The sequence below is a fragment of the Dreissena polymorpha genome, chromosome 5 (genome assembly GCF_020536995.1).
Source record: "Dreissena polymorpha isolate Duluth1 chromosome 5, UMN_Dpol_1.0, whole genome shotgun sequence".
NCBI lineage: Eukaryota > Metazoa > Mollusca > Bivalvia > Myida > Dreissenidae > Dreissena > Dreissena polymorpha.
Genome location: NC_068359.1, coordinates 47,016,687 through 47,138,582, shown reverse-complemented (window position 1 = coordinate 47,138,582; position 121,896 = coordinate 47,016,687). Strand labels below are relative to the sequence as shown.

The following is a 121,896-nucleotide window of genomic DNA, read 5'->3' as shown; positions in this document are numbered from 1 at the left end:
ACTTCTCCGGGGGGGGGGGGGGGCACCTATCCTAGAGCCTACAATAGCAACAAGCAAAATCGTTGAATTGATATCCCCCGCCATTATACTTCTGGACACAAGTTTTCTGGACGGATGGACAACGCCAACGTGCATCATCCTCTTATCCATATATATCCTCATACAAGGTTAAATGAAATATGTGAAAGCACTTCCAAGATATGGCTCCGGACACACACAAAAGCATTGTTTCAAGATACATAGGGCCATAACTCCGTTATTATCCGATGGTGTACAATTCCATTTGGCGTGCATCATCCTCTTATCCATATATATACTCATACAAAGTTTCAATGAAATCAGCCAAAGCACTTCCAAGATATGGCTCCGGACACAAAAGTGCCGGACGGACAACGCCAAAACAATATCCCCCCGCCATAGGCGGGGCATAACAAGGTACACGTCTACTACTTTCGAGTCATTAAAAGAGATAAATGCGTACTCTATACAATGAAATAAGCAGTCTTAAATATTGTGTAGTGTTTGAGTAACAAGCAGTCAGGCAAATCTACTGAAATGTTAAAAACATGCACTTACTTCCCGCAGATTTTGCTCTTTCGCACGTGCATTTAAAATGCCGCGCAACACAATAACAATCGCCATATTCGACATTTAATAAACAACACGCGAATCCTGAACATGAATAACCTGCTTTAATTGATTGCCCGAGACAAAGAAAAGCAATTAATCTAAAATAACGAGTCAACATGTAACTTGTAAGCGTTCTCTTGTATCCGCGCTGCTATGCAACGAACACGTGCCACGCGGACAGCAGTGTGACAACAACAACAAATCACGGTTTGCATTTACAGTTTAATAGGTATAATGGTCTGGTGTTGAAACCGTAAACAAGGCGCAACAAGTAAACAACTGGGATGAAAATGCAAATCGTTGATCAGTGTGTTTACAGTGATTTCTTACTATACAAGACACGTAATGTCCACGTAATGAGAACATGTTTACCGTAATGAGGACATGAATATCGAAGTTACCACAAATCACCAGAAACGGTTTCGTCGAAGATGAAAATAAATGACATAACTTCTACCTGCACACAAAGCAAACGGACACATGTCCTTTATAGTAAAAATGTTTCATTTTGTGCTGCTTTCATAAAAAGTGCTGGAAATTATGATACCATTTGAGTAGAGAGCCGCGTGAAAATGGGTTTCTTTTAAGTTTTGAACACACTAATATGAAAAATCAAACTTGTGAGAAACCTACACACTTCAAAATGTACAGAACAGTTATCACGTGCACAGTGATGACTACAAGCAACATAAAATATTTCGTATTCTTGAACGTCCATATTAGGCAATACAATTCAACGTTTTCTATAGACCAGAAATTGTCTTTGCCTGACAGGTAAGTTTAAGAATAAGAAAGTCTGAAACATGTGTAGTCATATGGTCTGGTGTTTTTATAATTTGATGTTAAAATCATCATTATAAAGTAATTTAAGAGTTTTCATATGAAAATCGGTACATTAGATAAACCTTTTCAAAGAGACTATAATAGTTTTATTTAAAATGAGTCACAATCGTGCACCGAAAGTGTGAACTACAGAAAATGGATTTCACAATAAACAGGGCTAAACAATTCAAGAGCAGTTCATCATGAAACATGGCAATGTTTTTGAATTTTTCGAGCCACAAAATGGCCAAAAGGTATTACTGTGTTCACTGAGTGGTTCAACTTATGGCATTGCTACAAATCAATTGCTAAATGCAAAACAATATTTAGGTGCTTCGTTCAGAAACAACTTCAGTATTATCTTACCCTTTACCTGAAACTCAAAAAGTATGTAAACCTATGCATTCAAAGTGTTTGCAATGTGATAAGTGTTGATAACCTATATTGATCATTATGTCTTAGATAATGTTTGACTGTTATAGTTATGCATGTCAACCACATATTCTACAACTGCATGAATAATAATAATTTGAATAAGTCTAAAAAAAACAGTAAAAATTAATTTTGAATTATGAATGAACATGGATGAAAATAATTTATTTGTAAAAGTTTTCTTTAACTTGTAAAATATATGGTTGACAAGCACATTGTGCATTTCTGACAAAGTGACAATAAGGTCTTACTAATAATTATACAAACAAATATAAACTACTATAATACTAACTATTACAAGTATTGATAATTAATAATGCTTAATTAGATATACGTGTTATACTTACTATTGTAAACATATAAATACATGACTATAAGTAAATAGCATAAAACATTACAAAGAACATTAATATTTACATTTTATTTTCATACCAAAGTTTTATGAAGGAATTTTTTTACTATCAACATTAATGAGCAAACTCCTTGTAATTCCCCTGCCCCTTATCTTTTTTGTACTGAACAAACTCATTTTAATCATTCCAACTGCAAAATGGGATAACAGTAATAATGAAATAATACACAACCAGAATCTAAGTAATAGCGTTTTACATTCCTCATTGTTGATGACAAATTTAAGGATCCAATCAAGCCATTAATGGTCCATTTGAACTCCAAAGTAGGTCAAAGGTGATGTGACTGGATCAGAAATGATCAAAAGCAACACCAGTCTTAGTATCCAAGTAAGGAAGTAAGGAGTATTGGTGCTAGATAAAAACACCTGCGCCAAGTGTCCTCTCAATGAAGTAAGGAGTATTGGTGCTATATAAAAACACCTGCGCCAAGTGTCATCTCAAATTTGCCAGTGCTTTCCCCATAGGCCTATCTGCAGCGACACTTTCCGCCTTGAATGGATTTTCTTTAAAAAGACTTCTCTAATAAGCCTGTGCGGATTGCACAGGCAAATCTAGAGGACACTTAACACACATGTTTACATATCTGAGCCCAGTTTGTTTCCTGAAATAGGCTTAAAAGATAAAATCTGGTTTCCTTTGTATGGAAGTTCACAGAGGCACTCACTAAATGCAATCAACAATATGGATGACGGTGGGAACAAATATAGCTTTTGTTACTGGCCTATAAAAAGAAATGGAAAAACAATACATATACCGTATGCATAACAAACACACATTGTTTTAAAAATGATAAACCAGGTACAATGAAACTTATATGATACGCCACTGTGCATAAAGTAAGTACAAGCAATACAAATACAAATTATTTGGATTAGATTGGACCTAAAATCCATTATCTATGTTCACAGTTTAATACAAATAAGATGAGTTTCTAGACAAGCATGTTTAGGCAGTCAAAAGCATGAGGCATTTCGACCATTTGGAATGTAAAACTTTGTTGTTGGTTTTTTAAAGTAAATTGCACTTGAGTAAAAAATTAATAAAACCTATTTTATCCCACTTTTACAGCGAATTCGGTTGATTAAAGCCCCATTGATTAAATATCATCTATAATCAACGGCAGAATGACGTCAATATTTCGACTAAATGACGTCATAAATCCATTGAAATTATCCAGTCAAACTAATTTTGTTTAAACAAAAAGGTTTACAAAATTAAAAATGGGATAAATAGGTTAGTGTTGATTATAGATCAGGTTTATCATGCGAGGCTTAGAAAACAAAAAGCACGAGACTTGGCGAGTGCTTTTTCGTTTTCGTGCCGAGCATGATAAACCTGATCTATAATCAACACTAATCTATTATTCTCTATGTATGCACTTACAATGTGTTGTGTTTATTCATTATTTATTTGTACAAGTATACACCAGCAAGGGAATCTTACAAATAAGACATTATTTTAAGAAAATGGCAAGTGATGATGGAAAACTTATATTGCAACAAAAAAACTACAGTGATTCAATCTTTTCATTCAAAGACAGGTTCCAACAATTTGACAAGAGAACAAATACTCTGTGTGTGTTTGTGAAATCCAGAGTTCAGAAGCATTAGAATTAACATTAAAGAAAAGACATCATTACAAACATGTTCAACAATTACATATCAATATAGAGAAAGACAACAAGAAAAGATACAAGTTAGAATCTAAAATACAAATTAAAACAAACAAGAGCTTTCTCTATCTGAAGATATATGCCCCCGAAAACGCTTCTTCGAAACCTAAACGCAGATTTCGAAACCTAAACGCAGATTTTGACACCTAAATGCGGACCCTAAGTTCAAGGTCAAAGGGGTCAAAATTTGTGTGCTTATGGAAAGGCCTTGTCAATATACACATGCATACCAAATATGAAGGTTACATCTGAAGCGACATAAAAGTTATGAGCATTTTTCGAAACCTAAACGCAAAAGTGTGACTGACAGACGGACGGGCAGTCCGATCACTATATACCCTCCTTCGGGGGCATAAAAACTACCCATATGAAGTACTGCTAATTATCAAAAGCACAAATACCCTGTTATACTTCTTGAGTTACTTTTTAAAAAGTCAATGTCAAGTATATTTTAGCTAAAATGTAAGGTGTTTTGAATAAGAAACAGGAGTAGGCAGAACTGTAAAACACAAAATATGATAAAATAATGGCAGCTTTTGTTTTACATACATGCATAAAACCAATACATTGCATTGATAAAATATATATTTAATACAAAATGTAATTAAAACAAGTACATGTATAGATTTATGAATGTGGCACCAAAGCTATATGACACATTTTTCAGACTACTTTATTAATAAATATTGGCAACAAACCTGTCTAAACACAAGCTACTGAAATACAAATACAAAATACATTTTGTAGTATGGTTGAATAACATACTTTCTTTAATCTCAATACATAGCATATAAACAGTATCAGTATTCATAAATCACATAGATTGAAAGCAAAATACTATTGCAATATAAAAGAAGGCAGTGATTAAAACAAAATAAACACAAATTCTCTGTTCAATAAACAGAAATGCCCCGATTTTTTTAAGTTTGTTGATATTGGTGGATAAGAAATGTAGGTAAGATTTAACTGTAGTAGGAATAATTTAAATGAATAATTTAAATTAAATCTTGACCCAATAAAATAAGAAAAATATTTATCCAATTTACCAATATTTTATATTGAAGAAATAAAACATCTATACAGTCCAATACTTTTCAACTGATATTTATTTACTTACAATATTTCAGACTTTTTGAAAACAATATTTTTTAATTCAACCCAGAGTGCATTAAGCATTAAACAAATTAACAGCGTTATATTATGGCGCCATTTCATGTTACGAAAGAATTCTAAAGAGCATAAAGGCCAACATAGAAGAATTATCCACTTCATTTATTTAAATATTGATAAGCAATTAAAAAAACTGCTGATAATTGGGTGAAAGATAGAACAAATAATGTACACAATTTTCTATTAAGGCAAACTGTGGTGAACAATGCATTAACAATAGCAGAAATACAGATCAAAGTCATACAAATAATTAAACAATACAGCCTATGCAAAGTTAAAACTAACATAAGATACTAAAATATGGTAGTGTAGTTAATTCCAAAAGTATATAATTTAAAATAAGGTGGTCATGGACAAACAAAATCCTGTTGTTATCTTTAAGTTTTTGTAATAATTTGCACAAGACCAAGTGCAGACAACACGCAGTTGTGTAATTTTTTCGCGTGTCTGTATTTTCAAACAATACAACATTTTTCAAATGTCCAAAAACAATACAAATTTCACCAGCATTCATGCAGCAAAAAGGACTTAATAGCACACTTTGTTCGCTGCCAACAAACTCTTCCATCCAATCTTCATGCATCATTCTCAACATAAAGTACAATCTTCTGCCCCATCTGCATGTTGATTAGGTCCTTCAGTCAACCTGTACAAGTTCGCCCAATCAGGAATGTCTCCCAGGTGTATTGCACGCTTCCCAACAACTCCAGGCACTCAACAGTTCCATCTTCAAAAAATCTTAACTCACCTAACATACATGTTAAAGTAACAATACATGCGTTGCAGGCAATCTACAATCAAGCATCGCTGCGGCCATTATTCACTCGCCCTCGGAACTTTCAGACTTCAGGCTGACGTTATCCGTCGGGGTTTTCGGGACCGCGTTGATGGCTATTTTGAAACAGTGCAGCCACTGACGCTTGTCATGTTCATCGTTACACATCAGAGTGTGCGACTGTGCTTTGTTGGAGTCCACGTGGGAAACGCGGAAAATGTTCTTTGCTGGAAAAGAAGAAAAAAATTATTACATATTATTACATATTCAAGACTTAAATCGTGTAAAATAAAATACATCACCATGATGAATGCAGAAGATATTAATGCGCAGTCTGCACAGGCTAATCTTGGAGGACATGACACTTTCCGCTGTTTAGAAATTTTTAGTTTAAAGGAGGTCTCCTCTTAATGAAATTCCAGTGTAGGCAATCCGCACAGGCTAATCTGAGACGACACTTCATGCACATGCATTAAGCCGAAGTTTCCTAGAACAAGGCTCATACCCACTACCTGCAGTGGTGTAACACTCAACTACTCACATGTCTGTGATGAGCTCAAGGCTCATACCCACTACTTGCAGTGGTGTAACACTCCACTACTCACATGTCTGTGATGAGCTCAAGGTTCATACCCACTACCTGCAGTGGTGTAACACTCAACTACTCACATGTCTGTGATGAGCTCAAGGCTCATACCCACTACTTGCAGTGGTGTAACACTCCACTACTCACATGTCTGTGATGAGCTCAAGGTTCATACCCACTACCTGCAGTGGTGTAACACTCCACTACTCACATGTCTGTGATGAGCTCAAGGCTCATACCCACTACCTGCAGTGGTGTAACACTCCACTACTCACATGTCTGTGATGAGCTCAAGGTTCATACCCACTACCTGCAGTGGTGTAACACTCCACTACTCACATGTCTGTGATGAGCTCAAGGTTCATACCCACTACCTGCAGTGGTGTAACACTCCACTACTCACATGTCTGTGATGAGCTCAAGGTTCATACCCACTACCTGCAGTGGTGTAACACTCCACTACTCACATGTCTGTGATGAGCTCAAGGCTCATACCCACTACCTGCAGTGGTGTAACACTCCACTACTCACATGTCTGTGATGAGCTCAAGGCTCATACCCACTACCTGCAGTGGTATAGCACTCCACTACTCACATGTCTGTGATGAGCTCAAGGCTCATACCCACTACCTGCAGTGGTATAACACTCCACTACTCACATGTCTGTGATGAGCTCAAGGCTCATACCCACTACCTGCAGTGGTGTAACACTCCACTACTCACATGTCTGTGATGAGCTCAAGGCTCATACCCACTACCTGCAGTGGTGTAACACTCCACTACTCACATGTCTGTGATGAGCTCAAGGCTCATACCCACTACCTGCAGTGGTGTAACACTCCACTACTCACATGTCTGTGATGAGCTCAAGGCTCATACCCACTACCTGCAGTGGTATAACACTCCACTACTCACATGTCTGTGATGAGCTCAAGGCTCATACCCACTACCTGCAGTGGTATAACAGTCCACTACTCACATGTCTGTGATGAGCTCAAGGCTCATACCCACTACCTGCAGTGGTGTAACACTCCACTACTCACATGTCTGTGATGAGCTCAAGGCTCATACCCACTACCTGCAGTGGTATAACACTCCACTACTCACATGTCTGTGATGAGCTCAAGGCTCATACCCACTACCTGCAGTGGTGTAACACTCCACTACTCACATGTCTGTGATGAGCTCAAGGCTCATACCCACTACCTGCAGTGGTATAGCACTCCACTACTCACATGTCTGTGATGAGCTCAAGGTTCATACCCACTACCTGCAGTGGTGTAACACTCCACTACTCACATGTCTGTGATGAGCTCAAGGCTCAAACCCACTACCTGCAGTGGTATAACACTCAACTACTCACATGTCTGTGATGAGCTGAATGCCGTCCTAAAGGAGCCCATCTTCACTTCGCCGTCCTTCAAGTCCTCCAGGAGGAGTTCACAGACCGGTATGGGGTCCCGGTACACCTGGAATCTCTGCTGGCCTCCCTGCGTCACCAGCCTCGTCAGCACCACGATCGTGTCAAACAGGAACAGCTGTAGCTTCTATAAGAACAGAACAGAATATGAATGTATTACACATAAACTTTACAGTTTTGAGTGTAATTCAAATACAAAATAACGTAAACCCTTTCCCACTTAGATATGTATTTTCATGCATTTGTAGTCCCTTGGAAAGTTATGTTTATTTTAAGACCTCTCTTACTAGATTCAAGTTTTTAAGGCTTCATCTCCAAACCTTAGATACTGATGAGCAGCAAACAGCATAAAACCTGAACAGCATGCGAGTTACTTGCAGGCTGGTCTGGCTCTATGCTGTTTGCACATAGTGATGACTGAATTTTACAGATATTTAAACAAAACTCTTTTTATGTTAGATGTTAATTTTTAACAAAACAAACGCACTGAGAGAAAGTAACGGTCGATTTAATTTTGTGTGAGAAAATCTTTATGATACAAAGTAGGCAACAGGAGATTGTCAAATACGATGTATCATGCGCGTTACCTTGTTTACATTATGAGCATTCCTATCTTAAACATGTAAAGCATTTCAAGCATTTTCAATGGCTACATTTTCTTTGCATGAAAAATTGCAAGTATTATTTGGATGAAACAAAGTTGCTAGCATCAAATGAAATAACAGCAGTAAACAACATTTCAAATTTATCAGAAATATTTCTGTAGAAATGTTTCATGGTAAAATGGCCAGTGATAAAATAAATCTGAAACTCTTTATTTTATACCATATTTATTTTATTTAGTTCTTCTATAAAATTTGTAAGTAAGTGTCACTTAACAGAAAAAAATAATCCTAAACTCAATTACAAGCTCTAAAGCACTTCAAAAGAAATTAACAGCACTATAATATTAGCATACTAATGAAAATACATATTTACAGAACTATCAAAGGCTGAAAAATAGTTCAAAGAGTACAGCCACAACTGCCTGACAATACAAACCAGTCTCAAGTTCAAGAATAGACTGTATTTATATTAACTATCGAAAGCTGTAAGAAGTTGGTTCAATGAGTGCATCCACCTTTTTCAGACAATGAAAACCAGTCCCAAGTTCAAGAATGTATTTTTTATAAACTGTCAAAAGCAGTAACTTAGTTCAAAGAGTGCAGCCACACCTGTCTCCTAATGCAAACCAGTCCCAAGTTCAATAATAGACTGTATTATTTATACACTGTCAAAAGCAGTAAGTTAGTTCAAAGAGTGCAGCAACCAGTCCCAAGATCAACAATAGACTGTATTTTGTACACACTGTCAAAAGCAGTAAGTTAGTTCAAAGAGTGCAGCAACCAGTCCCAAGTTCTCAGAATAGCAAGAGTCATGCACAGTGGTTATTATAGGTGCCTATATATAGCATGGGACTGCATTAGTGTACTTATCAGGTCAGGCTACAAAGACCTCGTGAAGAGGCTAGTAGGATCTGAAAATAGACTCTGATATACATACAAGTGTACTTACACTGCCTTTGTTGTTCTTCAAAGTTCCATTACAGAGCAATGTGCAGGCTGTCTCTATCGCACTGTGTCTCTGCAATATAACATAACCGGCATTAATAATGGCAGACAAGCACGCATAATTAACTACAAATATATGCTTGCTGTAGTTTCAGCAATAAATTTCTTTGTACGGAAAGTTTTCTTTAACCTTTTTTCCCTTTTGATCAAGCAGTGATGAGTACCGCTCACACAGCGTTCTAGATAAGCTGCGTATCAGCGTAATATACGCATTAGAAATATCAAGATACGCTCAATTTATCATTTCCGTGCGTACATTTAAGCAAGCCAATCTGGACTTACGCTAATGCTGTACATTCTCTGCGTACATCGTAATCAAAAAATATAAACAGCTGATTGTCTATAGCCAATATATGCGACTGGTTATCGTAAAAATCTGGATTGTAGAAATAGTTAGCCAGTCGGTATGTATACTCTGTATCATCTAAAGGCATGGTAAAATTAGTATTGATTTTTTAACAGACAGTCAAGCTCTTATGTGTTTATTAAATTACATAAGTGGTCAGCATGGCTTCTTCCAAGCCAACACAAATTACTTCTCAAAGTAAAAGTGATTCTTTGTGTATGGCAAAAATTGTAGCGAGTAATAAAATTGTACTGCCAATACTGAATTATTTAATTTCCTCTGTTTTCAAATCAAAATGGAACCGCTAATAAAACAACTCTTGAAAGTTGGCAAAAAAGTTTTCCGTGGCCCACGGTGGTGGACGATAAGGAAGAAGATCTTCTTAAATGTAATCTGCCAACAATACAAGTTAAAACAACAAGAAATTAAGAAACCTACTAATATGAAGGAATACACATAGTTAATGGTTAATTGTGTTTAACATTATTAAAGAAGCGTGTCTGTACCCCGGCTATATTCTGGTTTAACTTTTAGCAAATTACCCTTCAAGCAAGGCAAAATTTGACCATTTACCCCCATGCTTTGAAAAGTGGGGGTATTTACCCCCATGGGTAAAAATGATCTATAACGCTGTCACAGATAATTTTATTTAACAGATATACAAAATTGTAATGTTTGCAGTTTTGTTCACTGCATTAATTTACTATTATGACCTTCATAAACTTTATGTGAGCCATAAAAAAATATGAAATCATTTTATCTATGATTCTCATGATCATGAAAACTTAACATCATTAAATATCCTTTTATGTACAAGACACAAAAACTCTGTCAGAATTTACATGTAACCAGTTTCACCAACTAAAACTCCGGTGTTGAACATGCTACTACTGTATCCTATACAGACACGTTTGGCACATTCAACTGTTTCACACTCAAATCACAAATTCCCTGAGGTATGACATAAACATTATAGCCTTGCTCTGGTAAAATAGGGCTTATTCTTGAGTGTAAAGTGTCCTCCCATATTAGCCTGTGTAGTCGGCACAGGCTAATCAGGGACGACACTTTCCGCCTTAACTATTTTTTTTTGCTTCAAAGAGACTTCCTTTAAAGCTAAAAGTACCACACAAGCGGAAAGTGTCTTCCCTGATCTGATTAGTCTGTGCAGACTGCACAGGCTAATCTTGGACAACACTTTACGCACATGCATTATGCCCCATTTTCCCCAGAACTAGGCTCATCTCAGTTAAGCGATCCACCTACCTGGTCCTCATACAGATACGTTATTCGTGAGCGAAAGTAGATGCACTTGGCCTCGCCTGTCCGTCTGTCCGCGTCAGCCACCACCGACTCTGCCAGCCGCACTGCCTCTCCCAGGAGCTCAGTGTCCAGCCAGCCAGAGCTCTGTACAGAGAGAACTAGATACAACTTCTGACCAAGTTTGGTGAAGCTCGGATGAAAACTACTTGAATTAGAGAGCGGACACCATGCTCAATATTTAAAACGCACCAAGTGACCCCCGTGGCCTAGTTTTTGACCCGACATGACCTATATTCGAAATTGACCTAGACATCATCTAGATACAACATCTGCCTCTCCCAGGAGCTCAGTGTCCAGCCAGCCAGAGCTCTGTACAGAGAGAACTAGATACAACTTCTGACCAAGTTTGGTGAAGATCGGATGAAAACAACTTGAAATAGAGAGTGGACACTAAATACGGACCGACAGACCGACAGACAAGCTCACTCCTATTGACCCCCCTAAACTTCGTTTGTGGGGGTTATGAATACCATCAGACTACCTAAAATTATTCTTATTCCTGTCTGAAATATTTGATACCAAAAATCTACTCAAATTCCAGGCCCAAACAGTTTGAGACATACTTGCATTTGGGCCTGGCTCTGGGAAAATGGGACTTACATCAAGTGCATAAAGGTCACCCAAGATTAGCCAGCAGTTTGCACTTGCTAAACAAGGACAACACTTTCCGCTTTTATGAAATTCTTCGTTTAACCCTCCCTGATTAGCCGGTGCCAACAAATCTGGTATGACACTTTTACACTCAGAAGCATAGTGAAAATGGCTATGTGCAAACAGCATAAAACCAGCCAGAACAGCCTGCAAGTAACTCGCAGTCTGTTCAGGTTTTATGCTGATTTCTGCTCACCAGTATATAAGGATTGAAAATGAAGCCTTACAAACTTAAACCTAATAAGAAAGGTCTTTAATTAAATGTAACTTTCTAAGGGACCACAAATGCGACAAAATACATATCTAAGTGGTAAAGGGTTTTGAAACACATTCATACTCACATATTTGAGAATGCTCTTTAAAAGAAGTGGGTATTTCATAAATCTGCTTCTGGCACCATCTAAATTAAAACAATATTCTGTGAGCGTCAGCAATCCAAATCAAGCACCAAAATAAAAATAAAAGTTTACATCAATGAAACTTTTTTTTGGATCATAACTATTTCAAATTCTTTTTCTGGTGATACAGTTTTCAAATCTGAATTTCTGCGTCATTATAATTGTACTAATTGCAGAAGAGCACAAAACTATCATCTCGACATTCTGTTACAGGAAACAGGTTTTATCAGTCTTCCAAGAATTTCTCATAATGCATAATATCTAATCGTCAATTAAATTAATGGAAGCTTAAAAATAACTATGATTACAAGAGCTTTTAATGCCAATTCAATAGCTCAAATGAATGTTATGCTGCTTCATCCACAACAATTCAATTAGTCAGTATTGTAAAGTGTAAATACCTAAATATGAATTTCATATTAATTTTGCTCGTTGATATAGAGAAATATAGAGAATAACCGGTAACTGCCCTATCATTGTATAATATATACATGTAAGGTGAGGCTTGTAATAAAAAACAGCAAGGTTGCTGACTGCTGAGTTGTTGTCTGATATTTGCCCAGCATGATGTATATTACACAACAACAGGGGAGTATCCCCTTGGAACCCCACCATGCCCTTTTGTGATGCAATCACATTATTTCACATCAAATTTTATATAAATGTTTCAACCAATTTCACTAAACGTTCAAATCATTCAACAACAAATTAATGTCCAAAAATACAATAAAAATAACAATTTAAAAAACTGCACACATCACAAATTCAATGTGCATGTACCTAGCAACCCCCAGAGGTCAAGTTTGCGACTGAACGGCGAGTCCTGACACCTCTGCAGGAAGTCATCGATGGCTGGTTCCTCCTTTTTCTCGTCCAAGAGCACCTTGCCAAACACCTGGTTGGCACAGAACGGCACGTACACACGCAGGTTGGGCACCTGCAACAGAATTTAGAAAGTAAGACACCTACATAACTGAATTGAGCAGCTGCCACTTATCAATAAAGAAGGGGATTGGCAAATTTAAGATTACAATTATCTGAAAGTCAAGAGGATAATAGGAAATGGTTGCATAATCCTGAAAAAAAGAGCCTAGTTTTGGGGTAACCCAGCATTATGTATATTAGTAAAGTATCGGCCAAGATTAGGGACAACACTTTCTGCCTTACTATATGTTTTTATTTTAACCCTTTCCCCATCAGACGCAAAGTGAAAGTTGCTTTTGCAAACAGCATAAAACCAGAAGTAACACACTAAAACTGCGAGTAACACGCAGTCTGTTCAGGTTTTATGCTGTTTGCTGCTCATCAGTATCTTTAGGTTGGAAATGAAGCTTTTAAACTGGATTCTAGTAAAGATTTTCAATTTAATTAGATTTTGTTTGGGACAAACGCGTCAAAGTGCATTTATAAAGGGTAAAGAGTTAAGAAAGTGTCTTTTTAGTGAAAATTCAGTCTAGGCTGGCAGAAAATGTTTCCCCAGAGTGAGGCTCCAATATTATATTTGGGAAATATGATGTCACAACAATGATGTCACAGCAATGATGTCATAGCAATGATGTCGCAACAATGATGCCTATATTGGAAAAAAAAAATCAAATAAAACAGAAATTCATTCATCATTAGGGTACATGTTCATGAATTAAAGAAGAGATGTGTTCGTCAGAAACACAATGCCCCCTATTGCGCCGCTTTGAAATATTTTTTTTTACCTATGACCTTGAACTTCCACCACTCTAAATGTGCAGCTTCATGAGAACTCCGCTTTGAATTTTTTTGGTTGTTGTTGACCTTAAAGGTTGACCTTGCCCTTGAACTTCCACCACTCAAAATGTGCAGCTTCATAAGATACACATGCATACCAAATATCAAGTTGCTATTTTCAATATTGAAAAATTTATGGTCAATGTTAAAGTTTTCGGACGGACAGACGCCATAAATTTAACCTTGAAGGATGACCTTGACCTTTTCCTTTCACCACTCAAAATGTTCAGCTCCATGAGATACACATGCATGCCAAATATCAAGTTGCTATCTTCAATAGTGAAAAAGTTATGGCCAATGTTAAAGTTTTTTTTGGACGGACGGACAGACTGACATACACACATACTGACTGACGGACAGTTCAACTGCTATATGCCACCCTACCAGGCCTAAAAAAAATTTCTTAGAGAAAGTTTTATTGAATGGCTTCCATTGAATCAAGTAAGAACCATCTTAAAAGGAAAGTTGCATTAATCTAAAAACTTTAGCCAATGGCAGTTTAAACTCACAAAACAAAATTGTTTGGATCAATGCTTTAAAATATTATTTTTTGAGAATGAAAAAAATCACTGTACGATGAGGCCAAAACTGCAAATCCCATAATAAATCATAGAGCAAAACTGTTCCAAAGCAATGTTGACACACTTTGAACTCACCCAGTCCACCAGCTGTTGCCCTATCTCTCCCGTGGTCCCATCAGGCAGTCTCTGACCTTTCAGTCGGTTCACAAGCTCTGAATAGACAATTAGTTACTGCACTTATGCGCAACCCATTATAAAGTGCACACCATATTTTGATGCCAAAACGGAGCAGACAAGTTCTCTCATAAAGAAAAATATATGAAAATCAGACTTCAAAGGGGCCTTTTCACAGATTTTGAGATGTTTTGAAGTTTGTCATTCAATGCTTTATATTGATAAATGTAAACATTAAATTCTAAAAGCTCCAGTAAAAAATCAAAAATAAAATTTAAAAAAGGAAAAAAAAGTAGCCCGCAGCAGGGCTCGAACCAGTGACCCCGGAATCCTAAAGTAAAAACGCATTAGCCAACTGAGCTTTCCTGCCAAGCATACCTAAGATGCCTATTTTGTACGTTATATAAGCAATCTTCGTAGTTTCACAAATTTAAACGACAACAACAGAACTCTCCAAATTATTCAATCGTTTCGCGTTGCAACACTTTATAATTTTAAGGTTTTTAAATCGTCAAAAGATGCATATAATGGCTATATTAGACCATGGCAAATGTTTAGTAATACTGTTTCCTCACAAATATCATAACTAAACCGAAAATGTGCGAATCTGAAACAACTTTTTCAATTTTGTCAATTTACCGAACCATGAAAAGATCCCTTTAAGTCAACAGCCACTTTACTATTGAGCAATATGTTGATCATGTAAATAGTGTAGTATAATTGGATAATGCGCACCAACTTTCAAAATTGAAAACTGAGGGTATACAACTGCGTGTAATTCATGTAAAAGTACGGTTATGTGAAGAAAAAATGCTATCCAAGTTTCCATAAGCATGTTATTTTAGGAAAGAGACATCACTGTTACAAAAAAGCTTTTTACAAATGAAATAAAAAAATTCGTTTTGCATGCTGTATTGATAGTTATTTGCAATAGCATAAACATTTCAAATCAGTTTATTGGTCATTCTGCCTGCACGCATAGTAATTTTTAACACAATCTTGTTAAAGCACACACATATTGGCAGTTCATAATAAATGGTTAGCCTTTTTCTCTGTTAAACAAATGTTTTCAAATTTGATGTGACACAATTGATGAAACCCACTTGTGCAATAGCAAATAAAACATGCATGTGTTTTGACAGATTATGGTGGCTAATACAGTACAAGTACATATGAATACTGCATGTTCATCTCATCTGTCTACACCCCCTCCCCTTGAGTCCGTTTCCAGGATAGAACCAGTACTTTGTGTTTTAGGGGAAACGTAAAGAACGCTTCCACATTTGGGATTGAATCCGTAGCCTAATAGTTTTTAGCTGGACACCACATCCACTACACAAAAGGCAACCTCCCTGCAGCGTAAAACTTATCTCAAGGGCACTCACCCTCATGTATGGGTATGAGGTCATCAAGAGGGCCGAAGATCTGCTGCAATTCACCTTCCGTCATCAGCTGTAGCTTTCGCATAGAGTCCTGATATGTCTGAAAGAAACAAGGGCAATTCTCAATGAGACATGATGTGGTGTCTTTTTCTTTTGAGCCCGGCTCTTTTAAAAGGGGGTTGAATGCATGTGCGTAATGTGTCATCCAAGATAAGCCTGTGCCGTCTGAACAGGCTAATCAGGGACAAAATGTTGTCCCTGATTAGACTGTGCAGACTGCACAGGCTAATCTGGGATGACACTTGACGCACATGCTTTAAACCACTTTTTCACAGAGCAAGACTCATTTTAATATAATTAATGGCAAAACAACCACAAGTGTATTGTACAGTGACGTAAAATCAATTTTAGCACTAGACTCAATTTCTTGAGCAATTTGGGTATTATTAAAATCCTACTAAATATTATGTCCACAAACATTTTCAAGTAGTTCTGTAAAGAATGGAAGAAATATTCTTGGAAACAGAAAATAATTTACAGATTAAGTGCGGCTATATTTCATCTGTGCATGTTCCCACAAATAAATCATGATATACACCGCTAATAATGTATGTTAATATAAATACCAGGAATCAATGTCCAAAGTTACTTTATGACACAGACGACAGTTTCAACACCCACATAACAAATAAATCATACCATATCACACATAGGAAATGAAAAACATAAGGAAATACAGATATAAACTTGTAACAAGTTACTTCATTCGGTAACCAAACACTTGCTACATGCATGTGAAACACGCAAACAGGGGCATTCAGACATATCATAGCAAAATGGAGGACAGTTATCAGTTTTATAGAGAATATTGCAGAGACAGTCAAAGTCTGCTGCAGTCAGTCTTCAATAAATCACAGACAATCATTGAGGCTTTAGAAGTACCAGGCAGTTAGCGTGCCAACACTCTCTCATTACGCAAGTCAGGGCACTGTTCGTGTACTTACATTTTTCACGACATTGAGGTCCTCAATTAGATCTAGTTCACCCTGATAGAGCTCGTAGATCGCCTGAAAAAAACAACAGTGGTTATATATGGGCTGTGCTCTATGAAAAGGGTTTTTAGTGCATGTGCATAAAGTGTCATCCCAGATTAGCCTGTGCAGTCCACACAGGCTAATCTGGGACGAAACTTTCTGATTGAACTTGGGTTTTTTAGCTAAAAAGACTTTCTTTAAATGAAAAATTTCACACAAGCGGAAAGTGTCGTACCTGATTAGCCTGTGACATGAATGGGTGCCATCATGAATTGCTTTAATTCAATTGTAGTTAAAATATATCTTTTGAATGTATCTAGAACATATAGCTAGTTTAAAATGAATGCTCCCAAGCCTAAATAAATTGATACCGGTACTTATTGTATACACATTTCTTCTTCTTGTCGACCACTGCAAGCAAATTAAATTGGTTAATATTTGAGTATATTAATTTTGATAACATATTCAATAATTTATATATGCATGTAGCCAACAAGTTGGGTAGCCTCTGCTGTGTTAATTGCAAGACACAGAACTTCCAATAACATGTAAATTATCTTAGACAATACATTAAACATGATGTATTAACACCCTTGCAAAGTGACAAATAAAATCTCTAAACAACAATGCCTACACAGATACTCTCCCACATGCTAATTATCATCTTGTTAATTGAAGGCAGCTGGTAAACAGAACTTATCCAAACAATGACTTTGCAACTTTGCACTTCTACTTTTACTTGCATAAAAAATCCAATATTCTAATCAGAATTAAGGATGTGAATATTTGGAGGATGTTTGAATATTCAAATATTTGTTTCCATCCCTAATATTTAACAAGTGGCAAATAAATAATTTGTATTGCGTATTGGTAAAATCAATTCATAGACGTACAATTAATTTCTTATGTTAAATAACCTGGTGTTTAACTGGCCCCTAAAAAGTTGTTGCCGCTTGTTTTGAGATGTCAAATGACAGTTAAACTGGACATGTAATTGATGGCAATTATTTTAATCAACCCTATTACAATGATGTCATTCAGAATCACTCTTATATAACTTGAATAATTGCCATAGTTATATAAAGAACACAAAGTGATAAGTCATAATAAGCTTCATTTTAGACCGTAAAAGAACTTTGTAAATGTTTGAGAATAATGTTATGAAACAAAGTACAACAAAAAATACATATGAAAAAGAAATCAGTCTACACATCTGTACATTAATAGATCTCAATTCAAACTAACATCCTCATATTGACATACCGGTAACTGCATTAGGTCGAGTCTGATTTTGGACACTCAATTTTATAAAATCCTCATGTTATTACCAGCTCTCATTATTGTTATTATTATTATTGGTCTTTGTTACAGTTTATATACTACTTAATAATTGATTGTTCAATAACTCAATTTTATTTCAAGTACATATAACAAACTTTATTACAATAATTTATATGGTTTTGTCCTCATTTTAATTATTATAATGAGATATATTAAATCATCTTCACCCAAATCAGTGGACTTTTTGCACAAAAAATATCAGTTCAAATTACATTTTTCCCAAAATGCCAATAAAAAGGCCTGATTATAAACAGCCAGCGTACCTCTTGCAGTTTGATGTCGTTGTTGCTGAGTCTGGTAAGGGTGGAGGAGTCCCCGTTCATCATGTCACTCCATGTGCGTGACAGCCTGCAGCGGCCAGGCGAGGGGGGCGGGGCCTTGTAGGGGGAGATGGCGGAGGGGGCGTGGCACTTGTTGGAGACATGGGGCGCCAGCGGGACTTTGAAACTGAGGGTGCGCTGCAAGCAGGAAAAAACGATTCAGTTGAATGTGCTAGTAACTTTAAAACTTGAATCTAGTTTAGAAAGGTCTTTCATTAAATTTAATGTTCTAAGGGACTACGAACTAGTCAAAATAAGTATCTACATGTAAGTGATTAAGGGATAAGTTATCTCATGTATTGAGAATAACATGTTTGCTGCCCTAATGCTATGCAACACATCAGGTGAGGCTTAGAATAATTGCTTATTTGTGCCAAGCCTAATGATTACACACCCATAGGGCAGTTACCTGTTTTTCTGTTTATTATATGTCTACGCCCCAATTTGTACAAAAATAATGAAATTTATTCCCTATGATTCTGCATTTTTAGCGGGCATGAATACGTTTGACGTTCAAATAATGATGAAATGAGCAATTGCATATTACTTGTAAATTAGGCTCTTTGGTATATTTGCACCTGATCCTAATTTGACAAGATGTACATGGTACATGTATATCATTTAAACTCATTACAATTTAAACGTTTGTATTGTCAGTGCCTAAGATGAGAATGAAGGTCATTAATTTATCCCAAAATAGACAATATCCAAAGATTGTCTGATATTAACCTTGTTGACAACAGACATGATATAAAAAATGATATTAGGCACCATTGTATCAGCCATATATCAATGTATATAATGATAAAATACCTTGAGTGTGTCTTGTTTGCGGTTGGCCTTCGGTGAGAGCAGATTTGCCAGTGAAGAGACACGCAGCAGCGACTTCCTCCGGCTCTTCTTCTGCAAACAGAGCAACCACACATTGCAGTCACAGGGATTTCAATTGAAGCACATTCCTTGCTTTCTGATGCTTGCATTTTGCATTTTTTTTAGCAAATTATCTGCCTTGCATGATTTTGATGCACATTTTACGAAGAAGTCAACTGCAAACAAGGGCTGTTTGTAAAAGCATGCATGCCCCCCATATGAGCTCTCCGTTGTAGTGACAGCCATTGTGTGAATGTTTTTTGTCACTGTGACCTTGACCTTTGACCTAGTGACCTGAAAATCAATAGGGGTCATCTGCGAGTCATGATCAATCTACCTATCAAGTTTCATGATCCTAGGAATAAGCGTTCTTCAGTTATCATCTGGAAACCATTTTACTATTTCGAGTCATCGTGACCTTGACCTTTGACCTAGTGACCTAAAAATCAATAGGGGTCATCTGCGAGTCATGATCAATCTACCTATTAAGTTTCATGATCCTAGGCCTAAGCATTCTTGAGTTATCATCCGGAAACCATTTTACTATTTCGGGTCACTGTGACCTTGACCTTTGACCTAGTGACCTGAAAATCAATAGGGGTCATCTGCGAGTCATGATCAATCTACCTATGAAGTTTCATGATCCTAGGCCTAAGCGTTCTTGAGTTATCATCCGGAAACCATTTTACTATTTCGGGTCACTGTGACCTTGACCTTTGACCTAGTGACCTGAAAATCAATAGGGGTCATCTGCGAGTCATGATCAATCTACCTATCAAGTTTCATGATCCTAGGCCTAAGCGTTCTTGAGTTATCATCTGGAAACCATTTTACTATCTCGGGTCACCGTGACCTTGACCTTTGACCTAGTGACCTCAAAATCAATAGGGGTCATCTGCGAGTCATGATCAATGTACCTATGAAGTTTCATGATCCTAGGCCCAAGCGTTCTTGAGTTATTGTCTGACAACCACCTGGTGGACGGACCGACACACCGACCGACAGACCGACCGACATCCGACATGAGCAAAGCAATATACCCCATCTTCTTCGAAGGGGGGCATAAATATATATATGTAGTAGTTGATTTAACCAAATTGCTTTTTTGCATAGTTTTTTCACTTAAGTTGAAGCAAAGCAACATTGGCAGAAAAAACTACTGTGAACATCTTTTTTTACCCCTCAAAATTTCCAGTGATCTATGAAAACTTAAACCTGCAGGGGTTTTTCAGCACTGTCTGCGCCTCCGGAAAACGGAGGCACCCCAAAGCAAACGGACCCGATCCCAAACCGAAATTAAAAAAAAAAAATCCCAATTTCCAAAAAAAATAAAAATAAATAAATATTATTTTTTTTTAAAGAATGAAGTGTCTTATAACTTGTGTGACTAACCAGTGTTTGTTTTGGTCAAAAATATCTGCTTTAAGGTTTTGACTGTACAGTTCTTATCTCATAGTGTAACTGTAACTGAAAAACAAAACTGCAGTACTTGAATAAACCTTGAACATGCCCAATATTGCATCTGTTTATAGACAAAATAACAAATAAAAACAAATTTATTTGTTAAACCACTGAATGAATTAAGCATGATAAATTCACAATTTTTTCCCAAATGAGCCGTTTTATCGAAGCAAAAATTCCCAAAATGGCCAATTTTGTCGATAAAAAATTCCCAATTTGGTCAGACTCCTTTTCCCAAAATAGGCAGAAAAACCCCTGGCCTGTGGTAACCCTGAATGCAGGGTCTTTTATCACCTGGTTTTCTAAACACATTTAAATCACCATGTTTACTATGAAAACACATACAAGAGCATAATGCAGGCATGGGACAGCAAATTTCACCTCAGGCATGGGATAGCAAACTGGGCCACAGGCATGGGAAAGCAAACTAGACCTCCGGCATGGGAAAGCAAACTGGGCCTCTGGCATGGGAAACCATGCTTGACCTCAGGCATGGGAAAGTAAATTAGACCTCAGGCATGGGAAATCAAATTAGACCTCAGGCATGGGAAATCAAACTAGACCTCAGGCATGGGAAATCAAATTAGACCTCAGGCATGGGAAATCAAATTGGACCTCAGGCATGGGAAATCAAATTAGCCCTCAGGCATGGGAAATCAAACTAGACCTCAGGCATGGGAAATCAAATTAGACCTCAGGCATGGGAAATCAAATAGGACCTCAGGCATGGGAAATCAAATTGGACCTCAGGCATGAGAAATCAAATTGGACCTCAGGCATGGGAAATCAAATTAGACCTCAGGCATGCAGAAGCAAAATTATACCTCAGGCACGGGAAAGCAATTTGAACCACATGTTATCTTTCATCTAAAATAATCTACATCATTAAAATGAAAGTCATTAATATATCCATTAAATTTTGACTGCAAGAAAAAAGTTGTCTATGTGTTTAAACATTTACACTTAAAGGCATCCTCCTAAAATTGAGAATAGAGTGTGTGTTTTTTTAATAATATTGTATTTGGTAGCAAGTTTCAACTCAAGAGAGCTGGATAGTGTGATGACCTAAACAATTTTTTTGGTCCAAAATTTTATTTTTACACAAAAAACACACACTGAAACCATATTAGTATAGTACAGTAAAATCATGTTATTGCCTGCAGTTCAAATCTATACCATGAGACAGCCACATAATAAGGTGGGTGAATCAACTTAACACAGAATGTGCACAACTTTTAAAATTTGGTTACATCTTTTACACAATTGATTTGAGATACATGTATCTTTATATGTGCTATTATACCTGCAGACTCCTCTGTTTTGGCCACAGTCTGAACTGAGCATCAAAGTCTAAAATATTAATCGCCACTGCACAGTCCAAACATGTGTTGAAACTCGACCAAACTAGTGTTTCCATTGAAATTATATCAGAACTTAATCCAATGTACACACACTTTTTTTGCAACAAACATTGTCAATTATTATATTTGCACAAATGTGTTCTTAATAATTGTGTTCACTTTTTTAATTTAAACAATAAAATGTAAGTACAGTAATATTAACTACAATTCTAGCACCTCTTGACAATGCTACCCTAATTGTAAACAAGGTACTTCAATGCAGCATTTCTGTATTTGTCAACACATAAGTTCCAATAAGCTGCCATGCGCAGGTAGGTCTTTGTTAATGACGGGCACATTTGTTTTCACCATGATGATTTAATAGCAACGAGATCGTCTCCATGATAACAATCAATAATCTCTAAGCTGCAGTCAGCAGCCTAACCGCCAGAATCAGGGCTAGAGTTCTGTCGATGACACTCGATACCGGCAAATGGGATTTCCAATAGCCTTAAGAATATGGTCTTAGCACTATCTTGGTAAACTAATGTTACATTATCAGCGGGGTTTATTGCGTATTATCCTTCAGTTGCAGAGAATCTAGGTATTGATCATAATTGAACATGAGCACTTGATTGACAGAGGCAATCTACTGGTAAATGATCTTTTTTAGGTAAATAGCCACTCTATTGATCACCGATTGCCTGCCCTAAACGTCTGTGAAAATGAACTACTGGGATATTAATAATGACAAAACCTTGGTACGAGTTTTCCTAACAAATCAATTGTAACATACGCAATTTGTCAACCAGTTTCAATGTTTATCAACAAATGGCGTATAACTACAGCTCTAGAGTGAGTCATTTTAAGACTCGCGTAACAACAATTAAAGAGACCTTTCCATGTTTTGGTGAATTAACAAAATAAAAAAAATTGTTTCAGTTTCGCAAATTTTCTTTGTAGTTATGATATTTGTGAGAAAACAGTAATTATACTGAACATTTAACATGCTCTAAAATATCCATTATAGGCATGTAGACGATTTAAAAACCTGAAAATTATCAAGCGTTGCAACGCAAAACAATTGAATAATGTGGAGAGTTCTATTGTTGTCGTTATATTTTGTGAGACAATCAGGATTGCTTATATAAAGTATTAAATACATTACTCATTGTATGAGCATGGATGGCAGAGTGGTCTAAGCGTTAGACTTTTACTCCAGCGGGGAGTGGTTTGAGCCCAGTTGTGGGCTACTTTTTTTTTCTTTCTTTAATTATTTTTTTTTTTTTTACTGGAGCTTTTTAGATCCAATGTTAGCATTAATCAATATAAAGCATTTAATAACAAACTTCAATACATGCCAAAATCTGTGAAAAGGTCCCTTTAAGCAAAGCTCCACGATTACAAAATGTTTTATGACAACGCTCTACAATGGCATTTAAGGTGACCGCATACCAAGTTAACCAAGTTATATGCGAGCTGAAAGAAAAATATGGCTACTGGAAGCAGTTTGTACAAACATGGCAAAACACACTTCCTCCTCGCCTAACTACAGCAGTATGAGGATATGGTACCCAGCGATGAAGGTAAATATTTGGACAGCTTGCCCTAGTGAAGTGTTGTCCTGGTTTTTATACCAGGAAATAAACTCTGCAGTAATTCTTACGCAAAAGGCATTGAACCTACTCCATGACAAAATACAACCATTTTTGTTTACATAATTTAGGTACATTGTATCAATAATTAGGTACAATTCTAGATGTTAAAAGACATTAAAGGGACCTTTTCATGTTTTGGTTGACAAAATTGAAAAAGATTGTTTAAGATTTGCAAATTTTCGTGTAAGTCATGATATTTGCGGAGAAACAGAAATACTTATGATTTACTTTGCTCTAAAATATTCATTATAATTTTATGAATCTTTTGACAATTTAAAAACCTTATCATTATAAAGTGTTACAAATGCAAAACGATTTAATAATTTGGAGAGCTCTGTTGTTATCGTTATGTTATGTGACAATACGAGGATTGTGTATATAAAGTATAAAATACACAATTCATGATATGAGCATGGATGGCAGAGTGGTTTAAGTGCTAGACTTTTACTCCAAAGGTCAGTGTTTGAGCCCAGTTGAGGATTGCTTCTTTCTTTCTTTAATTTTATTCTTGTTTTTTACATGAGCTATTTAGTTCCAATGTTTACATTTATCAATGCAAAGTATTTAATGACAAACTTTAATAAATGCTAAAATCTTTTAAAGGGGCCTTTTCACGTTTTGGTAAATTGACAAAATTAAAAAAAGTTGTTTCAGATTCGCAAATTTTCGTTTTAGTTATGATATTTGTGAGGAAATAGTAATACTGAACATTTACCATGCTCTAAAATATCCATTTTATGCATCTTTTGACGATTTGAAAACATGGAAATTATAAAGTGTTGCAACGCGAAACGATTGAATAATTGGAAAGTTCTGTTGTTGTCGTTGTATTTTAGGAAACTACGAGGATTGCTTATATACGTAAAAAATACATCCGCTTATAGCATGAGCAAGGATGGTCGAGGGTTCTAAGCGGGAGAGTTTTTACTCCAGGACTCCAGGGGTCAGTGGTTCGAGCCCTATTGAGGGTTACTTTTTTTCCTTTTTTAAAATTGTATTCTTGTTACTTTACTGGAGATTTTTAGGTCCAATGTTTAAATGTATCAATATTAAGCATTTAATGACAAGCTTCAATACATGCCTAAATCTGTGAAAAGGCCCTTTAATAAGGTCCCTTTAAAACGCATGCTTTGTCACCTACATGACAAGTATACCCCAACTGTTTTGTCAGGTATTTGTCAGGTATTTATCAGGTATTTTAAGGCCATTTATTTTCTTCTTCTTTGATTAAGGTTTAAGGTGTTTGTTGAGTACGGTTTATACCATTTTCAACAGCATGTCAGACATATCCCAGCTTTCCTTTAACAAACTCACACTTTCCCAAGTTAGCTGGTTTTCAAGTTAGTGCAGTGTTTTTTCCATTCAAATTTCAAAGTCAAGTCTCAAATTTTCCATTCCCAATGGAAAAAAAGTTTATATCTTACCTTTTTCCCAATCTAAAGGGACCTAGCACCATCCTTTGATTCCTGTCATAAACTTTTGTCTAAATATTATTCTTAATCTTTTAAGGAGAAGAAAATTTGACTTTTGTCAAAATAATAGCTGTATAAGAAGTGAAATAGCACACATAAGGCTTATTTTTTTTATCACAATCTTCATTCATTTATTGGGCAATTAAGACACACTACTTCTATGAGCGTATGTTAGACTTGGTAATGTAACTGGAGATCGACGTCAACATTTGAAGGAAGCACTTTATCAATTTTTTTTTTGGTAATGTAACTGGAGATTGACGTCAACATTTGAAGGAAGCATTTTATCAATTTAAACCAGCCAATAACTAGCGTTGCTGAGCCTGATAAAAGTTTTTTATGGATTCAAGATGGTTGCGGGAAGCTATCAATCAATATCCAGCCAATATTTGTGTGCTTGAAATCCATAAATTTGCTTGACAGCCAATAATCAGCGCATTTACTTAGTTTCAGAAATGGATACTTTTGAAATTCTGTTTCTTTGTCAGAAATTGACATTTTATTAATCTTGAGTATTTATCAGCAGCTGATGGTTTCTTTTTATATTTAAACTCTTGTCAGAAAATTGTGTTTAATAGCATGAAAGAATGAAAATTATTTTTTTTACATACATTTTATAAAAATTGTAATTCAAAGCCATCATTTGTTGATCAATAGGTAAACAAACTGAACAAGAGATGTGTTTGTCAGAACCACAATGCCCCTTATTGTGCGCTTTGAAATAAAATTTCAATACATCATTTGGCAGGTTTAGAAATTATCTCCCTTTTAAAGCTTATTACTTCCCTTGGATTGTATTTTTTGACTTTTGACCTTGAAGAATGACCTTGACCTTTCACCACTCAAAATGTGCAGCTTCATGAGATACACATGCATGCCAAATATCAAGTTGCTATCTTCAATATTGCAAAAGTTATGGCCAATGATAAAGTTTTCGGACGGACACACAGACAGACGGACTGACAGTTCAACTGCTATATGCCACCCTACCGGGAGCATAAAAATATGCAGATTTGGAATAAAAATATACATGTTATTGGGAAAATAGTTTTATTTTAAGTGCAAGCAATTTATTGAAAATTATAACTTAAAATTGTGAAGACAATTTATAACAAACCGGTTTCACCCAGTCAAACCAATGGTGGCTGAAACAAAGCAAAAGTTTTTCAAACAAAATCTGCCATATTGGAAACAGTTATTTTCGCATGTCCAACATTCAATTTGCTTGTTCAGTCAAACCTCATTTAGCAGTCATTTGGCCATGGTACTTACTACTTAGTCTAGATTCCCCCCCAGACAAAAAACAGTCTGAGTATAACGGTCACCTTTGTATATTTAACCCTTAACCACTTAGATATGTATTTGTAGACCCTTAGAAAGTTAAATTTAATTAAAGACCTTTCTTTCTACATTCAAGTTTCAAAGGCTTCATTTCCAACCCTTAGATACTGATGAGCAGTGAACAGCATAAAACCTGAACAGACTGGGAGTTACTCTGTTACTACTGCACATTGCCATTTTCACTATGCTTCTGAGTGGGAAAAAACACACACTCTTACCTCTTACGTCATGGCGTCTATTGTGCGTCAATCTGATTGCTGTATTTGCCTTTGACATGATAAATTCAACCCACTGTGAGAAACAAATACTAGTAATAGGGTGTTGAGAAGGGTTTCTTTTACTATGATAATTATGGAAAAACCTTCCAAATAAATTGTCAGATTACTTGATGGATGATCTTTCATATTTGTTGTCCTCCTTCTGCACTTAGAATTCTTTCAAACCAAAGAATGAAAAATGAATGGCTTCTGTTACAAGTTTATACCCTGGACAAAAGTTCATCATAAAAATTACAAGCGCAATTACTAAAATTATTGAAAACAAGATATGTGTTTGTCAGAAACACTATGTCCCCTTTTGCGCTGCTTTGAAGCTATATATTTGACCTTTGACCTTGAAGGATGACCTTGACCTTGACCTTTCACCACTCAAAATGTGCAGCTCCATGAGATACATATGCATGCCAAATATCAAGTTGCTATCTTCAATATTGCAAAAGTAATTGCAAATGTTAAAGTTGGCGCAAACCAACCAACAGACCAACAGACCAACCAACCAACCAACAGACAGGGCAAAAACAATATGTCCCCCACTATAGTGGTGGGGGACATAAAAAGAGTAATGGTTCAAGTGAACTGCACTTCCCTTCATTGGTAATTCAAAGAAGTTCAAAGCTGATATTTTTTATGGTTTGCAAGATATGCCCCAGACAAAATTTTAATGAAATAAAATAACAGGGGTAAATAAATCTCAAAATATGAATGCAGGTATTGTCTCTTGTGCATTGCACAACCCCTCGATGATATCTTCCAGCGTATTAAGTCTCTAGTTGATATGTGAACCTCATATTTTTCAAGAGGTAAAGCACATGATATACTATACATGAGGACAATGGCCCTGAAGCCCTCGCCTAAGTTCCAGGTAAACCAGTTATTGAAGACTTGACCTGGTGACCTAGTTTTCAATCCCTACTTAACCCTTTACCCCTTAGAGACGTATTTTGATGCATTTGTAGTCACTTTGAAAGTTTGATTTAATTAAAGACTTTTCTTACTGTATTCAATTTTTAAAGGCTTCTTTTCTAACCCTTAGATACTGATGAGCAGCAAAAAGGCCATTTTCCCTTTGCATCTGACTGGGAAAGGGCTAACCAAGATTCAAACAGACCCTTGATATTGTAAACAATGTCAACCACGTTTCAACAAGATTTAGTTGTAAATATTTCTTTGTTTTTAATTGAGCAAAAAAAAATATACCAAGATACCAACTTTCATTGAGACTATCATATTTTTGAGTCATTAAATTATCCTTTTCATTTTAAGTCAATTGAGTAATTCTTTCAAAGTAAATGCAGGATCCAGTTTTGTAGACGGAAAGACTTACAGAGAGGATAAATGGCGCGCAAACATTAAGTACCTTCTGGTGAAAAATCAGTGAATTTGTAAAATAAGATCATAGTCAGGGAAGCTGCACAGTACACATACACTCACAGAACACGCTATCAACTGTCAAAGAACAATGACCTTTTTATCAGGACTAATGGAAAAACACTAAATGACAACAGTCACGTGAAAAACATTTACAACAAACATTTACAACATAAGAAACAATGTGCACAATCCAAAATGAGACATAAACAAGCTATCATTGTCAGGTGACAAGGGCACTGACTGATTTTTTCATCGGTGGAGAAATTTCCATATTTGCCAGCTTATGTACGGGCTAACAAGACTTGTTTCCGGTAAACTAATGAGTGATACTAAATACCAACTGCATAAATCACATTCTGTTTTAAGTGGAAGAGGACAAAAACTGCGAGAGGCAATTAACCAATATTTTTCCTCATAATGAACTTCTGACCGACAAATGAAGTACTTAGCGAAGAACGTACAATAGAGTGGGTCTGTAGAGCAAAAAGTTGAAGAAGTGACGCAATTTCGTGAAGCATCTTGCTTTGAACAAAAATAGCTTACCTGATTTGCGCAAATGGTGGTTGTGCAGGTCAAAAACATGTAAGGAAATAGAACTTGGGCATACGATGCAATGCTCCCGAAGGAAACAGTTCTTGACAATTGTGAGGAATGATCCATTAAAAGCATTTACTCAAACCCTGCATTCAGTTTAAATTATATGATTAAATAACAAAACGTAAACATAAGTTTATAAGTTCATAGTTTGGCAATTTCATCTGGTACTGATTCCTCCTATAGTTTCTTTCTGTCCAAATGTTTATTTCTTATATACACATTATTCTCATGAAATGTACTTACTGGTTTTCAATCTGTGAATAACAATTTTATAATCAAACATATGCATAAGCTATAAATCAAAGCATGGACTATAGCAGAAGATGAATTATTAACATCAACCTTACAAATTGTGAACAAACAGAAAGATCATAATGTATATGGACTATAGCAGAAGATGAATTATTAACATCAACCTTACAAACTGTGAACAAACAGAAAGATCATAATGTTTGCCAGTCATGTTTCTGATAATTAAATGTGTCAATTTGTTAAACATATCACAGTGATTACAATTCATACTAGACAGGGCAAAATTTGTCCTTTTTACACAATGTTGCAAGTTAAATGGCATTTTACAGGGTTAAAAGTTTGAAAAACTGAAAAACCCGACAATTTTAGCTGGGGGCCTGGGGGCCGCCAGGACCCCCGGTGGGTCCAGGGCAAAGCCCTTGTAGGGGGCCCAGAGTGCGGAAGGCCCCCGGAAGCTCCTGAGACTTAGCAAAATAACAAATAAAAAAAAGCTAAGAAATTAACACAAATCTTAACAAGAGATGTGTTTGTCAGAAACACAATGCCCCCTAATGCGCCGCTTTGAATTATTTTTTTGACCTTGAAGGGTGACCTTGACCTTTCACCACTCAAAATTTGCAGCTGCATGAGATACACATGCATGCCAAATATCAAGCTGCTATGTTCAATATTGCAAAAGTTATGAAGAAGGTTAAAGTTTTGGTTAAAGTTTTTGAATTTGTTTTTTTGACCTTTGACCTTGAAGGATGACCTTGACCTTTCAATACTCAAAATGTGCAGCTCCATGAGATACACATGCATGCCAAATATCAAGTTGCTATCTTCAATATTGCAAAAGTTATGACCAAGGTTAAAGTTTTGGTTAAAGTTTTGGGACACACACACACACACACGCATACAATGACAGACAGGCCAAAAACATTATACACCCGATCTTTCGATCCGGGAGCATAAACATCACACCTGTTTTGCAAGTTCATTTTATAAAGGAGAGTTAATATATTTATTTGTTTATAGTAAGAAACCAAAAATTTCAATCAACAATGAACATATACAGTTTGTCAACTAGTTCCGGATAATCAGCAGTTCAGATTAATTTGTTTTTAATTTTCCATAATGCCACAATAAAAACAAAATGATAAGTGTATACGGTATACATTAGGTAAAGGAGTAAATTAACCAATGTTTAGCAAGAAAGCTTTTGTATTATGCTTACAAGGGGGGTAAATGCAGCAAAAAGTTAAACGGAACTGATTGAATGAGTTATGTTTTGAAATGTGCATATGAATATCAAAGGCTTTATTATTTTCAAATAAGCTTTTTGCTGATTGAAAACAAATGCCATGACAATGTTTTGAAATACTAATTCTGTGAGTTGAATAATTTTTAATACTTTGCCGAAGCGTGAACTTTAATTGGCTATTTTTGACAAAAACTGCATATGCTGTCTGGCCTAACCTGTTATCAAACAAAATAAATTGTACCCTTTATTTTTACATCTTCTCACATTGACACTAAATCCCGAAAGAAATTATTGTCAAAAGAATTAACTTTTTTGCCGGGTGATTCTAAACTTGTTGACTGACTGTACCAGGCAATACATTTTTTCAGCCATTCGCAAAATTTAACTCCAAGTTCATCAACTTCAGCCAACCACTCCCGTCGCCATTTATGACGTCCGATTCTAGCACCTTTGTACTCGAATTCGACTCAAGCAACTCCATTTTTTTATTCATTTTACATCGAAAAGCAACTATTTTTTATTATTGCGCTCGTTTCACAATGTAAAGAACAAAGAATCTTTCGGGCACCTGCTTTTGTTAATTTACCGAAATTGCAGCTCATTCACCGAAACACATGCCGCAATATCCATTAGAAAGGGTCTTTTTTAGTTTCGTGTTTTTGTTTGCTTGATCGAATTTACATGAATGACGAAAACGACCTTTTGGTGCCCTGAAAAACCGGATTTCCGGCACAAACCGGAAGACTTTTAACCCTGATTTTAAGAGAAAATCAATGGCTTGCTACAATTTAAACAAGGGCTGTTTGTAAAACATGCATGCCCCCCATATGGGCTCTCCGTTGTAGTGACAGCCATTGTGTGAATATGTTTTTTGTCACTGTGACCTTGACCTTTGACCTAGTGACCTGAAAATCAATAGGGGTCATCTGCCAGTCATGATCAATGTACCTATTAAGTTTCATGATCCTAGCCATAAGCGTTCTTGAGTTATCATCCGGAAACCATTTTACTATTTCTGGTCACCGTGACCTTGACCTTTGACCTAGTGACCTGAAAATCAATAGGGGTCATCTGCCAGTCATGATCAATATACCTATCAAGTTTCATGATCCTAGGAATAAGCGTTCTTCAGTTATCATCCGGAAACCATTTTACTATTTTGGGTCACCGTGAACTTGACCTTTGACCTAGTGACCTCAAAATTAATAGGGGTCATCTGCGAGTCATGATCAATGTACCTATGAAGTTTCATGATCCTAGGCATAAGCGTTCTTGAGTAATCATCCAGAAACCATTTTACTATTTCGGGTCACCATGACCTTGACCTTTGACCTAGTGACCTCGAAATCAATAGGGGTCATCTGCATGATCAATGTACCTATGAAATTTCATGATCGTAGCCATTAGCGTTCTTGAGTTATCATCCGGTAACCATTTTACTATTTCAGGTCACCGTGACCTTGACCTTTGATATAGTGACCTGAAAATCAATAGGGGTCAACTGCGAGTCATGATCAATCTACCAATCAAGTTTCATGATCCTAGGCATAAGCGTTCTTGAGTTATCATCAAAACCATTTTACTATTTCGGGTCACCGTGACCTTGATCTTTGACCTAGTGACCTGAAAATCAATAGGGGTCATCTGCGAGTCATGATCAATGTACCTATGAAGTTTCATGATCCTAGGCATAAGCGTTCTTGAGTTATCATCCAGAAACCATTTTACTATTTCGGGTCACCGTGACCTTGACCTTTGACCTAGTGACCTCAAAATCAATAGAGGTCATCTGCGAGTCATTATCAATGTACCTATGAAGTTTCATGATCCTAGGCCCAAGCGTTTTTGAGTTATCATCCAGAAACCACCTGGTCACATTACTACATTGGGAATGTACTACGAGTATTTTGATTGGTTGAAATATATCAATTATCCAATCAGTTACGGTGTTTTATTAAAAGTTTGTTTGGACGATTAATTGGCTGTCCCGGATGGTAAACAAAGAAAATGCAACTGAAAAGGGTTTTCGGAATTGATCCTCAACAATTTAAACTCGCTGTGTAGATATTGATCGATAACGCAGCCTCGATGTAAACCATGTGGTTTGTGAGCGCAGACAGTTATTATTTATATAGTAAAGCGATGTTATTATACTTTTCTATGTTTAATTGAGCAGTGTTGTTTTTTCTAAAGTGACAATTAAAATTTGCAAGTTCTGAAATGAATAGCATCTTTTATTTTTATACGGTACATACATAATAGTGATACAGATCGTACAGTATTCCGTCCTATGTTACGTAGAATGTAAGTACATAAAATAGTGATACAGATCGTACAGTATTCCGTCCTATGTTACGTAGAATGTAAGTACATATAACAACACAGACATCTGCTGTTTATACTACAGGATGTGAGAGGGGTTTTTCTATACAGAATAAGGTCTTGACCAAAGTCAGAAACAGGTTAACTGTAGGGAAACAAGACAAACTCATGAGAGTGAAGTTGTGCAATTTTGCCCGGAATGAATTTGTGGAAAAAGCTCTCCCTGTTTGGAGAAAAAACAAGGCGAGAAGGCTATACACCTTAAATACAGTATGAGTGTTGTTACACTAAATCTGTATTGAAGTTCTTAGTTGTAAACCTTTTAACCAAAGGAGAAATTGTATTTTGTCACACTGTTCGAAAGGGCTAATTTTGACCAAAAAATTATAAACACTAGTCATCCAATTAATTAAAAGTCTAGTCAGTCCAAATTGTTAAAGATGTTAAAAGTTCTCTGTTTAAGATGTTATATGTTTCACTGTTTGTTATTAACAGTAAAACAAATAAAGATTTTACAGTACAGGCAACGTGTACTTTGACAAACGCCACTCGTCGCGGTGTTCATTTTACGGTGTTCGCTTACCAAACGACCCCCGCGATGGGTGTTCAGATCAAATATTCACGGGGGCCGTTTTCAATAAGGTGGACACCGCGAATCACCGCGGACCCATTATATCTACCGCGGTGTTCATCGTGTTCGCAAAAAAAAAATAATTAAATATAAACGTAAATTATTGATCCCTTTCATTTAAAGCGGGTATATACGTTGTTGTCAAATATTTATGAATTTATATAAAATGTGTAATAAACTTATTATATATATATTTAAATATAAATTAAAATAAAAGTTAAGAAGAACGTGTCGAAAAATGCGAAATAAGCCAGATATTTAATTCTGAAATTTTAAACGGCTGTGCAGCCGAATTCGCTAGCATGTAAACCATACATGTACGATGTGAATCTAAACTTAGTTTAACGGTTTATTTGAATTCCTGCAACAATATCTATTCATACGACACACGAACACTAACTCCGATCCTAATGCAAAGACGAATGCTTCGGTTATTGTAGGAAAATATGTACGTCACAATCGACTCGGGGCGCTAATTTGTCTTTGCTGCATTTTATGAAATTCGGCTTTAATGTGTAATTTTTCTTGCCTATTTTGTGTTATTGTAACATATTTTATCAATGTATTACAATTAAACACATATAAAAAATCGTATATACCCGCTTTAAGCGATAATGAATACAAGTAAATATAGTCTATTTTTATGTACATGCTGGTCGAAGGATATTTTAAGTATTTAACGATATATTATGCGCATCTAACAATATATGCAATGTTTATAGGTGTCTATCGCAACCGTCGGTTATTTTTTGGTGTTGTCACTTTACATAAACTTATATCTATGAATGCATCATCAACATTCTAAAACGATATCCCGGAAAAATAAAAAAATCATTTGAATATCAATTGTACTTTCGTTATGATTAGGGGTACGATGTAAACCTAAATTTCATTTTAGTGCAGATTCATTCATACGACACAAAGACACAAATTTGTTTTACGGATCATTTCGGCTTAGAGACTGAACTGTCATGAAAAATATCGAATATTATATTTTTTTATTAACCACTGGAAGCAAGACGAGTTGTAGATAATTTAAAGTGATGGGCATTTTGTTACTGTTGAATTGAGCTGAAAAGAAACGGGTGAAAACAATAAGTTATAATGAATGTGGTATCTGAAATTATCTACAACTCATCTTGTTACCGGTTGTTTATAAAAAATTTATATTATTTTCGATATGTTACATGACTCACCCATCCCTCTAACCTGAAATGATCCGTAAAACCAAATTGTGTCATTGTGTGGTATGAAAGAATCTGCATGAAAACTACATTTAGACTCGCATCGTACATCGATTCATTTCTGTCGTAAGTTGTCAAAACGAAAGTACGGTTGATATTCAAATGGATTATTTTTCTTTTCGGGATATTGTTTAATTATGTTGATGCTGCATTAACAAATACAAGTGTATATCGAGCGAAAACACAAAAAACAAACAACGGTTACGATACACACCTACATTGTATATTGCAAATACTGTTAGTTGCCCATAATATCACTTTAAGAACGCATACATTTGCACATACATGTAGTTTATTATGTTCATTTGTACATTGTACATGTAAATTTAAAACTCTTGAATGACCATCGCAGACAGGTATTACATGTATCAATGGCCGCGCGGCATTGCGGTGATCACGGGTGTTCCAGTTAATGATAGCGTGCAATCGCGGCGATTTTGGGTGTTCGCCGAACACCGCGGTCAGTAGCGTGTCCGCCCCCCGCGAAATGTCACCCATCGGGAAAATTGAACACCGCAGACACGCGTTTTTGTCAAAGTACACGTTGCCTGTACTGTACTTGCTATAAACCTATTTCTTTTTTTAGCTGTAAAATTGCATAAAAGAGCCCCTGGCTAAGGTGTATCATGTAAAGTAGATTATTTGTAAAGAATTTACAAAGACACAATCTGGGACCCATTGTTTTTAGTTTGGACCCATTGTTTCAAAATATGCGAGTCCCAGGGACTCATTGATGTAGATTTCAAAATAAATCACTGAATATAAAATAATTTACAAGATATACCAGTATTTAGCACTATATATACATTTTTACTTTGCAATATATTGCAAGATGTACGTGTTTCCCCCCATTTTTTAAAATAAGTTTCTCACAGCAATAAAAAAATGCTACTGAATTTTATCATAGCAATACTTTATTGTGTTTTAATTTTGGAATTTTTTGCTTGAGGTAGATTTTCTGCAGAGTTTTATAAAGATACAGTATACTATTAAACTTTGCACCCAGTGCCATTATATATTTTCTCTGATCACAATGAGCAATAATAATTAAAATCAATAATCAACAACAAAAAACAACAAAAATCCTATATGTAACTGATCCCTTTTCCAGTAATTATTTTCTATAATATTCTGTAATTATTTCTTTAAAAAAATGCTGGACACTACATGTATAATTGACATACATTAACAGAAATTCCAATCGCAAATGCCATCAATGTGCAGTTCTAAGAAACAGTTGTTTTGCTTGACGTCATACTACAGACAGCGAAAAATAAAAAAGTTAACAGCAAATTAAAACGAATCTCTTCACAGCACTTAAGAAACTCACTGCCTTTTATTGCAGCAGTTAATGCATTGATGAGCATTTTCTGCTTCCTTATTATTTAAGCTTGATGGATATTACCCATATTATTTTCCCAATGTCTAGACAACTTCCATGTGACGCCGTGTGTGGCCTAGTGACTACAGGACCCTCCAAACCAACCACAGTGTTTTTCCCCACCATTTTGTGAATGGGGCCCAGTCCCTTTGGATTGGGAAAATTTGCAGCATTGTGACTAAAATTGGGAAATTAGTGTTGCTGTTTCTTTCTAAAAATTGCTTCAAAATTGAGAATACAAGTGTTTTCAGTATTATATTTACTAAGGTTGAATTTATATGGATGGGAATTTTTTTGTTGGGGGGGGGGGGGGCCCTCCCATAGGGAATTTTTAGTTCCTATTTGGTAAAAATATATACTTTTTCCATTTGTGAGAGTTTTCTATAGGCATCATGATCTTTTAAAACAAATAAGTATTTTTTCAGTAATGTGCAACCGCGCGTTTGTAATATGAAGTCCCCACACTGAACCGACATTTTTCTAACCGTTCAAATGCGCGATTGCGCTTTACTGAAAAAATACTTATTTGTTTTAAAAGATCATGATACCTATAGAAAACTCTCACGAATGAGCAGGCTCTCCACTTTATCCCATTAAAAATGGTGAAATATTATAAAAAGATATACTTAAAAATGTTAATTAGGTCGCACGTTATTCTCCCAACACAGATCCAAAAAATTCAAGTGGTATAGGCACCGTGGATACTGATGAGCAGCAAACAGCATAAAACCTGGTTTAATGCTGTTTGCTCATAGCTATTTTCACTTTGCTTCTAAGTGGGAAAGGGACAATCAATAGAACAATCATTGTGGAGGCTTCAGTGTAATCCCTGATGTAATGCAGAAGTTTTGAAGATACTTGGCTATTTTAGTCCGGTAATTATACACCAACACTTACATATATATTTATAATGAAGATATTTTCCAGAAAAAAGAAAATCATGCTTTGGTTTCATATTTTGTATAGTCATTCTATAAATGGCAAGATAATAATGAAGTGTATTTTTTTCAAAATTGCCTGTCATGTGGTTTTCCTGATAAGTAAAATTTCACATGGACTAACATGTGTTCTGAAAACGCCCCTCCACGCTTTTTGCCAAATTGATTAATTTGATCCAAAAATGTAATTAAAAAATGCGAAACAATCAAAACATTATTGATATTCTTTTCAATCAGGAAGATTACATCACATGTTTCAATGTTACATTGTACTTATTTTAAATCTTAGAAATGTAAAGTTATCAAAAAATTTCACAATGACCCCCCCCCCCCCCAACACACACCACCAAAATTAACAAGATGTGTTTGTGAAACACAATGTCCCCCTATATGATGTTTGACCTTGTATGATGACCTTGACCTTGTGAAGGATGACCTTGACCTTTCACCACTCAAAATGTGCAGCTCCATGAGATACACATGCATGTCAAATATCAAGTTTCTATCTTCAATATTGCAAAAGTATTCATAAAATAAGCGATTTGGGCCACATATATTTGACCTCTGACCTTGAAGGATGACCTTGACCTTTCACCACTCAAAATGTGCAGCTCCATGAGATGCACATGCATGCCAAATATCAAGTTGCTATCTTCAATATTGCAAAAGTTTTTATAAAATAAGCGATTTGGGCCACATATATTTGACCTCTGACCATGAAGGATGACCTTGACCTTGACCTTACCCACTCAAAATGTGCAGCTCCATGAGATACACATGCATGCCAAATATCAAGTTGCTATCTTCAATATTGCAAAAGTATTCATAAAATGAGCGATTTTGGCCACATATATTTGACCTCTGACCTTGAAGGATGACCTTGACCTTTCACCACTCAAAATGTGCAGCTTTATGAGATACACATGCATGCCAAATATGAAGTTGCTATCTTCAATATAGCAAAAGTTATTGCAAAATGTTAAATTTGGCGCAAACAGACAGACCAACAGACAGGGCAAAAACAATATGTCCCCCACTACTATAGTGGGGGACATAAACATATAGTAATAAAGATTATTTCATAAGTCAAATGAACAAAGTACATAAACAATGTTTTTTTCTTGAATCATCTACATTGTACATGAGCTTAAAAAAGTATAACTTTACTGTCGATTCAAGCAATGAATGTAAAGTTTAATTGCAATTTATATTTGTTTAAATGGTTAATGTTTTCTCCATATGATATTTAATTTAAAACAAGAAACCGTTGGAGACGGGTTATTCTCCCCACAGTTTTTTTTTGTCACAATATTGCACTATATATTCAGATAAAAGGAAACGTCTTTAGGGGCATAACTTTGGACAAAATAATACGATGGATGGTTTAGCAACTTAAAAATTTCAAAGGGTCATAACTCTCTTAATAAATCATCTAACCAGAACCCACTGATAATATGCACATCTCTTCTTGTTAGTGAAGCTTCCCATAAAGTTTCATTGAATTCCGGTCATAAGTTGCGGAGAAATAGCCCGGACAAGAATTGCACTATATGTACAGTTAATGGAAAATTTCAAAGGGTAATAACTCTGTGAAAAATCATCCGACCAGAACCTGCTGATAATATGCACATCTCCTCTTGGTAGTGAAGCTTCCCATAAAGTTTAATTGAATTCCGGTCATTAGTTGCTGAGAAATAGCCCAGACAAAAATTGTGCACGGACGGACGGACACACGGACAGACGAAGAGTTGACTATATGCTCCCCCAAAAAAATTTCTTTAGTGTATAAAACTCATAGCCTTGAAAAAGGCTATGTTTCAAGTGTGTTATAATCTATAGATTATTGAACTTGAAATGAAATTAACTAAACAGTTTCTTGATTGCAAAATGACACTTTAGCAGCACTTTATAATATAAATAAAACAAGAGCACCGCATAAGGGGTGCCACGCTCGGCTGCGGGTGCAGTTTTGAATAGATGAAAGCTTGTCAGAATTTATTTTATTTTTTCAGAGGTCACAGTGACCTTGACCTTTGACCTAGTGAACCAAAAATGGGTGTGGCATGTAGAACTCATGCAGCTACATATGAAGTTTCAAAGTTGTAGGTTGAAGCACTTTGATTTTAGAGCCAATGTTCAAAACCTTGACAAAATGTCAAGGTTTTAGCGGACGGCGGACACGACGAGCTGGCTATGACAATACCTCGGGTTTTCTCCGAAAAAAGCCGAGCTAAAAATTCAGTTAAACATGACTAATAAGACTATTGTCAAGCAATATAAGTCCCCTATACCTACGCAGGATCCACCATTTTTAGCAAAATTTGTAGTTAATTTGTTGCCATAGCAACAAGAATTCTTGACGTAGGAACAAAATGAAATGACATGCATAATCTCCATATTGCCATCTAACCTTGTTTGAAGTTTCATGAAAAAATATGAAGAACTTATAAAGTTATCGCCGGATCCACTATTTTCAGCAATATTTCTAGTATATTTGTTGCCATAGCAACCAGAATCCTTGTTGTAGGAACAAAATGAAATGGCGTGCATAATCTCCATATTGCCATCTGTCCATGTTTCAAGGTTCATGAAAAAATATGAACTTTTAAAGTTATCGCAGGATCCAGAAAAGTGTGACAGACTGACTGACTGACTGACTGACTGACTGACTGACATACTGACGGACACACAGAGCGCAAACCATAAGTCCCCTCGTGTTTCACCTATAAGGGAATAATAAACAGTTGGAAATCAGATATTTATAATAATATTAATTATGTTTCATTCCTATTGATTTTAGGGTTTTTCACGTTATTTTTCCAAATCCAAAAGACACAGGCTGAAAAATATTAAGCAAAAAAAACAAACACTGTTACTTCGTATTGGGAAAAATGGCTAGAAAATCAGATTGAGAATGCATTCCTTTTTCTACTGCTTTCAAGTTCCCAATAGCTGAACCCTTTCCCAAAGTAAAATGTGCATATTTTTTTCGCAATTTAGAGCAAAACATTCCAAACTAACAAAAAAACTTTGTTTTTATTTCCTAAATAAAGTGTAAATATCATATTCAAAACTTTCCAGCCTATTTACAGACTGACATTTCTTGTGGATATCCATTTACCATTGACAATTTAGTATACAAAGGGAGAGAACAGTTATAGCAAAAGGGTCTTGTTTATCTAATATTTCCAAAGCTTCAACTTATAGAGATGGATAGGGAAATCAACTAAATATTAAACTTTATTTCAAATTTCTTTTTGTTTTGAAACAATAAATTGGGAATTTTAGACAGTCTTTTAGGAATAATATATACATTTTGAGATTGTAAATGAAACTAGAGCTTTGTCACAGAAATGACAAATACCCCCACATGCCCCATTGACACATAATATTTTGCATGTCGTACGTCTTCACAAAAAACAGCGGACACCATGCTCAATTTTTAAAACGCACTAAGTGACCCCTTGACCTAGTTTTTTACCCAGAAAGGTCCATGTTCTAACTTGGCCTTAAGGTCATCTCCATAAAACTTCTGACCAAGTTTGTTGAAGATCGGATGTAAACTACTTGAATAAGAGAGCGGACACCATGCTGAATGTAAAAAAAACGCACTAAGCGACCCCGTGACCTAGTTTTAGGCCCCGAATGGTCCATGTTCAAACTTACCCTAGAGATCATTTAGAAACCTTGTGACCAAGTTTGGTGAGGATTGGAGGAAAATTACTTGAATTAGAGAGCGGACAACATGGTGAGGTTTAAAATGCACTAAGATACCCCGTGACCTATTTTTTGACCCGGCATGACCCATATTCAAACTCGACCTAGACATCATCTAGATACAACTTCTGACCAAGTTTGGTGAAGATTGGAAAATGCACTAAGTGACCCCGTTACTTAGTTTTTGACCCAGCAAGGCCCATGTTCGAACTTGGCCTTAAGATCATCTAGATACAACTTCTGACAAAGGTTGGTGAAGATGGGATGAAAACTACTTGAATTAGAGAGCAGACAACATTGTGATGTTTAAAATGCACTTAGTGACCCCGTGACCTTGTTTTTGACCAGGCATGACCCATATTCAAACTTGCTCTAGACATTAGCAAGATACAACTTCTGACCAATTTTGGTGAAGATTGGATAAAAACTACTTGAATTAGAGAGCGGACAACATGGTGAGGTTTAAAACACACTAAGTGACCCGGTGACCTAGTGTTTGACCCGGCATGGCCCATGTTCAAACTTGACCTACACATAATCTAGTTACAACTTTTGACCCAGTGTGGTGAAGATCGAATTTAAACTACTTGAAATAGAGAGCGGACACCATGCTCAATGTGTAAAATGTACTAAGTGACCCCGTGACCTAGTTTTTGACCTGGCAAGGCCCATGTTCGAACTTGGCCTACACATCATCTAGATACAACTTCTGACCAAGTTTGGTGAAGATCGGATGAAAACTACTTGAATTAGAGAGCGGACAACATGCTGAATGTTTTAAACGCACTTAGTGACCCCGTGACCTAGTTTTTGACCAGGCAAGGCCAAAGTTCGAACTTGGCCATAAGATCATCAAGATACAACTTCTGACCAAGTTTGGTGAAGATCGGATGAAAACTACTTGAAATAGAGAGCGGACAACATGCTGAATGTTTAAAACGCACTAAGTGACCCCGTGACCTAGTTTTTGACCCGACAAGGCCCATGTTCGAACTAGGCCTAGACATCATGTAGATACAACTTCTGACCAAGTTTGGTGAAGATCGGATGAAAACTACTTGAAACAGAAAGCGGACACTTAATATGGACCGACCGACATACCGACAGACTGACAGACAAGCTCACTCCTATATACCCCCCTAAACTTCGTTTGTGGGGGTATAATTAGAAAATTGGCCCCATTTAAGCCCAAATTTGAAAACAACAGATGTGTTTGTCAGAAACACAATGCCACCTATTGTGCCGCTTTGAAATAAAATTTCAATATATCATTTGGGAGGTTTAGAAATTATCTCCCATTTAAAGCTTATTACTTCCCTTGGATTGTATTTTTTATGTTTGACCTTGAATGATGACCTTGACCTTTCACCACTCAAAATGTGCAGCTCCATGAGATACATACATGTATGCATGCCAAATATCAAGTTGGTATCTTCAATATTGCAAAAGTTATGGCAAATGTTAAAGTTTTCGGACGGAATGACGGACAGACAGTTCAAATGCTTTATGCCACCCTACCGGGGGCATAAAAACAAAACAACAACAATTCTAATATAGAGGAAAAAATACACGCATAGCTAACATCCATCAAAGCTAAGTAGCAAGAAATACAGATGAAACGTGTCATTTAGGGTTAATTTCATACGCACAGACAAACAAACAAGCCAAAGAAGGAGCAGACTGGCGTATTGATATATGCATCTTGGAATCAGAAGATGCCAGCCACATTAAAAGGGGCTAAACTTTTTTGATTGTTGATGAAGGATGACAAAAATGGCAATTGCACAAATCAATATTATAAGGAACAATGCCGGCAAGTTTGAATGCTTTTCATTGAAAATTGCAGTAGAATGCCTGCTGACAAGTCTGTCTAAGGACCAACAGACTGACAGACTTTCCATGGTGATTCCAGTATACCCCCCCCCCTTTAATTTTGTGACTGGGAGGATGTTTTTTTTCATGAACCCATGTTAAAGTGTAATAATACAATCAAACAAATAAAACGGCAACATAATGGATCTAATATGAACAGAGCAATAGATTTTGAAACTGAAACATGTATGCAAATCACAAATGTTAACTGTGCACAAACCTGTTGACTGGTGCCAGATTCAAAACTCTGCAAACTAACACAGTCATCTTCAATCTTGCGCTTTCTTTTACGCTGAAATACCAGAATACATGTGATATAATTATCAAATAAACCAAAGAGTAATCCTAAATTTATAAATATTAAAATAACTCAAGGCTTATGTCAATGGACTGGTTTGCCGGTGATGTTAAATTTCAGAGCCAGTTTTGACAAGCTCTTCTTTTATTGAGTTTTAACTTTTTGAAAGGTCTATTTTTGTTCACTTACGTAGGAAACAAACATTGTTATGGTCAACTATGACATTTAATCTCTTAGTGTGACCTTGATCTTTGAGGTGAGGAGACTTGTGTAACAAACAAGACAATGCCATAGGATGGCTAACATTTGTGCCAAATTATTTTTACTCTTGACCACTAAGTGTGACCTTGACTGTTGAGAAAGGGTGACGAGTGCTACATGCAACATGTCTTATGGTGGTTGACATATATTTCAAGGTAAAGGCTAAGGGATTTCAGCAGATTTTAAAAACCAGGAGTCAAAATGACCCAAGGTCTCAAAATAATGAGGTGTCCAAAAAAAAATGATCATGGTGAAAATACTGAAGTAACTTGAAATTTTCCTAAATGAATGTATATGGTTTTGCAATAGCTTTCTTGTATCATAATAATGAATATAACATTTTCACTGGTCCTTTTTTCAAGTTGGATTGTGGAAAACAAAATGTGTCAAAATAATGCAAGGCTAATTTTTTGCAGGAGTCAAGAATGAGAAAATTGCAACTTGTTTGCATCAAATTGCAGGATTCTTCTTCAATTAAAATCACTTACTGGCTGGAGCTAAACTTATCACAGGCGTAAAGTGTGAGTGCTATATGATGTCTTCTTCAAAGGGGGCCATTACCGGCAAAACAGCCACTCATGTGTTTTTAAACATGTTACAGGAAAAAGGCATTTTGTTTCTGACAAAACTTGTTTGAAAATGTTAAATAAGTTTATAACAAAAGTATTCAGCAAGGTACCATACAAAAGTTCTTATTCAATTTAGTCATACCAAAATTGACAATTCAGGAAAGAGTCCAATCACTGAATGTCTTCTTGCTTTCTTTTCTTCATTGCATGAAACCCTGGAAAACAATATACATGTATATAAATTTAGCGTCTATTTTGGGAGTTTATCATCTGGATATTGGGAAATTTGATTTACAAAAAAGTAAGTAGGACAATACAGAGTCTTTTTAAATGTGTCGTCATTAAATATTATAAAGAGCATTCACATGATTTAAACATTTATTGATGCGTTTTAAATCATGAAAAACACAATGAAAACATTCTTTATTATAGGTCCCTGTTGACAAAATTTACCTCTAAGCTACATGTCAAAAAATGCTCTTTTTTGCTGTTTACATGTATTTTGTTACTTTCAATTTAAGCTTTTTCTGTTGCAAACAAATCATATCATAACAAGGGCTGTTTGTAAAACATGCATGCCCCCCTATATGGGCTATAAGTTGTAGTAGCAGCCATTGTGTGAATACGTTTTTTGTCACTGTGAACGGTGGTGGTGGTGGTGGTGGTGGTGGTGGTGGTGGTGGAGGAGTAGTAGTAGTAGTAGTAGTAGTAGTAGTAATTGTAGTAGTAGTAGTAGTAGTAGTAGTAGTAGTAGTAGTAGTAGTAGTAGTAGTAGTAGTAGTAGAAGTAGTAGTAGTAGTAGTAGTAGTAGTAGTAGTAGTAGTAGTAGTATTAGAAGTAGTAGTAGTAGTAGAAGTAGTAGCAGCAGCAGTAGTAGTAGTAGTAGTAGTAGTAGTAGTATGCATTACAAAAATGCAGTTAGCCTTACATTTGGTAAAATTTAAATATATTACAAGGGAGGCAATTGCTGTAACAAAAAGAACATGCATAAACGGTAGTTGTTTCCCTTGTTTGAACCATGCTTAATCCTTAAAATGCCAGTAACTGTGACCTTCACCTGTGACCTTGACCTTTGACCTAGTGACCTCAAAATCAATAGGGGTCATCTGCGAGTCATGATCAATGTACCTATGAAGTTTCATGATCCTAGGCCCAAGCGTACTTGAGTTATCATCCGGAAACCACCTGGTGGACGGACCGACCGACCGACAGACCGACATGAGCAAAGCAATATATCCCCTCTTCTTCGAAGGGGGCATAATGGTGGTGGTGGTGGTGGTGGTTGTGGTGGTGGCGGTGGTGGTGTAGTAGTAGTAGTAGTAGTAGTAGTAGTAGTTGTAGTAGTAGTAGTAGTAGTAGTAGTAGTAGTAGTAGTAGTAGTAGTAGTTGTAGTAGTAGTAGTAGTAGTAGTAGAAGTAGTAGAAGTAGTAGTAGTAGTAGTAGTAGTAGTAGTAGTAGTAGTAGAAGTAGTAGTAGTAGTAGAAGTAGCAGCAGCAGTAGTAGTAGTAGTAGTAGTAGTAGTAGTAGTATGCATTACAAAAATGCAGTTAGCCTTACATTTGGTAAAATTTAAATATATTACAAGGTAGGCAAATGCTGTAACAAAAAGAACATGCATAAACGGTAGTTGTTTCCCTTGTTTGAACCATGCTAAATCCTTAAAATGCCTATTTCCAGTAACTGTGACCTTCACCTGTGACCTTGACCTTTGACCTAGTGACCTCAAAATCAACAGGGGTCATCTGCGAGTCATGATCAATGTACCTATGAAGTTTCATGATCCTAGGCCCAAGCGTTCTTGAGTTATCATCCGGAAACCACCTGGTGGACGGACCGACCGACATGAGCAAAGCAATATACCCCCTCTTCTTCGAAGGGGGGCATAATAATAACTAAACAGAAAATAACAAGAGATGTGTTTGTCAGAAACACAATGCCCCCTACTGCGCTTGTAAGCCATATATTTGACCTTTGACCTTGAGGATGGCCTTGACCTTCCACCACCCAAAATGTGCAGCTCCATGAGATTCACAATTCAGTGATTTTTTCACCCAATTGGGAACGGGTCCGGTACCCATGCCATTGGGAATTTTTCACTTCGTGAAATCACCAAATTGGGAAAAAAAAGAGTAGCGAAATCTTCAAATTGGGAAAAATCAAGTTGTGAATTGTACCAATTGGAGAATGGTATTAATATGACTTTGTTTAACTTTTGTCAGCTTTAAATGACACAGGAAAGCAACATTTACTTTCATTCACAATCTTGCACAAACAACAACAGAACACAGATTGTTACAGAGTTCTCTGTTTTTATCTCCTTTAAATATATCAAGAATGGTGTCTTTCTGGGCTGATGAGAGTCCAGACACCCACAGGCTGCATAGCCTTATCTGAGCACTAAGTGCTTATTTTTGTTGCAGTGTACCGAGGGGAATGGGTGGACGAAACAGATGCCGAACTTTTTACGATATTTAAAACATTTAAGTAATTTAAAATATTTACCGGTAGCACCTTTTCATCACATATTTATCATCATTATATTATCATCATTCCTATGACTGCTTTTGTAACAAACCACAACCTTAATGCATGGGGCATCTAGTACATCTATTACTGTTTATCCGAATACTATACATGTCCGAAATATGTACACTTAAGTTGCCTTACCTGTTTAACTTTAATAATCCAAATTTTCCTTGTTGTTATCTGGTTTAAAAAACCTTATCAAACTTTTGTTAAATCTAGTTAATGCTTTCTCCATTATTGAATCACCATTACTTGTAATTTGAATCGCCAGCTTTGAATTGAACGCGGGTTGAATGTTACACTTACAATATGTCCGCCATTTGCAATGTCGAAGGTCATGACGTAGCAATTAAATACTACTCGGAAAATTTATATCTAATCAAGGAAATGTGTTTTCTCAATGTCTATTGTGTAGTTTTAGGACTTGTGAGTATAAAATGTTGTTGTTTTTTGTTTTTTATCGAGTGCACCGGGATTGTCTCCCATATGGCCATCGCCCCCAGAAAGACGTGTTAGTTGGTTACGGGGGATAGTGCAAGATACAGGAGACACCCCGTTCCAGAGGTGACCCTGGGTCTTTTAGTGCCCGGTGTATAGCACCTAGTACACTGCACCTCGGTTTAACGTCTCATGCGAAAGACGAATTAGTAGGTTAGGTGCAGCGGGGGATCGAACCAGCGATCTCTGGATTGTGAAGCCAGTGTGTTACCACTAGACCACGGATCCGCTACTGTGAGTATAAAAATGATGCGATACACGTTTTTAATGTACGAATGTAACGTTAAATGTTTAAACCAGTCATTGATTGAGAAGTCAAATCGGCCGAAACTTAAAACGGTCTCGAAATACGTCAAGTTGGCGTTTTCGGGAAATGTTTACTCAATTTTGATTGGGATTTTTTGTATTTTTTCGGCAATTGGGACTGGTCCGGTTCATTTTCGGAACAGGTCCGTAGGTCATTGGGAACTGGTCCGTTTACCGGCCCCGTCCAAAGAAGGAAAAAAACACTGTACACATGCATGCAAAATATCAAGTTGCTATCTTCAATATTGCAAAAGTTATGGGCAATGTTAAAGTTTTCGGAATGACAGACAGACCGAAGGACAGACAGTTCAACTGCTATATGCCATACTACCGGGGGCATAAAAATCAATAATGTAAAATAACTTTTCAATTGAGTGTGTTCGTGTCTAATTAAGCAGAAAACTGATGAGATCAGCTGTCAGTTTCCAGCGTTTTTTTTCCCCAAAGGGGAAAAGTACCTGTACCTCTACAATTGGGAATTTTTCGATGTCATGAAATCTTCAAATTGGAAAAAAACGAGTTGCGGAATCAATGAATTGGGAAAAATTCGAGTCACAAAATTGATGAAATGTGAATCTTTAAAATGCATCTTATCTATCATAAGGGGCTATATTCTGCATCACAAAGCATTTTAAGCTCTAGGTTTTCACAGAAAAACTACTGGTGATGATATTTTGACAATCATGACATATCATGTAATGTGAAAATTGTGTTATTGCCACTTCAGTAGGAATGTGCCTGTCAATGGAAAAAAATATCTTCTAGTGATAATCTCTGAGGTTGCAAAGAAAATAATATTAATAACAGGGGACAAAAATTCCACTCGTCCGCTCAAATTGACGAGTGAAATCTATAAAGGACAAGTGAATTTCCCTAAAGCGCTCGTCCTACAGGACGAGAGAAAAAGCTGATGTTAAAATATGTATTTTAGGACCCGTAAATAATTAAACAAGAGTTCCGCGGTCGGAGATGACCGCATTGAAGCCGGATTTTTGATTTAAATGACAGGAAAGTACCTTTCGTGTTTTTGTCAATGCAATACTTAAATTACTGAAATATTGTTCAAAGGTCAAAATGAAATGTAAGTACTTTTCAAGGCATGAGCAAACCTTGTGTTATGTTTTGAATGCATATAACAATTTTAACATTTTAACATTGAAGGTCACAGTGACCTTGACCTTCAAATGAATGACATTGAAATGAGCAGTGGTGATCTTCTAGTACTGGCCAACCTTTATGTCAAGTTTGAAGACTCTAGGTACAAGCATACCAAAGTTATAACATGGAATAAGAACTTTAACATTTTTACCTACCAAAGTTATAAGAACTTTAACATTTTTACATTCAAGGTCACAGTGACCTTGACCTTAGAATGAATGACCTTGAAATGACCAGTGGTCATCTAAGTGTGCTTGCAAACCTTCATGTCAAGTTTGAAGACTCTATGTCCAAGCATACCAAAGTTATAACAATTTTAACATTTTAACATTTAAGGTCACAGTGACCTTGACCTTCAAATGAATGACATTGAAATGACCAGTGGTCATCTTCTAGTACTGGCCAATCTTTATTTCAAGTTTGAAGACTCTAGGTACAAGCAAACCAAAGTTATAACATGAAATAAGAACTTTAACATTTTTACATTCAAGGTCACAGTGACCTTGACCTTCAAATGAATGACCTTGAAATGTCCAGTGGTTACTTACTAGTTCTGGCCAACCTTCATGTCAAGTTTCAAGACTCTAGGTCCAAGCATACCAAAGTTATAACAACTTTAACATTTTTACATTCAAGGTCACAGTGACCTTGACCTTCAAATGAATGACCTTGAAATGTCCAGTGGTTACTTACTAGTTCTGGCCAACCTTCATGTCAAGTTTCAAGACTCTAGGTCCAAGCATACCAAAGTTATAACAACTTTAACATTTTTATATTGAAGGTCACAGTGACCTTCACCTTCAAATGAATGACCTTGAAATGACCAGTGGTCATCTGTTAATCCTGGCCAACCTTCATGTCAAGTTTGAAGACTCTAGGTCCAAGCATACCAAAGTTATACCATGAAATAAGAACTTTAACATTTTTACATTCAAGGTCACAGTGACCTTGACCTTCAAATGAATGACCTTGAAATGACCAGTGGTTACTAACTAGTTATGGCCAACCTTCATGTCAAGTTTCAAGACTCTAGGTCCAAGCATACCAAAGTTATAACAACTTTAACATTTTTATATTGAAGGTCACAGTGACCTTCACCTTCAAATGAATGACCTTGAAATGACCAGTGGTCATCTGTTAATCCTGGCCAACCTTCATGTCAAGTTTGAAGACTCTAGGTCCAAGCATACCAAAGTTATACCATGAAATAAGAACTTTAACATTTTTACATTCAAGGTCACAGTGACCTTGACCTTCAAATGAATGACCTTGAAATGACCAGTGGTTACTAACTAGTTATGGCCAACCTTCATGTCAAGTTTCAAGACTCTAGGTCCAAGCATACCAAAGTTATAACAACTTTAACATTTTTTATATTGAAGGTCACAGTGACCTTGACCTTCAAATGAATGACCTTGAAATGACCAGTGGTCATCTGTTAATCCTGGCCAACCTTCATGTCAAGTTTGAAGACTCTAGGTCCAAGCATACCAAAGTTATACCATGAAATAAGAACTTTAACATTTTCGAGCACGCCACCCCGCCCGCCCGCCCCCCCGCCCGCCCGACAACATCAATCTATAAGCCGAGATTTTTTCGAAAAAAATCCGGCTAATAAAATCATTTTCTTAAAGCATATCTATTCCGAAAGTAGAACGAGAATGAACTGGAAATTGTAATTGTAAATTTCATACAACAGGTGCGCATTGTTATGCGAGACTAAGTCCCGAGTAAATATTGGTGTCAATGTTGACAGGGAACCATCCGACTGCATTCACTGTAAGTATAGATTTTTAAAGAATTATTTAACTGCAAAGTACAGTTTATAACTAGTCTGAATTTCGTCCGAAAAATGTCAGACATTTGAGCGTTCTTTAAAGGGATGGGGGGGGTTTGATGTTCAAACATCCCAAACGGAAAGCACGCAAGCATTAGAAAAAAAGTAAAACAGCAGTCTTCATTTATTTATTTTGTGTTCCTCATAAATAACTTATTTCACTGCTTTACATTTCTTTTTTGATCAGCTGGCATGAATAACTGAGTAAGCAGCATTTTAGCAGTGATATAGTAATTTTTATTAGTCATATTAGCCCTTTGCAAACTTTATTTCACACATATTCAAGGACGAGTGCATGTGTTTGCAGGACGAGTGCAAATTTAAATGCACTCGCCCTGCAGGACGAGTGCCGTTTAGAAATATTTTTGTCCCCTGAATAATTTTGTTTAAGCCCATAAAAGTCTCGCAAGCCCTGCAATGTTTTAAGTGAGTAAAATTAAAAACTTAAAAAACAAAACAAAAACAACAACAATGGAACTTAGACTGGTTTGAAATCTTTCAACAATAGACAGTGAGAATAGCCACACAAAACCAAAATGAGTTTTTAGCATAGGTGCGTTTACGCACCTATGCTTATGGTATATACCACATTTCATAAATCCACATCGATCGGTTGCCCATTATGAAGCCTTACCTGATCAAAAATCAGACGAAATATCTATTTAATTTAGTATATGGTCATTCTTACAATTTTTTTTGGAAACGTTTTTCTAACGTTTTCTTCCAAGAATATTGCTGACACCGTTTTTAGTGAATTTTTCAAGACCGTTTTATGTCAAAAAATCTTCTTATAACCTAAAACAAATTTTGTTCGTAAAACAATTCTATCTGCACTATAAATCTCAATCTCCTACGCAGTGGCCTCCCTTATACTAGAAGTTACTGACCGGGCGAAGCAAGGGAAGTAACTGCTGTGAGGAGTTTCTATAAAAATCTGCATTCAGAAATCTGTAGTCAGAACTCAATCTGTTGTGCACGTCTGCATCTAACGCTTACCACAAGTTTTACGACAAATTCTTGACGCAGACGAATAGGGTAGCGTCTATTTTCATTTGTGAAAAGAATAGTTCGATACAGATCTGTCCGTGCTTAAATTTTGAAAGGCTTGGGTAATTATTTTTCATAAGCGTTTCAAACACTGATGTAAATGGAAAGATTATCTATTTAAATAGTCGGTAATTGTTTGAAATTATTGATTTGAGAAATTCGCGGATGGCGATATCGAACTACATTATACCACGTGACGCCATTCTTCCCTGTATCTTGCACCTATGCTTTTAACGCCATCGGCGCTCTCGTTAGAATCAGGGCCCTCTCTTGCCGCTAGGGGAAGCCACCCACAGCCCTCATGAGGGAGAATTTCGCGTCGTTTTGGGCGAAAAGGGGAATTTTAGAAGATCTTTTCACCAACCATTCAACACCTAAAATTGCTATATTTTAATGTAATAATGCCATAAAATGCTTATGTATATGTTGTAATTACAGTGTTTTTTTTCCCCAAAGGGGAAAGGTACCTGCAAAAAATAACCCACTTTCATACCAAAACACACTTAAACCAACATAAAATTGTGTTTTTTCTGAGTTTTTCTTAGTGGAAGTTGGTTTTTGCTAATAAAAGTGAGTTTTATGTGCGCTAAACTGTGCTTAACTGAGTTTAAAGTTGGTTATTTTAAGATGTGTGTTTAAGCGAATTTTTCTGTAAAAGTCGGTTTTTTGTGTGTCAAAAGTGAGCCTTTTTATTTATGAGTTGATTTATGTGTGTTTAAGTGTGTCTTTTTGTTTTATAAGCGAGTCTTTTACAACAGAAGTTGGTCTTTTTTTAAACAGAAGTGGGTTTAAGCGAGTTTAAATTGGTCTTTTTGTTAATAAGTTGAGAGCTGCAACCAGGCTTAAAGACTCACTTTAACACACTTTTCAACAAGTTGGTCTTTTGTTTATTAATATAACTCATCAATGAAACAATAATTCTTCAACTGGGTCTTTGTTTGATGTTTATAGCCATAAATAATACAAGTTAATTGTAAAGAGGCTTTTTTTACAGCTTGTTTGCCATTGTCCCTTTTGTACATTTGTGTGCTCCCCATAATTTTTAGGGAATATTGGATGAAAATGGCTCTTTCAGAACATCACAGGTTCACAGATGGACAACAAGTATCACTGACAAAAACTATAACAATGGTCAAGCTTAGTTTTATACATGAAAATGAAAGAGTTTGTGTTTCACTTTGATTTTTTTCTTAATGTTTGTTTTTATTATAAACAATATCTTATGATTGTTTTATGTCTTAATTTTTATTTTTTATTTTTTTTTAAACAATCTTATATGATTGTTTTATATTTGTTTAAAACAGTATTTACTTGTTAAATCTGCATATTTAAATAATTATGGTATTGAAAACATTATTTTGGAAATAATCTATTTATTTTTGAACATAAGTTATGCAAGATTTTGATATTTTCATATGATACCATCATATTCATTTTCTTAATTTGCAATAAAATAATAAAATGCCAAACATGACCTGTGTTACATAAACTGTCAACAAAATAACAAGACAATACCTAAAAACACCCTTATTTCACACCACTAACAATAAACAGATAACAATCTGTCAGGCATTCAGCGCTCAACAGGGTTACTGATTATCTAGGGGTAGATAAGGCTACTGATGGGGTTTGCCTAGAGATAAGGCTGTGTGGAATGAGATATGAGGCTTTTAATTGGCTAGGAAGAAAACAACAATTTTTGAAAAACAAACTGGTGTCAGCAATTGAATATTGAGCTAAATTTAATTCTGCAACATTAATATAAAGAAGTGAAAGACTTATAATGGTGAAATTCTGTCAGCATGAAGTATTGTGTGATGAAAACAATGTGTTTTTACTGCAATGTGGAAATCAACAATAAGTTGGTTGGAAAGGAGGTTGAACTGCCTGTTGTTTTTCGGCGTAAGCTGTTTTAAGCCAGCTTTTCACCCTGACTTGACCTTTGTAAGTGTCCAATAATATTCAAATAAAATTTACCGCGGCTAGGTACGAATGAATACACTTCATTTATTCCATTGGCTGAGTTGAGTATAACACCAGAACATTGGAAACATATCCGCGTCTTTGTAACACTGTTTTACTGCATGAAACAATTTTATCTCTAATTAAAAGGCTCAATAGATAGAACAGTTTTACAATCAATTTTCGACATAAATACAGTTTGTGCGTTCACCTTTTATTTTCAGAGAATTACCAGCGCAAAAGCGTTTATACTAAAGGCTATATTCTCATATTTAGTACTTACTTGCATTGCATTTCAACCCGCGAGGTTTCGGGTCAATTCGCGGCCAGTGTGTAAAAGTCAGAGTTTATATACAGGTCATCACCGGAGTTCGCAGAAGGGGTTGCGATCTTTTCATTGAAGGAAAAAATTGTAATCTATGCTATTTTTGTCTGATGGAGTAAATAGTTTGTTTATTCGCTTTGTCGATATATCAATATTTTAGGCACAGCTGTTGCCTTGGTCGTGTACTGTTGGCGTAAACAAGCCGTCGTTTCAGCAGCAGAATTGTTACCTAACTTTAATGCATTGCATTCCAATCCGCAAGGTATCAAGGTCAGTTTGCGGTCAGTTGCAGAAATCTTTATATAAACGCCGTCTCGTAAACTTTGTGCACTTGAAGTCTGTTTTGATCAGAAAGATACTAAATAAAGATGTGGTATGTCAATCATCGATTTTTAATATGTTTTCAACATTTGCATGATAAGGACCAATTTTGATAAAATTAATTAGAAATATTTATCCATTTAGACCAGTTTATTAAGCATGAGCACAATAATTCACTATACTATAATTATGCAATTAAATAAGATTCGAGTATTGCCGGCTGACCTATATGCACTCGTTTATTTTCATGTTTCTTGTGTTTTTCTATTCTGTAAATATAGATATCTGAGTAATAATATCACATAAAGCAAAATAAGCCACGAAATCTGGCGCAACACCCCGTAATTGATTTGCTTGTGATGTAGCTAAGAACTGCGCAGAAAAAAGGCATCCGCTACTTTTTATCTCATAGAGATAACTTTTGATCGTTCATAAACATCGACCACAATCAACGCCGTATATCTTTTTTTAAAGATATTTCTTGTTTGGAATACTGAAGAACAGTTTTAACAGGTTTATATTGTCATTTCTTCATCCCTTTTTTATTTAGTTTATTGAATTAATTATGATCATTATCATATTTATGTATTGTCACTAGGAAATGTAAATGGATTAGTTATTGTATTGCAATTTAAAGGAAAAACAACACAATTTGAAGCAAAAATAGATAAACTTGCACATGAAAAAGTGTAAATGTTGTGTACAGTGAATAATTATGGTTGTGTTTCATGGTTATTGTCATCTTAAATTTTATTTATAGCTATTTTTGGTTATAACTGAACGGATTTCTTTCCCTCATACTTAATTAGAACTTATATATTTTAATTTTGAAGGTTAACTCTTGCCACAAGGCAAAATTGACATTGATGGGAAGATCCTTTGGAAAGAATGTGCAACATGGCCTGCCTGATGTATGAACTTTTATACCTGGTTTTTACCCTGCACGAGCTGGCAAACTTGAGGGGAACAAGAGTGGGAAAACCTCGCCCTGTCCTTGACCAAGAAAGCTCGATTTGTTGAGAGGTAAACTATACAGGTTATTGCATTTACAATGCCACCAGACCACACAGCCAAATGAGACCACGCATCTTGGTACATTTTCAAACTGCATTTTCTACCAAACGCAATTTCTTTTAATAATTAATGAAAAGTGCTAAGTCACATGTGATCACGGGATTAAAATTTCAAAAATAAACAAACAAAAACAACAAGCAAATAACTAAAATTTATTATTATTAAAGCAACAAGATTACCATAACAGCATTATTTCATAGTTAAGTGGAACGAAAACATAACCAATCAACATGTTTGAAGAATGCCTTGCCCTTTTGAAAGTGATATGGTATTAATCCTTTGCAGATCAACTGGCATAAGAGATGCTCAAGAGGAGAAGGACACAAGCAGCATCAATGGTACATGTCGCTCCAGCGCCTGCTATCCAGGTCTCTCTACCAGCTGCTTTCCAGGTCCCTCCACCCGCCAAGATCACAGGGGTTTTTCAGCACTGTCTGCGTCTCCGGGAAACGGACTCATTCCCAAAGCAAACGGACCCGTTCCCAATCGAATTTTGATTGCATTTTTCCCAATTTCAAAAAATAAAATCTTCCAAAATCGTAAAAAGTAAACATTATTTATATCGAAAGAGTGACTTCCCTTCATTCGCGACGTAATAAAGCCTTTAGTGACACAGTTTTTTTGGTGTATTTGCCGGATGCATTTACTCTCAGCGATGACGTTCGAACTGTTCTGCATTATACAAGAGTATATAGAGCCGCACAATACACATTCTATACCATATCTGTAGACGCTTATTTTCAATCATGGCTTCGCACAATAGTAAATATTACATTAAAAAAACACACAAAAAATAGACGCTAAAGGATGTGTAACGATATCATCGATGTTTTCGAAACGCTCAGAATCTTCCGAAATTACTGCCGCGAGTAACCCTGAACAGACAGGCTCGGACGATAAGCAGCAAAATGTAACAGCAACAGAAGTAATGCCAGGGTCGTCAATCACAAAATCGGCAATTGAATGCTCAGAGCCTTGTAAGAAAGTTGTAGTTCAATTGTCATTTAATACATTTAAGTATGAAATGAAATACCTATGGCTCTATTTTAGCTCGGTCAAAAATGTTGCTGTAACTTGTGTTTGGGCAGTGTTTGTTTTGCATGTGTTTATATAAAGAAAATTGTTAAACCACAGACTTATTTGAGCATGATTAATTCAATTTTTTTCCCAAAATGAGCCGTTTCACGAAATAAAAATTCCCAAGATGGGCAATTTTGTCGATAAAAAATTCCCAATTTGGTCAGACTCCTTTTCCCAAAGTAGGCAGAAAAACCCCTGGATCAGGTCTAGGTCCCTGCACTGGCTGCTGTCCAGGTCCCCTAGCAGTCAAGGTCTCTCCAGTGGCTGCTGTGCAGGTCCCAACACCGTATGCCGTCATGGTCCCTCCATACGCTGAAATCCAGGTTCCTCATTCCACTGCGGTTCAGGTACCTCCAACAGCTGAGATCCAGGTCTCTGCAGCAGCTGCGGTCTAAATACTCCACCCGCAGTGGTCCACTGCGGTCAACCTTTTGCTTTAAAATCTTCCATAAATGTCTATTATTGTATAATGTATTGTAAAAATAATCTGTTTGTATTAATTTGCGGTGTACTATTTTTGTCATATAAACATAATTTTCGTACACATTGTGTTTTTTTCCCTTTTAACCACATGGGGCTTATAATGAACTGTTGTAATTGCTTCACAAAACCATTTTTTCTAGAACATATCAGTCCAAAATTATTTTTTTTCACACTGCAAAATCCCACCTAAGGCTCACAAAAAACCTACTTTCTTAAAAAAAACTCACTAAAACACTGTTAAAACCCACAAAAATCAACTTACCCAAACCCACAAATTGCTTTTGTTTTCTTCACAGATAAAATACTGTTAATAACTAGGTTTAAAGCGAGTTAAAAGCATGTTTTCACTGTGAAAAAAATCAAGAAAGGCGTGCTTTTAGCTCACTTTTGTGGTCACTTAAAAACCGTGTTTAGCCTGCTTATAGCTCACATAAAAAACACACTTTTTACCCACTAAAAACCAACTCCACAGACAGAAGTTGGTCTAAGCATGTTTAAAAAACCTCAAAAAACCAACTTGTTGAAAATCATACTCACTTTAAACCCACTTAAGATGATTAAAAAACCCACTATGTTGGTTTAAAGCGAGTTAAACCAAGATTTAACTCAGAAAAAACCAAGTCGGTAAGCTAAAAAACCCAGTCGGTAAGCTAAAAGCGTGTCTGAAAAACCCGCTTTTAGCACAGTGCAAATACCGCAGAGTTAAACACAGCTGCCTGAAGAAAACTCACTTTAAACCCACTTAAGACGGTTAAAAAACCCACTATGTTGGCTTTAAGCGTGTTAAACCAAGATTCAACTCAGATAAAACCAAGTCGGAAAGCAAAAAGTGTGTTTAAAAGACTCGCTTTTAGCTCGGTGCCAATACCGCAGGGTTTAACCCAGTTTAAAACTGGGTTATAACCGGATTTTGCTCACTTTTTTGACAAGGGTGTACCCCTACAATTGGGAATTTTTCGAGTCGTGAAATCTTCAAATTGGGAAAAAAACAAGTCGCGAGAACCTGTCAATTACTGTGTATTAGTTGTTCCTCACAGTCCCCCAGTCTCCTCCCCTATACAGGTTGGGGCACCCAAAACTGATAATAGGGCCTAAAATGGCACCTTTTTGACACGAATCTTACCTGTCATGTATTCTTACTCACATTTCTTTAAGTACTTTTTAAACAAAATAGTGAAACAATATTTTATTTTCAATTGATATAAAAATAAAAAAACATAAGAAATAATTATAAAAAGACAAAAAAAATTGAAAAGAAGAGAGTCTAGAGTAGACCCACATTTGGAAAACATTATTTGTTGGCAAAATCAAGAACTTTGATTGCATATTCATTTGAAGAATGCCGGACAAAACCCCTCCCGGATAAAAACCCTCCCGTCAGTTTTAAAGGGGCCAGACGAAAACCCTCCCATAAATAAACGGGGACGGACAAAAACTTTCCCATGAAAAAACGGGACCGGACAAAAACCCTCCCGTGAAATCCGAGCCACAAATTCAACTATCAACAATTATTTATGGATTTTGAACCCGAAATCGGTTATTTCCGAATGTCATTTCCGACATTTGTATTTTGTTGTCGGTTATCCGAGATATATTTATTTTTTGTAATAGTGACTTCACTTCAGCTTTCACGGGAGGGTTTTTGTCCGCAGTTGCAGATTCAGTTTGCTATTTTGATACATATTATTGTATGCCATTAACTATTTAATTGTAATGATTAGCTGATTAGTGGGCCTAAATAACCGAATCATTGACATATTTGACAATACAGTTTGCTTTATATATTGTCTGCAAAAATGCAAATGAAAAACAAAACAAACAATAACATACAATAACAACATCATATAAATAATAATAAATAATAAGAAGTACAGTAACATAACATAAACATAGTCCAAGTTCTTTTGGATTTATTCAACCTTTTCTTTCATTTATATTTTCTGCATATAAACTATTATTGTTTACTTTTTGTTAAAGTGCATCGTCCGCCGTGGGAAAATTCTATTTATAAACGGATTGACCTACTTGTAATACTTATTAAGAAATTTCGGCCAATCAGCGCCATCGTTTTAAAAGTGTATCATCCAATAAAAACGCCGTTTTTAAACAGCGTTAGGCCCAGCCAGTGTAAAGTAATGCGTTTTTCTTATAACACTTCTTAAATAAGTATAGATATTTTTAAACCAATAGATTTTTATTAAGGCACGGCACCAACACTGCAAAGTTTTCTATTTATATCAATGGTACAGCCCAGTAAAATCGGGCTGTCCATTTTATGGCTTTCGACCTTTTTATGCAGAGTTTTATGTTAAGCAGTGTGCTCGGGCAATGGTTTTTAACCGAAGTCTTGAGGTAAACAATCCCATTAGTCGCAATTGAAAACGTTACAGTCAAAGCTTAATTAAGTAAGTAATTAAGACAAATTATTTACATGCTAACGAATTGTTAGTTGTTAACAGAATTTTACTTTCATTTTAGCAAAGTTTTCAGAAACTTCCCGGAAAGCACGTTTTTTGCATGAATGAGCGTATGACGCGATTAAACGTTGCACTGTATCGTATTGCATTCAATCTCAATTTAAAATCACTTGTCTATAAATGGCCTCATTTTATGTGTTAATTGATGTTGTTATTATATTGGATTATCGGACATATATGCACATTAGAAAGCGGTATGTTTACAGTTAATGGATACACATTTTCTTTTAATTTCACACCCCTGAAAACACAATACACACATGGGTAATTTTATCGGATTAATGAATGCAACACTAAGTGTTTCTTTTACGGGAGGGTTTTTGTCCGGTCCCGTTTTTTCATGGGAGGGTTTTTGTCCTCCCCCGTTTTTTTCATGGGAGGGTTTTTGTCCGCCCATGTTTATTCATGGGAGGGTTTTCGTCCGCCCCCTATGAAAAAGACGGGAGGGTTTTTATCCGGGAGGGGTTTTGTCCGTATTCCTCATTTGAAGACCAATTGAACTTTTAAATATGGAAGGAAAAAACCCTCTTAATACAGAGACAAGTTACAAGTAACTATTAAATTATGGAAAGTTATCTCCTTTTGTGTGAGTGAAATGAAATAGCCTAAGGGCATATTTGCTTCATTGTCAATATCAGAGACATAACACTGCATGCATTTTATTACCAATTAAGGCTTAGGGGCCAGATTTATGACCCTAGAAAACACAACAGTTCTGTATGTCCATCTGCTTATCAAATAGATCTAACAATATATCAGTGAAATACTATGGTTACTACAATAGTAATAATACTTTAGCAACAGCGGGGGTTTTTATCTGATTTTGGGGAAAGGGCCTGGCCTTTTTTGAGGGGAAAAAAAATCGCCCGAAATGCCAGATTTTGGGGAAAAAAATACTCGAAACGCCGGATTTTGGGGAAAATAAGGAAAGTCTTAAATAATCAATTTAACATATTTTGCTGTTTTTAAAACAAATTTAAGGCAACAGATAATTTAATTATGCAATATGTTATATTTACTACACTGGATCAGGTTAACTTATAAATGTATATAAAGTTAAAAAATATAAAAAAAATTTTTTTTTTTAGGCCATCCTTAAACATACTTTTCAGTGTTTTTTTATGGCAATTTCGGGGCCGATATTCGGCCCCATTCCCCTCAAAAAAGAGTATATATTTTTCCCCCATTTTGTAAAAAAAATCCCCTCCAGATAATAAAAAAAATTTTTTTTTTTTTTTTTTTTAGAAATAACTGTTTCATAATCATGATAAATCAGTGTCCAACAAATCCATTGCCCGGAGCCCGGGGGCTACCGAAATTTTTCATCGGGCTACTGAATTTTTCCAGCTGACGCCCGCCGGGCAACTATAAATCTACATTGTATAAGAGCGGTTGCCCGGTTTATTGACAGACATACGTAGAATAAACACGCTGACCATGTGTTTGTACACTGTGTATTGCTTATAATCCGATAACAAAGTGCAATCAATTATCTAATCAGTCACCGATCACTTGCGGTAATGTCGTAAACAATAACAGTGTATTTTAATCATCCAATCAGAATCAACATTTGTCGTCTGCTAATAATATAGAGGGCCGGTTGGAGTTGGCGCACATGATGCAACATCATTTCGCAGTTTGGAACTCTTTGTTAACCGCAACAATGAGTAATAGCGACAACGTTTTTGATGTCGTAAAATATCCAAGGACGCCGAACATTAAATAAATCAAAACAATAGCGGATTCTTCAAAACGGTAACGAAACCGAAAATGAATATTAATAACAACGGTGTGAACGCGGTTAACACCTGCAAATAAGTTTGCATATTCAATTAATAATTGGATTAATCGACTGTTAATCAATAATCCCATATATGCCCGATTTCGGCATATGGTTCTATTTAAAGATATGATGAAATAAGCTACCAATCAGGACTGTACGTTGTATTGCAACTTGCGTAAATCACCTGCCACGGTTTGCACGCATTGTGTACAGCTATTTAAGGTTACAAAATTCTACATTTCTTAAATGAATTTTATTGTCCAGATAAAAAGCGCGCGAAAATTGGCGTGGGTGTATTTATTTGTAAATAAAAATTTCGTAGCGGGTACAACATTGAGATCATTTAATTTCCATTAAAAGTTTTGTTGTGACTAAAGTACCGGGGTATCTCGCAAATTATTTGGCATTGACATTTCCTCTTAATAAAATATAATGTAAACACGCTGTATCGTTACCGTTACGCTGTATCAGTTCCTTCATTATTGAAACAATTATTGTATTGTATACTGACTGCACACAAGTGTCGTAACATACGGATGCAATACGTAAATTCGGACAGTACTTAAAGTCAGACACAAGTAAATAAATGATTTAATACTCTTGATTTCTTGAAACTCGGTATTTGTTGTTAAAAAGGGCTATTGCATTGATTAACACCATACGAGTCAATCGTGTTGATCATCTAAACGCTTTATTTACGTTTCCGACTTAACGTGCTGTCCGAATTTAAGTACACATACATGTGCACATACATGTAATATCTACATGTAGTATATGATTTTCTTTGGTAAATTTACATTTAAGTACACGGTGCCTGTACTGTAACATTAATTTACGATATTGACTGTGTACATCCGACTACTTGCTGTATTATGTATATGTATGTATACATATTATGTATATGTAAATGAAGAAATAAAATAAAGATGAAAACCTGCCTCTTATCATTTTGTAGGAAAATTGTATGGGCTACCAAATATTTTTATTGGTAGCCCAGTGGGCTACCTGAAAAATAAGAAATTTGTCGGACACTGGATAAATATATCTCAAATTTATTTCATAAATAATTATGATTTTTAATTATTATAAAGTGTTATATTAAATTAGATTAGATTTTCCCAAATCAGTGGACTTTTCACATGAATTGCATTTTTCTCCCAAAATGGGGCCTTATGTATCTATATTGTGTTAATATTTGTTGATAAAAACATTTCAATTTGGTCCAATTTATTGATAAAAAATGCTCAAATTTTCCATTTAATCGATTTAAAAAAACTCAATTAGACTCAAAATGGCTAAGAAAACTGAGACTGTGCATGAAGGCTGAACTGTCTGAAACTAATGTTAAAAAAATCATTGATATATATTTCAGAAAAAGGACAGAGACATTCTGCTGTGAATATTATATTCATACAAACATGTGTATTCATATAATAAATATCATTACATATAAAAAAGTGAATTTTTAATTTTCCCCTTTACCTAAAAAACAACGCATTTTTTCCCCTTTGGACGGGCCCCGCCACCATTCCCCAAAAGTGAAAAAAAAACACTGCTTTTGTTTGGCATAACCCGACCGACCCACTCAAATCGGCCCGACTAAATTTTTTTTGTCACTTTCCCAAAATAATTTTTTTTGCTCGCCGAAAATTCTTTCCGCTAAATTTTGCATTTCCGCTTTTTATCCTTTCTGGTAATTTGCGTCATTTAATTGAATGCTCTTTCAAGGATATATAGAATTGTAATGAACGCGTACCGGTATTTATTTCAGTCGCCTATTTATTTGACATATGCATATGCGATTAATTAAACTTTAAATACAATTAAACCGATCCTGTTTTTCTCGTATCCGTTGAATTAAAATACGCTGCTTTCGTTCAGGATAGTTTGGGAGTAAAACTAAATTGATTAATTATCACCGTTCAATTTAATTCGGCAATCGGCAGAGATGTGTAATATTATCGCCATATAACTAATTATTTAATTATCACTCTTTAATTCAGATTGGTAAATATTCGGAAGAGAGATGAAAAGTTGTCAGCTTAGAAATATTTATTGACAGGTATTGTCTCTTTTTTGTTTCATTTGTTTATCTCTAGCGACCGGCCGCTATTTTGAAGGCAGACTGCGATATTAAATGTGTATTGAAATTATACAACATCTGCGCATAAATGACCTTTTATTATCCGATTGCTCCACCCTTTCTCACGTTTCATTCAACAACGTCATGTCATGTGAAAGTGAGCTCAATGTTGATTGGCCAGCTACCATGTGCACTTCAATAAAAATAAGGTCAGGTCAAGCGATGTCTAATTGGGTACAGACCGGGTTTTTTTAATTGTTCGAATTGCGAACACTTTCATTGAAACAAAGAGACAAATATAGAAAACCAGTCCGGCTTAAAATGGCGGATGTTTTCAACGAAATTTTACTAGATTTTCGAATTTTCGCAATTTAGATTTTTCTTGAGCCAAATTCTCAATATTTTTGCAAATGGTGCAGATGGCTCAAATGGCGAACTACAGCACGAGCATTGCGAACGTGTTATTATTGGAATAAATGATCACTATAACAGGACTCGCACTGTCATTCGCCATTTGCGAAAATATAGCGAATTTGGCTCAAGAAAAATATAAAATGCGAATATGCTAAAATCTCGTTAAATTTCATTGAAAACATCCGCCATTTTAACCCGGATTGTTTTTTTTAAACTATTTTTTCTCTTTGTTTCCATGAACGTTTTGAAGCGCATATGGTAGCTGGCCAATCAACATTGAGTTCGCTATGGGGTAATATTGGGTAATTCATGCGCAAATAATGGAATGCACAGTTGAAATTGTCGTCTGCCTGCAATATAATGGCCGATGGCAAAAGTCGTATAAAAAATAAGCAAATGAAAATAAGCTTTACACTCAATAAATTATTTTTAAGCTGATCACTTAACAACTTTCTACCTTCTATCGATCTGAATTAAGGTTACAATACACTAAATGATCGCTTCATGTAGGGCTGTACTCTCTAAAAAAATATCATAGTTGACAGGAAGGCATGTTTTACACTTTTTACCATTATTCCGGTGTTATCTTGCGGAGATATTGGTAGGGCATGAATAGGTGTTCACTACTGAATCCCTGAAATATGATACACTTGAAGACCAGGGTCTTCCCCAGGCCATTTAAGCGCCCCTTGCCGGGGCGCTTGAATTTCGAAATCAGAGTCCCCGGGGCGCTTGAAATTTTCCGATCTGTGTATTCTTCAGTAAAAGAAAGTGGAGATTGTCCAAAAAAATCAAGGTTTCCCTATCAGTGTATCAATATTCCCTGTTTTAAAAGAGCACTCGGTACCTACTTTCACAAGTAATCGCCATAAACACCACGTGTGGTAATGGATAATCCACTGATAAGAGAATAGCATGACGCGCGTATCGATTATTCTAGCCACATTACACGGTCATTTAAATGCTGACAAGGATGTATCTGTTAACTTTCCAGTCGTCAAACTGTGAAGTTCATCGTCCAATCGGTTACACGAATGCTTATGAGGGCGGGGTTAACTATCGACCATTATTTTTGATTGACGTCGGGCATGAAGTAAGAGTTTATCGCAGCTTGATTAGCAAGTAGTTGTACCATTTGAGTAATATAAAACCGGTAATTAGTACAGTACAAAACATTAAAGACGATTTCGGGCATCATCATCACACCTTTTTACTGTAAACAAGTGTTACCTATGACTCATAATTAATACGAGAAATTAATTGCAAGTGGTAAACAATTAATTATTATAGCGGTTGCAATTATGTGATAACAATTTATTTAATTCCAGTACATGTATATTTCAACATGTCCATTTATAGAACTGATTCACCTCGTTTTTCTGACATTTATTCGACACGTAAAGCGCTTTTACAAATTTTCGTTGAATTAATTACGCACACTTGTAAATGTTTCGTCCGATAATCGATAGTTAGAAGACTGATGATGGCAACCGACCGTGATCCTCGTGGACAACGTGAATTTCATGCATAATTCCGTCAAAACATTTATTCGAGTCGTAAAGTGTGTTAACAAATTATCGTTGAATTTATAACGCAACGGTTAATATTTGTTGAAATGTCAAATGGGAATAATTAAATTTGTAATCCGAAACCCATTACCGTTAGTCGATGTTAACGTGTTTTTAATCCAAAACACACTTCCGAATGTAAATGTTACCGCAACGTTAAATATTTTTGCTTCAAATTAGCAGTGCAAATTTATTTTGTGTCGAATCTTTTTCTCAATTAAAAAGAGCGCGAAAATTATGCAGCATGTACAACGTCGCGTCTATTGCATACACATGGCGTGTATTGAGCGTTTTAACAAGCACACAACAGGTCAGGGGATTGACGCATATTCAGAGGCAATATTTCATCAAATCTATAAATAGTCACTTAAAAAATGGCAAGGTTTGTGTTAAAGAAATAACTGAAAGCTTTTATCGTAAATATTAACCAGAAAGAGATTGATAAAAACGGAATAAACGGGATTATCGGGTTATAAATAGAAACTTGAAAAATAGTAAGTATACAGTAATAGAGTCGGGTTGAAACGGATGTATTGGGGAATCGTTCGAGTCGGGATTTTACTATCTGTGCGGAAAAGTTTTAAAACAATTAAACAAAATAAAAAAATATATTTTTAAATGACTGGGGAATTTTTGAAGAGTCATAGCGCACCAAATGACGTCTTTTGACGCTGTTTTTCTTTGAGTTATAACGCACCACAAAACGTGAATTGACACGTTAAATTAAAAAAAATCAACGTCGGGAGGGGACACCCCTCCCGAACCCACCCCGGGGCGCCTGAACAAATTCCTGGGGAAGGCACTGAAGACTATAGTAAACCATTGCACTAGAAAAGGTTACATTCCACTAAGAAATGTCCGGAAAAAAAAGTTGCAAAAACAGTTGATTTTGATTTGTGTCAAGTTCTTTCTTGCTTTGTCCATGACATATCTTTTTTATTACATAAATCGATTCCGCTTAGAATGGCCTTTAAGAAAAGGTATGGTTATGGGGGTCTCTATGTGCAAAATGTTGCATTTATTTTCGCTCAAAGTTGTCGCTTTTAAATTGAATTACATGTATATAGGGAAACTATTTAGTGTATTATGACCTAAACGCAAGACCAGGCCTAGTCACAAAGGAGCTGTATTTACAGAAAACCATCAATACGTTTTCAGAGGAAAATAAGAAAAAAAACGTACAAAAACTCGTCTTGAGCATCTGAAATCGCAACAATTTGTGCTGAAAGAGCTCATGAACATGTTTTAATAGTTGTTTACTTCTTTTTCTACATAGCTTTTAACAATATTCCAGTGTTTTGACCGATTGTAATTATTTAGGGTAATCGTTTTACGCCTGAACGCCCGTTATAAATCAAAGCTCTGAATGCGAAAGCCACATGGCTTATCAGGCGTTATAATAAAATGCATTTTCAAGCATTTCTACGTGAAAGATCGATCTGAAAATTGGCATGCACATAGAAAATAGGTTTATAAGTATCGAGAAGTGCTTATTTTTCGTGATGTTAACAGTGAACGTTGTCTTATAGGTTACAATACACTAAATGATCGCTTCATGTAGGGCTGTACTCTCTAAAAAAATATCATAGTTGACAGGAAGGCATGTTTTACACTTTTTACCATTATTCAGGTGTTATCTTGCGGAGATATTGGTAGGGCATGAATAGGTGTTCACTACTGAATCCCTGAAATATGATACACTTGAAGACTCTAGTAAACCATTGCACTAGAAAAGGTTACATTCCACTAAGAAACGGCCGAAAAAAAAAGTTGCAAAAACAGTCGATTTTGATTTGTGTCAAGTTCTTTCTTGCTTTGTACATGACATATCTTTTTTATTGCATAAATCGATTCCGCTTAAAATGGCCTTTAAGAAAAGGTATGGTTATGGGGGTCTCTATGTGCAAAATGTTGCATTTATTTTCGCTCAAAGTTGTCACTTTTACATGGAATTATATAGGGAAACTATTTAGTGTATTATGACCTAAAAGGATGATAATTAAATAATTACTTACATGTCGAAGATGTTACACCTTTCTGTTCTTGATTGAAATTAAAATGTTATAATTACTTTGTTGTTTTTTACTCACAAACTATGCTATTGTAAAGTAATATGTCAACCAAAAGTATATTAATTACGTATTTGCTAAGTTACTTTGTTTTCATTTTCTGTAGTCAAACGATATGCACATTTTCATGTGCAAAATGGGTACAATTTCTCGGACTCTCGTTTTTAGGATAAAGTATTTTTTGTCGATTATATTATATTTTCGATGTTCTTTATACAAAAAATAGACTAAGGAATACACGTGCGGTGATACAGACGGTGCAGAAAAATATTTACCTATTTCCTTTCACGAGGCAGAAGACTTGGAGCTTTATTTGATAATTACCTTTCAGTTTGGTATATGTCGGAGTTCAATTTCAAAAAAAAAATACTAAAAAAACAAGGGCTGTTTGTAAAACATGCATGCCCCCCATATGGGCTGTCCGTTGTAGTGGCAGCCATTGTGTGAATACGATTTTTGTCACTGTGACCTTGACCTTTGACCTAGTGACCTGAAAATCAATAGGGGTCATCTGCGGGTCACGATCAATGTACCTATGAAGTGTCATGATCCTAGGCAAAAGCGTTCTTGAGTTATCACCAGAAAATCATTTTACTATTTCGGGTCACAGTGACCTTGACCTTTGACCTTGTGACCTCAAAATCAATAGGGGTCATCTGCAAGTCATGATCAATCTACCCATGAAGTTTCATGATCCTAGGCATAAGCGTTCTTGAGTTATCATTCAAAAACCATATTACTATTTCTGGTCACTGTGACCTTGACCTTTGACCTAGTGACCTCAAAATCAATAGGGGTCATCTGCGAGTCATGATCAATGTACCTATGAAGTTTCATGATCCTAGGCCTAAGCGTTCTTGAGTTATCGTCTGACAACCACCTGGTGGACGGACCGACAGACCGACAAGAGCAAAGCAATATACCCCCTCTTCTTCGAAGGGGGGCATAATAATTAAATCCCTACCTACCTACCCACCCAAATTTACCTGGGTCGGGTTATGCCAAACAAACAATTTATTAAGGATGGACTTTTTAGGGGAAAAAAATGAAGTCCGGGGGAAAATTTACCTGCTGAGGGGAAAAAAAATCCGAGGGGAAAGGGCCGTTTTTCGGCGGGTCCCAAAGAAGGAAAAAAAGCCCTGAACAGATGTGATACACTGAGATTAAGATATTGCCTTAGTCCTTATGTATTCTAAGCCGTTTCCATAAATGATAAAGAAGTAATTTTTTTACAGCTTTAAAGATTTTTTTTACAATAAAAAACGCAAAAAAAGTTTTTCAATTACAGAATAATTATTGATTTAATATAGAATAGCTTAAAGTCTTCCTTTGTGATGTTTAAATTGTACAATTTTCAATCAACCAGTATTGACCAGTAATGACCAGTATTGACCGGTTTTAACTGGGTATTGACCGCCGGCCCGGTCAATATGCCAACCCTGATCATAAGGGGCTATATTCTGCATCACAAAGCATTTTAAGCTCTAGGTTATAACAGAAAAACTACTAGTGATGATATTTTGACTATCATGTCATGTGAAAATTGTGTTATTGCCACTTCAGTAGGAATGTGCCTGTCAATGGAAAAAATATCTTCCAGTGATAGGCATAAGCACTGAGGTTGCATAAAAAACTATAATAATTTTGTTTGAGCCCTTAAAAGTCTTTAATCAATAGACAGTGAGAATAGTCACACATAACCAAAATGAGTTTTTAGAGTGGAATGCTTTAACAACTATTTTCAAAGGTAAGTCTTATATTTTGTTTTGACTTTTTTTCAAACCATCAAATAAGATATTAAGATCATCTGCCATTAAATGCTAATGTATATTTTGTAAATAACTATAGTATTTTACACCCATGTCTCATTATTTTTAATTTTATGTTAAACTTTTATTTGTTTATATCCGTATCAGAATAGTTAATGTCCAGATTAGACACTAAAAAAACTATACATAGATCTGAAGTAATATGCGCATTTAACTCAATTCGGTTAAGTTTTTTTATAATGTAAACAAAAATTAGTGTTGGGAGAGTTTATTGATGTAAGGAAGACTGGTCTTTACGATGGAATTCTTTCAAGGGAAAAATCGATCACTCGTCGCGGTTATGTAATCCAGTCACATTTTAGACAGCGGTTAGAGTTGCGCCCCTTTAAAAAGTTTTGTTTATTTTCTAGGCATCAATGTCCGGCGAAAATAAATGGCCGAAAATGAAAGGCTCGACGATTTCAAAAGATATTTCCAGCAAAAATTAAAGGCACTGGCGATTGGGAACGGCACCTAAAATCGTTCGGAACGGTAGATATAGAGATTGGGAAAGAACTGGTGCTAAAATTGGGAAGCCTCCGGTAGGCTTTGGTAAAGGTACCGTTCCCCGGTACTAGATAAAGAAGGAAAAAACGCTGTAATTAACCAGGGCCCTCAATCCATTTTAGGGGAAGCGGGTCGCTACCCATAGCAGGGGAAATTTTAGCGGCGTTTCCCTTTTGGGGGGGATTTTTTACTTACTCTCTAATTATAACATTTGTACATGTTTGCACTATATTCATTGCTTTTTTCATAATTTAGTATGTTTGACAAGATTAAATTAAAATAGAATTGAGATATCATAATCATGAGACACATCTATCTATTAAATTTTATTTTTATTTTTTTTTAAGGGGAATTTTTCCCCCAAAAAGGGGAAAAAAGTATTCTTTTCAGGGGGGGGGGGGGATGCGGCCGAATTTCGGCAGTGGATTTGAAGGATTGAGGGCCCTGTTAACTAAAGTATTTTACACACGTCTCATTATTTTTAATTTTATTTGTTTACATCCATATCTGAATAGTTTCTGTCCGGATTTGACACTTAAAAAACTATACATACACTATCAGGATTTGACACTTAAAAAACTATACATACACTATCAAGGTAGTTGCAATACATGTTATTCAACTCTCAGCTTTAAAAATTAAAATTATATACCAAAGCATTGCTGAGAGTTGCAATTGGCCATCTATTGACCAAAGGTTCAAAATTTGATCACCACTGCAAAGGCTAAGGAACACTGCAAAAACGTATCAATGTTTACCTGTTTAAAGCACAAACTCATGTAAATGGTACCATTAAAGCAAGAAATAATTGCTTTTTATTTACTTTGTGATTCTTTCGTTCGCTGTATCCACCATATTGGGAAACTTTGCTTATGTTGCAGACTTAAAGTGTCGCTATAGGTTAGGTCGCAGTTCACCAATCTTTTGCACATTGTGATATTTGATGTAGCCTAAGTCTATAACCATGTCAAACAATGTGGAATATTTACACCGTTCCGAATTTCAACATAAAAATGTCAACAAGAATAGTGTGTTTAAACATTGTCAGGTTTGTTACTGTTAGGTTGCATGCACAGGATATCATAATGCCATTTGTAGGTTGCCATTTAGGTCAATTTAATGTGGTTTTGAAGTTTATTCATCACTTTTCTAAATTGGTAATGAACAACGTCTGTTTAGTGATGCGCACAGATCGCTGCGCTGAAATGCAGTGGTGTTTATGAACGGGTGCATATGGACTTCTAGAACCGCCATAGCAAACAAGATATGTGTTTGTCAGAAACACTATGTTCCCTTTTGCACCGCATTGAAGCTAATTATTTGACCTTGAAGTATGACCTTGACCTTTCACCACTCAAAATGTGCAGCTCCATGAGATACACATGATGCAGCGATTTTCCTCCTTCTTTATAAAGTACCGGTAAACGGTACTTTCCCAATCGAGCGAAAATTCCCAAATTCCAAATCGGCATCTGAAAAAATCCCAATCGGCAACCGAATTTTTTCTAAAAACGATCGAAAGTTTTGTAACAAAACCCAACTTCGGCGAGTGAACAAAGAAAATCGTATAGTTGTGTGTAGCCATGCGCTCGATTAATTTCGGGTTTTATTATTCAGCGCGTTCAATCAATAGAGTCGTTACTGTTTCCAGTTCTTTTGTCAGGCAGCCAGCGTAGTGTTTTACGTCGGTTTGTAACCTTATCGTAGTTTGAAATGAGTCATAATAGTCTGTTTTCTATTTAGAGTGTGATTACATTGATTTAAATTCTGTGCTTACCCAAATGTATAAGTATGATTTTTGCAAAATACAGTTTCAATTAAGGTATTACAAATACTGCTTATGTTTAAAGCAACAACTTACATGATTTAAATTTAACAAAACTGTCAAAAAATCTGTGAAATAAAAGGTAGCGGAAACAATAATTCATTCTCTTAAATGAACTTACTTGTTTGCTGTTATTTAGCTTTTGTTCATTTTAGACTAGTGTTCCAGATTTATTTATGTTATGGTTTATACAGTTCTTAGTTAGCTACTGTTTCAGAGTTTGTTTGCTTTCTTTTTCTTTCTCTCAATACAATTTTTTTTTCTCAAGATCATGTTTATATAAATCAAAATGTTTGTAATGCATGCATCTTACATAATATTATAGAAATATTTATTATTTAAAATACATAATTGTTCCAGCTCTCTTCATAGACACTCCATGACCATATATCATTTAATTAGACCCTGGTAGACATAAACATATAGTTTTATATTATTTCTGTTTTCAGATACAGCAATCCACCTGTGGACTTGCTGCAAAAGATGCTGGCGGATGAACATCTTAGGACAACCTACCCCTGCATGTACCAGCTGTTGCTGCTGTCAAGACTTGTGACCTCCAGCACTGCCTCTGTGGAAAGGGTGTTCAGTCTAATGAACAATCTTTGCACGACAAATCAGAACCGTCTATTACAGGACACATTGACAGCACTAATGATGCTGTGCAGGGAGGGATGCCAGTAACTGAGTGATGATCGAACATCAAAGATTGTTGAAATTTTCAAACAAATGAATGAGAGAGACATTGCTTTATAAGAGATTAAAATAACTAGTAATTGATTTTGAGTGTTCTTTATAATATTTTGTTATTTATATCAACTTTATTACTAAATGGTCATTTAGGCATGCCTGCAAATGATTATTTTAATGGGTATGTTCAATTAAGTATGAACTGTATGATGTATTCAATAAGACCTAAACTTCACGACGCGATTTTCCCAATTTAAGGATTTCACGACTCGATTTTTCCCAATTTTGAGGTTTTCACGACTCAATTTTTCCCAATTGGACCGGTACGGGTACTTTTCCCAATTGGACAAAGAAAATCGCTGACATGCATGCCAAATATCAAGTTGCTTTCTCCAATATTGCAAAAGTATTCATTAAATGAGCGATTTTTGACCCATATATTTGACCTTTGACCTTGACCTTTCACCACTCAAAATGTGCAGCTCCATGAGATACACATGCATGCCAAATATCAAGTTGCAGGGCCCTCAATCCATTTTAGGGGAAGCGGGTCGCTACCCATAGCAGGGGGAATTTTCGCGGCATTTCCCTTTTGGGGGGATTTTTTACTTACTCTCTAATTATAACATTTGTACATGTTTGCACTATATTCATTGGTTTTTTCATTATTTATTATGTTTGACAAGATTAAATTAAAATAGAATTGAGATATAATAATCATGAGACACATCTATCTGTAAAAAAAAAAAATAATTTTTTTTTGTTTTAGGGGGAATTTTTCCCCCAAAAAGGGGAAAAAAGTATACTTTTCAGAGGGGGGGGGGGAATGCGGCCGAATTTCGGCCGTGGATTTGACAGATTGAGGGCCCTGAGTTGCTATCTTGAATATTGCAAAACTTATTGGAAATGTTAAAGTTGGGGCAAACAAACAAACACACAAACCAACAGACAGGGCAAAAACTATAGTGGTGGGGGACATAACCAGGGGTGGCGAAATCAAATGTCCGAGTTGCCCGAGTCGTACATTTGCTTGTCTGGGCAACTGATTTTTTTCAATTAAGTTGTCCGTGGACAACAAGTTTTTTAAAAGTCGGGTCCAGGTATACAAAAAATACATTGTATTAAAGCCGTAATTAAGTTTTACAAAACCGGAGGTTGACATGCGATTACATTGTCAGTGCTATTTGCGCAGCAAAAAGCTAAAATACGGGCACTCTCCTGCGCAGTGATCTCCCTTATTCTATAAGAGACCAGGAGCATGCCGCATTTTAAACATTCGGCCCGACTGTTAGACAGTGTACAGACTGGTTTCTTTATTTTTACAATCAGACGGAAATAAAAAGTATCAAAGTAAGATGATCAAAACACGGTCTACCTTGTTATTTAAGACGACTTTAATGGTAAAAATGGAACATTTAGTTTTTTTAAATCTTCAACAACGGAGCAGAAACAGGAAGCTTTGAGCAGTCCACCTCCCAAAAAAACTAAGAAAGATTATGATAAAAAATATGATCTATTAAACGCACCAGAACTTTTCAAGAAACTTGGCTAACAGATTTTCAATGGTTACCAGTTGATGATAATCAAATTGCTACAAGTAGCGGCGCAGAGCCTCAGTCTGATGTGGTTGACATATTGAACAAGTTTAATTTGTTAAGATTACGGTGTACTTATGTTCAACACATGTTTTAATAACACTAGCTTTGCAAGATTAAAAGTTTTAGAAAGTCTTTATATTGTTTATAATATACTGCTATAATGAATGTACTATTGAAATTAAACTATAAACAAAACTAGCAAATCATACTCATTTTGGTATATTCCACATTGTTTTACATTAATCAATAAATGCGTTTATAATTTATATAAACATTAACGGACAAGTGTAGTTCAGCAACGGACAAGTTAAATTTCCTAAATGGTTGTACGTGGACAAGTATATTCTTTTGAGATTTCGCCACCCCTGATAACAATATCAAAGGACCTGGGAGTATGTTTCAGGGCTATACATAACAAGCGTACTTACGTTATTACGCAATTAAAATAGCCAAAAACGTAATTCAATTCAAAATAAAGCGCACAAAAACGCAAATACAAATTTAATAACGTAATTCAGAGCTCCAGATAAGGTTTTGTGAAATTCTTAAATTACTACCAGATTTTCAAAAAGAATTCTTAACTCTGAAATTTTATTCTTAACGTTACTACTAAGTTTTGGAAAATAATTCTTATTTTTTCTAAATGACCTAAAAATAAATAATAATGGTAATTTTCATGCAAAAAAAATCAAAATAAACATACTAGCAACTTTATTTATACGAGTTCAACGGTGTCTTTTCAGTATTATACAATTTTATTTTTCAAATACCTTCATATGCCCAAACTGTGCTTAGATTGCATGCCTTAGATGAATTTTTATATATTTTACAATTAAAACGGGTCACCCCTTCAATCTTTTCAACGATTAGCCACGGGACTTGTCCCTTCCACTCGTTCAATGTTTTTTTGTGTGTTAAAGTTTGGACCCGTCTTGTCGCGTTTTTGTTTAGCTTTTCCGACTGTGTCGGCAACTGAACATACAACATCGTATAAGATCTTTTCTATAATGTCTTGCTAAACATTTAACTTCGGCTCACTTTACGTACAATATGTTAAAAGCGTGTTTTTGGACGCTCTCTGGGCGCTGCCATTGTTTTTTGACAGATAGACTGTATAAGCCGCTTTTATTGGAAAAAATGCGCTTTGTTAAACAAACCCGATAACCATTCTATATAGGCACCGAAAAGATCTTTAATACGCGGAAAGAACTCAATAAAAATTGATACGAACCGATGTAAAAATAATATTCGTAACTTGGTTTTGTAATTCCTAATGGTACGACAAGATTTTAAAATAAATACGTAATGGATTCGTTATTACGAAAATACGACCCTCATCTGGAGCTCTGGTAATTCCCATAAAAAACCTTGCGTCATGAAACGCAATTCTTACGACCACTGGGCGTATTTTTTAGACTGGTTATTTTCCGTTCAAAGAAGTACCGCATAGTTTATATGCCGTCCTATGAAGAAAATAAGGCAGCCTTTCCTGCGGTTATCAATCTTTGGGGTAGTATTGTAATTATTCGTAGACCCGTCCGATTTCTACATTCATTTTCAAGGTATTGAACTCAAAATGACCTAAAATTGGGGTGCATCGCTTTGAACACTCATAACTTCATCAATTTTGCAGCGATTTTCACGAACTCGGTCTTATTTAACGCAAAAATAAATGAGCTTTGATCACAAATTCAGTAATTTTTTGTTGTTATGTACAGGTACCTTATTGAATTCCATTTGTATAAATAATATAGTAACCTTAGTAGATTTTTATTATGTTATTTTTGTCATTCCCTAAATTACCCAATTGAGTTGAAAAACCACATTAAGCTCAAAAGTAGGGGGTGAAAATTTTTGCTAAAACTCTATTGAATTTACAAAAACCCTATTGTTGTCAAAAACAGAGGGTGAATTACCCAATATACGCCAAAGTCATCTATAGCCCTGACGTTTATATGGACTACTATGAAAAATGACAGCAGAGGTCGCGAAATTATATGGCCGTATACACATCAACTGATAATTTTATGAACACTAACAACAATTCGTTCGGTAACCAAAATAAAATATTACCTTAGAGAATTTTCGTCACCCATAATATTTTATTTAAAATAAAGTTTCTTTTTAAAAATCAAAACAAATTATCGTTAATATTTCCAAAACAAAGTCTTAAAAATGGCGGCTAACGAACGGACCAATCATCATCGAACTTTTTAAAGTCAAAATGGACTGCATTTTCAGTCAAAACGGTTGCATCCACATTGGTTATTTATCAACAACCAATTGATGTTTGGAGAAATTTTCCACAATCAGACCTTTATGCATATTCTTTATTCCAAAGAATGCAAGTTAATTTTGAAAAATCTTGGCTGCGTATTTTTCTTGTAGAAAAATGAAAAACAATTTGGTGTTTATAAAATATATCGTTTAAAATGGTTATTTTTTACTGATATTTTTTCAAGCATAGACGTTTGAGGCTATTTTTCAATGAATACGGTTTGTTGTAATTAAATGAAGTAATTTTCATTTTCCATTCACCTCTTTATTAAGACGTTGAATGTGTTATGGCGGCCGAGAGTTCATATTCGGTAGTCAATGCCTAATTATTCACGTGTATTTTAAAGTTTTTTTTTCATACCACATTTATATAGCGCCCTTTTCATACTCGAGATGTGCGTTCAAAGGCGCTTTTCAGTTTTTCCCTGATCACTGGGTCATAAGTCGTCCGTTAACATCTTGGCGCAGTATGCAGCCACGGCACATTGGCTTATTTCCCTCACAGGTACCCATTTATACACCTGGGTGGAGAGGAACAATTATTAGTAAACCCTATTTACAGGTTCGTCAGCATCTCCAAGATTAAATGTATATGAGTAGACATGCCCTTGTAACCTTTCAAGGGAAAAATAATTCGGAAAGTAGGTCAATTTATTCCGGCGACTCGGGTATTCGCACAACAATAATTTTGATCCAATGAGACAAGTGCATGGTTTCCAATGAGACCTTTATGTGCGCTGAATGAAAATTTCAAGACAAATCACGTTTGGTTGCCCCGCCATAGAGAGGACAAGGCAAGTCCACCAAAGGAGTGCTTTTTTTTTTTTTTTTTTTCACTTTTTGTAAACAATTAAATATTTTTTTTTTTTTTTTTTTTTTTTTTTTTTTTTTAAGTATATTTATTCACCAAATGACGATACAATTGCACACATTTTGACATAGCAATAAAAAAAAAAAAAATAGCAAAAAAAAACATGCGATAAACATATCTGTCGAAATTTATAAACGAGACAGCAGCAAGCAATATTCATAATTACATACGGTTCGACAAATAGATCAAAGCATACAAATGCATGTTCTGGCAAAAAAAAATTATGTTAAAAAGTTGTTCCAAATTGCTCCAAATTGCACCAAAGGAGTGCTGACAACATTCAAAAACACCTCATTCGCGCTCCTGGTGCGCTAGCCGTCGACCCGAACCCAATAACGATTTCACCAGTAAGTTGAGCATACACAGTTTCGCCGTTCTTTGACTTCCAGTATCTTCATAAGACCACTCCCTGCAAGTCCCGTTCTGCATCGCTGCTCCAGGGCCTCTTTGCCGCCAACTCCGTTTTCCATATTCTCCCGTTCCTCTTCCGACGATGTAGTGAGATCAATATCCACCTACAGACCATAAGAATTCTGCTTGGTGATTCTTCCAAGGTCAGGGAGTCAGTAAAGTCAGTGTGAGAGGACGTCAAGCTTGAGGGTTGACGGTACTCGCTGGATTCTAAGAATACATGAATAAGTAGGTTTTGTGTTCGATAAAAGCGCAGGAACCAATACATGCCTTTTCTAGAGAATGATGGATTTGCCATAAATAAAACGAATCAAAATGTTTCAATAGTTGATATGTTTAAATCCGACTATAAACGGAACGACAAAAATCACATAATTATCACAGTTTGTTCACGTTTATACCAGTTCCTGGTAATCCCCCTAACGAAAAAGGTCAACCTCAAGTTGTGCGCGAATTACCGCACCATCAGCCTCGTCAGTCATCAAAGCAAAGTTATATTACGCACCATCATCAATTGATTGAAAGTTAAGACGTAAGAATTGCTTACCGAAGAGCAGGCTGGATTCTGAACTGGGCGGAGAACAGTGGAATAGATCTTCAAATACAGAGTCATCAAAAACACCTGCAACACAAACGTGAGCTCTTCTTCATCGTCATCGACTTTAAGAAAACTTTCCGCCGCGTGATGCATGATGGTATGTGGTCTGTTATGAGGGCATTAAATATTGACTAATTATCAGTTTTCACTTTCGGTTTGTATAAATTTAGTAACACTGAAAATTCATGTTCAAAAGTACACTTAAACGTTTATCAAAAATTGCGGGATAGTAAGCCGTTTGTACATTACGTAAAATTGCACAACAATTGAGCGCTGATAGTGCTTTCTCATAAAAATGTGGCAGAAAATTTGGCGCTAGTTCATCGCGCGTTGTAGACAGCCTTATAACAAAAGACGGATCACATCAAAGCATGATGGCTCCCCAAACGGACAGGAGCTCTATCTTACGGAGTATGCAGGCGATGTATCACGATTAGAATAACATGGTACTTCACTGTCTTTTCGTTATATATCAGGCAATGCTTACTAGGACATGTTGAGTTGAATGAGTAATGGATGCCTTATGGGTGAGCATTTTCGAAAGCTCCACGGGTAAGGGTCGAGCCCGGGATCCCTTGATTGCAAAACAAGCACAGTATCCGTAATAACTCTCTGGTTATTTTTTTATATACAATTGTATGTATCTAAATGTATTTTTTTTAAATTATGAATGCTTGCAAGCTTGTGTACCATATTGAAATTAGAGGTGTATTGATTCCTTAGTATATAGTTGTTCTCGTGCTCGTTTCACCCAATAAATGTTTAAAAAAGGAAGAAATGTTCAATTTTAGAAGTTATAGATATCCCGAATGTACTGTTGAGTCTTTTAAACTATATAATATATACGATTTCAAACAGGAAGTTTTAAATACACATTGGGTCATTGCGCACAAAATATTTTATCCACAAAAGCCGTTATGTTTAATAGGTGTTTTAATATATGCAAATAGACACTGGATTATTAACCGATATTCATTTAAGGGTAGCCAATAAAAAAGGTGTATCTAAACGAAGTTGTTTGTCAACCTATATACCATTGAGTGACGCATGAGTTATCTATAAAACAAGTACAACCATTGTGTAGAGACGAAGGAATTTTAAGACCCTTCTGTAAGTGTAAACTTTTTTTTATTGAAAGCGTATTTAGTGACACAAACATTGACACATACTCGTAATGGTAACTTTCGTTTTGTAACAAAAGCACATCATCTGATTTATGGAAAACCAGTGATCAGCGTAAGTCACTTCGTCGAATATTAGCTTTATAGCTTTATATTCTATTTGGTTGATCTGTTTGGCATTTGGAATATGCTCATCAATATTTTTTAACATATGTTCGAACACTATTTTATACATGTTAAGAGTTGTGTGATTATTTGATATTCTTCTCTACTAGAAATACGAACAGACTTGTTAAACAATGCTATTCATAAACCGTAATAAAGGAAGTGTTTGCAAATTGATTATGTAAATAAAAAATAATTATTCATAATTCTGTGTTACAAACGAGTTATATATGATATAATATGTAACGTATATAATTTAGTCGTATGCATCTACATGTACGTTTACTCAAATTTAATACCGCGTAGAACTGATATAGTGATTTTATCGTTATAATTGATTTACTCCTTACGATGGCAAACATTTGCTAAATTTTAATTAAAATGTAGATGCACGCGAATGATATACCACTGTATGACACAATTGAATGACTTCTTAAATGAAATTCTATACTTGCCTTCCGTGACAGTGTCACATGATAACATGACTTTGTGGGGTTCCCCCTTTTGACGTTAATGGATTTAAACACGACGGTTAGTGGTGCTTTATTTCAAGTAACTTTTTAAAGCAATTTTTCTTATGAATTTCAACTAGTGCATAAACGACAGATTTGTATGCTGCTTGTGGCAATGTGAAATACATCATAATTACTTTATTTAATAAGCATGTGTTCTTGTTCAAAACTCGATTTGTACTACACGGTTACGCTTCACAGACCGTGAAATTTTGTCAACGATTTCAGAGGTATTCAAGAATTCATTCTTATACCTTAAGACATCGACACAAACTGCAAGAAAAACTGTATTTTATGCACTAAAGATTTTTGCAAATATATTTCAATAACTTGAGATATTTGCAAAAATAAAGTTCTTAACGGTATGTTTACGTTCTGTACAGACCGTGGGTAAACTCCTGAAAACCCCGTTGATTCTTCACCCTGGTGAAGATTCTGAGCACACGAAATCCCCGACACTATGTCCGTATACCATTTACTACTGTTACTGTCTCTGGGGGAAATAAGCGCAGCGTCAAACGAGCGCAACTCCAATGAAACGTTCATTGAATGTGGCCTGGGTTACCGGAATTGCTCACAGAAGGTACATTTTGAGATATTGTCTTTTTTATTCGCTAATTGAACATACGTACTATTCATTGACATTGACGGGGCTAAAATAAGTTTTATAATGTATTTGTAACAATATGTTATAGTTTTACCACTTCGGACTTGTTGGTTAATGACAAATGTACAAATGAGAGAATAACTGGACACTAAATACACACCGAACCTTATTGGTTATAAATGAATACATGATAGAAAGGAATGCACATTGTGTACTTTTAATTAAGACATGACTAGCTGTTTCCTTCAAGCAAAAATATTGAACTGTGAACTGTAAAACTTAATTGCAGATATAATTGTCTTTTCACAATCTTGTTCACGTTTTCAGCTCAGAAGATTCGATTGCGACAATGAACTTTTCAACTGCTCTGTCGGGGGAAAAGACGGCAAGACATTTGCATTACTTTTATAAGACGTTGTTTCATTACATTTATTCACGCACACGACTCGAACATAACACTATACACATTGTCCATCAATTATTTAAAATATCTATATGATATATGTAGTTGAGCAACCATTCATTTATTAAATGTTAAATCACTTTATTTTCTAGAAATAAAGACTTTCGAGAACACAATCTCACTCAGTAAAGGATGTAATGTTCGATTTGATGCACCGGAACTGCTAGGTATTAGCTCAGACTGTTTGAAGAACAGTGCCATAAACCAGAGACAGACGATTGAGATTACATTTCGCCTTCCAAAAGGTATTGTTGTTAACCTGCATACATAAGTTCGTTGTTTGCAGCCAAATTGCATATATACTTATTTTAATCAGAACTGTCGGAAAGCATAACTCTAACCCTAACATCTAATTAGCACAAAATCAATATTTTTAATTCTTAAGATACCGTGTTTTTCTTAATATTGCTTCACTTTATTAAAAAAGTCCAAAAATATGGACAAACATGCCATAATGAGTCAAAATTATGAGTATTTGGGTGTATTTGGGTGTATTGGGGTAAATCGTGCTGCCGGTCGGAAAGTATAAATAATTACGGGGTCTAGAATGGAAATATTACACCTACATAAGAAAAAAAAACCAAAGTTGTTGGAACTATATTACATAAATCATTAGAAGGAAATATACCCTTAATAACACCAGCCACATGACTAAATACCCTTACATGACGAAATAGTACAAATACTGCACAGAAGGAATAATAGTGGTCTTAGAACCTTGGGATGGGTAATTCTTCGCCGTCAAACTATTTAGTAAGAATAAGATGAAATAAAAGCGATGCCCAATCTCTTCTTAATACTCGTCAACTTCATTGTCATTTTTGTAAATAATTGTCTAAACGTTTAGTGGTAACAATATGTCAGCGCCAAAATACATTTTTGATCAACGAACACACCTTTATGCTTACCGGTAACTGGTATTCAAAATATACCATCCTACTGGTTGTCCAGAAAGGTTTTGCCAAAAGTATCCATTTATTATTTCAAGCATTTTTCTGTAACAAGAGTGACGAAGATCAATCGCAACACGTTGGTCATTACCAGTTCCCTAAAGCGATCTACCTCAACTTAAGCCGAGTACGGGAGGAGGACTACAGTGACCCGTGGTCCTTCACATGCCCTGGAGAGAGAATCTTCATCTTCCACAAATATTCCCCACGTCTAAATTACGATGCGGGCAGCCCGGTAAATAAGTTGTGCCCCAAACAGCTTAACAATAAGAAATGTATTGAATATCAACGTTTTAAAGTTATTCCTCTCCTGAGTATTTGAAGGATGTTTTGTAGACCAATACAACCTTAAAAGTAACGTGTCGGTGATAACATACAGTTAGTAAACTGACTTCGATGCTTTATGCACACACGAAAAAAGAAATACCTCCATGATAAACATCTTTTTAAATATCTGAAGCTGTAATGCCAACTATTGCAACATTAGACTATTTGACGAGTTGACCCACCGTAATCACTATATAGCCATTTTGTATCTGATATCATTTTCAGAGGAACTTAACCTACCGGCACAGGCTTGGTTTGAACCTATCTAACCAAAGCTATTCCTACATATTGAATTTGACCACGGCTGAGGCCAGTATTTTTTAATTTTCTGTTTTACGGGAAATTTTTCAAAAAAATTGAGTCGGGGGGGATAAATAAAAATAAAAATAAAAGCATGAAAAGTTAGCAGTCTACCAAAAAAATAATAATAAAACTGTCTTAACCGATAATTTTTTTTATTTTAGAAAATTTAAAATTCAGCCAATTTAACCTTATGTATACTTGCATTAACCTTTACGTGTTTTATATATCTCTCATTACACTGTTGTAGAAGCTTTTATAATAATAGTAAACATATTTATATATATATATATATATATTTATAGGTAAAAGCACCTTTCGCATGTATTATACTATATTGCTTTAATAGGGACTATTAAACACGCCAGGTATGTAGTGTAGTGTAGTGATCATTACACTTTTGTTGAGTGTATATCATATGTATGTTTATAACAAATATAGCATGCATTTGACTTTAATAAAAAATACACGTTTTACATTGTTTAATAGCTTTAACAACCAACTGTGTAACTTTCATCCATGGGTGGAATATGCACACTAAAAATACTCTTTAATATACAACAGACTAGCTTTATATCATAGCTTTAACAACCAACTTTGTAACTTTCATCCATGGGTGGAATATGCACACTAAAAATTAATACGATAATTTGTATCAATCATGAGAAAAAAAAAGAGCCAGTAACAGGAAAATGGACCTTAGGACGATTGCGACCGTTTTGGCTCCAAAAGAGCAGTCTGTTAAGGATCCAAACTTGAACTGATCTTGTTCCAAACTTTGGGTAGTGAAAGTTCTAGTGCATAAAATGTGAATATTTCATTTAAGAAACCGAGAGTTATACAGTTTAATATGAAAACATGTGCTGCATTTCATTTTCTTATGCAGAGAGTTAATAGTGTTTATATATGTAAAGTGAACACAAAATATGTAACGTTCATATCCATTCATATCCATGATCAAGAAAACTATCAATATAATAATGGCTTAAACAACATACATATTATTTTTCACTATGTCCTATAAAATTAACAAAACAATACAAACACGATGACTTACAAGGAACTCAATATATGATACCATACAACAGTTTGTGTTGCAATCGTGCTTCCACCTACATCTCCCTTATATAAACATCTCTGAATTCGTAACATCTAAATAATAAAATTTGAAATACAAATGCAACAAGTGTTCCGCAGTGGGAGACATATGCCCCGAATCGTGGCCTTGACCGTGACCTTGACCCAGTGACCTTAAAATCAATAGGGGGCCATCTGCCAGTCATAATCAATGTACCTATGAAATTTCATGATCCTAGGCCTAAGCATTCTTGAGATATCATCCTGAAACCATTTGGTGGACGGACGGACCGACCGACGGACCGACCGACATGTGCAAAACAGTATACCCCCTCTTCTTCGAAGGGGGCATAATAATCATCAAAAATCATTTTTTGAAAACAACATGTTTGATGACAGCAATACATCTCACAAAACAAAATTAATATCGAAATGTATTTAACGTTTGTATTTGTAAATGTCACTTTACATGAGTGCAAAAATTATCCTAGAAAATCCAGAGAGTAAAAGGTTGGACATTTATAATAATTGCATGCACATGTGTAACTATTTCACAATCGGTTTGATTTGTAACATGTACTATTTTTAAATATTAAGAATAATAAGAGAATATGGAAAAAAGTTTTTAAGTAACAATGACCCAGCTGGCCCAAAATGCAATTCATGGCTAGGTACCTGTTGTTGGCCGAAAACCTCAACTTTAATGTCTAAGTACAAAAAGTACAATATTAAAGGGGCATACTTCTGCTAAATGGCAGGTTTTATATATATTAAAGGCCTTGGAGTGTTTCTTATCATGGTGATCTCGAAAACATGTATACAGTGTTAAGTATGAAATTCTAAATTTATGACTTTAGAAGAAACAAACATGTAACTGTTGCAGGCAGTACAAGTACAAAAAGAGGAATAATTGTGCAAAATAGGTGGATTGAGTTAAGTTTGTATATGGTGTGATTTCTAGTGCATCTCGCATTGCAATTCTTTAAAGTGACCTGATTTAAGATATGAGCAACTTCATTTGTCATACATGCGAACAACAAAGACACGGATAAGCCTGTGTATTCACACTGTCTAATCAGCGTCGTTTTTGCCACTGCATCATTACTATAGAAATTAGTACAAATTACAAATTTATTTGTTTGCATAGTCGACATTACTTGTCGTGAAATGCTGCCTCATATTGTGAAAATAGGGGATATAACTCCGAGTTGTATATGCTTTTATCAAGTGCTATTATCTAAAAGTTTCCTTTTATTTGTTTTGTTATAAACTTTTCTCATTGTGATATCGCAATTTACATTGACTTAGTTAAGATTATTTACTATATATTTATTGTATACATTCAATATTTGCATGTACAATGCGTATTTATATCCTCCATAACCTTGATTTCTTTTGATTGTTGTAATTGTTGTTTGGCGAAATAAATTTACATTTTCATATCTCACTTGTTTACACCCTTTATATACTATGCACGAATCGGATTTCCAACCACGACGAAACATAAACCAGACTGCAAATTCCGTGACAACGACTACACGAGCCGTCTAAAGGCTAGAAATTTCGGAATCTGCACGTAGATCAAGAATAAATCCATATATTTATGTGTCATAACAGCCGTACGGCTAGACAATCTCCATAGGAACATCTATACGAATAGAGCCGTATGACTAGCCTCTTGTCTACCAGTACGGGGCCGTACGGCTAGCCTCTTGTCTACCCGTACGGGGCCATACGACTAGCCACTGCCATTAAAAAAAGCATGTAAAATTAGTTAATTTGCTACTTTTGTGAAATAAGGTCACTTCCAACAGCCTTGCTGTTGGGCTAGCTTTTTAGCGACGTAGTTAAGGTGTCGGACTACCACTCTAGAGGTCGTGTTTTCAATCCCCGGCTTGAGCTCAGTATTTTCACATTAATGGCGACAAGGCAAAAAAGAACTGTGAATGCGGGAATGGGTCTGAGCTGTTTAATGGTTTCTGGGAGGGCCATGCGGATGCAAGACATGCTGTATCGGGCGTGTCTGGGCCTTGAAACATTAAAAGGGGGAAGTGTGTAGTGAAATAAGGTCACTTCCAACAGCCTTGCTGTTGGGCTAGCTCTTTAGCGACGTAGTTAAAGTGTCTGACTACCACTCTGGAGGTCGTGGGTTCAATTCCCGGCTTGAGCTCAGTATTTTCACAATACTACTGTGTCAAGAAAAAATAATAAAAAATTTGGAATTCATAGGTTTGGATACTATACGCCTTTTCTGGTGACTTTGACCGACATATAAACATTCGGAAGCAATGTTATTTTCTTCAGAAGCTGTGTTGCATACGTTTTTCTAAATTAATAATATATATGGGTGGGTGGGGAATGGAATTATTGATGCAAGTACATGTGGTCCAGTACTCATGTTCATCATAAAGAAACGTAAAGTAGTACTTCTTGGACATTTTTGGGATGTTAATGTTAATCAATAAAATATTACAGGATCTACATTTTAATAAATATGCATGTTTATTAAACCTACCCAAAACTTTTCAACACATCGAATGTTATAGATGGCGACACCTCTGCATCGTCTGCAAAAACGCTAGTTATTTTTAAATTTGTATTACTTAATATGGGAATGATGTCAACGATTCTGTTCAGAAGATTTACTTTTCTTATTGAGATAGTTTCAGTTCCGTTTTAATTATTTTAAATTTGAAATACGCTACGTTTGTCTCATTGTTGTTTAAATCCGCCATTTCCGAAATGCAATATAAAAATCATTTGTTAAGTACTCACCGATTGGCTAATAGCGTGTGGTATTGGCTGCAATAGCCAATGAAAATCGCTGACGCTTTACATGTCGACTGCGCACAACGAAACAACCCGTATTATAAAAACAAATTTTGAACAACACTTTCGGCAAACTGCGAATTTTTATTTTTAGTTTAGGATAAAATACCAGGTCGGCGGGTGATATGTAAATAAAAAAAACGAAAATGACTTTTATTTTTATTTGTATTTGTCGAAAAATAGGGTCGGTCGCTCCCGTAAAACAGAAAATTAAAAAATGCTGGCCTGAAGGACGATCACGTTATTTCAACATTAAGCTACCAGGCAAGGATCATGCTTCATAATTATGACCATTCAATGAACAATTACCATCATGTAAACCGCATACAAAGTTACAGCACTACGTGTACATAAATAATTATCTGAGCCTAGACGTGTTCATTTATTTGTACGGCTTGCTAGACGTTTGCACACCCGTGAGTTATGCACAAATATACACTGACATAAAACATAAATATGTCCCCTAGTTATATTTTCTTCCCAATAGCATTCACATATGAATGTCCATTTTAACCTATTTGTTTCAGTTCGCGACAACAACAGTGCAAACTGGCGACCAGCGGTGGTCACAACTCTCGATGTAATTCAGAGAACTATAGATGTCATCGTAGAACCACAGCCCAGTGTCTTAAATTCTACCGGCTACCAAGTGACCTTGTGTTCCCTTGAAGATCAATGCAATCAACACAACCAAGTAAGTTTTTATTTACACGTTGGTCCTGTTCAGATTCAGTCGTGATTTAAGGTGATTGTAAATGAATTTATGTCATCCGTTGCCTCGAGAACATCGTCAAGTGATTTTTGTAATACCGAGATTGATTAAACAACGAAATATTTGATTTGGTGAATTTAAAAATAGTTGTAAGTAACCGTTACACTATGTGTCTTGTTTTCTAGATTGATAGCACGAAGACCAACAGTACGCGGTTCGAAAACATAACACATGGCGTTTATTACGTAAAGGTACAACAATCTAATGTAAAATGGAACCAATGCTATATATAGCAGCGTTAAATATGCGGTTTTGTGCGCAATAATAACAAATATATACATATCTTATTCCAATATGCGTTTTGAACGCACTGTGCACATCATCGGGACCCCGATTCTAAATTTAAATACTCGTGTTTGTTTCAAGATTAACTGACTTAAGGCGCTAGTTTAATTGCTTGTTACTTTTATTTTAACGTTATTACGTGTTTTATTTACTTAACATACCTCTAAATATGTAGCAAAGTGACACATCAGCTTCATCAGCAGGAGAGACACCTGATAATAACTTGCAGTTCAATAGTTATAGCAAGGAATCAAATGAAAAACAGTGAAGCAAAAAACAAATGAAACAGGCAGGGCACGTAAGTACACAACAAAGACACACACATATGAATCAAGCGGGTTTCACCGCTTTGGAATGGTTGATTCAAAGTGTGTCGGTTAAACCGGTTTTAAGGAACTCCAAACCTAGCAATTCGTCGAGAATTATTCAAACATTTGAATAGATAAAACCAAAGTGGCCCGATGCACTATGCCCCGTTCGTGTTGTCATGTTTGTAAAGTCCCATCATTGTCGGAGCATTACTTTTCAATTTACACGCGACACAAACAGGTGGACGAATGTTGTCAATCTGTATGTCCCCCCCCCCACACACACACACACTTCTGCTCCGTGATTAAGCATTTCCTGTTTAAACCCTACTAAGCATACACATGTGTTGATCCCATGTATTTAGGTCATGTCAAGCCCGTGTGCTACATCGAACTGTCTAGAGGTAAAATCGTTCCGAGTCGACGCCTTGGCGATTCCAAAGATTCCAAAGATTGCAGGTAAAAGAATTTAAAAAAAAACGAATAAACTGACACTCGCTTGATATGGTATATATAAATACATAAAATATGTTAAAGATGGGTGACGATAAACAACAACAATACGTAACACTGAATGGCAATTCAGTATTAAATTTTGGTTTCAAAATAATAATTTTAAGATTGTACTTATAGTATGATTAAGGAAATGAAAGCTCAATCGGCTTCAGTTTATTTTAAACTTTGTAACAATAAAGGCTATCGTTTGTGATAACGACTGCATATATAGGTGTTTTTTTATAATAAAATTCTCTTCTCCACAATCTAGATGAATTTCAACATATGCAGATTACTGTCATTGTGGCGGGCAGTGTTGTCGGTGTAGCACTTCTCGTTATTCTTACCTACTGCCTCCGACGTTGTGGACCGTGTGCACGAATACGAATAAAATCTGGTTTGTGTGTTTCTAACATACATTGTTTAAAAAACTTCTTAACAAAATATACAAGCATACAAGCCCATTCGGTCAAATACATCTACTACACTCGACCATCACTTTAATTGTATGTTTTAATTTAATGTAAGTGGACGAAATGGTATATATTGAATGCAATAAATTACAATACAAAATTTTATTTCTGTTGCAGACAAGAAGCCCCAAGGAATTGTGTTACACCCATTTCTCGACTTGTCCCGTAGCAACAGCAGTACGGACCGGAATTATTTGAAAGTAATGGAATACTTTCAAAACTTTATCGTTAAGGCATTCGACTGCGAGTTAGTCCCCATCCCCCTTGGTTGCTTAAATTGCAATAAAACAGCATTGGACAAGCTTTTTAGCGGGCTGGTCTTCGTCATTGTTGTTTGTGCCAATGACAATGGTAACCCATATTTTAAACAACTTTTGGCGAGAGCAATGCAAAAGCGAAAAAAGCAAAAGAATTTATTGGTTATATCAGTAACTTTGTCTTGTTTTCCGTCACCAATTACACATGAATGTATTGCAGACTTGGAAATGATAACACTTCTAGAAAACATACACAATTTATCACCGTTTTACAATAAGATACACGCGTCAAAGTTGAAAGACGACGATTCATCGAAATTAATACAGTTTAATATTGACTATCCGGAATATCAAACACTGGAGAAATCTATTAAAGATGCCTCACCATTGGCTCATTTCGAAAACACAAGCTCGCACACTGAATGCGACACTGAAATAAAAACGAAACACATTTGTCAAACAGAACGAAACATTCAACTTCATTCTACCATATGCGGTAAAGACATTCATCAACATAAACCATATGAACAAGACATCGAAGAAAACAGGAAAGAAAAGAAACGACAAGTGGCTAGATTGAAAGCAAATCTGAGTAAGGTAAATGACTCTTCTTCGGACATATTTTACAATGAATCGCGAGCACAGGAAAACATGCCGGAACTACCAGTCGCAAGCGAACAGGTCCGTCGTGAATCAAATCGATATAATCAAAGAAGAGAACGACAATGTCAACAACTGGAACCTCGTGCACCGCAGTTGGGCAGTGGTGAACATTCGTGTAAATTGACCGTTACACATCCGCCAATTTTAAACTATAATAAAAAAGTGCACTTTAAAACATTCCCTGTATTACATAGCCATCAAATTCGAAGTCGACCTTCGGACTATGAACACGAACACGTGCTTCACGCTTCAAACTTGAAAGATGACGATTCATCGCTATTCATGCCGTGTAATATTGACTCTCCGGAATATCAAACACTTAAACAATCTATAATAGATGCCTCACAATGGCCTCATTTCGAAAACTCAAGTTCTGAAATTGATTACGACACCGAAAAAGATACTAAACATATCTGTCAAACAGAACGAAAGATTCCATTTCTTTTAACCAAATGCGAAAGAGACGGTCATCAACATACACCATGTGAACAATATATCGATGAAAAGAGCCCAGAAAGGAAACGACAAGAAGTAGAAAGTATTAAAGCAAATCTGAGTAGGTTTAATGACTCTTCTTTTGACATATTTTACAATGGAGCGCAGGAAAACAGGCAGGAATTACCACTCGCCAGCGAACAGTTGGGACGTGAATCAAATGGATACATTAGAAATCAAGGAAGAGAACAACATTGTCAACAATTCGAACATCATCGTGCATTACAGTTTGAAAGTGATGTAACTTCACTTAAAACGCCGATTTAAAATCATATTATAACATGTCATGTAAAACACACGTACGTTACACATGAACATCAAATTCGAACCCGCCATTCCGAATGTGCTAACAAAATAGTATTGCTTCTTCGTGGACACGGGTCCTACAACGAAAGCAACCCGAAGCCACGTATCACCAGCGAATTTTGTAAAAGATTTTTATCAAATGTACATATGCATACATATATAAAACATGAACGCCAAAACGTGACGTGTGAGTCGAATATTACACATTGTAATGTACGATTGTGGTAAAATTATTAAGTGTTAAAATTATTAGTATGCAAACAAGTTTTTATATCTTTTAAACATATTAAAATATCAAGTTAGCGATGTATCTTCACACATTTGTTTTACAAACTAGGTGAAAAAAGATCGCAGACATTTTATATCATCAGAATTCTAAAAGAGTCAGTGATGTTAAGTAAATTACCAATATCCCGTTGTAATTTATTAATATCACGTGATAGTTCCTGGATTATGACATCTTCAGGAGTCACATACCTTAAAGGGGCCTTTTCACAGATTTTGGCATGTATTGAAGTTTGTCATTAAATGCTTTATATTGATAAATGTAAACATTGGACCTTAAAAGCTCCAGTAAAAACAAGAATACAAAAACAAGAATACAATTAAAGAAATACTAAAAGTAACCATCAACTGGGCTCGAACCACTGACCCCTGAAGTAAAAGTCTATCGCTTAGACAACTCGACCATCCGTGCTCATACAATGCGTGATGTATTTTATACTTTATATAAGCTATCCTCGTAGCAACCCAAAATATAACGACATCAAAAGAACTCTTCAAATTTTTCAATCGTTTCGCGTTGCAACGCTTTATAATTTTCAGGTTTTTAAATCGTCAAAAGATGCATAAAATGGATATTTTACAGCGTGGTAAATGTTCAGTGTTACTGTTTCCTCAAAAATATCATAACTAAAACGAAAATATGCGAATCTGAAACAGTTGTTTCGTCAATTTACCAAAACGTGAAAAGGCCCCTTTAATAACAGGCACAAATTGTTAAAAATAATGTTGTAAATGTCTTTCAGAAAAAGAAATCGATGCATCATATATTTTAGCACATCCCATAGTACGTATTTACACATATTTTTGTTTTATTCAGGATGCACACATATCCTGGATTTGTGGATACCTTTATTTATGTTTTATTGTTGCCAACGACTAGACACTTTGTTCTGGATCTATTGCACATTTGGTGTGATTGCACAATATTTTTTTCTACGAAAAGCAATTTTAAGACGAGGAAGTGTTCCTTCTTATGGGCGTGTCCTCGTATAGGCGTGTACTCGTGAATCGCAGTTGTTAACCCTTTGCATGCTGGGAAATTTGTCGTCTGCTAAAATGTCGTCTGCTGAATTTCTAAAATTAGCATTTTCTTCGATTTTTTTTCAAAGAATATTATCAGAATAGCAAACAGTTTTGATCTAGATGAGACGCCACGTTCTGTGGCGTCTCTTAAAATTCGGTTCCCGCACTGAAAAGGTTAACGCAGTAATCCTAAACATTGAAAAGTTAGTTGTTTCGTGAAGCCATTTCACATCATCCGAGAAAACATGCGAGTGTTAAGTACACGCCTTCTCTTATTTAAGTATAGGCTCGACAATATGTATTATGTCACACACAAATGTAGTCGATGATCAGTTATCAGAGTCGTGTAATTGATATTGTGCGCAATTTTGCAATCATGTCAGAGTTCTCGAGGTCGACTCTACTCGTGTCACAAAAACAATAGAAAGTGCGTTCACTCTGAGAGTCACTTTAATTGTTGTTTCGCATGGATTAGCTGAAGTGTTAAAGCAATGCGATAACTTTTATACTAATAACGACATTTGATAGTTTCCGTATATAAAAAAAAACTTTTAGAAAAGCGTTGAAACATAACATAAGTTGTAGGGATAATCAAAATGCAATTTAATTGAAATAAGAGTGTATTGTACCAAAATAATCTTCCTTTTGCTACCAGTCATAGTACATGACCCTAGTTAGTATTGGTCTAATTTATGTGTGTAATCTAGTTGCACTTATAATTATTCAATACCATTTATTAAATGGTGAAAACATGTTTTGGTTCTATAAAGAACTACATACATCTGCGATTCTCCCTAATGATTCAATGCCAACAAAGCTGGCCATACCCGTCTGCAAAGAAACATCGCAAGTACAGTTGTACTTATTTTCAGAACGCGGGCAATTTGGCATTTCAGCAAAAAAATGGCATTGTGTAAGAATTCAAAAGGACATCCTGTGCTAAATTGTCCATTCATAATCGTCTGCGTTTTCTATCTATCATTTGTAAATATCCAAAGGTAAATCCTTACTTCCTCATGTCAGTTCTGTAACTTTAAGCGCTTGTTTATTGGTAGTTTTATATTTTATATACATGGCTTAAATCTCGCACACAACTTCCTGTTTGTACATTAAACACAAGTTGTTTCCATTCATGTAGTTTTATTGGCGTCGCTCTGGAGAGCGTCGACTAGTATGTAATGCATTTTTTTTCGCTTATGGGAGGAGCAGTTATTGTACGGATCAATGTATATATTTTTGTTTTAAGAATATCTTGCATAGTGGTGATTTTTTTTGTAAATTAGTGTAAATAAGTACTGCATTTGTGCCTATTATATTTATTACAACATTTATTGCCAATAATGCAAAGTTAATTCTTTTAATTAATAGCTAAACACGGGGACTGGGAACTAATAAAAGATCACAGGGACTGGGCAAATACGTGAACCGGTGAAACTTTAAATAAATAGTCAACATTTTTGTCTGAAACTTTCAACAGTCGCCGTGGTGTAGTGGATGAGGTGTCCGCCTAGATATCGGGAGTTGGTGGGATCGATTCCCTGGCGGGGAGTATTTTTTTTATATATATTATTCATTTTATTTATATATTTATATATATTATTTTAAATAGAATTAAAAAATACTGCGTTTTAATGCGACCTAAATACAACGTTGCACATTTTTATTAAAATTAATGGATGCCGCGTGGTGACAACGTTAATTTAAATTTCTTACATCTCTTAAATATGTTATTAAAAATACACGTGTTTTATATTAACAAATAAATGCAAACAACACATCTATTTTGCATGTATTTTGTTGTTGTATATGGTTGTCTATCATAGGCCCTAAGTACTATCCCTACCACATATAGAGCGCGAAGCGCGACACGTATTATTGATTGTAACAATGAGTTGTGATAAAGGAAGCAGCCGCTTATCAAGGAGGAGCTGTGTCCCAGCAACCCGTTTCCCTAGAGTCAAGCACTCCTCGGAGTTTTTTTAAGAACCACATATAGAGCGCGAAGCGCGACACGTATTACTATCCAGGTGGTATGGACCCTTTGGTATGGACTTTTTTAGGTGACACTATCAATGCGCATTTTGTGAGATGAAGCAGATTTTTTAAAACCTACACAGTTCTGTTCCATTAATGAAAATTGCCGCGGATGCCAGTAAAAAAAAGGAAACTAATGTTAATAAAATGAACTATGGAATATTTGGAGGTTACAACACAAAATCATGGTTATTTGGGGGCTATAACACAACATCATAGATAATGGTTATTTGGGGGTTATAACACAAAATCATAGATAATGGTTATACCAGTATGTTTTTCTATTTTGATTAAAATAATCGGCCAATATATTAATATTTACAGTAGAAAAAACTCGTTCCATGTAACTTCAGTGAGTGCCTTTTACACTGAAATTCCCGACGCCCTTTGATGCTTTGCATCAATACATATATTGTGTTGTAAAGCAATAAATGAACAACGTCATTATGGGAGGTCGTGTCGTTTTCTGAGTCCTTCAAACAGTCACGACACGCTGCCTATTTCCCATAGTCAAAGAAAGGTTAAGTGTTTTTTGCAGTAAATATAAGCAAAGCTTTATGATCTGAAAATATTGTTTGGAAATCATGGGCATTTTGCAGCTTAATGCAAGTACTTAAAGCCCGATTTCAGACATACTTTAAAACAATAGTTGCTGAAATCGTTTAAAATGGACATCTTACCGATCAAAAGAAACAGCAAGAGATTGGTCAATTAATAACTTAAAATTTTGGTTATTTATCGGAAAAAAAATCATCATTTGTGTTCACTGTTGCATGACTTATTTTCTTGAAAGTGTACAAAATGTTTGTTTCTGAATAATGTTGCTGTTTTTTTTTTAATTTGCTGAGTGAAAACAGTACATATTCTTGTTTCATTTTAAAATTGTATTGGTCAAACCCGATGTTGAAAGTGATTTTGCATACACACATCGAATGTGTTTGTTCAATACTTGACATATTTGAATCCATTCAACGCTGTGAATTAGAGTAGACCTTGCTTGAAAAACAAATTTACATTAAATTTAAATTTAAATCATACTAGGGGACAACGTTTCCTAATTGGATCAAGGCATATCATTCACATGTTAAAGTCCCCGTTCGCGGAATAGATCGTTGTCTTGCATATAAATCGTATAGCGAGAAATAAACTTTACATAAATTCATTGAAATCTATTTTTATCGAGGTTGACATCGAAAACCTGGTCAAAATCGGTTTTGAATCGATAAAATATTATTTAAATGATCATAAATACATGCAATAGGCGAAAATCATTGCAGCGTCGCGAGTTATGCAAATTATATCTATATTTAGCTTTCGATAAACATTATAAGTATATGAAAGATAAATACAAAGATTTAGCAAAAACGTAGCGTTGCAACTCAGTTTACGTCTGTAACAGATGTATTTGCATTTGTTCTTACCTTCTCTCCGCATTTTTTTGTTTAGGTTTGAATTAACGTGTCGAATCATGAATACTAATTACCGGTAGGTCGTTTTCGTACTTTACCGTACTCGACCCCAAAATAAAAATCGCTATATTGTTTGTTTCCAACCGATTACAACCGGATTTTCAGTGATATCCTCAATAAAAACACGTTTTGTCGCCGTGGTGTAATGGATATGGTGTCCGCCTAGCGACCGGGAGGTCACGGGTTCGATCCCAACCGTGGGAGCGTTCTTGAGATCTTCCCCAAAGACACCAAGTACTGGTTCTAGGCCCAGGAAACGGACTCGAGAGCGTTTATATAAGCCTTAGGCTTTCGATGCAATCGAGCTAAAATAAATAGGTTTAAACTAAAAACACGTTTTCCTACGATTCTTTCCATATATATCGCCGCGAACGGGGACTTAAAGGTAGTTGACCTTACTATTTTGTGTTCCTCTTTTTTAAGTGCACTTTTAAAAAGTTGAATTTAAACTGAAGTGTTTAAAAGTGAAAACTGATTGGCGTTGCATGAAGACAGATCAAAACAAATAACTCAATAATTTTGTTTTCTTCAAACTTAAAACAATCAGCGACAGGAAAACAAAATAATACCATAAAATATGTTGGGAAATCTGTAGTCATTACAATACCAATTAACATAAATAAACATGCAGAACAGTATGCAAATATTGTTGTAACGCTTAAATCCCAGATAACCTGCATGGAGATGTATTAAAAATAAGCTCAGATTATTTCTGATTTTATTAAGATTCATTGCCTCTTGCTGTAAAACTGTCCGTCTCAGGGAAGTAACAAATTATATATGCCTTTCTATTGTTTCGGTGACACTAGTAGAGTCGATCTCGAGAACTCTGCCATGATTGCAAAAACGCACACCATATCAATAACACAACTCTAAAAGCTGATCATCGACTACATTTCTTGTGTGAAATAATTCATATTGTTTAGCTTGTACTGAAATAAGATAAGAAATATACACTGCTTTAAACATTTGCAAGTGTCGAGCCTATACTGAAATAAGAGAAACAATGTACATTCCTTTAAACATTTGCAAGTGGGGTTGTAACTAAGCATGTTTATTTCTTGTATCATATCACATTTCAAATTTTAAACAGGAAGTTTTTAATCAATATTGAATTCACGATATTTTTTCACAAAGACCGTTATGCTTAACAGGTATTTCGCAAAATACGCCACAATACACACAGCTTTATTGACCGAGGTTTATTGTAAGGGTAGCCAATACGAAAGGTTTTATCTCAACGAGGAAGTATTGTGTCAACCTAGATACTACAGGTTACTTATGCATAATCTATTAAAGAGTACAAATACATTCACGACGGGCAAAGGAAGTTCACAACCGTTTTGAAAGTGGAGACCATAGCACATGTTTATGATTACCAATCAATGATGCGCCGTTTGCTACAACACGAAGGTTTTAAGATTCTTAAACTACATGTATATATGGAGCACCAGTGTGTACATTTAAATTCTTCTTTAGTTGTTGTGCTTCTCAGTGGATTAATATTCTAATATGTTTACTTAAACAAAGTTACGCTCGGGTTGAGACATTATTTTGTATTTTGGTAGAAATAAAGATTGTTCACTGAACTGATCGGATAATCCATTCACAACGTGAGTATATAAACGGTGATGAAATATATGTTTGTTGTTAAAAACACAATGATTAGATCAAACGTTAAACATTTAGCGAGTATTTGTGCATATTCAAACAGATCGATAAAGGAAATTATTATACACAGAAATAATTGAATCCAGATTTAACGTACATACATTTTTATTATCCATACGTCTATTTAATCAAATTCTAAGGCATACTCGTATGTACATTTCATCAGGCTATTAATATTCGAAAACTGATGCAGATTAATGGTAATAATGATTGCCTGTTAAAACTGGTTATATATATGGGCCGTGCTCTGTGAAAAAGGGGTTTAATGCATGTGCGTAGAGTGTCGTTCCAGACTAGCCTGCGAAGTCCGCACAGGGACGACACTTTCCGCCATAACTTGATTTTTGCTAAGAAAAGACTTTCTTGAAACGAAAAATATCATACAAGCGGAAAGTGTCGTCCCTGATTTGCCTTTGCAGACTGCACAGGCTAGTCTGGGACGATACTTTACGCACATGCCTTAAACCCCTTTTTCACAGAGCACGATCCATATATATTTAAATGCATGATGTAAATCATTGTACGATACATCTATAATTCGTTTCGATTGCTCTCGTTTTAGTTAAATTTTCAAACACCTGAAAGACCCGATGTCATGTCCATGTACACATACTTTATACCACTGATACTGTCCCTTGCGGCAGTCAGGTCAGAGGTTGATTGCGACGCACCCAAAACGAACACTTCATGTGACAGGGAGGCCCGGAGTTGCTCACAGAAGGTACACTTTGTGATCTTTTTCTAATTGCGTCCGTTAATTTATCAGATGGACTATTTGTTAACGTTGAAGGGGCAAATATGTATTACAAATTCTATTATATTTTTACAATAGTATGGCAACTTCGAATTTGTTGGTTGATTACAAGAACATACATATGCATATAAGCGAATACACATGCACACAGAAAAGTGCAGTGAAAATGATTGAGTGTTGACCTTTATAGTGGTCATTAAGTTAGTAACATGAGGCTCCTGTTTAAAAAAGGATAGAATCAACGCATACGTGACGTGTTTATGTAAGATTGTGTATAAATGAGCACGCAGCTACATACTTACTACAAAGTGCGTCTAAACACGTACTGTTAACATTATATGTTTATATAGCAGAAAGAAATTAACTATGCCCTGAACAATTTGTACGTTTGTGTAACCTTTGGCCTTTGTGTGGCCTTTAAGCAAATAATATTGAATTGTTATATGTTTCGAGTAGTGAACCATGTACCTTAATTGCACAAATTATTGAGTCTTTACAATCTGTTTGTCGTTTTCAGTCTATAAGATTCGATGGTGACAACGAATTTTTCAACTGCTCTGTTGGACATAAAGAAGGTAAGTCCTTACCATTACTTGTATTATTCTCATTAAGTTTTTGAAATACATGTCTTGACACAGTAAACTAACAGGATTGTACGTCAATAATTAAAGAAAGAGCACTTGCATTTCATACGTAATTGAACTATCTTTTTTTATTTTACATTATTTGTAAATTCATTTCCAGAAATAGTCAATTTCAAGAAAACGAACTCCCTGAGAAAAGATGTTGCTACTCTTTTCGACGCACCTGACCTGCTTGGTGTTAGCTCGTACTGGATTCGTGAATTAAACAGTTTAGCTATTGAGATCACATTTCGCCTACCACGAGGTATTTCTGATCAGCTGCACACTATTTTTGTAGTCAAACTGCATATATACTCAACTTAATATGAAATATCGCAATGCACTTCTATTAAGGTTGTCTAACAAGTATACACTGTATACGAGGGCACCGCTACATCTATTTAGGAAAAACAACTTGCACAATGAAAGAACTAAAATAACCCAAATAATAAAAAATGCATAAGAAGGAAAGAGAGCCTTAAAATTCAAGTTGGTTTTAGTCATTTGACCATAAGCCTTTTACATGGAAATACAATGCACATACCATATATAAAGGATAGTTCAGGGCTTATCGCCTTCGGCTGGGCAATTCATCGCCGTCAAACTATTATGTAAAAACTAAATACATTTACAAGAACGTTGCCGATTATAAAATTTATAAATATAATCTGTATTGTCAGTTTAATTATTATCAACACCAATCTCGTTGACAGCAAACGGTTATTTTTTTCTGATCAAGCTCATGTCTTACTGGTTAATGGAAACAATTTATCGGCGCTAGCATATTTTTGACCTGATGATTAATTGTACGTTATTGTATTCATCTATATTCTTACCTGTTACTGGTATATCAACTAAACATAAAGTTTATTTTCTGCAGCACATTTTACCAAAAGGATTTATGTATTTTCAAGCAATTCACTCTGGCGTAATTGACCAAGACAAATCGAAACAAGATGGACGCTTATACTCAGGGAACAAGGAGCAAGTGACCTATGGAGGACATTACCAGCATCCCAACGCGATCTTCTTAAAATTTTCCAGCGTATGGGAGGAGGCGTACCGCGATCGTTTTTACTACAAATGCCCTCGCGAGAGAATCTTCATTTTCCATAATTATTCCCCACCCACTCATTACGACGTGGACCATCCGGTATGTTAGTTTTTCGCAAAAATCGGTTGTATACTTTTTTTGAAGAATATATTTAAAACATTAAACTATTCAATAATTTAACATCCGTGTATTTCAAGAAGGATAGTAACGTAAACTTTTTAAGTGAAAACCGGAAGGAAAAATACTGTTCATTACTTGACATCGAAGTGCGTTTTTTAGCTCAACTAGCACACAGCGCTTCAGAATACCGTGTTGTTCGTCGGCCGTTGTGCATGCGTCCGTCCGTTTTTTTTCTAAAACCTTCTCCTCCTGAACCACTGACAGTTTTATGACACCTCACAGGAATGATGTTTAAGTGATCCTCTTTCAAAGCTGTTTAAACCGTTCCTGACCATTGCATATATAGGTCAAAGGAGCTCGAACAAAATTTGTAAAATAAAAACAAAAAAAAATATTTTCTGAAACCACAAGGGTCAGGACGTTGATATTTGGGGTGTGACATTGTGTTGCTGTCGTCTACTAAGTTTTTTCAAATAATTTCACAGGGGTAAAACCTTTCAACGCCCTATCATTCTTCTATCAAACCGCAAGAGTAACTTGTTTTTCTTAGGAATAAATATGGAAAACATTGTTCAACCGACTCTGAAAACGCAAAGCTAAGAGGTTTGGTTATTGGCATGTATCCTTTTTATCGCTGTCCTCTACCATTTTTTAATTATGCACCTTTGGTAAAAACTGGACACGCTAGTGTCCAGTAGTATAAACAATAACTTTAAGAATCTTATTTTCTGGAACCTATAGGTCAGTGGTCTGATATTTGATGTTTAACATAGTATGTTGGTCGTTGGCCAAAAATGTTTAAATCATGTCTATGGGGCCCAAATTGGTCCCGCACTAGGGGTAACGCGATTTCCATTTATGTAAATATTGATGACTTTACAAAAATATTATTCTCTGAAACAGCAGATGAGGGGTCAAATTATTTATGAACAGAGGGTATAGAAAAACTTTACACTTTTTTTAACCTGTAACCGCAAGGGTCAGGTGTTTGATATTTGTTTTTAGCATTATATAGTTTTCCTCTTCCAAGTTTGTTTAAACTACGAACATTGGATAAAAACTAATCTAATAAAGTGTTACATGATTTATATAGACTTATTAAGTAAATTACCTTAAAAATCTTATTCTCTGAAACTGAGAAGTTCAGGGGTTTAATATGTTCTGTGCGACATTGTATGGTGATCTTCTGCTTAGTTTTTTTTTAAATCACGAGACTTCGGTCAAAATTGGCCCACTCTATGTATTAGTGTTTTGATAATATATGTATTTTAAAAACATAAATGTGTTCTCATACTGTATTAGACCACAATAAGTATGTGGCAAACAAATTAAAACAAACTACATTAATCACACAAAAATCACACCATCTACAATTACAATGTTAGATTCTATAGGTATCAGGTTAGCGACATTGGCCTATCGGCCTTCTTGTTTGTTAAAACGTACCTACTGACATCGATTGGATTGAAATTAAAGTCTATTTTGTTAAATATTTATGGTTTTTTTTTGCAAAATTATGCGTTATGTTGTTTGTTTTACATATAACACAGTTTAAAACGTTAAGGTAGACTATGCAAACAGTGCTTTTAAACATGAATTTGTTTTCTTCAAATTATTGCATTTGTCGTAATCAAAATCACACGTGTCAATCGGATTGGATTGGATTTATAACTAATAATAAACTCTTTGTCCGATCGTAATATATATATAAACATTGGTTTTCTGATACCTTTTTCAGAGAAATATATCATACCGGTGCATGTTTGGTTTGGATAGATATAACCCCAAATATACCTACATATTGAGTTTGAACACGTCTGATGGGCGATCACGTGATTTCTATATTACGCTACCAGGTAAGGATGAAGGATTAACATTATGGCAATTCAACGGAAAACTATACCCAAAAAATTAACAACGGCGCAATTATTTATAAATAAAGAATTACCTATTTAAACGGGGTACATAAGCATAATACTAAGGATATTGGCTTGTCGATGAGCGATAAACCTAAAGCACAAACCATGTCTGTTGCATTATTATAATCTCCCGCAGAAATGAGTAGGTATATATATAAATGAATGATAAATTATAGGCGTCTCTCCGTGCGTGCTTGCGCCTGCGGTAACTCAAAACGTTTTTAAGCTAGGTGAATGAAAATAAGTATGTGGATAAAAAAGCCATACTGGGAAAATGAACGTCATTTCAGCTTTTCCTTATACATAAACTATGGTTTCTATGGTTTCAGAAATAAGTGGAAAGTATCTGGATATTGTCAAAAATAAAAGAAGTGTTTTCGTCAGACAAGATATTTGGTTGCAATGGTTACAGAAATAATTAACGACTAAATATGGATCCTGTGATAACTCAAAAAGTACTTAATGTAGATTGAAAGAACGGTGCGTGTAGATAAGGCGCTAACTGGGAATGTGCAAGTTATTTCGTCATAGAAACATGATGGTTGCTATGCTCACATAAATAAGAAATAAATAAAATATCGCCCCATTGGTGCAAAAAGGTACCATGTGACATTGAAATTAGAAGGCACATGGTACCTTTTTGCACACCAATGGGCGATATGGATTCTTTGATAACTAAATACGAACTTCAGTTATGTGGATTAACCTTTGTGTGTGCACACAGGGCAAAATTGGAAGAATGCATTCATTTTTTTTGTCAGATTAATAGCAACATTAAATCGTACTTGTAACGAAGTTTTCGTTTGTACATGACAAATATGTTGTTCTGTTGTGTATGTGTTGTTGTTGTTTTTCATCTTAAAAATCAGTAAAATCACACCCATTTGCATCAGTTCGATACATGGACAGTAAGAACTGGCGACCAGCGGTGGCCACCAATCTCAATGTGAGTCAAAGAACTATAGAGGTCATCGTGGAGCCACAGCCCCGGAATTTTACTTCTCTTGGCTACGATGTAACCCTCTGTACAAAAGAAAGGGGCTGCGGTCCAACCAACCAAGTAAGATTTAATTTTAGTTTCAATATGTTGAGATTCTGATTACGTTTTGTATAACGTGATTCAAAATTACATTTTATGTCAAGCGATCAAGCGAGAATGTCTTAAACAGTATAGAAAATATGAAAAAGTCACGATCAAATTAGTACAAATTATTGTCATACTTTTCGCCCTGTTTTCTAGATTTCTCTGTGGGATACCAATCGAACAGTGTTTAAGGACATATCACATGGCGTGTATTTCGTAAAGGTAAGCAACTACTACTACTACTACTACTACTACTACTACTATTACTACTACTACTACTACTACTACTACTACTACTACTACTACTACTACTACTACTACTACTACTACTACTGCTGCTGCTGCTGCTGCTACTACTACTACTACTACTACTACTACTACTACTACTACTACAACTTCTACTACTTCTACTGCTGCTTCTGCTGCCGCTGTTGATGCTGCTACTACTACAACAAATACTACTGCTCCTACTATTGAATCTATTCATTACTACAACTAGTACTATTACTACTACATAATGTCTATCCATTATTCAGGTTGTTTCCAGAACCTGTGCTGCTGCATACAACTGTTCGGAAGTCATTTCGTACACAGTTGACGCAACAAAGATTGAAAAGAACGCAGGTAAATGAACTGTTCCTGAGCTTATAAACTGGATTCTGCTTTCTAGTATTAAAGTAATGAAACAAAATAACGATCTGTAAAGAAAAAAAGAACACTTCCTTTAAGCGCGGAAAAAAATTCGATTTCAAAAAGCATAATTTTATATTGTACACAATTTATTATTAAGGAAATTAATCAATGCAGCTTAAACTTATAAAAAAGTGTTTGAACACCGCTAATCGCCTTTATGCCAAGGGGGTGGACGTACATGATGCATCAGTAAGGTTGACGCGAGAAATCGATGTAAATGTAGTAAAGACACGGATTTAGTTGAATGTGTTGTCAAGCGGTGCATATTTATTAAGATTATTGTTTTAATTGTTGAATTTATGAATCTTGATGCTGACTATTAGATATAACCACATGATTCCGTGGCATGTAGACTCTGTCTGTTGACAGAAAAAGGACTAATAACAATACTATTAAAGGGAAAGATGGTCGGAATGAGGTGGATATGACTATTACACTAATAAAAACGGCTGTGTTCTGGATATACATACATTTAATATAATGAACAGAATACAACTTGTTTGCAAATATGTGTGTTTTGTACGTCGCGGACAAAGTCGTATGTTTTCTGTAAAAATTGTATAAGATGATTTATTTACAAACTGCATTTTTTACACGCGTGTATTCGATATGAATTTTTAATTAACGTACCTCTGTATATACAGCTAATGTTTTTTTTTACCTGATAATATATGTCAGAATGTGAAATAAATAACAAAAATTATCATTTGAGATAAAATAATTGTTTTTTAGTGATTGTAACTATTCATTATTGCAGTATCTTTAGCAAAAGTAGTAATAAATTAAATAAGTAGTAGAAGGCTTTCACGGTGGATGGCATGCAGAAACAATTATTTATTAATTTTCACGAAACGTCCTTAGTTTTATTTACGCCATATATATTGAAAAACAATACGTTTCAAGACAATGTTATTTAAGGTTTCGATTTCACCTTTGATACATAATATTGTTCTTATTTTCGTTTCTAACTCGATTAGGATAACTTCTGATAATGTGAACTATCATCATCGTTATTATTCGTCACTCTTGTTCTTCTTTTCTCGTTGAATGCGCTTTCAAGTTGTGCAAGTGAATTAAATTTCACTTCGTTTTACAACGGGCGATGTAACAAAATTCATAGGCATGTGTTAACATGTGCCACAAAAACTAGATAAGAGACCATACTTCTCGAACTTGACCATTTAATAGATGCTGACTGCTGTTCCAGTTAATAACTTTTTGGTCAGTGTGCTTTTCAACAAGTGTCTTAAAGTTTCGAAATAATGTGGCAATAGACATTGCCAAAATTCATACATTCAACAATACAACACTCACCTGAACGAAAGTATTCCGCTTTTCAATAATTTGTTCAACAAATCCGCTATCTTCACAAAATAGATTTCAAAATCTCGATGGAGCCATACTGATGCATCGTTCACGTCCACCCGCGTGTGTATATGATTATTTATGTTACACGAAATCTGGGTGGTAGAAATATATAAGACGATGTCTATCGTCTCAAGAACAAACGATCGTCTAGCCTAGGTTTTCTATTATTAGATTCTCCTCTCCGCTATTTAGCTGACTTGCAACCGACGCAAATCGTTACCATGGTGGTCGGCTGTGTTGTCGGTGTGATGTTGGTGTTGGTGCTGACCGTTGTTACTTCGAGGTCGTGTCTTCGTCGACGACGAAAACGAGAAAAATATGGTTTGCGTGTTTTTGACCATGGTAATTTAACCAGGAACTTTTTCACCTTTTGTCAAAATTACAATTCATGAAGTTTTTGACACATATCAAAAAAATGAATGAACAATATGCATTAGTGAGCGAAATAACACTTATGCCATAAACTCAGTCTAAAAACACAATTTCGTTTACCAATAATGAACGTTACAAATTGATAAAATTATAAAGCGTTACAAACGCGAAACGATTGAGTAATTTGGGGAGTTCTGTTGTTTTCGTTTTATCGTGTGACATTACGTGGAGTGCTTATATTGAGTGTAAAAACTACAGAATCCAATACCAATACATAATTTATGTCTGTGTGGTTTAAGCTATAGCCTTTTAACATCAATGTCATTGGTTCGAGCCTATGTGAGATTAACTATTTTCTCTTTTTTCATTTCTTTAATTTCATTCGTGTTTTATACCGGAGCTGTTTAATCCGATGCTTGGATTTATCAATTTAAAGCATTTAATAAAAAAACACTTCAAAACATGCCAAAATCTGTGAACAAGTCCCTTTAAACTCATCATTGAAACAAATTAAAATATAAGATGAATACAAGTTAACAATTTATACAATAATTGTCCCCTTTTAAAGTCTAATTCTGCTGCGAAAGACAAATAAAATATCGAAGTGAACGTGTAGATCTATCGAGATTAAATTTGGGTATAAAATAGTTGACAAATACATATATATATAAACGTGTACAGCAGATGTCGTATATAATATGTTATTTCCTTTGCAGACCAGAAGCCCCAAGGAATTGTGATACACCCATTTCTCGACGTTTCTCGTAGCAACATCAGTACGGACCGGAAGTATGTTAAAGTATTGGAAGACTTTCAAAACTTTATCGGGAAAGAATGTAAATGCAAGTTAGCCCCCATCCCCGTTGATTGCTTAAATGGCGATACAACAGCTTTGGACAGGCTTTTCGGCGGCCTTAAATTCGTCATCGTGGTTTGTACCGACAACAATTCGAACCGATATTTTCGAACACTTTTAACGAGAGCAATTCACAAGAAAACAAAGGAAAATAATTTATTTGTAATACCAGTTACCTTCTCTTGCTTTCCTTCACCTTTTAAAGAGAAATGTATTGAAGAAAGCATGATAGAGCTTTTGCAAAACATGAATGATTTGTTATCTAAGATACACTGTATAGACTCGGAAGAGGACGAATTTTCGCGATTAAAACAGTCTTATGAAAACACTCCTGAATATAAAGATCTAGAATCATCTATTAAAGATGCCTCACCAGTGCCGTATTTTGAAAACATAAATACTAAAACTGAGAGCGAACAAGGTACAAAACCTAACTGTGAAAAAGAACGCAATAGTAAGCCATTTGTAGGTATCAATCAACCTAATTCTACCAAATGCGAAAGAAACGGTTTTCAACATAAACCATGTATGCAAGATATAGGAGAAAATAGTCCAGAAATTAAACAACAAGAGATAGCACGTATTAAAACAAAACTAAGTAGATTTAATGACTCTTCCTCGGATATATCCTACAATGGAGCGCGACCTAAGGAAAGCTGCCGTGACGTACACGTCGCAAGGGAAAAGGGTCGATATGTACCAGATGAAATCAGTGGAAATCAATTTCATCAATGCGATCAAACACCGTATCAATCTTCATTAAATAGTGACAGAGGCGGACAATCATATCAAATGAGCGCACCACATCGGCATATTTTGAACGAAAATGAACGACTGCATATTAAAACATACTCTGTACCATACACATCTGGCATACATGAACATCGCATACGAAGTCAACCCACGGACTATGATAACGAATCGACGTTGCTTGCTCGAGGACAGGGCTCCAACATTGAAAGCAACGCACCGTATGTTATTTACGAAACATCGGCGAATTTTAGCCCCTCATTTGAGTATCAAGGAATGAATGAAAAGGTGCCTATATCACATACACACGACTGGTCAAGTAGACAAAACGACATTACCATGCAAAACATAGCATGTGCGATTCCACGCGCAGAACACATGCAATTCGACTGTAAATATAACACTTTCAACCACCATAGCACTCCAGTATGCTATGGCCATTTGAATCAGAATTTGCAAACTCGGCTTTCAAGTAATTACTCTCGAGATCCGTATTATGGCGAACAAAATATACATCCTCTATCCAGCATGAGTCAGAACCTTTCAAAAACAAGCGATGTTAGACCTAACAAAGATACAACTTCTTCTGCTGCTACCGCTGCAGTTGCAAAAACGTCGATTTATTTCCCTGCTTTAGACAAGTTTACGACATTTGATGTTACCAAAACTTCAATTGAAAGTGGAAAACTAAGAACAAAACCGAAGGCGTTATCCATCCCTTCGGATCTCAACACTATTTCTGATTGGATTCCACCGGAAACCGGAAGTATACTTGTTACAAGCAATGACGACCTGATGGACAAAATGAGCAAGATCAATGAAAACTATACTGAGGAACTTCAGGAACTTAAGGGATGATCATCAAGCAAACCGTTTGTGAACTTATCCCGGGTACAATTTAAACTGGACCTATATTACTCGAGGAGGTTTATCATTTTAGGACGAAATACCCTCGACAAATTAAACGCAATATTTATATTTTATTGATTATTGTTCACATCTTAGTCTGGTTACTTTGGTAACTTGCGCTTTTTCTTGATCACTGTGATACCTCGAGTTACAGAGGTTTCATTGGCATCAAAATGAATTGATACAAAATGTACCTCAAAACAGTCTATTTCACAATAAATTATTGGATACAATGTAATTTCTTCCTCAAAAAAGCTAAATATTTTAGTACCATTGAGAAACGCTTGCTTTTATATATGTTTTGTTTTATATTATATCTTGTTTATATTTTAAACAGTTACAACGTTTGTGTATTTGTGATATAATTATAGTTTATATTTCATAACACGTTTTATTCTCGCCCAATTAAGGTTAAATAATGAACCGCCACATGTAAAACAATTCTTTAACAGATGCCCAATTTCAGAGTTCAATTCAACTGTATTGAATCTACATCATAGTCTCGTCAGCTCACAAGTTTACGTGCCTGTTTTATTCCAATCTTTTATTATTATATTTCAATAAAAGGAACCAATATGAAAAGACAGAAAGTCAATAATATATATATCTCAAGAAAAAATTTCATGCCAGACTTAGCTGGTGTTTTATGTCTTAAAACGTATCTATATATCACTGAATATTTACGTGTTAGCTAAATATGAAAACTGTTAGTTTGAAATTGTCCCGAAGAATTGTTTTGACCTCAAAGTGTCATTTTTTTTATATACCACATATAAATGTGGTATATATAAAAAAAGACACTTTGAGGTCAAAACAATTCTTCGCGCCCTTTTCATACTCGAGATGTGCGTTCAAAGGCGCTTTACATTTTTCCCTGATCACTGGGTCATAAGTCGTCCGTTAACATCTTGGCGCAGTATGCAGCCACGGCACATTGGCTTATTTCCCTCATAGGTACCCATTTATACACCTGGGTGGAGAGGAGCAGATGTGGGATAAATTTCTTGCTCAAGGAAATTCCAGTGGTCAGGGCGGGATTCGAACCAGGAACCTCTCGATCCCTAAGCCAGTGGCCTACAATTAGACCACTGCTCCCATCTTGAACTTCAAACTATAAAAACACATACAAGTTTTGTTAATTAACATAAACACAGAAAATTGACAAAGAACAATTACTCTAACAATACCGAAAAGGTGTTCAACACTTAAAACATAAACGAAGGGCAATAATTCTTTCAATACTGAAGACAGTTATGGTGCTTGTACTTGGCATTTTCGTTAAAGTCATCTATAATTATACGACGATTAAATTGAAAACAATAAATAAGTCAAGAATTCGGCACTACCCGAGGGACTTAATAAAAAAGCAAAGGGAAAAACTCAGAAAATAATGACAAAAGATGTGTGCTTATTTTTACTCTGCTATTGCCGTCAATGTCCTCTATTAAAATTTGACTTTTTGTGTATTTGAATACTTTTAATACTTCTTGGGTCTAGCACTGGTCGTTTGTAGCGTGTGTCAAAATGACGCATACAGTGTGTATTTCAAAGTCAACGATGACTCCAGGTTACTTTTCTTATTCAACTCTGATAAAGTTCAACTGATGTGTAAACAAGTTAAGTCGCGTTCAGCATTGGTATCATGTAATGTTAACAGTCAGACATGTAGCTCTACACATATTTATAAAAGTTCCGTTAGCACTGAAAATGAAAGTGAGTTCTGTTCTTCAAAAATACCTTAGTTTAAAATAGCCTCAGCATATGCGTTAAGGCGATGACGTATACACAGCTTATACCGTCAGACTATGCTTAAACGAAGGATTTCTGTTATTGATTTATTTGCTTTTTGTTCGGATTATTTGCAACATTGATGAATTATTAACATGTTTTCGGGAGCAAGCTGATGCCCTCCCTGCACTCCCTGAAAGGAAAACATAAAACAGACCCAAAATGCACCAGCCGTTCGAAATTGTGGCCGAAATCTAGCCAGAAAAAGGTCACGGGCCACAGACCAGCAAATAACAACCATGCATCGGCAAAAAACGGCCAACGCTACCGAATTCGGCCATAGCAATAAGATGCACTTGGATATTTTATCAAATTACTTTAAAAATTGTGAATTAAAGGTAACTATTGATAAACCTAAAATAAAGGTGTTTCGTAGACGGGGTAGAATATTTCCATCTGAAACATCGGCATTTGAAGGTCAGCAAATAGAAGTTATACATGATTGTAATTATTTGGGTGCCGTTTTTGAATATACTGGAAATTTGTATTGAAATCAAGATTATTTATGTGGAATATCATTTAAGGCTATGAATATTTTATTTAACAAATGCCAAGAGTTTGATTTGAAACCCAAAACACAATGTCAGCTTTCGATGCTTTTGTTGGAACAATACTGAATTACGCATGCGAGATATGGAGTAAAACAAAGTTAATGGAATTGGAAAGGTTAAACTTAAAGTTCTGTAAACGATTATTAAATGTTAAGCAAAATGTATGCTATGCTGTAGTGTACAGCGAGTAAGAACATACCCACTATTTATTCATTAATATGCTAAAATGGTTAAATATTGGTTTAAACTTATTCAAACTGATAATAATACTTATCAGGGCCCTTGCTACACTTTGGGGGATTGGGGCCGGGGCCCTTAGAGGAGGGGGGGGGAATTTCACGTCGTTTTGGGCGAAAAGGGGAATTTTACAAGATATTTTCACCAATCATTCAACACTTAATATTGCTCTATTTTAATGTAATTTACATAAATATACATTTAATCAAAGGTTTATAGCAAGATACCAGCTGGCAACATAGGTATAAAAGTAAAAAAAAAAAAAAAAATGGAGGGGGGAATTTTTAGCTGAAATAGGGGGAAAAAGTGTACTTTTTTAAGGGGGGAATGGGGCCGAATTTCGGCCCCAAAAACGGCCAAAGAGGGCCCTGATAAAATCAATGTATATACAAGCCTAAAATTATTGCCTAAACGGTCGTTCTAATTGAGTATCTAATTTTAAAAGTTGTTAGCCACGAACGGTTTGTCATACGTGTTTAATAATCCAAGCTCCGTTGATATTAAAATATGTATACCACATTTTAAAACTGTTGTAATTGGTACCTATAAACAGGAGTGGTTTTCATTATTTAGATTACTTAGATTTATCACCTTAATCTCTTAGACACGTTTTACGTCACAAAGCTTCGACCTTCGAGTCTGCCACTTAGAATTCAAACTGAAATATATGTTGGACAACATATACCACGAAGCGAACGTTATTGTCTGTGTTGTAACGAATTAGATGTCGAAGATGAGTTTTATTTTGTTTGTAAATGACCTTAATACGTTGATATAAGATGAACATATCTAAAGAAATGTTATAAAATTATGTCTTCTGTTTATAAATTTCACCGACTGCTGAATGCAAACAAATAAATTTGAACTTATTAAGTTAGCCAAATTTGTAAAAGAAACTCTGATTTAAGAAAACATATTTCAAATGTTGTTACTTAACTTCAAATAGCAATCCTCCATATATAACAAGTATTTTACCTAGCCTTTTCATAACCGTATACGATGCTGCTTATGTTAATTGTATTACTATGTTTATCTCTATGACATAATTATATGTGTAATATCTAGTGTTTAGACGAAGTCCACTGTGCAAGTCTGAGTACATATTTGTCTTGTCTTGTCCTACCTCGCTATGAACCACGTGAAGAGAACTTTGTGCATACTGCATAATGCCAATCAAATTCGTGACATTGACATCAATCTACAAAAGTTAACATTTCAATACTATGAGAGTTATGCTATACCACAGAAAATATACTGATATACACAAAGAGAAAAGAATAACTCAAATTTTCAAAAAGGGCAATAACTCTCAACATCTTGAAAAGATATGTATGATTCTTGTTTTCTGCATTTTCTCTTAATGTTCTCTATACAAGCACAACGTTAAATACCTTCAATTCTCAAGAAGTTATGCACAGCCCAGAGGGTTGTATTATAATTCTCTAGTGATAGTTATGGTCCTTGTCTCTGCACTTTCCCGCAAAGCTCGCTATGTATCGGTTTAATCCCTTCAATTTTTCCCGAGTTATACACCGCATTAGAAGCGGAACAAACAAACCGACGGGCAGCTAAAAGACGGACAGAAAGAAAGACGAGTGGACGATACGATTACAATATGCCTCAAGTTGGGGCCATGCAAATGACAATACAATGTGTTTTTTTGCTTCATAAATAGTTGTTATGTAATTCTTGTTGAACATAATTTATTTATTTTTGAGTAAAGAGACTTTATTTACCTCGTACATAGGTTTATGCAGGTCGAGGCCATCCTGCTCCATACCGTACACAAGATTATTTGTTAGTACAAACATGAGTTAATATTTCCAGAGAGACATATAAACACATTATGTTTAAAATGGACATTGTTGAAAATAATTGCTACCAATTCATTTAACAACACAGGCTCAATTATTCATACAATTAAACATATTCTTTCTTTTGTTCAATTCGATAAAAACGAATAGTATATATATAAATAACAACTTGAATTTATTTTGCTAACATGTTTTGTGTTTTCTAAGACTAGCTACTTTTTCTTGAACGGCTATAAAGATTGGATTACACAATACAAAAGTTAATGTGAAGCCATCCATCATTTTCAGAAGAGGAATCGTTCCCTCATGAAGGCGTGTGCTCAACACTCGCTAATTTCTTGTAGAGTGTGAAATAGTTGCACGCAACTAACCTTTTAAGTTTGGAATGTATTGTGTAAATCTGTTACTCACTTATTTCTCTTCGTCTGGATTATTTAAAGTTTTAAAATATATTTGTATTAATGTTATACTCATTGCGAAACATAACACGTTCGTGTGTGCTTGAAAAAACAGCAATAATGTAGTTAATTGAATAAAAATAGTTTGTTTCTTTTGCGAGTATCATATGAATAGCACGATATTAAGGAGCCATTTGACCACATAGTTGCCTTTGTCAACACCTGAGTTATGCATTTTCGAACGTTGAAATCCACTGAACGGTTTACCGTTGCTGTACACCACTGGACGTTATTATCAATCGTTGCTATTATCAGTGTTCAAGTCGTGGAAACATTGGCCGTCCATAATTTCCGGTAAGTTTTTGTTACTGTATTGTGATATTACGAGGAAATCAACATGGAGCATAGGTTACAACGGACATATTATAAAGAAACACAAACCAGACAAAAGAACACGTACAATCTCTTTTGGTTTTGATTTGTTCTACTTTTGCTAAATGTTCAAATTGTAAATGCTGTGGTATAGGACATTTATATACCATATTTACAACATTTTAGTAAAATGGGAATCTATCAGTAATTGCATTTAATTAATAGAATGATTGTGGCTATGTGTACCAAATGATAAAATCATGCAAAATCAAAATCGACATATCTGCTGTTTTATTATCTGAAACCAAACGAGAAATCATTTAATAACCCAATGTCAATAAAGTAAATATGCAGGTAAAATTGTTTGCTAAAAACTAACACAATTTGCACGGGCCCCGGCAAAAATTCCCTTATGATAAACTAGTTTTTTCCCTACATACATACTTTTTGCTATTAGTGCGTTTGATTTACCTGTGTTGGCATAATGAACATGATCACGATAATGGCGTCATCAACCTATGCCGTTAAAATAATTAATTAATGACCGTAAATATACAATTGCATATTCCGACCACGTTTTGGAAAATAATTTATTTTATTACAACTCAATTTGCTGGTAACCAAGTGAGTCTAAGGTTCAACGTAAGGCTGCATGAGTGGCTATACCCATATTTTATTGCGGAAAACGTTTGAGCTTAAATGTTAGAATATCAATGAATTTAGTTAAGTTCTTTATTGTATAAACACAATATCAAATGCGCAAGTCTATGTTTTCTATTGTTAATTGTGAGTTTTTGGTTACTTGCAAATCTATGTGTTCTATTGTTAATTGTTCGCTTTTGGTTTCTTTGGTTTCTTTGGCGGCTTTGCTGCAGAAAAAACACAAATAATTTAAGATTTATTGACGTCAATTGATTATTATTGGTTTCTAGTACCTTTTGGATACACAAAATGGTGTTGAATGTGACAATTTCATCTTGCAATGTCAATCGTGACTCATTTTTATATATAACGAAACTTCTGTCTTATCTGTCATATAACAGTTGTTTCAAAGGTAAGCACACTTTAAACGCATATATTTCAAGACAGGCAATCTTTGACGTTGATGTTGAAATAGTATTGCCATTTAGTGTTTTTCTTTGACGTATTTTGTTGCTTAAAGCACATTAACACACAAGTAAAGTAGCATCACCTGTGAAATACGTTCCTGAGTTTGATTTATGCATTACTAGTATGTTTGTTGATGTTTCCGCTTGCCGCATATGTCTCCTTTCAGCTAATCACGTCATCGATATACACATGCCTTTCATCACTGGAGAGCTGCTTTGCGATTGACATATCGTACACGACATCTGAAGCATTACATACAATCTACACTAAGAACCGTCAAACACATCTAACGCAATTTAAAAATCAGCAAATAAAATAGTCAGAAAATCAGATAAAGACCAATGCGTGAAACGTTGTGAGGACTTACACACTTTTCGCGGCTGATTAAATTATTGTGGAGAGTTTATCATGCCTAAATCAGTATTCTTCGCGACCAATTACATAGTTAATCATTAATGAATATGGTTTGTTATATCATTGCTTCAAAATATTATTTGACTTCCTTCGAAATCGAACACAATTGTGAAAAATATACTTTATTATATTATGATAAATGAATTGTTTCATAACGACAATTGATAATGATTGAGTTTAAATAAATAAATAAATATAATCACTTATGTATAATTAAGATATCATATGGTTATCGATGAATGCTTAATATGACTCACATCAAGTAAACAACTATGATTGCTTGAAATGAGAAGATATAACTTCAACACAATATAACAACTCACAGAATATGCGAAATATATTTTAACAAAATGTAGAAAAAGGTAGTAAATGGTGTATGAATCTTTGAAAAAGTATGCATTGGTTCATATTTTATTTCATCGCTATTGTTAAAACTTGTATTATTTAAAGGGACCGTCAACCGAAATTGACGTAAAAAGAAAAGTTCTAAAATACCGTATTTTTTACAATTATTAGTTTATATTGATTAAAATATCACGACTGGTATATTACATTACTTGAAAAAAGTTGTTAAGTTTTCATATTTTCAATATATTCGGTAATAAATTTTACTGACTACAGGTACCAGGTAACTTCCAGTTAACTATAAATAACGCAAGTAGATTGATCATCATCGTCACGTGGTAAACACGGGAATGCAAATTGTGCATGCGTAGTAAATTGTATATATTATATATAAAATAATCAATCTTCTTGCGTTATTTATAGTTTGTGTATCGTTATGTCACCTTTTTTCGCGATGTACTTTCGATTTCACATCGAGAAATTTTATTACCGAATATACTGAAAATATGAACTTTTTTTCAAGTAATGTAATATACCAGCCGTGATATTTTAATCAATATAAACTAATAATTGTAAAAAATACGGCATTTTAGAACTTTTCTTGTTTCGTCAATCGCGGTTGACGGTCCCTTTAATACCTTACTTGAACGTTAAAACAGCAAATAAAATCATATGTGTTTCAATTTTCAAACTCAGAGTGTGAGGAATGTTTATCAGATCATGATTTAATTCATTATACAAGTTGATTATAATTGATAGCTGCATGTTCAAAGGAAAATTAAACTAACAACAACAATTTCGAGTTGGCAAGGGCCGCGTATTTGAAATATGTGCAGCGATGCCAATACAAATTTGTTGTCTTAAACGAACCAACAACTGTCCAGAAACACAAACACATCAGTGCGCGTGCAAGCTAGACACAAAGCAGCAAGTTATAGATATATGTTGAATACTTCTTAACAATAACTTAAATTAATATAAAAAGTTATATTATCAATTATAATACCGGTCGCCATGTTGATTAATTGAACTATTATGTGTTCTCTACTTCATTTCGTCTGTTACGTGTCCATACAAATGTAATACTTTTGATTACTTTAGTATTATATTGCTAAAATAATAACTACAAAAGTACTTTCAATCTTGATCAACCTGTACATATTAATCTCACTGAACAATATAGTTGAAGTGCACTATGATTGGTGTGAAAATTATACCTACATTCCACCGACCGAAAAGACAAATACCAGTTGAGAATGAGGAAAAAAGACAACAGACATGAATGTAGAATGAGTGTATGAAACGTTTTGTGTCCTTATTTTTGTTTGTATCCGCAAACTAAAAATTGTGTATTCTTGTCCACCGTTTTGGGGGAAATCGTCATGGCCCTTACTTGCATGATACTTTTAACAAACGTTATAACTCAGCTTTGTTATTAACATCTATTTACCGTATTACATGTACATTACAATGCGTTACATAGTTGGATCAAATTCAACTTTCCGACTTTTTCTTAGGCAAAAAGGCTTTGGTTTTGAAATTATTAGTACATAAGGACATGATAAGGTTCTTAGATTCCTTCGATTTAAATATATCTCTCCTTTGAATATAATCACAGATTCATTCAATTTTAATATAAATTAATTATATATATAGATCTATATACAACTGGGTCCTTATGTAAATATAATATATATTTAAACAAAGTGAAACTCCACTTGAAACAACAGGAGAGAAATCTTTGTGAGTCACTTGTTTGTACAATTATTATTGTCTATTTTATGTTATGTCAAATAATCCGTTGTAACAAATGCAAGAATATATTATCAAAGACAAAAAATGAACCGGTTTTCATTATTTTCACGAGATTATTTATCTCTGGTGAATAGGATTCGCATACAGCAAACAAAACAAAAACAACAGAAACACAAAAACAATGGCTTTCAACACACTATGTTATAAAACTATGATACTTGATATGCCAATGGATTAAATAATCAATCTGCTGTTTTTGTGACATTATTTAACACTGTATTAAGAAATCCACCATTACTTTCGAAAACGTAAGGTTATTTTTGTACTTTTTCTGTTTGGGAGCGGGGACAATGGGAAAGTACAACCATGATTGTACTTAAGTCAATATTCAATGAATCATCTAACCATAACTGCCTGTGGGGAGCCTTAATATCAGATACATGCATCTTCATTACAACCATGTAGCACTCTTAAAACATTTATTCTGTCAACATCTCTCAGATGGAGGACACTATCCTTCTTGTGTTCCGGCAATTGCATAGCCGATTTCCGATACATTTTAACTTGATTTTTCTGGATTGGTCAATTGGTCGAAACAACGAACACATTATTTTAAAATAAGAGCATATACTAGCATTTGCACGACGTACAAAGTGGACTGCTAAAAAGAGAAATAAATGTTTGCAGTTTTGCACGTGCTCTAGGACGTAGTTACGACATTCAATACAAATTTTGAGCAATAACTTTTAACCGAAAACTGAAACTCATGCGTAACAGTGCATGATACTATTAACTTTGTACTTTGTTGGACCTCTATATGAATTCGATGACAAATACTTATCAAACTCTATCGAATTTTGTATTTAATTATGCAAAATAAGAATGATAAGGACATTCCCTCCCCCCAAATAATGCAAAAATGTAATTGATTTTCATTTATATCAATACATGACATAATAATAAATATTTAAAAGTACTGCAGTTAATAAATATGATTTGTTTAGCTTTATTTAACAATTCCTACACACGTGGTAAGACTTCATGTTTTTTCGGTGCTTTTCAATTGGATAACGCTTTGTTGAATCCTTTCTATATTTTTGTCTGTAAGTATCCAAAGCAGTTTCGCCAATCCAAAGTAAACGACGACATTATAAACCTTATCGATGCTCCACAACGCTTTGTCAAGGAAGCATCATTCAATCAGAAACAAAGCTATACAAAAACAAAACTTAAATCTTCTAGATCATTAATTACAAGGCTGTAGTGTTCAAATTAAAAATTGCTTCTATAAAATGGAACAAGCATCTTGTGTATACATCTTTTATAGTAATTAAAGTGATATTATGCGCATTTTTCACTGTTGAATTGAGATGAAAATAATTAACAGGTCAAAAGAATTAGTTAAAATGTGGTAACTGACCAATTATCTGCAACTCAACTTGCTACCAGTTGTTTATACAAAATATATATTATATTCGATATTTTACATGGCTGTCCCAGTTCTCTAAGCAGAGCGGAACTTTTTATTAGGATCGGAGTTAGTGTTCGTGTGTCGTATGAATAGATAACGTTGAAGGAAATTAAAATGATCCGTAAAACAAAATTGTTTCTTTGTGTCGTATGAACGAATCTGCACTCAAACTAAATTTAGATTCGCATCGTACATCGAATCATTTCTGTCGTCAGTTATCAAAACGAAAGTACGATTGATATTCAAATGCATTATTTGTCTCTTTCCGGGATATTGTTTTAGTATGTTGATGCTGCATTAACAAATATAAGTGTATATGAAGTGAAAACACCAAACATATACAACGGTTGAGATAGACACCTATAAACATAGCACATACTGATAGATGCGCATAATATTACTTTAAGCTTCCATGAGGCTAAATTGAAAATTGACCGGAAGCGGTGCTTCCTGAACCACTAGTAAACCATTCTTCTTGGTACATGTCTTCTAAATGAAATTTACAATCAAGCTGATATGAAGTTTGTATGAATTATGGCCACTTTTAGAAGACCAGACAAGAATTATAAGAATGATTAACACCATAAACAGCATATTGATTTTTTTTATCGAAGTCAAAGAACTGCGAGAAAAAAAAATAAAAAAAAAATAAAGTGGAATGCCGGGATGCAATTCATGCATCCTCTTAGAAATACAGCTTCTTTCTTGGTTCCATTGGATTTTGTCTAGTAGTTGCGACGACATAGAACGGACAAGATGTGTGGACTTATTGCTCATTTCATAACTTATGAAGCGAAACGTCGTGGTTCAATGAACGCATCTTTTCCAAGGAAATCTTTATATAAGGTTCCATTGGAATTGGACCAGCGGTTGAGGGGTAAAGTGTGCTCTTTACGCTCATTTAAGTATGTTTAGTCGCAGATAAATCATTGATGTTGAACATCATTGGTTAAGAAACACCTTCTCTTGGTAATAAAACGTCCCCTTAAGTGTCATGACCGATAATTGCAGCAAAATACCACACATTTGAAAAACGGAGGACGCAAGTCCCAATCGGCGACTGGACACCCACAACCCGAACCTTTTCGGGAGCATCATAGCACAAATAGGAGCTCTCGTTACATACAGGTTCCATGGATATAAGTGTATGTAAATTAGCTTTGCTAATATTGTCGATTAATCCAACACCACCAGAGATCATCGCCGCACAATACAAGTTTAAACAATTTAAGATACAATACATTGTTATTCGCATTTTCCAGGGTGGTGATATCAGCTTTATAAACAATAGGCGGGAAAGGTTTATTTAATGGCCATTAGGACCGGATTATTGCCCCTTTACAAGAGATCTGCTCTTTGAAGTTCCGCGTTGAAATATCGGTGCCACAACACTGAAGATGCCTGAGAAATACTGATGATAGATAAAACTACTAAATTTATTCACAAATGCGATAAGGAATTATTCTGAGGTAATTATTTAAAATACTATGCTGAAAGCGATATGATAATTCAGAAACGTAACTCAGTCGTTATGACATAAGCTGAAATAAAACATCCGTGCAGACTGAGGTTAGATTATTGCATTTTTTTTATTGAAAATCTGAGGAAAAGTCTACATTGAAGCAAATGTGTTTGCGTGACATTTGTAAACAAATCAATGCTATATAATTAAATTTACACTAAAGGTTTAGAACTCAACGATGTTATCCACGATGACTTCATGTAACATACCATCAGCCTATTTAGCGTTGATAAAGTGCAGTCAAACTCATGTGGTGATTTTCGAAAAGTTTTTCAGGCTGTTGAGTTGTTTGAATTATTCACATTTACGAAACGCTAGGCCTATAACTTTTTGAACACATATATTAATGTTTACAGTGAGTGTTTTAAAAATATTTTTAAATGATAGGCATGTGCATACAGGCAATGGTATAAAAAAACGGATGAGTGAATTATTGCAAATAGTTACGATAGCCGAATCTTGAGTAATGCGGTGTGGTGCTTTGCTGATGAGGACACATATAGAGGTGTTGTTGTGTGTACTGGTCCTATCCACCTGCATACGTTCAATAAAAGCATCAGCCGCTGCGCGATTCTGGTAAGTGCTATGCTTATTGTGCACAATGCATTATAATAATAATAATAATAATAATAATACATATTATTATTATATTTTTTTTATATATTATTATTTTTATTATTATTATTATTATTATTATTATTATTATCATTATCATTATTTGATTATAATTATTATTTCTATTTATTATTATTAAATATTAATAATATCGTTTTTAATAATAAATGTATATATTATTGCAGTTATATGTATCTGATAATATGTTATCCAAGTTGTGAATGACATATATTTAAACATGAACATAGCCGCAAAGAAAGGCTGTATAAAAAGATAGATTATAATGATAATATATCCTGTAATTATTAAAAAAAACACTTTTAATTTAGTATCGCGTAATTTTGTCTGCCATATTTAGAATAATTATAAGCTATTTTAGCATCGATTGATAATTTTACTATAATTGTATTAAGCGATAAAATATAACATTTCGAAATGTTAATCTCAAGTAAGAATCTTGTACGAAATACTTTATTTGTTTCTTGTTAACGAGTTTCAAATTTCTAGTCTATATTAACTCCACAGTGAACATACTAACTCAAAATTAAACATATCAGAAATAATTTTATTGTGATGAAAAGCAGAAATGCAATGCCCAATTAGGAACAGAAACACCGTTCTTTGAAACAGCATGTAACCAAGAGTGTTACAGTTGCTCGGAAAAAAACTTGTTTTCGCCTGCCCGCTTCACTGGCATTTTAATGTGTGTTTGTTTCTCGGTAAATGAAGTGTTCATGATTTAGTCTACCTGGTCGCCTATTGGCAACTGCGCGTGCCCAACCCGTAAATAAGCGGCGATAAAAACGCAAATAAAATACCTGACAACATGGGGCTTCCTTCCAGATATTTATGATTGAAGACTGACATGTGGTAAGGTATCCCGCTAGTATAAAAAAATCCGAGACTGTATTTGTGAGTTAAATAATTACATTGATCGGTTGGCATTTCACTGGATCGAATACGATAATCAAACGCAAGAAGCAATATATAGAACATTTATCCCATTTTCAACGCGACATTGACGGTATAACACCTTATGGAATATACTAGCCTGTATTCAACACTGTGGGATATACCTGTCACGTGCACGGACTACTTTTTACTTTACCACTAAATGATTTTTCATAATTAATAAAGTCGAAAAAACTTTAGCTTCAAAATTATACGACCTTCAACCTTTAAATCTAGTCATATGACAAAATTTTTCGCCATCCGTATAATGAATCAGCTGATTGATGGCGTCATAAAATGACACTTATTGTGTCATTTTCCCAAAACAAATTGACGATTTATTATAAACGCGACTTATTTCACATGTACATGTACTGTATATCGACATACGGTATTTGAATTGTCAATTAATCACATTTTCCTTATTTCGTGTAATGTGCATTGTTTATAATCCATGCATATAGTTTTGACATTTAAGAATGTACAACAAGCCATACAAATATCGCACAATTCATAAATAATCTGCAATATTTGCTATCCGATTTAATTCACGTTAAGCATAGAGCTGTGTAAAGTATAAGATGGTAAAAATAGCACCACACTGGAATTCGGAACGTCCCATTTTGTACACGGGTATTATCTACTGATTTATCTGTTGTGTAATGGAATGTTTTCCATTCTTTATGTATTTATATAATAAATTATTTTCTTGTACAAAATAAGGGCATTTATCATAGACAAATAATATTGTGCAAGTTTAAACATAATTATGTTTGTATGCAGAAATCTGCAAATGCATCTGAGTTAATCAAGGGCTATTATTTGATAAACTGCTCCGGTTCATTTTAACAGCAGTTATGTTCATAGAGTACATGACGTAGCGTGTGACGAATAAGAAAGTTTAACGAGTTCATAAATTCATTTGAAAATAGTGATAGGATGGCATAAGGGTCTTTATTTTACTATGCTAAAATAATTATTAAAGACCCTAGATGCAAAATCGCCAATTATTGAGTTAAGTGGATTATTAGATGGATTTTAAAGGATAATTAAAGGTAAGATACTAGTTCGAACGTGTTTTGGTTTTTGTTTGTACTTTTGTCGTTCCCTGTTCTCGGTAAAATGATTTTAACATAGGGGCCATTGATGCATTGGATCACACACGGCATACCCATAACATTATATAAAAAAACACGTTCTGCGCGTCCTTAAATTCGTCGTCCGAAGTCGGAAAACGTATTGCCCTGCATATTAAGTCAAATTAAGTGTCAGTCGCTGCAATTGTATGTTTACTCGTCGATAGTGTACATGTAGAATCTATGTTGACATCGACATCATTTTGTCAGGAGCAATCGCCGCCATATTGGATTTTGATCATTTTCTTTCGAAAATAAAATGAAATATATTCAAGTAAAATCTTTTTTTCGCGGTCGTAATGTGTTACAATTCGCATGCTGCGTAAAATTGAATCGAGGCATATGGTGATATTTTTACTCGTTTTACAGTTTGTGTGTGAATTTTTTTAAAGACTATTTTGCGTACCAGAACAAATACATTTATATCACTACGCATGGTTAGATTCGTTATATTTTAAGCGCTTTTAAGAATGAATTAAAATTATTGTTAAGGTTATTAGATCTATTTATGTTAAATGTCACGTTGAAAAAAAAT

At 35.2% G+C, this 121,896-nt stretch overlaps 4 protein-coding genes and 1 long non-coding RNA gene across 7 annotated transcripts; 3 read left to right on the top strand and 2 right to left on the bottom strand.

Moving 5' to 3' along the window:
* Positions 1–838: 838 nt before the first annotated feature.
* On the bottom strand, positions 839–5,047 carry LOC127881832 (uncharacterized). Its single transcript, XR_008050305.1, has 2 exons — positions 2,718–5,047; positions 839–2,662 (listed from the first exon to the last, which is right to left on the bottom strand). It is a non-coding gene; the product is annotated as an uncharacterized LOC127881832 (long non-coding RNA).
* A 65-nt stretch (positions 5,048–5,112) lies between these two features.
* On the bottom strand, positions 5,113–75,539 carry LOC127881831 (neuroepithelial cell-transforming gene 1 protein-like). Its single transcript, XM_052429969.1, has 14 exons — positions 75,410–75,539; positions 44,040–44,112; positions 42,990–43,061; positions 19,595–19,684; positions 18,725–18,919; positions 17,091–17,153; positions 16,090–16,186; positions 14,666–14,742; positions 13,029–13,185; positions 12,192–12,250; positions 11,143–11,283; positions 9,475–9,543; positions 7,864–8,047; positions 5,113–6,141 (listed from the first exon to the last, which is right to left on the bottom strand). The coding sequence occupies exons 1-14, from the start codon at positions 75,430–75,432 to the stop codon at positions 5,960–5,962; spliced, it is 1,482 nt and encodes a 493-aa protein (XP_052285929.1). The 5' UTR covers positions 75,433–75,539; the 3' UTR covers positions 5,113–5,959.
* A 2,129-nt stretch (positions 75,540–77,668) lies between these two features.
* Positions 77,669–81,962, top strand: LOC127831200 (uncharacterized). Its single transcript, XM_052356191.1, has 6 exons — positions 77,669–77,939; positions 79,675–79,874; positions 80,226–80,283; positions 80,454–80,606; positions 81,350–81,546; positions 81,864–81,962. Exons 2-6 carry the CDS (start codon positions 79,752–79,754, stop codon positions 81,960–81,962), a joined length of 630 nt encoding a protein of 209 aa, XP_052212151.1. The 5' UTR covers positions 77,669–77,939; positions 79,675–79,751.
* A 6,007-nt stretch (positions 81,963–87,969) lies between these two features.
* LOC127831728 (uncharacterized) lies at positions 87,970–90,201 on the top strand. Its single transcript, XM_052356764.1, has 2 exons — positions 87,970–88,101; positions 88,295–90,201. Exons 1-2 carry the CDS (start codon positions 87,990–87,992, stop codon positions 89,857–89,859), a joined length of 1,677 nt encoding a protein of 558 aa, XP_052212724.1. The 5' UTR covers positions 87,970–87,989; the 3' UTR covers positions 89,860–90,201.
* A 5,669-nt stretch (positions 90,202–95,870) lies between these two features.
* On the top strand, positions 95,871–107,405 carry LOC127831727 (uncharacterized). 3 transcript variants are annotated; one of them, XM_052356763.1, is made up of 11 exons: positions 95,871–96,322; positions 96,943–97,101; positions 97,652–97,709; positions 97,879–98,022; positions 98,672–98,910; positions 100,670–100,787; positions 101,744–101,910; positions 102,091–102,156; positions 102,471–102,558; positions 104,167–104,316; positions 105,084–107,405. In XM_052356763.1, the coding sequence occupies exons 2-11, from the start codon at positions 96,976–96,978 to the stop codon at positions 106,829–106,831; spliced, it is 2,904 nt and encodes a 967-aa protein (XP_052212723.1). In that variant the 5' UTR covers positions 95,871–96,322; positions 96,943–96,975; the 3' UTR covers positions 106,832–107,405. The 3 variants fall into 3 exon arrangements, with proteins under 3 accessions (XP_052212723.1, XP_052212722.1, XP_052212721.1); XM_052356762.1 differs by having other exon boundaries at positions 95,872–96,322; positions 104,188–104,337; XM_052356761.1 differs by having other exon boundaries at positions 95,872–96,322; positions 104,167–104,337.
* Positions 107,406–121,896: the final 14,491 nt, after the last annotated feature.

Bases quoted from the DNA above. Each gene is read 5' to 3' on its own strand.
- LOC127881831 (XM_052429969.1), bottom strand. From the start codon at position 75,432: ATGGGTGACGAAAATTCTCTAAG. The intron at 44,113-75,409 runs GTAATATTTTAT...ATTGTTTTCCAG, and splicing joins GGTGACGAAAATTCTCTAAG to GGTTTCATGCAATGAAGAAA. The intron at 6,142-7,863 runs GTGAGTAGTTGA...CTTCTTTTCCAG, and splicing joins ATTCAGCTCATCACAGACAT to CAAAGAACATTTTCCGCGTT.
- LOC127831200 (XM_052356191.1), top strand. From the start codon at position 79,752: ATGTCCGTATACCATTTACTACTGTTACTGTCTCTGGGGGAAATAAGC. The intron at 80,284-80,453 runs GCAAGACATTTG...TTTATTTTCTAG, and splicing joins CTCTGTCGGGGGAAAAGACG to AAATAAAGACTTTCGAGAAC. The intron at 80,607-81,349 runs GTATTGTTGTTA...TATTATTTCAAG, and splicing joins TACATTTCGCCTTCCAAAAG to CATTTTTCTGTAACAAGAGT.
- LOC127831728 (XM_052356764.1), top strand. From the start codon at position 87,990: ATGCAGATTACTGTCATTGTGGCGGGCAGTGTTGTCGGTGTAGCACTT. The intron at 88,102-88,294 runs GTTTGTGTGTTT...TTTCTGTTGCAG, and splicing joins ACGAATACGAATAAAATCTG to ACAAGAAGCCCCAAGGAATT.
- LOC127831727 (XM_052356761.1), top strand. From the start codon at position 96,976: ATGTCCATGTACACATACTTTATACCACTGATACTGTCCCTTGCGGCA. The intron at 97,710-97,878 runs GTAAGTCCTTAC...ATTCATTTCCAG, and splicing joins CTCTGTTGGACATAAAGAAG to AAATAGTCAATTTCAAGAAA. The intron at 102,157-102,470 runs GTAAGCAACTAC...TCCATTATTCAG, and splicing joins ATGGCGTGTATTTCGTAAAG to GTTGTTTCCAGAACCTGTGC.